Source organism: Leuciscus leuciscus, assembly GCF_965113295.1.
Source record: "Leuciscus leuciscus genome assembly, chromosome: 14".
In the NCBI taxonomy this organism is placed as follows: domain Eukaryota; kingdom Metazoa; phylum Chordata; class Actinopteri; order Cypriniformes; family Leuciscidae; genus Leuciscus; species Leuciscus leuciscus.
This window is the reverse complement of record NC_138738.1, coordinates 19,643,051-19,787,229: the sequence shown is the minus strand read 5'-3', so window position 1 is coordinate 19,787,229 and position 144,179 is coordinate 19,643,051. Positions and strand designations below refer to the sequence as shown.

The following is a 144,179-nucleotide window of genomic DNA, read 5'->3' as shown; positions in this document are numbered from 1 at the left end:
ATCATTTAACATGGTATCAGCTAATGAAGTGATATAGTTAACTGGTAAAGGAATGTTTAAATTGGCTGGTATTCAGATAAAGGTCCTTTCTTTATACAGTTTGAATTGATTCATTAATGCAATGCATGTTCGCCATCACGCACATTAGGAAAAGGTTCTCTCTAGGATTTTTCCTTTAATTGCTTTCGACTTGAAACTAAAAAAATTGAAGAAAACTAAGAAAAGGTGCCTTTCATTTGCCCTTTGTAAACTAAGAGGATGATATTTTGGCCTAAATTGCTGTTTCTCTCGGTGGACACAATCTGTCATTACCACATATTTAAATGCCTGTAGAAATAATGAACCAAGACAATGTGCACATAACAAAGACAACAACAAAAAATGAAAAGGAAGAGGCTCTAATTTTGGCCCTTGGGGGAATGTGGAGCGATTCTAATTAAGCTCATCCTGAAATGAAACACTCAGGTCATGCCGGTCTCTCATCTCGGTCCCTTAACTGGCTGCTTTTGTTTGAGACGTACAGTTAATAACAATGACCAACCTCAGAGAGCGGAAGTCATGCTCACAAAGACCCAGAGGCCATTAGGAACCTCACATGCCGTATAGATATTTGATTAGATGCCGCTTTAACTGCCAGACAGCAGTCAAAGATGGCTGAATTGCACAAGTTGTCCCTCAAGTAGTCCTGATTAAACACGTGAATCAGCGAGGAGCTGTGCTGATTCTACCAAAGGTGATTTGAAGTGCTTAATTAAACATAGACTATACCGAGATAGCTCAATCTAAGAGCTGTCAAGCCTTAAACCAGGATGAATATCTCACACCTCATGTGTCATATTTGCAGATAGATCTATCGCGACTGGTAATATCTGATCAGCTCGCTCTTATCTACACTTTGCCAGACCTCAGATTGTTGAGCTATCTTTCATTTGGTTCATTGTGTGCGGGATGGTAATTGACCGCAGATAAGCGCTCTCCCTCCCTCCTAGGCCAATCCCAAGCATTCCGAAAGCAATTTTCTTGGACATGGGTTCTATCCTCGGTCATTTGGCTGACCAGGGATGTCTAAAGCTTTTGGATGCCTGGCTTCAGATGAGTCCACTCAGCTCGGGCCTGCCACTCCCAGCCAGATGCCCCAATCTTTCAATCAACCATCCCATTTAGTGCTGCAAAGCACCACTGCCCAGCATTGCTTACTGACAGCGATGGCACGACTATTTTCTACTGCTGAAAATATCCTCTGCATTGGGCCTAATAACTCACGTTGTTCTGGGCAATTAAAAGTAGCGCATCAGGGTTAAAGGGATGGTTCTCTCAAAAATGGAAATTCTGTCATCATTTACTCACCCTTATGTTTTTCCAAACCTGTATGAGTTTCTTTCTTCTGTTGAACTTCTGTTGAAGTCGGAAACCAGAAAGTTGACGGTAGCCATTGACTTCCTATAGTATTTTTTTTGGAAGTCAATGGCTACCATCATCTGTCTGGTTACCAACATTCTTCTTTGTGTTAATCAGAATAAATAAACTCATACAGGTTAGGAAAAACATAAGGGTGAGTAAATGATGACAGAATTTCCATTTTTAGATGACCTATCCCTATAACCATGTTGATGCAAACATTCAGTTAGAAAGGATTGTGGTTATGGATGTAGGCTGAATCCAATACATTAAACAGTCAGCTGAAAATCTAATATTTTTTCTTTCTTTTTTTTCTGGTCATTATATCAATGCAGTTAACCAATCAGAGCAAGATAATCAAGGTTTCCATGGCAACACTAGTTAGGGGGGAAAAAGTGGGAAATAATTGTCAATCATTTGTCACCACCAGTCTAAAATGTTTTGATATTAGGTTGATATCTAATTTGCATTTTTAATTTCTCTGCAGATGATATGCTCCCTGGTTAATGAACAATTAATTGGTGACAAATTCAAATTAATATCAAATATGGAAAATGCAGTGGCTAGACAGTGAACAAACAAAACATTTTCTGGTTCTTTCTTTCACAGAATATAAAAGCTAAAACTCAATTTCAGAGGTTGACACAGAGTACTTGCACTAACATAAGGTTTTACATTTCCAAAACAAAGGCAGTAAGTGCAAACACCATTGTGCTGCATCATTGGACTACTTGACGTTGAGTCACTCAAAGGTGAAAAACCTGTTGAAGCATTTTTAAGACTTAAACATAGCAAATGAGTAGTTTTTTAGCGCCTTCAGAACACCTCATTTCAGTTGCATAATCACACGGCACATTGAACAGACTAAAATTGTAACAATTACGTTTCAATCATGTGCCATGAATTTGAACTTTTTAAAAGCATCTCAGTCATACAGCTCTTTCCTTTTGTCCCCTTTTAAAATGTCTCATAATTTCCATGAGTTCCTTTTCCTGAGTCCAATTGGATAATGGATGTAAATAGGCCTTATACATCTAATTTGACTAGAGACTGAAAAAACAGAGTAAGTGCCTTTTTATAAAGGCTTATATTGAGGGAGAGCTTTTGATTGCAGGAAATGGAGATCTTATCTCTTGTTTGCCTGGCAAACGCCTGCACACTGTAATCTGGATTATTTAACTAAAAAGCCTATATGTTCCCTTTTAGACAAAATGGATTAATCTTTGCATGTATGTGAAGTATTTCCATTTTATATTCATACTCTCACAGACATGTTTTGGCTTGATACTGCTTGAGACAGTTCACTGTTTGCCATAGACATTGTCTGTATATCTATCTATCTATCTATCTATCTATCTATCTATCTATCTATCTATCTATCTATCTATCTTAAAAAAAAACTATTTTTATTAGATTTTTCTGTTTGGAAACAGTGCTAAATTGTGTTTATGCATAGATCTAACTTCCAGACAAAATGTATTTTTTTTATTATCTACAGTCCTCTAGTAGCATTATAATCCATTACTATCCATACATTTTTATCGCAGCACTAAATTGCTAATGAACTCTTTCAGTCTAATAAAAACACATTGGCAAAACCTGGACCCGTAAAGTCACAAAAACGTTCCTCCAACATTCTCCCTCTTACTTGACCTCTCAGGTTAATGGCTACATGGAATACACCCATGTGACATCCTGTTTAGAATTCTTGGTGTGTTACAATTGTTGAAACAGTAACCTAAACACTTTCACTTTTTACACGCAGTTTTATTTTTGCTTCTGATTGTAGAGAGAACAAGAGCAAGTAAATAGTTGATTGTGGTGGTTATACAGTTAAAATGTCATAAAAGCTTTCTTTTTTTTTTCGCTATCTACTTCATGTTTGTAGCAATGCAAAGCTAAAAGAAATGATTTAGGCCTTTCTAATGCTATCTGCTTCAGGGCACGTTCCCCCCTCACAGAGTCATTCTCTGATCACTCCTCTTGTGTCGACTTTTGGCTGTTTAGGAGACAAAGGAGTCTTGTGCTGCATTTCATGCTGACATCCTCGCTTGCTTCATTTTGAATCGGCTTTGAATTCAGTGACCTTTTCATTTTGGGCTGTTTTTGTGCGCATCTATCTCTTGGGATTATCTCTATACAGATTGTTTGTGTGCGTGTGTTTGTACGTACGTGTCAGGAGGGAGGTGGGATAGGAGAATTATTTTAGGCTGTTATCATTCTAATGGTATTGGGGGGAAGTGCCATAGTTCAAAACCAGATCAATGTGAATTAACGTCCCCTTGGAGATCTGAGGACAACAACAGAACAAAAATCATTTTGTCCTTTTCACGTGTTTTCACTCAGAGGGAATGAAAAATGTTCTCCTTTCGTACATGGAAATGAAACACGAGACAGTAGATAATCTCATAAATATGTGTTGCATTTCATGCCCAATTCTCAGGCTTATAGAGAGCGAGTGAGAGAGGAGCAGCAGAAAAAGGAGGTAGAGAGAGAAGGTCTTTGTTTCAGGCTTGGCTGACAGGAAGTGGTGGCAGAGGGACAGTCAGGGACACTCATCCCCGGGAATAAGGAATGCTGGAAGACACGGTATCCCTTTTTGATCAGACCTCGCTGATGGATCGGTTGGAGAAAGGCAAATAGGGATAAGACAGACCCTTGATGACAGCAGACCAATTTTGATGTCCTTTTAACTCTCATTGCGGTGCGTCTTGTTTGAGCTGACGTTTTTGAAGAGCATGGGAAAATGGCCTTTAACCTGAGTGCAGAATCAGAGAAACCATGAAATAGACCCAAGAACAGGGTGGGCCGCTTTTCACGATGTCGAATATTCACACAAGTTCTACAAGACATTACAGCTTTCAGGGGCAAAGAGGCACTGATCGACTCCCAGAGGCTGGTTTCGCTGGTGGTTTAACAAGATAAAGCTTTCATTAAGACCGCAGCACAGGGCAGAGGCGACCGTGTTGTTGCCGTGGTCGAAGAGTGCGTTTCCTTGTTTGTCTGCAGTCGTGGCTGTGATTAATGCTCCTGCTGTCCACTTTAAGCAGGACCTTCAAGAAAAACACTGAGAGAAACAGAGTAGTAAAAAGAGAGAGAAAAGGAATAATTTATGTTCCTGTCGAATTTTCTTTCTACTCCTGTTTCCGAAAACACCAAAGTTCTGAAATGAGACAACGGCATTCTCTCTGTTTTGCGCTAAAGGACAGCAGGATTTCAATGGAAAATGATTAATTCTAAAATGCAGAACCATGTGCAAAGTGTTACATTAGTGAAGCATCCGGTTCCATATTGAATGTAACCCTAAACTCAAAGGCCCTGAGCCGTCCTCTATGTTTATAATGCATTAGTGGAACAAACTCTTCACTGTACTCTATTTACAAATCCCAGCAGGTCATGGATTAGTTGCAGATGTGGGTATGAAATGGCCTCGACCAAATTCATAACACAGTAATAAATGTTATGTTGGTGTAAGGTCTTTTTTTTCTTCATCTTTTTGTTTGAACAAATTTTGATGGGGTGGAGGGAATGAGAGAATACAGCTCACTGTTTGGAACACGAGGTGTGGTACAACATTTATATTCCTCAGATTAGTTCTGCACTCCTCTAAATGTAAAACAAAGGTTATTAACTTACTAGGCTAAAAGCTTTAACCAACATTTATTTATCTTGGGTGAACAGATTCAGTAATTTGTCTTTGAATTATTGCTTTTTACTTTGGCTCACACCAACACACGCTCACAGTCTCTCTTCATTTAACTGATTTGGATGAGCACTCAAGAACTCTTAGACTGAGCAACCTGAATTGATTTTCTCACCTAACACCTTGTAGTGAGGGAGACGTTGCAACAAACAAATGTACTGCTCTTGTCAGAGTCGCATCCTCGCAAACGCATCTTCATTTGCAATGATGTAAGAACAACAGCCTTGCTTACAAATGTCAGAATAACGGAAGTGGAATACCTAAACAAGAGCAAAGTATGGTGGTCTATACACGACTGGACACTGGTGTGCGTTTTATTGTCACTCTGTCCCCTCCAGCCTCTTACACATGATCAGAGAGACAAGTAACCTGCCGTTGGCAGGTTAATGGACAAAGGAGACTGTGTCTGGGGTGCAGGAAGACCTTCTGCCGGTGCTATCAGCCGGCCTATTGTTGGGCTCTCAGGTGCATTAGGATCATCGTAGCCCTCACTTTGTGTGAAAGGAGAGAACAGTAAATGCATTTAACTTCCAACAGAACACTGGACATGTCAGTCAAGCCCCCCCACTCACCACAAACACCACTTACTTCTTGCTCCCTTTTCCAGACAAATAAATAAACTATGGCTATGCCTGAAACATGAAAAATACTGCCTTCTTAGGAGTTATACGGAGGTACTAAGGCACATCCATTTACCACATTCATGTTAAATCCTCTCTGCTAATGTGCTTATATTTGTTTTGTTTTTTAAAGTGCTAGATATCCTTCACTCCCTAGAACAGGGGTTTCACACCTTTTGATACCACAGAAACCCAAATAGTAAGGCATAAAATACAAATGCAGCTATATATTTGTATGCATAAATTCCTATTTTTATATATAGTGAAATATTTTTGTAAAATATGTTTTTATTGTTTGACTATTTTTGTACCTTATCTGGCAAAATTGTAACATTACAAATACAAAAATACATCTGTTGCGTCACAAATCTTCTTTCTTTACGCAATGTTGATGTACAATAAAGTAAAACCGTGTTCACACTGTGTGATTCTGGCCACGATTTTGCTGTCTGAGACAAATTTTGTGAATCCTCGGACCCTAAGCCAAAATCTGAAATCTCTGATCGTTAGTTTGGCATTTTGTTAGTTTGACAGCCGATTAATGACCAATGCGATAAAATTTAAGCTAATTTCACTAAATTCTGACAGTGACCGAAGATTTGCAAACCCCCATTTGCTCCAAACACATTGTCTTTGTTTTTTGTTTTTATCCAGTTTTCTTTTCAAGAGAAGCCATGATCAAAATGAACGCTAGCGATTGATTTTGTTTGCTAGCCACCATTTGTATCCCGCATGTAAATCATGCATGTAAATAACCATTTGTATCCCGCTTCTTCCATGTGTCCGTTTTTAACGCGTCTTGACTGCCTTATAGTCATTGCATTAATGACTACTGAGATCCCACAGTGTGACATGGCTTACAGCAGGCATCAAATCTGTACAGTCTGACAAGCAACAGTTGTAAAGGACTATTATAAATCATACAGTGTGCACCTGTGGCAAGCTAGTGAGAGCTGTGTGTGTAAACCTCACTCCCCTTATTTCAAAAGGTGCACTAGCGACTGACACTAGAGACTGCGGTCTTAAGTGTTTTTGTTAATGCCCACTTCCCATGCCGAAGATGCCAGTTTGAGTCCCGCTCAAAGCGGGGTGAGTAAGTAGAATAAAAGCCCAGGTAAAAGAAAGAAAACGCCAAAAGTTGGCACACTTTCAAATAATTTAATTATTTTGGTCACACTTTAGTTTAGGATCCAATTCTTATCTAACTATTAACTATGACTTTTGCCTCAATAAACTCCTAATTAATAGTTATTAAGGTAGCTGTTAAGTTTAGGTTTTGGGTAGGATTAAGGGATGTAGAATATGGTCATGCAGAATAAGGCATAATATGTGCTTTATAATTACTAATAAACAGCTAATATGCATGCTAAAAAGCAACTAGTTAATAGTGAGAAATGGACCCTAAACTAAAGTGTCACTGTCATTTTTAATATATTAAGTCACAAAGCAGTTGACTACCTCCAAATGTGGTTTAAGTGACTGTATTACAAATTAGCATTACTATTTAGTCACACCTGTGATCGAATCACCCAAGTCGGATCTTAATACTTGGGGCCTGTACCATGATGGTAGTTGAACAAACTCTGGCTTACGGGATTAGTTTCAAGTTGACAAAACCAAACCAATTCAATCAGGTTTTGTTTGTACCATGATCATCAACTTTATCTGTCAACTCAGGCTTTGATCCTGAGTTCACAGAGCCCGTGCACATGAGAGTGTGACATCAGTAGAGAACAGCCAATCGCACGCCTTGAAACATAGAGAAACTGCAATTTGCTTATTGCGAGAGAATCAGCGAGATTCATTTCTCTCTTCAGTCGAAGATTAAGAGATTGAAGAATATAAATGCATTTACACACCAAGAAGAAAATAGTTGATGATTCCAAATTTTGTTTATATTACATATTATCTGTATATGTTTATATTCACTTAAACCAAATTCTTAACAATTGTTAAACTAAAATTGTTCATGTGTAAAGGGTTAGAGGAATAATAATTATATAAATAATATTTAAATCACATAAAATAACTTGTAGTGACCTTTAATTTGGAGTGAGAGAAACTGGGGGAGTGACTTCATTGTGTCAGACATGTGTCACTTTGCTCACAGCTGATTGGTCCACTTTTGGTTTGACATCTCTTACTCAGAAAATAACCTGCCCTGGAGCAAGTAAGCCATGGAGCGCAAGTTACTGCAAAGAATACCACTAAAAGGGTTGGCGCAAACTGAACTGAAACTGGCTATAGCCACCTAAACCCGCTTAATGTTAAACGGGGTCTGTGCGTTATATTTAGGACCTTTTCACCAAGTACTGGTGTATTAAATCAACAAAGCTACATTGTTATCTAAAGATTAGTTTTCTAGTATTAATGCAACAGCCTGACTGAGTATTTCAACATTGCAATAGTAGAAAGCCAAGACTCAAGTAAACCTGAGAGGGAAGTTTGGCTGGAAGTACGTTGCACCCCTAATCCCACCCTGACCCAACCTCTACCTCCTCATCCCCGTTCCTACAGGGACCCAAACTCAGACCTGCATTCCTATCTCTAATTCTCTACTTAACCAGTCAGTGTGCAAAATATGAAACGTACGGTATCCTGGATTCGACCCAACGCTGATGAGAACGTAAGTCATGTTCTGTCTGACCCACGCTTGAGGCAGAGGTTTACACTTATGTGTGATTTACAATGACTTCACTGTCCCGTTTCAGATAGTAGGCAAGTATGATCCTCAGACAGAGCTCGGGGGAAATGTCAGCCCACGCTGCTACAAACAAAGTCACATTTGAGTGTGGCCGGTTGAAGGTCCCTTGTGGTTTGTATCCACATCCTGAAGTGGAGACAGTGATTTACACAGTGCGTCTATCAGTCGTTTGGGACCGGTGGTTAGTCAGCGGTGTGCTGATGACAGGCATGCTGTGTGCAACATTATGTTATAAATAGATCTTTAAAGCGAAGTGGCCATGCTGGAGCTTGTACGTATCTGTTAGGCCACAAAATGACCTGCCACCAAAATGAAAATGTGCTCCACTTCACAAAACGGTAAGGTCAGCTTATATCCTTGTTTTCTAAAATCTGTAAGTGATTTTGAGGTCTGCTACAGATTGCCAGCTACTCTCTTCCAACCATAATGCATTATGTTTCTGAGTACCTTACATTTGTAGGTGATTTATCTCTAAGGATTTGGCCATTTGCCTCCGCATCAAATTCCTGCTGTCAAAGAGAGCAGGAGAATGCTGGGAAATAAAATGCCGTGGCATAAATAAGGCTCCAAATTTATATCCTCGGCTTCTATGGAGCAGGCGGTGATCCTAGTAAGATCAGGACACTGTAGTGCAAAAGTTTCCTTCAACTCTCATCTTCACAAACTTTTCTTTACTCCGTTTGGAAGACAAATCATCCAACTGGCTGGTCAGATTTCACAGCTCTTTTCAAAAGGCTCTGAAGTTGTTCTGAGCATGCAGTCCTCAGAAAGAAAGCAGCTTTGATTTGAGACACCTGTCTGTGCTCCGAGCTGCTCTGATTTGGTCGCTTTTCAATTTCTAGTGAATGATAGACACAGGTTTTGATGTCTCCACCCCACTCTAATTGTTCCTGCTGCTAACATCAGTTATATTATCTTACTGGTCAAGGTGGTTTCCAGTTACATAATACAGGGGTTGGTCCACAGACTGAACCTGACACCCAGAAGCATTGTCACTCAGGGTAAGTCACACCTCTTTATTGTATGGGAAAGATGGGAAAGGGCTGAAGGCCTCTCAGCTTTCTCCAGCTGGAGGATCGCTGCAGGCTCTTGAGATTTAAGCACAATGACACCAGAGATGTGACTCATTGACTCGTAATGCAGTTGTTCAGATTGAGTGTGAGTGAGTGATCACCTGAGTGTTTACATCTGTTTGAGTTCAAAGGGTCATATCGATAACACTGTTGATCACAACCAAAAGCATCAAGCCCAAGAACTGACATGTGGATTTTCAATGCAATTTCCAATTTGTGTTATTTATTTATTTTGCATCATTGAAAATTAAGCAACATTGTGAATTGGTGAATTCTGCCAGACAAAATTTTACTTAAAAATAAAAGAATTTGTCTGTCTGGCAGAATTCACATGTATAAATCTGGTCACTTGAACATTACACAGATTATTTGCACATCATTTACTCATTGCACATTTTATACACATGGCTTTGGAATGAAATTTATTGTGAAATTTATTTGAAAATGTTTCTTGTGCGTTTTATACCTAACATTACATCAGCAAGTTTTATATATATATAAATGTTTTCAGATATTATTTAATAATTTGCTTTGGCTTTAATACAGTCACAAAATAAATTGCACTTAATTAATAAAAAAACAAAAAACATATACCCCCGGATTTAACAGACAAGGCATATTCCTAGTTCCAGACTAAAATGCATATTTGAGCTGTTTTACAGTAACTGAAAGCAACTTGCACTGACATATCTTAGAAATATGCCAGTGCCATTGTTTTTTTGTTTTGTTTTTTTCTTTAAGGCACATTTATAAAAGCTTCTTAAATGTCCTAATTAAACCTAATTGAAGGCCTATACTCCTGGCTTAATCTAAGCCCTGTCTGTGAAACACAGGCCATAATATTATTCATTTAAAAATTATACTGGGTGAATTTTGTCACACATTTTTCAAAACCCTGAAATAGGGCACTGTGAGCCAGTTCTGTAAAAAAAAAAAAAAAAAAAAAAAAAAAACCTAGATGCCCCCAGTGACACCCTTAGTTTTTCAGTTCCTCTCAGTCCTATTCATATTTTGGAGTATTTTTAATGAGCACCTAGTATGGAAAAAAATGGCAAGCATCTGGATTATTCCAAGCTAAACTTTCATTGCGAGGCTCTTTCATGCTCAGCAGTCCTGTTTTACATATTTGACTTTTCTGACATAGGTCAAGACTTTGAAAAGAGAGAAACTAAAGTGGGTTAATTTAACTTGGCAACAGGTTAAATCAAGCTATTCAATAACAGCCAACTTCACGTTGGTGAGCAGGGCCAGCCAGCAGTGTCATGGAATGTTTTTAAGTGGCCAGCTTTGATGTCTGGTGTGCGGGAGAGACTGCGCCCTCTATGTGCCCTAACATTTGTGCTTCGAACTCCTTTCGCTCCGAGGCCTCTGTGACAGTCATCATATGAAAGGGAGAGCGATAAATACAAAGAGAAAGGAATAGAGAACGAGTGAGAAGGAAAGAGAAAAGACTGTAGAGCATTGTAATTAGTTGCACCTGTTTCCTTTAACGCGGCTCCGGTTTCTCTGTACAAACGCATGTAGATTAGGCATCAAAGTGCCTCTCTTCAATGCCCCCTTTGTTGGCAGTTGTCAGGGAAGCAGCCTCCAGAAATGTGTGACCCGAGCAAAGCTCTGGAACTCAAGCACAGAGAACCCGAAGCCATGTGTCCTCTCCACAGCAGGAGAGCGAACTTCTGCTGGGTCACCGTTAGACTTCGCTCAGTTCTGTAATGACATGTGGATACAGTCTTACTTTGTTGTGGATCAGAGTGAGCGAAATCTTAATAAGTTTTCCCGCAGGGCCGTTACTTACTAGTAAAAGTTACCAACTGGTTAATAAAGTAAATCAAATGTATCTCGGACCGGTATGATATTTAATGGGATGGTATATAGTAGCCTATTTTTTTTCATCACTATTTGCCTCACATGGCATATTTATACCACACAAGGCATACTGCAGCATTTGCACAATTTATGCATACAGTATGTACGTTCATCAATTTTTCTCTTTAATTGCTCTATTTACGTCTGAGTTCTAATTTATTTGGAGCTTGCAGAAAGAATATTTCATTGCCAGAAATTACTGTTGCATACTGTATTGTGCAATTGATAAACTTTGGATGCGTCCCAAATCATATACTATACATCTTCTAATATTCAAGATCATAATTAGAGGGTATCCAATTATAGTGTCGAAAATAGAAAGCTAAAGGTGTTCAAATGGTATGCTATTTTCAGTGAATCATGCTTTTTAGACTAGAAGAGCAGTTTGTGATGCTTCTGTTTCAAAAGAGGCGAGGATGCAAGGCAGAAGACACAGTATATACACAGTACATACACGGTATATATATATATATATATATATACTGTATATATATATATACTGTATATGTACTGTGTATATACTGTGTCTAGCATAGTGTGGTAGGCTATAGCTATAGGATGAAACATTTAAATGATCACCCTTTTCTTTTCTTCTTTACTCTTCAACATCCACTATTTGAGCTTTGGAGCCCTGAAAAGTTTGAAATATAATTGTCATTTGGAAGTCATTTAGGCTATAGAAGTATTTTTATTTTTTAAATCTGTTGATAATGATTAGGACTATAAACACTTCAGTGCTCTCCGGAGTCATAATTTTAGGTATTTTTGGCACGCAGGGATTGTGAGTGAGACAGAGTGAGAGTCTGGTAATACAACACTACAGTTATATACATTCTTTCATTAATAATGTATAGATTTTTATTCTACTCTTCAATCCTATAAACACTTTGAAATCATTGTGTAAGGTTAGCAGCAGGAGCGCCTCCCATCATTCCCCTTGATTGTGTGTGTGTGTGTGTGTGTGTGTGTGTGTGTGTGTGTGTGTGTGTGTGTGTGTGTGTGTGTGTGTGTGTGTGTGTGTGTGTGTGTGTGTGTGTGTGTTTTTACAGTTCGACCTCTGTACCCACAACAAACGAGTGTGACGTTTTGCTGTAGAAATATTACATATTTAACAAGGAAGCAGTGACACCTAGCGGCTGATGAACGTAAGTACTAGAGCAGCCCGTTATTAATTTTTCATACTTTAATCTTTCGAGTCTTGTCTTAATGTATACAGTCTACAGTTTATATGGTAAAAACATAATTCTTGGCTTATGCAAGTTTCATAAGCATGATTAGGTCTAATTTCTCATCATTTGTGTGGGTTTTAGTTTAGATGAATGCAGATTTTGTTCTGACATGCGCAGTGCAGACAAATCTGCCTATAGTTCTTCAGAAACTAATGTGTGCTTAATAAAAAGCACATTCATTTAGTAATTGCTTTCACATGAAACCATTTGAAAAATGTTCAAGTAGGCCTAACTATTAAAATCATGGGAGATGTTGTTTTTGTTGGGGATTTGAAATGGTATTGTCTTGTGAAGGTCATCATCACATTGTAGTAGTGAAGTTTCAGTTAAAATATTTTGAGGCAGGCAGGGAGCTGATATTTTTTCTCAGTCAGCATGAGGTTTTTGTGGAACTGAAAAGGAATAATGTGAGCGATTCAAAGCAGCTAAATAAAGTGATGCAAAAGAGGGGCTCAGGGCTACTGAAACCAATTTGCATGGAGGTTATTTACCTCTAACTGAGGCAAACGGGGGGGGGGGGGGGGGGGGGGGGGCAGAGATTGTAATGGCCGACGGCGAGTAAAATAGTGAGTGTTTGTCTGTGTTCTAAGTTCCTGTTTTCTCCCCTACTACACTGGTATGTAAATAGCTACACAGGTCACGTATTCAATTCACACTTTAGCAACCCTTGATACACACAATGAAATATGTAGGGGAAAACATTGGGTCTTTCAATAGCCTACTTTAAATGGTTTGTGCAGCTTATGTTTTTGATTACTATTCGGCCCGGATGCTTCCGCCAATTCATTAAAACTCATAATAACTATTTCCCTATTACTAGTAGGGACTATTATGTCAATAAATTACATTTGTAGCTAGTCTTGGAGCTTTTACCTTTTATTTTGATAAGATTATCCTCAATAACGCACTCAATCCAATCTGGCGTCGCCAACTCTAGCGTCACCAATGTGACAGACTAGCATTACTGATTTTGTAGTACCCCTGTGGAAAAAGAAATCTAAATAAATATAACTATAAAGTTTTAATAATATTGTTTTAGTAATGAGGATAGTGAATGAAGAGTAGGGAAGTCGATGCAAACTATTAAATATTTTTTAATGCTAAAACAGTTACAGGTATCTTTAAAGTTATTGTTCTTGATGTGAACGGACCTTAAAGAGCTTGAGAATTTAACTGCAGGGCACGCTTATAATAAACAACGTTATCGTCCGTTGCTGTGGGCACCGGTTTGTTATAGTTATCTTTATATTTATCGGTCTGGATCACACAGACGTTTTTTTTTTTTTTTTTTTTTACCCTCTTTTGTACGGGACTACTTCCTTCCGCCATGGATTCAAATCTCAATGTGACAGTTTAACAGTTGAGCCCAAGCCTCCATTACTAATTCTAAAACTTCACATTAGAACTAGCAGCGAAGGAACACTGAGTTGCTTCGTTGAAGCTTATTGTATGATGTAGAGTATTATGAGAAAGAGATCGATTACCTGCATCTAGCTGACATTCTTCAGGTCAATCTTATAGCCTATTCATACAAAATCAGTTTGAATGTCCGCTGAGGAAAGTGATATCTTTGTCTTTGTCCTTTTAACAGTTAAGAGGATTTCCCATGACAGCACTAGTCAATGCATTTGTAAGTTGCACAACCTTGTTTCATGCCCTATTGCCCTTTCAATATAAAAGTCTTTGCTACTGACTCACTCAAAGACAGCCATTAAATGGTGTAATAATGTCGAAATCACAATCACTAATGGACCCCTTCTCAATACCAAATGTGGCATGCTAAATAGAACAATGATTCAACTGACATGGAACTACCTATGCATTAAATGGTTTTATATTGCACACCTTCCAGCCAATCAGAATAGAGTATTCAGACAGACCATGGTATAATAAGATATATATATATGCTACATTAGCATCTGTTTCTATTGACCGGTATGTAAGCCATTCGCCATACTGGAACGGAACATTCTGGAACATTCGAGAGCAAGTTGACTAAGTGTCTGCAACCAGTTAGATGCATGAATATCTATATCTGCAATAAACTTCAGCAGATGCATGGACTTAACGAACATGCGAACGCGACAGCCATTGTAAGTCCACAAGACCGTCCACTGGTGAAGAGCAAGTGGAGCAGAGCGAGTGTTTTCAATTAATTCCTATGGAAGTTGAGCTTCACGCTTCACGCATGGAGACAAGCGGACAAGAGAAAGGTCTCTTTCTTGAATCCAACACGGAAGGGAGTTAAACTGCAATTCATCGACTGACCACTAGAGACGGGCTCCAAAAGAGAGTCAATCCCATAGACCCCCCCATTTGTAAACAAAGCTCGACTCTGTCCAACTGTAATCGCTTGTATCTGTGAAGATTACATTGCTCATGCGTTGAAAAAAACAAGCATTGATTAAACACACTCGCTACAGACACACCCCAAAAGCGGAGTTGGTATAGCGTTGCCAGCGCCACTGAGCGGAGATTTGCCGCTGTAGTGGACACGCACCGTTAGTGAAGTGTGCCATTTGGGACATGGCCTCGAAACCCCTCCTTTCCACAAGCCTACTCTGCTCTGATTGGTCAGACGGCCCAGTCTGGTCTACCGCAGTGCGTGTCGGAAAACAAAACCATTAGCATATCTGAATTTCAGCTCCACAGCACTTGATACGAACAGTAACAATGACATCAGATTTACTGTATCAATTCAAGCCAGAGTCCTCATCCTCACCCTTTGCTTTCGCAGCGCAGAAAACGTGTCGTCTTCTCGACACGTCCACAATACGAACCAAACTCTTTCAGGCCTCAGCTACAACTACAGTGTTTGAGGGCGGGTAAAAGTAGATGTTGTTCATGGGCAGCCAATGAAGACCATAGGTTGGCATTATGCAAATATGTTACAAACCAACAAGCAGTAAGACTGGAATTACCAACGAGTCATTTCAGGCAGTTCAGAATCTGTTCTTTCTTTTGGGAGACAATAACTCAATTTATTGTGCACTTTGGTCTTTAAAACTTTGCAGACCTTTTATATTCTCAAACAGCTATATAACACACTACAAGAAAGGTAAAACTTAAAAAAAAAAACTTTAAAAAAAATAAAATAATACATTATGGCAATTCAAATCTAAAAAGTTATATATGGAGAATAAAGACAAAGTGCTATCTTATGTATACCCTTATGATAACAATTTTTTTTTTTTAAATGAACAGCAACACATATTTATTATTACACGTGTATAAGAGGGATCCTAATGGCATCTGTTTTGAAGAATGGCCCTTAAGAACAGAAAAGGAGGTAAGAAGACAAAAGGAAAATTCCAAATACCGTTTGAAATATACTTTTTGAGAAAGATATGATGCAGGCCTTTAACATGTGACCATACAGGTTCGCTGACAGCACTGACAACAATAAGGAGTCACAAAAGAAAAGAGAGCAGAGAGGTAAATAATTTACTCCATTATCTGCACTGCAAAGCTCATCAGTAAGCCTGAACAATAGGCAAGATTGAAATGCTGATTGCATCTCTCTTTGCCTGCTAGGTTCTTTACCTCCCTGAATTCTGCATTAAAGAGAAAGAGAGGCACATTGAATGTTTTTCAATGTCAAACGGGCATAGTATACAGTATCAATCTAATTAAGAGTCAAAGATCAAATCCAGCATCAGAACTCATGCTGTTTCTACAGTAATGGAAGGAAATGGTTATGGACAGATTTGCTAAAGCACTATATGAGTCTTTTCTCGTTTTTTTCCCGTTTTTTTTCTAAAGAGCAATTGGATAAAAACAAATGGGTTAGACCAAAGCCTTAATCATAGACGTCAAACAAATTACCCATCATGATGTTTATATTGAAATGTTTCTATGTGGTTTATTCCAATTTCTTTCCTAGTGAGCAATCAGATTTTTCCAGTACCTGAGTCATTCGCCTTGTATAGTAAAGTCAAACCACGTCCTACATTTTTAGCTTTTCCTAATTATCTTTCCACATCATGGGAACAACTCCCTTAATTACTATTTTTAGCTTGCATAGTCAAGGAAGCCTAAACGCCCCCAGAATGGAAATAATGTGCTAGTTACCTTGGCTCTCCGTTGACTTTGAACTTTGTTTTTTTATCCCCCCACCTTCCGATTTAGATCACCGTGTTTCCATCAGATGAAGGCGTTTTCATAGCAAGCATAATAATTCCCTTTAGCCAAGTGCTCAGAGGTCCTACCTTCTGTCCTGAAGAGTAGGGGGTCAGTGTCTCTCCTCTACGCTCTGTTTGTTTTATGGAGCACTGATTTCAAAACACCACGGCCAGTTTTACTCCACAGCTCAGCAATCTCCTCTGATCTACCCAGAAAAAAGAAAAAAGAAAAGAAAAACAGCCATTTTGTCAAAGGTCCAGAAGGGTTATGGTTGTCAAACCCAGCCAGCCTTCATTAGTTGAATGAGGTCATTATTTTGACTCTGATTTAGAGGTTATTTCAGAACAGAGACTCACAGTAGGCCTATGGTCTAATGGTGGTGAGCTTTACTTTTCAATCTTAAGTAAGCCTGATCATATTCTTCAAACATTAAGAAAGCAGACTCATTCACCCTATTATTAAAATTACGGCCAATCATGTCACACTCATCTCCCTGTAATTTTACAAACAGGGAAGTTCAATATGCCACTTAGTCTTTTCGAACCTGTAAATCGCTCATTTTGGTAAAAGCTTCTTGAAGACATTATGACCTAAAAAAGTCTTCTCAGAAATGCTAAACTTATTCTCTGGAAAGGCACATCACCAGCCCACCATCTGCACACACAGTGACTTAAACCGTATAGTGTCATTTATGCAAGTGAACAGAGAGAGAAGGGAGCAAATTGCCGGGGCTAAAGTAAAGAGCTTTTTAGCTGCCACCAAAGCTAAAAGCCGGTGCAGCTCTAATAGAGCAATCTGTATTCTTAATGGTAATGCCCTGTTCGTTTGGTCCATTTGGCTCAGTACAGGTGCATTAATGGGGCTTGTTGAACAGTTCCAGCTGAGCTGATTTGAGGAGAAGGACGGATCAGTGAGGACAATACTCCCTCTTGTGGAGGAAGGAAGAATTACCAGAAGGACTGGAAAGAAATGTTCAAGAAAGAAAGAAAGAAAGAAAGAAAGAAAGAAAGAAAGAAAGAAAGAAAGAAAGAAAGAAAGAAAGAAAGAAAGAAAGAAATTGCATATGGTTTCAGAGCCCATAATCTATTCTGTCAAACAATTTCAATATCATCTGGATCATTATATAAAATATCCAGTTTGATATTGGCCAATATGGTGATTAATGTAATTATGGTTTTACACATTCTATCAAATAAATTAGTTGAAGTGTTAATAAAATTGCACTTTACCATTTCAAGGAAAATGTGTAGGCCTATATTTGAATGTGTTGGGGTGTAATTATGCCCTCAGAAGGGTGCTAACAGGTAAAACCTCAAAGTACTTATTAGAAAGAACATTTCATGTTGATTTATTCTTTTCAGATGTGTGCTAGCCTATATAAATTCATGATGATAGAGTTGACATATTTCAAGATTCATGTCCCCTCACGATGAACCTAAAAAAATATTAAAGAATTAAAGAAGTGACAGACAAGTGCTTCATGACTTGTCCTTGAAGAATTTGGTGATAATGATAAAGGGTGATAATGTTATGACAGCTGTTTTTTTTTTTTTAGGATGATAAATACATTATATTAATAAAAATATGTTGGTAACAGGGTTGATTATATATATATATATATGTATATATATATATTAGGGGTGGCACGGTTCGACGCATGCGCAATGTAGCCTCGTGCCCATGCTAATACAATGCTAAATCATAAATCTGTATGTAGAATATCATTCAAGACGTATGTAGAATAACATTACGATGTCCAGCAATCGATTTAAATAGTACACTGGGCTTACTTAGATATTTAATGAGATCTACTCCACTATATGTTGTTTTTTCACGTGAATAAATATATAGATCGACTGTTTCACGTTTGTACTTTAATGGTCCAGTGGCAGAACCTTTGCCAAGCGTGTCATAGGTTCAGAGATCTAATCCGCACTCGTATGTATATATTTTTTTCTTTTTCATCAAAACCGATTATGTTTATCAGTGATTGTATATCAAGCAGGGACAGATTTGTGTGAATTTTGTATAGTGATTTCATCGGAACAAGTAGAGTCTCCTCAACGGATTGAAGCGCGCGTCCGAGTGAAGAATGTGCGGCCGCTGCGGCGTGTGCGCGAGTCGAGCCACAAGAGAACACTGTATCAGCGCCAACGAGCAATTTAATCACTTGATAAAAAAAATTAAAAAACACATTTCAGCGCTAGATTGCTTCTTATTTAACAAACGAACGAAACGAATACTTTGCAAGTTAACTGGAGATGTTTTATTTATTTGTATTGGTACATCCGTGCTGCGAGATAGTATCGACCCTGGCAAAAAGTGGTGGGGACAACATGTCCCACCCGCAAATTACGCCTATGATGACGAGACACGAGGAGAAATTGACAAAGAACTGTCCAACACAGTCCACGTAGCTCTCACTACAGATGGATGGACCTCCAGGGCCACTGAAAGTTTCCTCACAGTAACCGCTCACTCACTCACTATCAGGGGCGGTTCTTGAGGCGGGGCCACAGGGGCCCTGGCCCCTGATGAAATCTGATTGGCCCCTGATTGGCCCCCGTTCCTAGGGGTGGGGGAAAAAATCGATTCTTAGATGCATTGCAATGCGGACGTGGACGATTCTAAATCGATTCACAAATGTCAAAAATCGATTTTCTAAAATATATTTTTTTTTTTCCTAATAACGTAATATTGACGGAACGCAAAAGGCGGTAGGCTACTCTAACGTGCAGTGCGCGGACAGTCTGTGGCGTGCACAACAGAGACGCATGATGGCTGAGCGCCAAATTCGAACGGCACCCTCTTCATTAAAAGCTAAGAAAATTGGCAATTTCATTGTTACCTATTTAGTATTTTTTGAATGAGAGCTACTTTCTGTATTGTTTAGTTTTCACATCAATATGCTGTAAACCGATCTGTTATACGTACGTTACTACAGCCCTGCAATATGTGCAATGCCAGTCACAAAAAGTTACATTTTGACTGTGCTCTCTGCAGATGTTCATTCACTTTTTTTGTATAAGCTGTTTTTGATTGTGGTATACAGCAAACATTTCAAGTCATAACTCTTTATTATTTAGTTGTGAATAAGAGCGGCTTTGTATGTTACTAATTATTCCGAATTTGCGTAAGTCCACAAGCATGATGTTTGTATGAGAGCTGCTGGTACATAATTCTATATTTTTGAACGAAAACTATTTGTGAATTTGCTACAGCAAAATTTTTGTCTGAAGGATTATATTGCTCATTGGAAATAACAAGAGGATGTTGGTTAGAAGTCTATTATTAAATGCTAGAGATTCAGAATATGCTGAAGTTTGTATTAATTTACTACAAGTACGCTGCTAGGCACACGTTTATTTTCCTGTTGGTTCTTTGCAATGTTGGGACAAATGCTGGCAAATGTAACCTTACAGTTGACTTGCCAAATCACTTTCACAAATCATTTGTTTTATTAATAAAATGAATATAGGAAGTATTGGAAGTAAGTTCGTTATGGGTAATCATAAATACTTTGCTTGAAAAGTACCAAGTAGTAAAAAAAAAAAAAAAAAAAATCATTAATAATCGATAATCGTTACCCTCTAAATCGTAATCGAATCAAATCGTGAGGTGCCTAGAGATTCCCACCCATCAATCGTCAACGAGAAGAGCAACCAGAGAATTCTTCTCAACGATCACATATGCAATTCCACCCCCAAACAATTAACAATAATTTACTGTCTATAAGCGACGACATGATTATGAAACTTAACAGGTGGAATTCAGAAAGAAGTGCATTGTGTCCTTTATGCACAGTATAAATAAATGAAAAAAATCATTAAGAACTTTACTGGCTCATAATTTTTTATTAGAGCGTTTGAAAAAGGAATGACTGCCGAAATGTATTTGCACCATACTGAAAAAATTATTTTGTGTGCTTGAATGTACCCTGTATTTGGCCCCTGAATGTAACATGTGGCCCCTTAATGGCCCCTGTTACAGAAAATTCCTAGAACCGCCACTGCTCACTATATTACTTCGGGATATGAGAAGCTGCGTTTTGCAAACGTTTTGCACGGCCCGTTTATGAAATAAATAAATAAATAATTAGATAATTAAGCTATATATCATATGCTGAAGTAAATCTTTGGAGTGTTAAAGATTAAAAGAAAAAATAACAACAAAAAACGTACAGAAACCGTGACCCTAAAACCGTGATACGAACCGAACTGTGGGTTTTGTGAACCGTGCCACCCCTAATATATATATATATATTATATTTGTCAAACTCTAAAAATGAATATAAAATTAAGACAAAATGCTAGCATTTATTATTTATTATACAGCAGGAGTCTAGGAACAGACCATCAAAAATCCTCATGAAGTAAGAACAATGTTGAAAAGATTTAAATATACCATGGTATCACTAACAATAAAGCTATTAAAGTTAAAATATAAATACAAATAAAGTTGTAATGCAAATGGAAAAATGCCATCTAAATTACTTAGAATGACCCAGCTAGTATATACTTTTAGGTTGCCAGAATGTTATAAGTGTTTCATAATTTACCCATCAGCAATCCTTCAAGAGATTTGGCCATTTTACTTGTATATTATTATATAAACTTAAATATATTCTAAGCAAATAATAACTCAGATAAAAAATCATGTTTCATGTTAGGAAACTCAATGACATGGAAACAAACAAATGATTGCAACACTACATCAACAGAACACTAATTAACCTTCTCCCTTGCAAATCAATACATGGTACAGGCTGTTTTTAATTGAGGAGTAATTATCAGCCGGTTTTCATCTGCCTAATGAAACGATGCTTTGTTTCGCCTGCAGCAAAAGAAAAAAAAAAAGTTAATCGAGTTCTCTTTTGTGAAGCAGACGCTCTCTCCTTGTCGTTGTCTGTCTGTCTGTGTGGAGATGAAGGCTGTTGTTCGTTGTGCACTGGTCACATTGGACACGCTCACTCTCCTCACACTTTTAGTCTCTACCATTTTAGAATCAGAGGTCATTTCCCTTGTTTAATGGTAAAACTGTAAAAATTAGATTGAGCAACCAATAAGAAATGTCCATTACTTGTTATTTACTTTAGTGCTGCTACTATTACATTTCTGTGATATTTTTACATCAAGTTACCCAACTGTCATATATTTAAAGGTCCCATGACATGCTACTTTTTGTAGGCTTTAATATAGGCCTTAGTGGTCCCTAGTACTGTATCTGAAATCTCTTTCCAAAAATTCAGCCTCGGTGCAGAATTATAGCCACTACAAGCCAGTCCCAGAATGAGCTTCCTTCAGACAGGCCGTTTCGGTGTCTGTAGCTTTAAATACTAATGAGGAGGAGAAAGGCGGCGCAAGGTGGAGGGTGGGTGTGGCCTTGACCATCTTGCGCAACGGTAACGTGGCGTGCATGTTTACGTTGGATATAGCAATGGCACGAAGACACGCAGTCTTTCAAGCATTTCAGTTTGACCCAGAATCTGATCCAGATGGAGAAGCAACGGATGAAGAAGTTGCAACTCAGCGGCTCCAGCAGGACGTTTCCAAATGGTTAGTTTAAAATATTATGTCTGGATACTGTACTTTATTCGGATGGTTTACAGTTATTATCATGTAGCTAACGCGAACCTACTGTTGCCTTTTCATGAGAGATCTGTAACGTCTGTATTTATCTTATTACAATTACATCAAGCTCTGCGATCTTGAAATGCGGATATCGCGCGCGCCATATAACCAACAGGAAAACGGTTATCCAAATAACAAAGACGTGTACAACACTCGCGTTACAGTGTGTGTATTCACACACATAAACTGCATAGCTAATGTTACAGCCACATTCTACGTGTAAAATCTAGGTAACCATAAACAGTAAAGCAACACACTTATATATCATTAGTTGACTTACTTGTCCGAGGTGTGTAGCTGAGCCAAAGAGAGTGATCCAGACTTTAGTTTCAGACGTTCAGCAAGCCCAGCTCTGTATTGACCCTTCGGTGTTCATTTGTACATCCAATTATTGAGCAATTGTTATGCTTCGCTCGCTTAAAAGCCATGATATCTCTCGTGGACAAACTAAAATCTCGCGCGCGCGTTCCTATTTCCTAGCGCATTTTCTCATGGGCGGAAAATATTCTCTGGGCGGGCAAAGCAGAGACAGGGGAGGTAACATTTCCTCCTTATGACGTCAAAAGGAGGAGATTCAAGATCAGCGCGTATGAGCCTCCATTTTCTCAAAGGCAGAGAAAGATAGCAAAAGCTAGATTTACACCGATTGAAATTTTTAGAAACTTGGGGACCATATACAGGCTAGGGGAACTCATATTAATGTTAAAAAACCGCAGAAAGTGAACATTTCATGTCATGGGACCTTTAAAGTCAATGTGAAATTCTGCTCATAACCAATTTTATGTCTCTTTACCGGGATCTGAAAATAGACGGTGCATGGGCATTCATGCACATTATTAATGATATTATAAAGAAAATACCGGTATCACTACTACTACTAATAATAATATATGACCAAATCTGTATGGTTTTGTAATATATAAAATATAAGTAAATAAATAAACATATAATAAACATACTGCCATTCAAAATTTGGGCTCAGCAAAAAAAAAAAAAAAAAAAAAAAAATTATATATAGGCCTACATATTTTTTTGGAAGGAAATTAATACTTTTGTTCAGCTGGGATACATTAATTTGATCACAAGTGACAGGCAGGAAGTTTAAATTCTTACAAAACATTTATATTTTAAATAAATGTTCTTTTTAATTTTCAATTTAATCAAAGAAGAATCGGTTCCAGTTTTCCTAAAATCATATTAAGCAACCCTTAACACACGATGAATTAATAGGATAATAGGATATTTGATAAATCAGTAAATAAGTACAACTTTAACATGTTTAATATTTAACTGATGTCTTATTGTAACACATTAACTTTGACAGTCCTAGAAAACACATATTATATACATGTATATCACTGTTTGAAAACCTGAATGAATTGTTGTTTGTAAGAGAAACTAAGCATCCTCAAAACAACATGGTCTCACAGACAGTTACGTTTATTTGAAATGCTTTGAGACAGTTTATAAAATAAAAAAAAGATAACGAAAGATAAAGGACCCAAAATATAAGGGAAGAACCCAAAAATAAAAAAGGAAAGCTGGCATCTTTAAAAGTTTAAAACACAGACATTGTTTAAATGATCCGAACAACTGCTGAAACCAGGGTGGGATAAATGATTCATGAAGGCACTATTGAGTGTACAACTAATGTTGGTTTAAACCTTTTCTTTTTTTCCATATCTTCTGGTAGAACACACTATAATAATTCAGACTTCTGAGAGGGTGGCCGTCTGTTGAGAACATGGTCCTGACCGCTACAAGTTGATACCAGTAGTTAAGACTCAAGGAACCAGATCTGGACTGAGAAACAGGATCATGGAGGTCATGATCTTCCATTCAAAACAGTCTCTGTACTTGAAAGTATACGGACAGTGCAACTTCTATTTCATTATTTTAGAGTCTACAGGAGTTGTGATGGAAAAAATGAGCAATAGAAAAGAAAGCAAGCACCAGTGGGTTTCTCAAAAAGAAGTCTATTATCTAATTTTAAACTCTACTCAACCATTTGGTCCAATTACATAAAATATACACGTAAATACAATTTGTACAGATATGAAATCTGTTTCACCACTTTCTAACCTCCGGCTAGGCTACAATACCTTTACTAAAGTCTGTAAACACTGTTCATGGCATTCTATTAAAAATCAATATACACAATGCAAGAAAGTGATAAGAATTCACAAAACCACAGTTAGTAGTAAAATAAGGAGGTGCTCCTAATGTACCAAATGCCTGGTACAAAAAGTACCCCTTTTGACCCTGTTCAAAATTCATATTTCACAACAATGACTGATGGCCAAAAAAGCTTCTGTCATTTTCTTTTGGAAGGCATGATGAATAATGTGAAAATGTGATGTTTATGTCACAAGTGTTTTCACTGCTGTGAAAGTCCATAAAAAGATACTGGGCTCAAAGAGACTTGATACAGAGAGTCGTGGTCAGCACTGCGTAAAGTCTCTCTCTCTCTCAAAAAAAAAAAAAAACGAACTAAAAAAAACAGGCTCTAAAACCCTCACCACCTCTAGTCTAGGACCTCCAGGATTTTGTGTCCACATTTCTTGACGTCCTCTTCTTCTCTTCCCAGTGAAAGTGACAGAACAGTACATGAACAGGCCGAACGACACATGGACCGTGATAATGCATACTCTAGTTTACTTTTGGATAGATTTTCTCGTAGAAGAAGTTCTGAGCCAGCAGGTAAAGCTCTCCATCTTTTTCCCTGACGCTGTGAGCGCGCACAAACTGAAACTGTTCCAGCGCAAACTCATAGAACTCGTTCTCCATCTTCCATATGTTGGACTGCTGCAGCTTTGAGATGGACTCTTTAGTAGGAGGTTTCTTCTCGCTCGTTTTCCTCAAGTGAGACTTCTTACCTGCAATTGAAGTCAAAGACAGCAGGTCACTCAAGAGGTTTTACTGGTTAGTATCATACTTTTTTTATTTTTATGCTGAATAAGACAAACACATGAGGGGCCTTTTAATAGCAAATATATTGAATTTTAACATCACATGTTAAATATGAGCTAAAAAATACGATGATATAATTATTATAGTGATGCATGTTAAAGTGATTTTGGTTAAAAAATATATATATATTATGTTAAGCAATTTCAAATTTCTTTATTTTCATTTCCTAACAGAAACGGGAAGATTTTTAGTGCTGGTAGAAAAACATAATAAATAGCATTTGGTGTGTAATCTGCTTTATGCACACTGCAATCGGTAAGATTTTTTTGTTTAAAGAAATGTATTATTTTATTCAGCATGGATGCATTAAAGTGACAGCAAATGTTTATAATAACGTTACAAAAAAAAAAAAAGTGAAAGGAAGCTCGTGCTCCAGACTGCCATGAACGCGCTCGGGACGGTTTGCCGAGGCTGTGGATTACAGGTAATAATGTTGTAAATAATGATCAGTTTCTTGCATAGACTGATCGTTTCGCTTCTTAATACCTCAATGTATCATCAGGAGCCACGGGTATTCATTTTATTTGTCTGCATATGTTTGTTTTTTTTATCTCAAAGTGACGACACCCATTGACTTCCAGAATTTGAATCACAGAGGAACACGGTTTCAGCTAAAAATCGTATTTACTGTTCTACTGAAGAAGAAAAAAAGTCACCTACATCTTGGATGGTCTGGGGGTGAGTAAATTCAAAGCAAATTTAAATGTTTGGGTGAAATATCCCTTTTAAGGAACTTCTCTCATGGACTTTCATAGATGTGCCATGAATTTGAATTTGAACAGGCTGTTCTTCTCACAAAGCTATTATATTCACCTTTTGTGTTACATAGAAGAAAGTAAGTCAGCTTTGGAATGAAAACATTGAGTGGATGGTTGACCTATTCGGATCAAGTACCTGTGCGGTAGAGCTCAGTTGCTCCTCTGAAGAAACGTGGTAGCGCTGCCTCGAGCATCATGATAAAATCCTCCAGCTCCTCAGTCACTCCCACTAGCAGATACTCATTCACCAAATTATACTTGGCCTGCTCGAGAGCCCATTTACTACCAACATTCCTGCACACACAGACACACAAGATCAATTCCAGCTCCTACACAGTTGAGAACAAATCAGTAATGGGTGATTCAATCAATTAATGTAATGGGAAAGAGCATTAAATGAAAAGCAGAGTAACAGGCTGCAGACTGCTCATATTACCCACCAACACTCTGAGTAATGGCCACAGAAGAACGGGATCTGTAACCAAAGCTTCTCAGGAGTGCAATCAGAACCTCCTGACGACACACACTCATCAAACGTCTGAAACACAGTCACACACGTTGCATGTCAGCATTCGTATGGTGAGAACATGAAATGTTACTTTTCATAATGGAGGCATTATCAAATATTAAGAGATAAAAACCTTCAAATACAATACCTTTTTGTCGCCCTGCTTTCTCCGTCTGAGACCTGGCCGATAATCATCTCCAAATCGGAGAAAATAGTAGTAAGACACCAACCTCTCGATGGGGTCCCGTACGATGTTGATGTAAACCGGCTTCCCCTTGATCCCAAACCTATTTGGGAAAAATATATATTATACACAAATAGATGTCTGGTTTATTATCTTTGTGGGGACTCTCCATAGACGTAATGGTTTTATACTGTACAAACTATATATTCTATTCCCTTACACTAACCCTACCTTTAAACCTTCCCATCACACAAAACTTTCAGCATTTTTACATTTAAAAAAAAGAAGAAAAAAAAAAGTTTTCTGTATGATTTATAAGCTTGTTTCTGTGACACGAGACCCGATTTAAGTAGCTATACAAAAAAATGAACAAAAACATTACTCAAATTAATCTTGAGACAAAACAATGGCACTGACATGTTTTAAGATTTGTCAGTACAAGTTGCTTTCAGTCAAGACAGCTCAAACATGCATTTTAGTCTGAGACTAGGCTTAAGCCTTGTCTACTACTACTACTACTACTACAAATGTAAGAATTTCTTAATTTTTGATACGTTTCTTTTCCTTTCATGACAGCAGCACAAACTCCATACATACAAAATAAAATATTCAGTGTTTCAGACTTCCATTCCATTGATAAGCATGTTCCAAAATAAAGGCTTGTTCCATTTTTAACCACTAGAGTGCAGAAGCACCTAAATGTATCTCTTCTTCTCACATCAGTCAATTATGTAGCTGGTCTGATGGACCTCTCTTTTTCAGGCACAGACAACAATTAATTTACTAAGGCAATTGCTTACAGTAATTGTTGTGATGGTTTTATATGAATACAGCAAAAACTCACTTTGTAAAGTCCAAGTAGGCGACATGGCCGTGGTAGAAACCTGGTTTCATTTCTCGCCAGGATGTCACGTTCCTTACAAACCTCATCTGTAAGCACAAGATAACACATTCGATTTGTCCCTGTGCACAGTTTATAAACCACTAAATTTATTTTAATGCATGTGTGATATGCCTCCATCATTCAAGCATCAACGATATCCAAATCTCAAATAACAATCTCGCACTGACGTCCTGCATCTGTCACAGTCTGCTGAACAAATCAGCCAGGTGAATACTTAATACAAACCAGACAAACACATTTCAGCAATGTTTTCTCCAAACATCCTCCCCATAGTCCCACAGCTAAACTCCCCTGGGAGGGGAAAGGTTGTACCTCCTGCACCGTCGACAGGCTTTGTTGAAAGCTAGACTAGATATTACCATGGCAGAATTGCCCACAAGTAACACCTTCCCTCCCAATGCTCCAAGGCATTTTATTTTGCAGATGACAAGATGACATGAATACAAATCCAAACGTATGCTCATGATCGCAGTCCGACACAGCCACACGCTGAGTTGAATAACGTTGACACTTGTGAGGTCAAAATGATGCAGGAATGCTTTTTGTTGAAGGCAACACTTTCAACCCTGCAAATAAAACAGGTGCATTCGTCAAAACCCGAGATTGATTTCCGTTAGCTGACAACACGTTCCTCTATGTAACAATACATATGATGAATAGAGAATTGTATTTCTTTGCTTTTGTCAACAAAATCTGTGCTTCATTCTTTTCCCCCCTTGTTCTTCTTTTTCTCTCTGGGTTCAGCTTGTTCAACACTGTTTGTCACACAAAGGCACAGCAGCAGTGTGGATATTGACAGTAGGATATGAATAATGAAGGTGGAGCCAGAGATGAGAAGGCTTGTTAGAGAAAGTGTGCGACAGAAACACAGGGCCGCTGCGCTGACATCACCTGGCCTGTCAGAGTGTAAATTGAGCAAAAGATCATCACAATCTCATAAGTACAAATGCCCTAGACCTCTGCACTCGGTCCAAAATGCACAGGTGTTTCTGTAAAATGTGCATATTCACAGCTATTGGCTGGCTATATAATTATCTTGTAAGCATTTTTAAAAATGAATGCCATTTTTTACAACTCTGATCACCTGTGAGTATACTTAAAGCGATGGTTCGGAGTAAAATCAACCTAGGGTCCTTTGCACCATGACCTCGAGCCAAACACCCCCCCCAGAAGTCTTTTTTCCCTCGGTCGAACATTATTCAAGTTAGAGCTTATTTAGAGATATCAATCGAATGGATCCAAGGTTGTATCTCATAAATTACCCCACTAATAATGCCCAGAATGGTACCAAACTTCTACAGTAGAACAAATAGGTTCTGTACTCATAAAACGAGGCATTGGAAAGTTTGTAAGTACATCAGGAGTTTATTTAAATAACACTTGCCTGATGGCTTATGCTACCGCTAACCCGGACGTCGAGGTCACTTCCGTGATTTGGGAAAAGCACGTAAAAGTCCTGGCAGAAAGCGATGCATAAGGATGTAGTGTAACGACAAATTATAATTTTTTCCGAAGTGTTGACAACTTGGTGTCAACTAGTAATTGTTGCAAACTGGTACTACCAACAAAATATTAGTGCATTCCTGGAACTGGGCGTCGTTACACTACATCCTTATGCATCGCTTTCTGTCAACGTGTTTTGTGAAGTGACGAATCACGCTTCTCTGTTTGTCAGTCTGATGGACGAGTCTGAGTTCGGCAGATGCCAGGAGAACATTACCTGCCTGACTGCATTGTGCCAACTGCAAAATTTGGTGGAGGAGATATAATGGTATGGGGCTGTTTTTCAGGGGTTGGGCAAGGCCCCTTACTTCTAGTGAAGGTGAAATCTTAATGCTTCAGCATACCAAGCCATTTCCGATAAGTTCCAACTTTGTGGGAACAGTTTGGGGAAGGCCCTTAACCATTCCATCATGACTGTGCCACAGTGCACAAATCAAGGTTCATAAAGGCATGGTTGGATGAGTTTGGTGTGGAAGAACCAAGCTGGTGTAATGGACATGTTACCTGGTCCTGCAGGGACATGACCGGATTGTTCTTTGTGGTGTTGATGTGGAGAACATGGAAGCGGTTCTTTCCACACAGGTCGTATGCGATGTTGGTGAAGGAGGTGCTGGCAGTCTTGGGCACACGGTTATAGATGATGACCAGATCCTCAATCTCAGGCAATGCTGGAGAGTCCCGCAGACTGTCCCGCGTCAGTCTATGCTCCACCTCTCGCACCTCGTGTCTGGCCATGGTGCGCTCTGCAGGAGAAAGAAGAATTTTCATATTTATTTTTTATTTATATCAAACAACACCTAAAAATATAAATAAGTTATTGTAGAATTTCTACAGTCATACTTCATTAGGGTAAAAAAAAACAAAGCATTGTTCAGGTCATCCTTGTACACATTTTAAAAAAAGCATCTCAAACACTTCATTATGCCATGTTATGCCTGACATTTAGAAATAAATTGAGTTAATTTGACCGTAGATTGTAATAAACATGGCATTAAAGATACAGTGTGTATTTTTTCTATATTTAAAATACTCTTATAAGCAAGATGATCGAAGTTTCATTTTATGGAGAACTGACTACAGTTCCAAAGTACTAGTAATTCCAAAGGACAGCAAGCACATACTGTAACAAGAATATGCAATATTACAATGCAGGTAGTTGGAAAACAAGAGAGAGAGACTACAGCCTACAAATCAGGGGCAGCTAAAGATCTGTAAAGGTTCCCAATAGGCCCTTCAGCCACCTGTTGATTTAGGTGACAGAAAACAGCAGCAGGATGAAAAGCCTGAATAATGGAGCGAGAAGGGAAAACAAAGCAAGCAGTTTCAGCAGCAGAGCGTGTTTTTCTTTATGTACACACACACACACACTCAAACACAATAACTTCACTGCCGGTATTAAGACAGGAGAATTCTGCACCATAAAATCACTCAGCTTTCTGTTTAAAAAAATCAGTGTAAAGTAACACACAACACAAAATATATAGAATAAAGTAATAATTGTATAAATATTGTAATTACCCTATGTAGGCCTATAATGATTTAAATCAGAACTAAATCACCATTTGAGAACCACTTGTTTATACATGTTCAGAGAGGATAGCTTTGAAAATCTACTTTTTTCCCTATATGTTTTCTGCTGATAATGTACTTTTTCGTATTTTATAGGTTTTCAGTTAAATTCTGTGAGCTACAGCAATTGACGCTAAAGACGCTGACGACAGAGTCTACACATTTACACAACTCACCAATGTATGATGAAGAGTTTACAAATTCTAAAATCTAAAGCCTGAATATAGAATCTATTTCAAAATCAGCTCCACACATAAATAAAAACATAAAAATGAATAATTAAACAAATAATTATCAGTCAACTGCATCGACCAAAATTTCCACATCAGTGTATCGCTAAATATTTTTTAAGACATATATGCTTTCCTTAAAATGGAACTGCAATGTTTTTCATAAATAAATAAACAAACAAACAAACAAATACATTTTCAACTATAACACATCTGAGTTTGGCAGATGTTTCCAATCTTCAAAACCTGCCACAGAAGGAAGGCACATTGTTCATGAAGCTCAGTGGTTGTCCCGCGTGAAGGACAGTGGGTCACCAATAAGATTCAATGTTCTACAGTATATTTTAGCCTATCAATCTGTCGTTTCTGACCAAACAGTTAAAGGCTGTGTGGTCTGAGCTGGACACCCTCTTCCATATAAAGCGAGCACAGCTCACAATTCTTCTGTGCCCTGGAGGTGCTTTCAAAAGACACAAGTGCACTCTTAAAAATAAAGATTCCAAAACGGGGGTTTTCACAATGCCATTGAAGAACCACTCTTTGGTTCCAAAAAGAACCTTTCAGTGATCAGTTCTAAAATAACCATTTTATTTTCCATTTATATAGTGGAGGATTTTCTTTTTCCGGGTGGATCATCAAGACTATTGGTCCTCCTAATTGTCAATCATTCTGGTGATATGTTTACATAAGGCCGTCGTACGTGCTCGTCCTTTCTGCGCATGCGCACTTTCAGGTGTATGTGTGTGGTGAGCTACTGTATGGTTTCAGCCATTCATTGAAGCTCGCCGTTCTCACCGGGTTTTTTTCAAAATGTCTGAGGGTCGCAAGAGAAAAAGTGTCTACGAATTGTATGACAAGAAGAGAAAGGCCTCAGAAGAAAGAAACAAGACCAGTGTTTTTGGGAGAATATTTCACACGCTGGTGTGCGCTAAAAGCACAGGTTGGAGTTCCCACTGATGCCTCAGTCGCGAAGTTTCTACTTGACAGGTAACGTTTGGCATGCTATTTGGAGAAGTCCATTTAAAATCACTGCTAGTAAAAGTTAATGTAAGCTATGATTAGCGATGCTAGCGTTTAGTAGGCGTTCCCTCTTGGGAGCAGGTAGAGTGTTGCGCATGTGCACTCCAAAAAGTGGAGAGGGCGGTTCTTTTCTAAAATTCGGGAAAATCCTCCGCTATACCTTTAAGTGTGAAGGACATTTAAAAAATCTAAAGAAGCTTTTTCTACTATTAAGAACTTTTTGTGGAATGGAAAGGTGCCATTGATCTTAAAGGATTTTTATGGAACCATCAATGCCAACAAAGGACCTTTATTTTTACTAACTGTGTGTCTCATGAGGGACCAACACTCAACAACAAAACAAGAATTCTCCTGTGGTTCACATGAAGCCAAGAGAGTATGGAAACACCAAATATTAAAGTGCCATTTACAATACCATTTCCTAAATTAATTAATAAATACAAACTTAATCTGTATACTATCTGATGCATCACTCTACCAGAACACAAAAAGAAAATGTGGGCATGCCAGTGATTTTGTGCATTGTAATACATTTTTAATTCAAATAATTAAATAAGTAGTTAAAATAATGGTTAGTTCACCCAAAATGAAAATTCTGTCAACATTTACTCACCCTCTTTTTTTCCAAACCCGCATTTTTCCTCTTCTGTGGAACAAAAAAATATTTAGAAGAATGTTGGAAAACCAAACAGTTTCAATTAATTACATTGCATTTTGTTGTCCATACCAATCAGAACCAAAACTGTTTGGTTCCCAACATTCTTCAAAATATCTTTTTACATTCCACAGCATTCCATTTTTGGGTGGACTATCTTTTAAAAATATTTATATTTTAACAGATAAAGTTTAAAATAGCATATCTTCTGGAGTGTAAATCAACTAAATAACAGAGTGGAATTTTACGCTCAATGTGCTTGTAATAGAAATGCACAGCAATCCTGCCAAACAAAAGCCAAGCAAAAAATAATGAAATCTTTCCCCAGTCATCGCACTATATCAAACACTCATTTTCCACACAGCAATTATGCAAAACTCAGTTTGCTAATAGACTCATCAGTCTTCAACAGTGCACGCCTACTAGTGCATTAAATAAGCCACTTAAAATATTGATCAAGTCTTAACAAGCCTCTGTGCATCAGCTGTACTGCTCTAAAACATCCTCCACCGCTGAGGACCCTAACCACACTCGGCCTGACATCACATCTACACGACAAAACTAGGACACTCTCTTCAAATCAACAGCGCCGTCTACACTGTGATTGACACAAAACACCCAAACTAGAACACTCCCCAAACACATCCTCACCACTACAATCCTGAATGGCAGACAGCAGTGCCATAACACTAAAAGCAGCTAATAATAAAAATGTTGAACAATACAATACAAATAATATAAAAAAAATTTATATATATTTATGTACATGCACACTACTGTTCAAAAGTTTGATGTCATTAAGATTTATATATATTTATAATCATTAACAGCATATATAATAAGATTATAATGGCATCATTTAGTTTGGCCATGCTATTTGTCTCAGCATAAAGCTCGGCTCAAGTGAAAAAGGCATCATAGACAGAAGGTTGCGGGTGTAATAGGCAAGAAGTGATAAAGCCTGAAACTGGAGCTGTGTGTATGTCCTCTGCAACACTAACAGAAGGCTGAATCTGCTCATAATGGAGAGGGATGGAGACGGCACAGTCGTGTCATTGAGCATAGCGTCCATTATAGATCCAACTCCCTCCAGCATCTTTACATAATCACAGCAGGAATGCATTTCTCTCACTCATGCATCTTACACTTTTCATCAATCTGATGGAGGGGAAAAGCTCAGCTCTTCTCCCAGCAGAAGTACAGAGGGAAAGGTTATAGCAGGCACGCTTGCATTGTTCGTCTTAATTAGTAAAACAACCCGCTCTTTCCTGACACACAATCACCTTTCCAGGTGATTAAGCCTTTGATGGTGTTTTAGAGGAGGATGCATAATTACAAGTGAAGCTGTTTGAGGTGTTTTTGCTTTTGGAATGAAACCAAGGTCTGATGGGAGCTCATTAAAATCTACGCGCATCTCTCGCTCTTTCTGGTTTCCGTTCTGCACAGCAGAGGGCAGCATCCTGCTACCAGGACAGGTGGCTGTGTAATTGGCAGGGGTTTTGGGAATGCTTTCCCTCATGAAGGCTCAGCAGGTTTCCTGGAGGCGTTTCATCCACTAATGATCAACTGTTGTCCACATCTCTATATCAGTAACATTATCTGATGGGGATACAAACTGGACTTTTTAAATAAAATGATGACGACTCATCTTGTTATTAGTGTAAATTATGAGTGCTGCAGTGATCACTTTTTTTTGGCAAATCCAGAAGTCAGTCAGTCCTGGTACACAAATACACAATTAATTTTTTTATCCATTGGCTTTTGGATTATTGTAGAAAATAAGCTGTGAGGAAAATAAAAAGGAATATATATATATATATATATATATATATATATATATATATATATATATATATAAATAATACACGATTCATTCATGTTTTGTTCATCAAGATAATCTTCACAAATGAACAACTTTTAAGAATTGAGAAGCTGAAAATAAAATCGGCATTGGTAAAAAGCTAAATGTACGGCACTTTCTTTGTCCTGCAATCTACAAAATGCTTTTATGATGTTGAAAAGAGCGCCTTAAACATCTTCAAAATGTCTTCTTTTGTGCTCACAGAACAAAAATCGAATGGATTTGATAAGGGGGTAGTAATAACAGAATTTTCTTTTTTTTAGGGTTTGAATGAATAGACAAGCATTTATGGGACTAAATCTAAACTCTTTCAGGGGCTTCGTGGAGGGCCACTTGAGCATTATTTTCCGATTAAAATACAAAGAAAATAACGTCTATGTCCACCAACCCTGCCTGAACACTTATCCATAAAAATCATATTGTGTCAAGTTCATGATCTCCAGCAGGTGGCGCTTATCTGGAATTAACTGGCAGTCAGATCATAAATGTTGTGTGGGTATTCTGTAGGTAAACCTAAAAATGTTCAAACAGAGCAGATATATCACTACAGCAACTAATCCTTAACTAATCTTTTCATCTAATCTTCAAGGAATGAACATGTTACGAGTTAAGAAAGGGGTCAAAACAGTCATGCTTGGCGGAGGACAGGAAGAAAGATCTGTTAACTTAATATTTTGATATACACCTTCTCCAATAAGTACACACCCTTTCACTTCAGTAGTGGCTGAATTTCTTTTCAATCTCCCCACCAGCTATGCCCTAGTCTGTACCTTTATTAGTATCCTAATCCAGTGCCTCTCCTCAGAAGAAAAGCTCCAGAGGAGTCATTGGTTTATTTGTAGCGAAGGTTGAAAAGCTGCCGCTATCAGACGTTTATCTGCTGGAATTCTAGCTTTTGTTGTTATTCTCACGAGGCAGAACTGAACTACATCACTGAAGTGCATCTCAATTGCAGGAGCAGCAGGAAGAACACTCAGCTGTGCTTGGAATAAGAGGAATGTGATCAGTAGAGCAGATCTCTCAATGCGATGACAGCAGTCTTTAAATGTGTAAAAGCATGTCTGCACTTGTGAGGATGGGTTTCTCCGTCGGGTTTCAAACATGGGAAAAGATTACCTGCTTGAAACTGGAAAACAAACCTACTCTAACTTGTTTTACTAACGCTATTTTCTTATAGTCTCAATATACAGTGTTAGGAAATATGGAGGATTACAAATCGAGTGTGACTTGATCAAATGATGGAATCAATGAATTTATTAATAAAAACCTCTAAATAATCGCGGATGTTTTTAAAACAGTATACATTGCCAATGCAACAGGCGAATTGATTTAAAAACAGGAATGGGTAATTGGATAAAAACAATTGTAAATTATTAAATACAAATTATGTAAATATTATAATTCAGAAATTTAAGGTTACATTTAACAAAAATTGTACACGCACGCACGCGCACACACACACACACACACACACACACACACACACACACACACACACACACACACACACACACACACACACACACACAAAAACCTTTTAAAACAATTAGAAAAGTTAATTATTTATTTTATTTCATTTTATTTTCAGGTGGCACTCCTTGACCTCCATAATTTTCACATTTGGCTCCAAAACTCTGGAATAGTCTTCCTGATACTGTTCGTTGCTCAGACTCGCTCTCCCAGTTTAAAACTAGATTAAAGTCGCATCTCTTCAGCCAGGCATTCATATAATCCCACAGTTCAAACTACAATCCGGCCTCTAGCTCATAAATGCCAGAGGAGAACTGGCCCCCGACTGAGCCTGGGTTCTCCCAAGTTTTTTTTTCTCCATTAGGTCACCTGATGGAGTTTTAGGACACCATTAGGTCACTTGATGGAGTTTTTCGGTTCCTTGCCACTGTTGCCTTTGGCTTGCTCAGTTGGGGATATTTTGGGGATATTTAATTTAATTTTATCAATCAATAAATTCCTCTTGAAACAAACTTTGTTGTATTATTTAAATTGAATACTGTGAAGCTGCTTTGATACAATCTGTATTGTGAAAAGCGCTATACAAATAAACTTGACTTGACTTGACTCCATAAGGAGAAAATATGTGAAAAGGTATGTTTATACAGTATGTTTAATAAACTTAAGTTTAATGAACTCCTATGGTGGCCGTATTATTCCAAGACTAACATGGCTTCCAGTTCGACTTCGTCCATGAGTGTTCCTTAAAGTGATGAGGTTACTTTAGAAAACTATTACAAATTGAATTTAGTTATTTAGTCAGTTAACATGTAGGTTATGACCTCTATGTAAAATGAATAATAGTTTTACGTTTTCGTTATTTTGGTACCATTTCATTGCTAACATCAGCTATCAGGTTCTCAAACGAATGCGAGCTAATCTTAGTAAAGTATCAGTGCTATCGTTATTCTGTATATTGTACGAGATTAATAGTTTAAGGCAATGTTTAAAGCGTAGGCTACATAATTTTCTCCGTGAGCGGAGTCAAGAGATCTGCCGGCAGTCGCGAGTAATCTCCCCCTCGCATTCGTCACGGTGCCACTGTGTGTAAAAGTGCGAAAGGCGAAGCTTGAATTTCCAGGTATGTCCCTCTTTGGCTAATGTATTTTCAAGATGGAGGCGCAATATGGCTGCCGCCATTCGAGCGACTCGCTCGTATGTATTCTGAATGGTAGATTCTACGCTTACGAGAATAATTTAGTTGGTGAAAGTAATTACACATGAATGAGCACATCTAAATTTGTGTTAACATAAGTTTTTTGCTAAGAATCTTAAATTAAATTAAGAACTTAAAGGACAAGTTCGGTATTTTACACTTAAAGCCCTGTTTACAGATCGTATCTGATGAAATAGAACGGTTAAGATTAAAATTTGGACACATGCTGCTGTCCCGAGAATTTTAGGTTTATTTCGCTTCCCCTCACCACCCCCACAATGGTTGTCTATATGCACTGGAAGATTCCGTCCTAAAAACACATTAAACTTTCGTTTACAAAGACGTGAAACTCACCGAGTGGTCAGGGGGTGTTCACTGATATGTTCCATCAAAAATCGCTGAAAAAGATGCATTCCAACAGGTTTTATCGTAGTTTTTGTCCAACTCCATTGACTTAATAGGACGTGCTGTGAGACCGCAGCACCTTTACGATATTACTCCGCCGCTTCTTCTTCTGCTTCTTCTGTGTATTCAATGAAATGCCCGTGGTTTGCTTGCAATTGGCAAAGGTGCATTATCGCCACCAACTGGGCTGGAGTGTCTATTATTCAAGCTCTCAACGGAAGAATCACGGGTGTGACGCGTTTGGCAAAATAGGTCCACAAAAGCGAAATAAACCTAAAATTCTCGGGACAGGAGCATGTGTCCAAATTTTTATCTTAACCGTTCTATTTCATCAGATACGATCTGTAAACAGGGCTTTAAGTGTAAAATACCGAACTTGTCCTTTAAATTACACAGTGTAGCTTTAAAGATCAGAATACATTTGACCAAATTATGCAGAAATGTCATGCATATTTTCCCTGCAAATATTTTGTTAAAAAATAAGCCCCTTAAGCAGAAACCATACTCAACTGTTTAAAGAAATTGTATTTTTGTGGCAGGAAGTCATCGTTAAATAGAGGAAACACATGTCGCAGGTCAAAGAATCATTTTTTAACATTTTAAACAAACAAAAAAACAGGATGCCAGGTGGTGGCATCTCAGTGGTAATCAACTTGATGCAATTCAAGGCAGGCTGGAGTGTCGACATTATCGGAACATAAAACAAAGCTGAGATTAATGGCTGATAGGACAATAGGAGGGGGCAGGTGAGATGGATTGATCCCAATAACCTCTGCTGATTTAATTAGATACAAGCATATTTATCACCCATCTGTCATAGAGGAAGAGCATGGAGGACAGGAGCCGGGAGGCAGTACATTATCTCAGCGCACCTGGCTCTGTAAACACTCGCCTGTCTCACGGGCCAATATCGTTGACAGGCGGCTCACCCTCTCCTGATTAAACCTCTAAATTTATTGTACGACACTTCACCGTCTCAGCACTAACAGTCCTCATTACTCTCTCTCTTGCTTTCTTTGTGTTCCTGCTCTACCTCTAACAGCTTTTTTAGCACATTTTTTAAAATATGGACAAATATGCCAATTAGTGGGGTTTTATTAAAGCAGTCAGCATTCTACAGAAAGACTGATAAAAGAAACGAATTGACGAAAAACGAAAGCGAACATGTGCGACTGATCAACAATTTAAAAACATCTGTCTGCTGTGATAGTCTTGTAATAATGAGAAAGAAATCTTTTTTTTTTGTTCTCTTAAAAGGAATTGTTTTATGAAGTTACAGTTAATAACAGTTAAAGAACAAAGAGAATATATATTGTGTGTGCATCATTCCAGTTATTGTGTGAATGAGTTTTATTCAGTTCTCTACTCCAGTGCTCTCATCATACAGAGAGTACCAAATCATTCAGAAAATCTACAGCAAAGTAGTCATTTCAAACAAAAGCCCAGACCTTTATGTTCAGATTATGCAATAATGGGAACATCGGTACATCTCGGAGAAAGTTGTACCATGCTAACTGTCGTAACTGAACACGACACGCCGTTTGAAGACGCTAAATTGAGACATTTGACAGCTGTTGCGGAGGGAAGGTTTCTGTGAACTACACTGTGTGATCCTCAAATAATGCAATTGAATGGCTTTAGATGACTTGGAATATAATGCATTAAACCCCCTGTGCTGCTTTTTTGGTCCTTTTCTTTTTGGGCTTAACAGTAACAACCATGGGGTAACGTACAGCATCTCGTCTTACTAATACCCAATCCTACAAAAAAAAGTCCATATTGGACCGGCATATCCCAATGCAATACCATACAGTGAATTTAAAGTTATTATTGGCTCTGCAAGTCAGTTCAATTTCCATCACATTCAATCAGTCTAATGACCTGAAACAATAGTTTGGCTCAAACAAATGTCCTTGTCCTCCAAGTTTTGGCCTATCACTCCCTTTCTCTTGTCCAAGGTGAGCTTTAACTTCTGTCTTACATGGTCCAATCTGCAACTATAACTGTAGCAGAGTTTGATGGCATCATTTAATCCTGGGTATCACTACCAATCAAGATGTGATTGAAAACCATGACAAAATTCTTTAAAATGCCCATTAAACAAGAAACTGCTGTTCAAGAGCATTCACCAATCCCACACTTTCATTACAGCCCAATGCCTTTAAAACAATTCCCTAAGATGATAAACATTGCAGATGGCACCCATAATGACAGCCACTGGCCTGCACAAGACACTTTACGTCCACTGCAGATGACATAAAGAGAGAAACAAGGTAGTTATCAGAGGGATGAGAGAGTCTGTGAAGGTCAGAGTCAGTTGAATGGTGTTAAACTGACTGGAGACCAGTTCTGACATGACAGTTCAGCTTAGCTAAAAAAAAAAAAATTATAATAAAAAATTGAAACAAGGTGCCTGTGGCCCCTTAACCATACAACCTTTGATTCCTTGTGGGGCACAAGGGCAAAATGTAGCATATTTTTGGCACTGACTCAGAGCAATTAAGAATATAACTTTGACCTTAAGCTTCATACAAGTACATGGAGCTGCAGCGATCTCAAGATATGTGTTTGCTAAGGCAATTGGGGCTCCAACAACTATGATCATTTAAATAATAATAATAATAATAATACAATTTTGTTGAATAATCGCATCTGCATCCTGTACATAGAACATATCTGTCAGTCATGTCACTTTACAGTGGTGAATAAGACATACAAAATGCATCTAGTAATTAATAAAACCAATGTAATTTAAATTTGACAAAGCTTAGGTAGGTGAATTCAGTTTGACTGGGACACTTTTTCCCAGTCATCTCAATGGAAAATGTGTATTAATCAACCTTAATTCATCTGTTATATTTGGATTTTTCAAAAACGGAAAACACTGAAATCAATACAAAATTTAGTTTAGTAAGTGATTCAGTCTGATTCAGCAAGCTCATTCAGTGAAGGAGTTGTCAGACTGAGTTTGCCAGTCTTTTTAAATTATTCATTAAAATAACTAGCTCATTGAAGACATTTGTTCATGAATCAGACTTCACTGATAAGCTGTTTGTGCACTCCGAAAAGAAAACTCGATAGAAATGTGTGTTTAACTTGCCATTGGCATGCTCACAATTTAGGGAAAATATAACTCCTATTCCCATGCCGCTGTTTTCAGCAGCACTGAGTTGCAGGAAACAGTCACTTATTAATGACCCAGAACAAAACACTTACTGTAGCAATATGCTAGCATAACAACCCAGAACACCCTAGCAATTGGCAGTGAGTTTTGCATGGACAAGCACAGAATCATATTTTCTAAAATCTAGTTTCAGATTAGACTTAGTGTAAGCTTCCCTTTAAAACCCTGTGAATAAGTAAAAATGGGCAAAGCTTTGTTTGAGGAGTGGGAGGTATAATGAGGTTGCATCCTCATTTCATCATTCAGTCAACAGAAGAGGATTTAACAAAGAGAAAAAATGACCTATTGAGAAGACACATGCCTCAAAACACCAGAAAAAGGAAAAAACGACCTGAAGTGAACTGCTGTTGAACCCATTTATTGTTAATGCAATACTGTTTCTCTGTCTTTATGCCTGTTTATTTATTCAAGATGGAAAGCTGTAAAGTTTGATCCACAACTGAACTGAAAAGCTTTTTTTGATTTCTGAGTGTTTCCCTGGCGTTTAGCGAACAAACAAATGGCAAACATCACAAAAGCAGAGCTCAATCTCTGTGAAATTCTGCTACCTTATGATGGGAATTTTAAGCTTCTGTCTTTCATTTTGCCTCTGGAAACAGAGTTAAGCAAACAGACAAGTGACAGAGCAGTGACTTTATTTACATGATCCATGTGAAAGAAAAAATATATTTTGGCTTGACAAAACCAACATACTTTTATTGCACAAAAACTCAGATTGCAGGTTTTTCTAAACCACTAACCCCTAGCTATTAAGAATGCATTCAAATCAAAAGATATTTGATGTTAGTTATTAGGAGTAAAGTTTTGGACCAATAATATTGTATTATGGACAGGTTACCTGGTGTGATGGCACAGCAACCAAGGGATCTGTGAAATGTCCCACCAGAGTGGTCAGGAAATAGTTTCTAAGGAGTAGAGCTGCACGATTCTGGATAAATTGAGAAACACTTTTTTTTTTTTTACGATTCTGAACAGACAAGTAAACAAAATAACATGTAGTTTACAGATGTTCTGACAAATGTTAATTGCTGCAGTCTGTTTAAAATGTTTATTGAATCTGAATTAATTATTTAAAAAAATATATGGTTTGAATCAATAATTCAATGACTCACTCATAAATACTTCACTTTTTTCATTACTGGATGAATCAGCGTTTTTTGAGCGAATCTCTTGAATGAATGATTCAATGCCAAATACATTATTTAACAATCACTTTTCGTAACGAAGTAAATCAATACAATCGTTATTTGAAGCACCATGTTACTTTCAAAAGGTGATTTACTCAGAGCTCAGAACTTATCAGAGTTCTTCTGTATATTTGTAACACAGCAATAACGATACATTGTTGTCGTGTAAACGTATCCTAAACACAGTTTCATAGAATAGTTTTTCAACATTTAGTTTTCCATTTAGAGCAGAATTTTACCATAAAGTGCCAAGAATAACTGACAAAAATCTGTGATTGGCCCACAAGCATGCCTTAAAGCTGTTGTTAGCAATCTCTTCCATTATCCGACTCATCTTGCTAGAAGCTGGCATCAGTAAATCCTCTTGTCCCAATTAAAACGCACTCAGTGCTTTGATGCCACTTGATCTCACTGCCTCCTTAACCCCAGGGATTTTCAGCACTAGGGGGCGATCACTGTCTCTTCCCTTTCAAATCGGCAGACAAGACAAGCTTTGGCTAATGCTTGTTCCCAATTAGCAAGTGTTACACTTCCCAATGTATGGTGAGGGCTCACAGCTTAATGAAATTACAGCAGTCAGACGACACTCTGCGGGGAGCAGGGAGAGACAGTGAGGCAGAGTGGCCAAATCCTCAGCCCATTGTGCAGTGGCCTAGATTTAGATACCTCCCTTTTCAAAACCCCAACCATGAAACCATTCCGATTCCTGCAAATGAATTGCACCATGCATTAATGTTATCTGCCACTAACCATACTGCTTATGCAGCAAGCAAATCTCTGCAGTAAAACAGCCGAGAATGATTCTGGCCAAAAACCACCCAATTCGACAGTAAGAGACTGTTTGATCGACATGTAAGGTGGCCAACTGTTTTTATGTGCAGTTTAAGGGCAGGTCTAAATGAAATATCCTACATTATGTAAGGGATAATGTACAGTCAGTCCTGACACATTATTACACGGCAACATAATAAATAAACACATTGACATTAAATAATGAATTAAATTGATTTTATCTGCTTACTTTACAGACCAAACACATGCAAAGCTAGGAAAACAACACAGCAATCTATACTAATGGTAGAAAGATTTATTGTATTTCTGTCTAATACATTTTTAGACAAAATTGTTAAACAAAGAAAGTAAATTATATATGAAAAGTATTAAAGTATTAGAGAATTTATTATTATTATTCTATTATTAGTAATAGAATGGCAAACTTGATAATCCATTTTTAATACTGTACATTATCATTTTGTTGCCAAAATCACCTTAAATAAATAGCATTTAAAACGATTGGTTTTATTTTTTAGAGTTTTATTTTATTTAGATAAATATTCATATAAAAAGCACTTGTATCTGCCAATTATATTTAAGCTTGCCAAATCAAGTAAATACTGTCCATTTTTTTGTGCAATATGCATCAGATGGTCAGTGAATGGACTGTAGGTGTCCGCCTGAGTCTGAGACTACCAACATATCAACTTGACCTTAACTAAGCAACAGTGTTCAAGCTCTATAGCTCCATTTCTGAGCACACATCAGGAGTGCTGCAGGGCTTCGTGCTCGGCCCGGTTTGCTTCACTCTGTGTCACCTTCTGCTGTCAGAGCTAGCTGTGGGCGTGTGGCTAACTTAGGAGAGGACAAAAAGTGCAGTGCCTCCATCAGCTGCCCGTTCAGTGACACTAAGTTGCTGACAGCTACTTCAGCCATGCGGATGGGCGAGCAGGAAGGGCGCATTGCTCAATCTCATTGAGTAGAGAGAGAGATAGCTTGAGCTTCAGAGGAAAAAAAGAAGACGATACAAAAGGAGAGAAAGGGATGGTGGTAGAAATGGAAGATAACAGTGTGTCTTTTATAATAATATGTAGTCGTTATGCCAATAACATTTGATGCTATTTGGTGACATTAACATTGATGCCGTTTTAAAAGCCTAATCAAAAGTCAAAATGTGATTGCTACTACCAAGTAAAAATATACATTTACATTTTTTTTTTAACAACATCTTCATATGGTCCACGACTTCACTGAAGACACACTTTTACCTGAAGTTTCTTTAAACGATACATACAAAAAAAACAAAACAAAAAAAAAATCTAAATTAAGATTGACCTACATGAATTAGTTACATTGGTCATATATATTTTCTATGTCTTTTGGTGATAAGGCTGTAAAAAATGGTAAAAAGTTGAATTTTAATCTTAAAATACCATACACTATTTTTATACATAATGCAGTACACTATTTTCTCATTAAATACTATTAAGCCCCACCATTCAGCTTAATTAGCACCAAGCTAATTAACTGACAAGGCAAATCAGCTCTAATGGCTGAAATGGTCAAAGAACAAAGCCATTATACAACAGACAAGATCTAAATTATTTTGACATTTAAAAAATCATGGATGGCTTTGATCCACAGAAATGAAACAGTGACTGTTCTCTGCAATCAGAGTAGATATAACACGATACTGACAGCTGGGGCTTTAACTGTTCTCAGTATTCAAATATTTACAGTCAATATCTCCCAACAAACCGCATCACTGAGAAGTAAGTCGTTTGGGTTTAAATGCATGGATGTTTTATGAAATAAAAAAAAAAGTGATAATTAAAAAAATACATTTTACACAATATAAATTACCTTGTGATCATAAAAAATATATTTAAATTATATTTTTTAAATGAGATACAAGTCGTCAATAGTTATAAACATGCTGCTACAAATGCTTTTGATAGAGATTAACTTGCATTGAACTAGAAACATTTCCTGGACTCTGGAGTGTAAAGACACCTAAGATGACAACACAAAAGAAATGTCTATAAAATGCTTTCTGCATAGCAGTCGGCTCTAAGTTTTCAGGCTAAGATAGAGTGGCTGCATCCCTGACCTGGCTTACACTGCTGACTTAGGGAACCAGAGTGTCTCTATAGGCCTTCAAACTGCTGACAGCACACTGGCCTAATTCTCTGTCTCACAGTATCAGTGTGTGTGAGGGCATGAAGTATTACCCTCTTCAGAGATTATTCATTCCTTTCATGAGCGTGAGGTGGGTGAAGATAATACCGCAGCTTTTGTAGCAACACATACAACAACACTTAAATAATTGAAGCAGAGGTTTTCATTATATACACTTCTCTTTCCTAATACATTCCAAATGTGATAGATGCATTTTTGTTAAAGCTGTGTTTTGTTGATTAACATTAACAACATAGACAGCAGCAGGTATTTATAGACTGCTGTCACTTTAAGACCTAATGCACAGATCCAATATAATGATACACATCCGATTTCTTTCTCAACTGTTTACGTTTACTTCAGACATAACCGAGTGTGTTTTACGAGAATATTTACCGAGACAGGTATTTTGACGTAATTGTGTATGTATGTGTCCGTTCAAGTGCAAGGAAATGCGAAAAAGGAATCAATTCGGTGTTCGTGCACTATCTGAAACGCGCCTCTCTGTGTGTGTGCGCTTCAGGTGTGTGCGGCTGTACGCACAGGTAACAGCACGCCAATACCGAATTGAGTTTATTTTTCCTCTTCTTCCACTGGACTGGTTTAAAAATCGCTTGAAAGTGTAGACTGGCAATGATGGTTAAACTTTGCAATTAATCCGCAGATCACATGCATGCTGAACAGTGGGGTCTGGGGCCATTTGTACAAAGCCACTCAGAGTATTTGAGTCGCTCTTTTAAAATTCGCGCTCAGCAGCTTCTGTGAACATAAAGCCTTGATACTTTTATTTGATTGGTCATCTCAAATATTCTGACATTGACGAGCAGTGACAGACCAATGAAGCTCAGATGAACACACACACACACACACACACTGTCCTCTGTTTCTGACGTGCGCTCTGCTCGGCGCAGCTGCGGATTGAAGATGAAGAAAGCGCTGAATCTGATTATAACAAATTATAACTTAATCACAAATGTTTAGGGGAGCTAGGCTGAAGCCCCCCTAAAAAGGGCCTAGTGACGCCTATGTGACGAGCTGCTCATAACATTTACCACAAAGCACAACGCATGATGAGATACATGGCAGTCAAAACCATAGGCAGAGATTAAAGTTGATTCAGCCACTTAACGTTACTCTTAATTTTTCGCTGACACACCAGCGCCTGCGTCCGTACCCGGTATGTACGTTTTGACAGCTAGTGAAGTGATATCAAAGAACCATAGCAAAGAACACAGTCTGAACGTATCAGAGAAATGGTACAGCCCAATGGGGAGTGAGGGTTTGAAAATTGTATTTAAAATAAATACATACAATTTTGGATAGGCTAACATTATATTTTATTAAAAGTTTTTCAGTACCCCCCAAACTATTATTTTCATCCCTTTTGGGAGGGTCCAAGTCTCATCTAGGAGGGTCGGACCCCCCCAATACACCCCATAATTCGAACTATGGATTTAATGGATATAAATTGTATGCTAAATCCAAATATTTCTTTCTAAAGCTATACTTTTTGTAATGTCTATTCAATGCTTTCCTCATCAAATACCAGATAGAAGCCCAATCAATGAGAATGAATCACTTGATCCATTAAAATGGGGTAAGGGGGATATCCATTGATTTCTTCTATCTCAACTAGTACCATTTATCTAATAATAGTAATTATTATTATTATTATCATCATTATCATCAGGTTAACGGTTTTAGCACAGAGCTAACTGAAATATAAAATAAATAAATAAATCACAAAGTTAAAATAAAACTTAATATCCATCCAATACATTTCATAATATCCTTCCAATATATTTAAATGAAAATAATATACAACACTGTGGCTAACAAAGCTGTCAGCTGAAGTTCAATGTGGTTCTAATATGCCCTTGAAACTAACATGCTTAACTTGAATAACCTCGAGAGTTTCGATGAGATGAACACTCAAGTGTCACTTATTGTCAGCTCATTATAGGAAACGCAGAAATGCTCCAAACACTCCATTAGTCTGCTGAGTGAGGGTGAGCACTGGGTCATGAAATAAAACGGGTCAGTGTGAGGGTGCTGTGTGCTATATAACAGGGCTAAAGAGGGCCATCTCATGAATCTCTCAGATGCTTCTCATCCCAGACTGGCCCTGACACGCATGATTGGGAGATCAATGAAGGGTGAAGGTGAAGTGATGCTGTCGATGATAGAGATGGAGACATTCACCTCTTCAGGCCAGCAGGCTGCGGGGACCCCTGGGACTAATTAGGAAGGTGGCATTTAGCTCCTGTGGCGGGAGCAAACCTGACTTCCTCCCAATTTATCGAGCCAAAGCCATCCCTTGTTCTTTTTCTCTCAGGCCCTCATTCACATCTTTCAACAGCAGTTAAATAAACAATATGAAAAGGGCAGTATCACAGTGTATATTGGTCACACTGTAACTATGTTATGCTCTCACATCGAATGCTCTTCCGAGTGGGTGACAATTTCTAAGAACATCTGCGCCTCAAAGGCCTGATTGCTAATGAAACCACCTCATTGAATGAGAATTCCGTTACCAGTCTTGCATGGCCACCTCCTTTATGAGAATGCCTGAAGCTCTTCGATTACAGATCTCCGCTGAGATAAACTCTTGCCCTGATTGATAAACAGGCACATGATATCATACATCTTCAGTTCTGCCTATTTTCTGAAGAAAATGCTGGTGGTGCTTGCTTATACAAAATTGCTACCATAATGCTAGATGGTTCTGTGTGCTTACCAGAGCTATGCAATGGAGTTGCTCAGGTGTTTTGGTCAGGCCAGTTAGTCAGCACTTAGAAGCAGCATAAAGCTAGGGTCACACCAAGCCGAAGGTCGGCCGTTGGGCAAAGTCGGGCCGTTTTTGAGCGTCGACAGACTTTTTTGGGCTGATTCAACATTAGGGATGGGTACCGAAACCCGGTTCCAATAGGGAACTGGTTCCGACGTAAACGGTAGTACCGAGACCGAATAAGAACAAAACTTTCGGTGCCTGATTTCGGTGCCTGACTTTTTTTACCGCCCCCTATAAAACATCTCGCAGCACGAATGTTCCAATAATAAAACATCTCCAGTTCCCTTTCAAGGGAACTCCCGTTGCGTCGAAACTGACGCTATGGGGAACGCTTTGAGTGATGACGTCTTGAAGCACATGTCAAATCAGTCCAATGGTGTGGCGGAACGTCAGAGGCGGGTGACGTCACGTACCAGGAAGCTATAAAAGCCGGCCCGAAACAGAAAACGAAAGCTTTCTGAGTCTTCAGTTGCGCTCTGTGTTGAATCTGTCCTTGTTATTTGGTGTTGTCTGTCTATATCACATATATATATTCAGTATGGCGAGCAAGCAGCAGTTTAGAGTGTGTGTCCATCCCTGCCCGCGTTATTTAACGCGAGGTGATACTCACACTCTTTGTGTTGTTTGTTTGGGTGAGGAGCATGCCCAGTCAGCACTCGAGGGTGGTGACTGTGTGCATTGCGAGGCGCTTCCATTGCGTACGCTCCGATCCCGCTTGGCTCGGTTCAATCCCGACCACGTTCCCCAGGGCTTGGGTCCCGCCGCTGCCGAGGCACGGTGTCGATCTCAGACCTGGGGTTCACAAATGGATTTATCAGTGGATGTTGAGACGGGCTCTGCCTTATCTCAACATCCTTCTGATAGATCCAGTGCCTCTCATCAGGGTGTGGAAGCACGCGCTGCGGTTTCTTCCCCCCCGATGGAGGCACCAATACTGCAATTGTCCAGCTCTGAGGAGTTGGACGTTGTTAGTGTTGAAGCTGAGTCTGAGGATTCGCCACCTCAGTCTCACGCTTTTGAGGAATTGCTCGATGTTGTCACGAGAGCAGTTCACAGATTATCTATTGAGTGGCCAGAGGATAGGCAGGACGTTCGTTCGAAAAGTAAGCTCGACGAACGCTTCCTGCCATCTCGTACACAGCCTCAGCGAAGAAGCCTTCCGTTTTTCCCCGATCTCCACACCGAGGTGTCGAGATCGTGGGGAAAACCGGTTTCATACAGAGTGTATGCACCACAAACATCCCACTATTCTTCTATTCAGAAATATAAAGAATATGGTTATGGGGAGATGCCGAAGGTGGAGGAGACGCTTGCGAGCTATCTCTCTCCAGCAACGGCATCTTCCCTGAAAGCTCCTTCACTTCCCTCTAAGCCAGTAAAATACACTTCATCTCTGGTTCATAAATCGTATGCAGCCGCTGGTCAAGCTGCAGCGTGTCTGCATACGATGTCTATTATGCAAGCCTATCAGGCAGAATTATTGGGGGATTTAGAGGAGGGCGGGGGAATTGGTCCTGATACAGTGGCTGAACTACGCAGAGCCACAGATTTGTCTCTCAGGGCCACCAAGGAGACCGCTAAATCAATCGGGCGGTCTATGGCAGCCCTGGTGGCCACTGAGAGGCATCTGTGGCTCAATTTGAGCGATATAAAAGAGAAAGAAAAGCACGTTCTCTTAGATGCTCCGGTTTCCACTGTTGGTTTATTTGGCGATGCAGTAAACAGTGCGGTAGCTAAATCTCAGGAAGCTGCTAAACAGGCAGCTGCATTGCAAAAACTTCTCCCCCGCCGTTCTTTCATTGAGGCTACTGAGCGGGAGCAGCCTCACTCCTCTAAAAAGAGCGCTGAACACCGTGCCACTCAAAAACAGAGTGTGTCCTCTCGTGCTCCCCCACAAAAATCTCGGGGACACGGAGGGCGCTCTCAAACCCAGCAGTCTTCGAGGGGTAAAACGGATCTGCGGACCGTTATTACCGCCAAGAAGGCTGCTGGGAAAAGGTCCTGACGTCCGAGGGCTCAGGACAAATGAGGGTAGTTCCCCCCGAAGCAGAGCGGTTAACACCTCTTTTTACGGTGCCCGTCTCTCTTCGGTGCCCTCAGGGGACCGTTCTGCCAACCCTGCCACCTCTGGTGTTACAGGGCGCAGCGGTCTCCGGCGAGCACATATCTCAAGGTCCACCCGGAAACGTAGTGGCCTCGGGATGCCCGCCCCCTCCAAGGAGGGTGCTAGAGCAGTCTGTTCAGTCGTTCCCTGCCGGTACGCCGTTACAGGGCGTCGAACCGACTACTCAACAGCAACAAAATCCATAAACCAGTCTCGAGAGGCTGGTACCTCTAGTAGAATCTTTGACAGCGTGGAAGCTACTGTCAAATGTTTCTCGTTGGGTCCTGCAGACCGTGGAAAAAGGGTATCAGATACAATTCAAAAAACGACCACCTCGGTTTATGGGGGTCCTGCCCACAGTGGTGGGCCCCGAGCAGGTTCTGGTTATGGAACAGGAAGTAAACACTCTGTTAGAGAAAGGGGCCATAGAATATGTACCTCCCTCCAACAGGGAAACCGGGTTTTACAGCCGGTACTTCATAGTTCCAAAAAAGGACGGGGGATTGCGTCCCATTTTAGATCTTCGAGTTCTGAACGAGTCAGTCATGCAGCTCAAGTTCAAAATGTTAACTTTGAGACAAATCGTGCCACAGATCAGGTCCGAGGACTGGTTTGTCACGATAGATCTCAAGGACGCATATTTCCATATTTCCATCCGTCCGTGTCATTGGAAGTTCCTGAGGTTTGCTTTCGGGGGCAAAGCATACCAATATCGAGTTCTTCCATTCGGCCTGGCTTTATCACCCCGCACTTTCACCAAATGCGTGGATGCAGCTCTGGCGCCTCTGCGCCTCCAGGGTATTCGCATCATGAACTACATCGACGATTGGTTGATTTTAGCTCAGTCGCATCAGTTGGCGGTTCAACATCGAGATGTTGTTCTCGCCCACATGAAAGAGCTGGGGTTACGGCTGAACGCCAAGAAGAGTGTGCTTTCTCCACTACAGAGGACCACTTTTTTAGGCGTGGTTTGGGATTCTGTGTCGATGCAGGCGCGCCTGTCACCGCCACGGATAGATTCCATCCTTGCAGCTGTGAAAAGTGTAAAGCTAGGCCAGCTACTCACTGTCAAACAGTTCCAGAGACTGTTGGGTCTCATGGCAGCAGCTTCCAACGTGATGCCTTTTGGACTACTGCACATGAGGCCCCTGCAGTGGTGGCTCAGGACCAGAGGGTTTTCCCCGAGGGGCAACCCATTTCGCACGATCAAGGTCACGCGGCGATGCCTACGTGCCTTGGTTATGTGGAAGAAACCCTGGTTCCTGTCCCAGGGCCCAGTGTTGGGAGCTCCTTGTCGTCGCAAACTGCTAACGACGGATGCTTCCCTCACGGGCTGGGGAGCGATCCTAGAGGGTCGCTCATCTCAAGGTCTGTGGGAAGACCATCATCGTTCCTGGCATATCAATCGCCTAGATATGTTAGCTGTCTTCCGGGCTCTGAGGAGCTTTATCACAGATCTCAGGGGACACCATGTGTTAGTACATACGGACAACACGTCGGTAGTCGCCTATATCAACCACCAAGGGGGTTTGCGCTCGCGCCCATTGTCCAATTTGGCACGCCATATCCTCTTGTGGTCCCAGGGGAAGTTGCTGTCTCTCAGGGCAGCCTACATCCCCGGGGTACAGAATATAGGAGCAGACACTCTGTCGAGACAGGGGCCGAGGCCCGGGGAATGGAGGCTCCACCCCGAGGTGGTGGAGCTGATATGGAGGGAGTTTGGCCAAGCACAAGTGGATCTGTTTGCGTCTCGAGAGACGTCTCACTGTCCACTTTGGTTCTCCCTCACGCATCCAGCTCCTCTGGGACTGGATGCTATGGTACAGACGTGGCCGAGGCTACGTCTGTACGCCTTTCCCCCAGTGGCTCTGCTCCCGGGAGTTCTGGAAAGAGTTCGCAGGGACCGGGTCCATCTACTTCTTATAGCCCCGCGCTGGCCGGGCAGAGTATGGTTTCCCGATCTTGTGTCCCTCCTCGACGGGCATCCTCTGGAGTTACCCGTCAGGAGGGACCTTCTGTCCCAAGCAGGGGGCTCAATATTTCACCCCCGACCGGAACTGTGGAACCTGTGGGCTTGGCCTCTGAGGGGGCCCAGCTCATAGAGTCAGGTCTCTCAACTGAGGTTGTTGAGACCATTCTACAGTCCAGAGCTCCCTCCACGAGGAAACTTTATGCCCTGAAGTGGAGAGTATTCACTTCTTGGTGTAGTGACCGTCGGTTGGATCCAGTCAACTGCCCAATTGGTACAGTTCCGGAGTTCCTGCAGGACCGGTTCACTGCAGGTCTGACCCCGTCCACTCTAAAGGTTTATGTGGCGGCCATAGGTGCTTACCACATTCCTTTGGGTGGAATGTCTGTGGGGAAAGACCCTCTGGTATCTCGTTTCCTTCGTGGCACTTGGAGGCTGAGCCCTGCAGTTCGCTCTAGGGTGCCACCATGGGATTTGTCCGTTGCGCTGCAAGGCCTTTCCCTGGCCCCCTTTGAGCCCATTGAGGAGGTTCCTGAGAAGTTTCTAACTCTGAAAGCTCTGTTTCTTCTCGCCATCTCTTCTCTTAAAAGAAGAGGGGATCTCCAGGCATTGTCGGTTGCTCCGTCATGCTTGGAGTTTGCTCCGGGTATGGTCAAAGCTTTTCTTCACCCTAGACCGGGCTATGTCCCCAAGGTCCCCACTAATGTGGCTAGACCTATTGTTCTGCAGGCCGTCTGTCCTCCTCCCTTTCAGAATGCGGACCAGGAGGCTAATAATTTGCTTTGCCCAGTTCGGGCGTTAGACGCTTATGTCCACAGAGCTGCCCTGTGGCGTAAAAGTGATCAATTATTTGTGTGCTTTGGGTCTCCTAACAAGGGAGGTCCGGTGTCTAAGCAAAGGATGAGCAAGTGGGTGGTTGAGGCTATCTCACTTGCTTATGAGGCGGCTGGACAGCCTTCTCCTTTGGCTGTCCGGTCGCACTCTACTAGGAGTATGGCGGCCTCTAAGGCCCTTATATCAGGAGTTTCGTTACAGGACGTCTGTGATGCGGCAGGCTGGTCCTCACCGCACACCTTCGTCAGGTTCTACTCTCTGGATTTAGACTCTGCTCCAGGGTCTCATGTTTTGTCTTCTTAGTGCTGCTCACTTGATACACACAGGACAGACATTTGTAGCTATGGAGGCGTTGGTATAGACGTTCCCCATAGCGTCAGTTTCGACGCAACGGGAGTTCCCTTGAAAGGGAACGCCTCGGTTACGACTGTAACCTCGGTTCCCTGAAGAGGGAACGAGCGTTGCGTCGCCTTGCCATATCTCCTTCATGCCTGTCAGCGCGACTTCAGACTTTACGAAGCTTTCGTTTTCTGTTTCGGGCCGGCTTTTATAGCTTCCTGGTACGTGACGTCACCCGCCTCTGACGTTCCGCCACACCATTGGACTGATTTGACATGTGCTTCAAGACGTCATCACGCAAAGCGTTCCCCATAGCGTCAGTTTCGACGCAACGCTTGTTCCCTCTTCAGGGAACCGAGGTTACAGTCGTAACCGAGGCGTTAACCAGCAGAGCATTCATTTCGTTCGTTTGTTAAATAAGAGACAATCTAGCGCTGAAATGTGTTTTTTAAATCAAGTGATCAAAGTGCTCGTTGCCGCTGCGATCAGTGGCGCTGATACAGTATTTTCTTTTTTGGCTCGCGCACACCGCACTGTCTTCACTCAGACGCGCGCTTCAATACGTTGCGGAAACTCTCTATTCGCTCTCTATTCGTACCACTGATGAGCATAATCGGTAAAAAAAATAAAAAAAATAAAATAAAAACCCTGTACGAATGCGGATTAGAATCCAAAACCTACTTTGACACGCTTGACTTAAGACACGCTTGACTTAAGTTCAAGTTCAGCTGCCAGTGTCGTGGTGGACATGGAAGTCTAGAATTTGAATGCCAACTGCAAATCTTGCATATCAAGTATTAAGTATATCAAGTATATTTATATGAGGCTATACTGTGTGTGTTAAATATTTCTGCTCAGTGTCAGATATTTCTCTGTTTTAAAGTAAAAGTCATAATATGAGAAGACAACATTTTTATCTTAACTTAAGTGTTTTAGGCTACATCAGTCGCCTATTAAACGGCGCAATTTTTCATTTAATCAGAAAATCATTAAAGATTTAAGTTAATATTGTGTCCAGTTTGGAGACACACACACACACACACACACACACTATTTTTTTTTATAAAGTGTGTGTGCTTTCGTTTTCTTAAGTACCGGTTCAAGAACCGTTTAAGCACCGGAACCGTTTAAAAAATACCGAGTAGGTACTGGTATCGGATAAAACCCAACCAATACCCAACCCTATTCAACATGTAGAATTGGTGTCGGCTGTCGAACTCTGATTGGGTGTTCAAGTTTAGCGAACGAGTCAGTGCATGAGAATAAGAGCTAAAGTGATGAAAGCAAGCAAGAAGTCATGATGACAAAGACAGAAGGCTGTTCAAATATCACATCATCTTACCTGAGCATTCCACTGCATGAATATTTTCATAATAACATATATATGCTGAGGTGTCTCATCCGTCAGTTGATCTGATTGCTACTATAATGAAGATGAGCGTAACTTTTAATAAGCCAGGGAAGTTCCCAGACTCATTAGGTAATATTTAAAATCAGATGATTTCCTATTAATTCAATAGAATGTGAGGGAATACCAATATATGGCAGCGCGGTGGATTTACTTTTTTATGAAGTCATGAGCAATCCAGTCATTTATATAGATTAGTGGTACACTCACACATATTCAAGGTGTAACAAATACATGCTATACTATTTTTATGGTTACCCCACATGGCATTTTTAGAGCCATTTAAAAAAATATATATACACTGCTCAAAAAAATTAAAGGAACACTTTGAAAACACATCAGATCTCAATGGGGAAAAATATCATGCTGGATATCTATACTAATATGGACTGGGTAATGTGTTATGAACGAAAGGATGCCACATCGTTTGATGGAAATGAAAATGATCAACCTACAGAGGACTGAATTCAAAGACACCCCGGAAATCTAAGTGAAAAAATTATGCAGCAGGCTTGTCAATTTTGCTGAAATTTCATTGCAGCAACTCAAAATGGTACTCAGTAGTTTGTATGGCCCCTACGTGCTTGTATGCATGCCTTACAACGTTGGGGCATGCTCCTAATGAGACGACGGATGGTGTCCTGGGGTATTTCCTCCCAGATCTGGACCAGCGCATCATTGAGCACCTGGACAGTCTGAGGTGCAACCAGGTGATGTCAGATGGACCGAAACACAATGTCCCAGAGGTGTTCTATTGGATGTAGGTCAGGTGAGCGTGGTGGCCCTTCAATGGTATCATTCCTTCATCCTCCAGGAACTGCCTGCATGCTCTCGCCACATGAGGCCGGGCATTGTTGTGCACCAGGAGGAACCCAGGACCCACTGCACCAGCATAGGGTCTGACAATGGATCCAAGGATTTCATCCCGATATCTAATGGCAGTCAGGGTGCCATTGTCTAGCCTGCAGAGGTCTGTGCGTCCCTCCATGGATATGCCTCCCCAGACCATCACTGACCCACCACCAAACCGGTCATGATGAACGATGTTACAGGCAGCATAACATTCTCCACGGCTTCTCCAGACCCTTTCCTGTCTGTCACGTGCTCAGGGTGAACCTGCTCTCATTTGTGAAAACCACAGGGCACCAGTGGCAGACCTGCCAATTCTGGTGTTCAATGGGAAATGCCAATCGAGCTCCCTGGTGCTGGGCAGTGAGCACAGGGCCCACTAGAGGACGTTGGGCCCTCAGGGCACCCTCATGAAGTCTGTTTCTGATTGTTTGGTCAGAGACATTCACACCAGTGGCCTGCTGGAGGTCATTTTGTAGGGCTCTGGCAGTGCTCATCATGTTCCTCCTTGCACAAAGGAGCAGATACCGGTCCTGCTGATGGGTTAAGGACCTTCTACGGCCCTATCCAGCTCTCCTAGAGTAGCTGTCTGTCTTCCTAGAATCTCCTCCATGCTCTTGAGACTGTGCTGGGAGACACAGCAAACCTTCTGGCAATGGCACGTATTGATGAGCCATCCTGAAGGAGCTGGACTGCCTGCTCAACCTCTGTAGGGTCCAGGTATCGCCTCATGCTACCAGTAGTGACACTGACCCTAGCCAAATGCAAAACTGGTGAAAAACAGTCCGAAAAGATGAGTAGGGAAAAAATGTCAGTGGCCTCCACCTGTAAAACCATTCCTGTTTTGGGGGTTGTCTCACTGTTGCCCATCTAGTGCACCTGCTGTTAATTTCATTAACACTAAAGCAGCTGAAACTGATTACCAACCCCCTCTGTTACTTAACTGACCAGATCAATATCCCAGAAGTTTAACTGACTTGATGCTATTCTCTGATTAACAAGTGTTCCCTTTATTTTTTTGAGCAGTGTATATTGTGTAGTGATGGGAAAGGTACTAATGTAAGTCCTACTTCTACTTAAACATAAGACTGGATGGATAATATGGTTATGTTGTACAAGAAATACCCTTTCAGAACATGCTCAGGTCTTTTAATATGCATTAAGCAACTGGAGATGTTTTGCAGCATTTTAAAAGGCCAGTGTGATTTCGAAGCCACCAGCAACGGCAATTCCAGACCTCTCAACGAACTAATTAAAAAGGCCAGTCTGTTATCAGACTCACACGGGACCCACTGGAGGCAGTGTCAGAAAGAGGATTGGAGCTCATCATTAATAAATTCTGCACATCCTTTCCATAATACTCTACCAACGTACTAAATGCGGTTGGGGATCTATTCTGCCTGTAACCACTAAACATTCACGTCCTCCTCCAACCATGCATGTTTCAGGTCAACACTGCATTTAGTCAGTACTTTGTTAACATGACGTCTGTTGCTGCTCTCCTTTTGCTTTTACATTTGTGAATAGCTGAAATGTCCATTCATCATAATGCAGCATTTGAGCCCTTAGACAACAAATGATCCATACCTACAACTACAACTTAACATTTAATTTATGGTTGTAGGCTGTAGACTTGTAGGAACCAACTCTGGCAGTGAGCTGGCCCGAGATAGAGAGTAGTAGAAAGACGAGGCAAAGTGACTACAGGCATTTGATGGTGCATCAGCCTTGACAACTCCTTCTCCCTAAGTGTTCTCATCTCTTAATAAATGCAGAAAACTCCATTTGAACTCACTGGAGACTCTCAGAGTACATGGCCTGACAAGAACGAATTATGGTCCTATAAGGCCACGGGGCACCAGATTATATATGTAGGGAAGATGTAATATGTTTCTCCCAGCCTTAGGGGGGAGCTGTGTTCCATGAGTGTTTCACTGTGTGAGTGAGTCCTTCACATGGGTTGAGCTGTTGTTAAATTCCAAGGGGGTAATCTTTCAGAAGAAATTGAAGCTTCCCCGGGGGCCGCCATTGATTAGCAGACCCTCACCTGCTGTTAGCATTCCATTGACTCCCATTAATTTTGGCATCACTTTGACAGCGAATAACTTTACATCTGAGGCGTTTAAAGACTCCATTTGTCCATTATTTCTTTCTAAAGAAACACGAAAATGTATAAAAGGCTCCATTACCTTGTATCTTACGTTATGGCCCCGTAGAAGCAGTTTTTGTAAAAATAGGCTAACGATTGTGTCATAACCACGCGACTCTCTGTCGCACAGTAGAGAAATTACCATATGGACAGGAGGAGAAGCTTGCGCGCAATCGGGGGGACGTGGAGGCAAAATGACAAAATAATTAATCACAATACTTAGCAAAAGTTTCTCCTGCTCCTAGCTCATGGACACCTCCTACTCACACTCTCCGTCTCTGCCAGTTTCGGAAGGGAATGATTCAGATTTCTCTTGGCACAGCTACTAGAAGACAGACGGGTTGCTCACGTCACATCTTCGTCGTCAAGCTCAGTTTGAGTCTGCGCAGTACGGTCAGCCATCAGGAAGTGAGTGCTTCTAATTGACTTCACTTTTCTCCGTTGAATCCAGTGGGGTCGCTGTGTCCAATTCTTTTACTGTCTATGTTAAATTCAGTTATATTTCCTTGTGGAAAGGTAAGAAGGTTTTCGCTGTTATCTGATTAATCTATTTAATTTCTTAAATTATTTTGGCCATCGATGTTATTTGAAGAAATATATTGCTGTTAAAGAGGTTTACTAACATATGTGACCCTGGATCACAAAACCAGTCTTAAGTAGCACGGGTATATTTGTGGCAATAGCCAACAAAACATTGTATGGGTAAAAATTATCGATTTTTCTTTTATGCCAAAAATCATCAGGATATTAAGTAAAGATCATGATCCATGAAGATATTTAGTAAATTTCCCACCTTAAATATATAAAAAAATTATTTTTGTGAGTGGATGCAGCACAATCGCCTATAGAAATGGACAACTTTAAAGGCGATTTTCTCAATATTTCGATTTTTCTGCACCCTCAGTTTCCAGATTTTCAAATAGTTGTATCTTGGCCAAATATTGTCATATCCTAACAAACCTAATATCAATGGAAAGATTATGTATTCAGCTTTCAGATGATGTATAAATCTCAATTTAAAAAAAAAATACACATAAGACTGATTTTGTGGTCCAGGGTCACATATGTGTAGTTATTTTCAATGGATGGTTTTGTATTTCTGATATTATTTCATGTGTTGTAAATTCCATGAAGTGGTGTATATTTTTCTGTATATTGTATTGTGTTTAACGTTTATCTGAATATTTTGGGGTTTTATTCTTTGTATTTTGGATGCATCTCACATTTAACTTTAATTGTCATGCCGAAAGTAATTTTTCCAGTGTTTAAGAACCCAGTGATTTAAGGTTAATATAACTACAGCTAAAACTATATTATTTTGTTTTATAATTTTGTATGCATTGTTATTTTGATATTGGTAACTAACAGTTCTATTTCCTTGTGGAAAGATGTTGCTGTGCTGCATAGTGGCTGATACAGATAAAGAGCCCAATAAACTAAAGCTACATTGCTGTGACAACCACGATCTTTGTGTCCTCCTCATTCAACCATCACTTCAACAAAATGCAGAGACATTTGGGGGAGCACACTGATGAAAAGGGTTACATATATAAAAAACAAAAATAAAATATATTTTAATTTGTAATACTGATTATTTATACAGTAGTGAACATTTGGAATGTGGATCAAAAAAAGCTGTCCTCCTAAGACAAGAACAGGTATTGTTCAAATTGCATGTATAACTTTGATGAAAGGTTTTGATCCACTTCAAAAGTTGACTACTGTATATAAAACAGTTTTGCCTTTACCATTACTGTGACGATAAAATGTGAATGATGTATGTCTGCATTGAGCATGCAATCTCTCACTTTCATCACAGTGGTGGATCCTGGTGCAGGCAATTGGAAAACAAGCTTTTCATAAGCATAATCAACCTTATGCATATTAACAGGAACAATTCACAATTAACAGTTCACAGTGTTAGATTTTAAGTTTGAGAGTAATTCTCATGAAATTGTTGATGTCAGTGAATGTGCTGCCAAAATCCTTTTTGAGAAGTGTCTTAGAATTCATTCCCTTTAAGCCACTGATGTTTAAAATATTTTAACATATTAAAAAACAAAAAAACTAATTCACTAATTGTCCACCGACAATCATCCCATCCATCTCTACTCCTGATTTATGACCCTGTATGTAATAGCTTCCCTCCTCGCCAGCTCGTCTCGCTTCTGTTTCTGTCTGCCAGTGAAAAGCATGCTAGTAGTGCCAAACGTGTTGGAGGGATGGATTTTATGTTAATAGCATTGCACAGTATAGGTCAAGTTAATCAAGTCAGAGAAATCACAAAATAAAAAGCAACCAACTGCATCCTCGCTACCATTTATCATTATTATTATTATTATTATTATTATTATTATTCAGGCAGGATCTGAACCCAGGATGTAATTTATAATGTTACAAAAGATTTCTAATTAAAATGACAGGATTCTCTGTTTTATATTCAAAGAATCCTTAAAAAATATATTAAGTAGTACAACTGTTAGACACTGAAGATGGAAGTAATAGATTTTTATTTGTATTATTTATTTATTCCATTAAATGGCAGAGAAAGGAAAGACAATGGATGTTCAATCCAAACTGCAACCCTCTCTTTTTCCAACATTACTGAGCCATACGCCTCCTTTTTAAGGCCACCTCAATCAATCTTAAGTCACGTACCAGTGTCAGACCACATTGCTCAAATCTAAATTTCCCAGGACATCCGCTGACTGGAAAGAATACCACTGTGCTTCTGTCTAGACAGCAACTCACCAAATCAATCCGACAGTCAACAGCCCAAATCCAACACCATCACCTCAGCATTAACCCCCAGCAAAACAAACTGTGTTTCAAACCCAGCCAAACAGGCAAAGACCCAGTCTGGATCTGTGGAGCACAGTCCCTCTGTCTGACTGGGGCAGCACTGGCTAATTGGGCTATTGATTTCTTGACAGGCGACGACTTTCCTGCCAACGCTGCCAGCTCCTGCATCATCCGAAGTGAACAGAAAAAAAGGCATTAAGGGACAGCAGGAATCTTCAGCCCAATTTTAGACAAAACATTTTCCTGGCCAGTTTTGTTTCTTCCATGAAACACAAAAGAAATATAAAATATAAAAAAAATATGCTAGGCTTTTTTTCTTTCCTTTTCTTTTTTAATTACAATGAATGGGGACTGGATATTTTAAGTTTCAAAAATAAGACAATAACCATGAAAGTTATCCAATCGACTTTTGCTCTATGTTCCAAGTCTTCTAAAGCCACACGGCAACTCAAGAACCGTTAAGTCTGGATCAAGTGTGTTGAGGCAAGGCAAGTTTCAGCGTCTCGGCGTTGGAACGCACACTTACACAAACATACACCAGTCATGTGCACAGTGTTTTCTGCGTCGATCTAAAACTTTGACTTTGTCACTTTTTGAATCATTAAAATCGCAGTTATCGAAAGCAGATATATTTGATAAATGTTTCGATATAACTCTATAAAGCCTAATTTATCATATTTGATCAAAACATTAAATCATAACATTGTTGAAAAACCTGTTGTACACAATCTACTACTTAGGCTTACTTGATTATCCATACATCCTTTTTAAAAGCTCTGTTTAGCCAAATAAATATCAGCAAGCTGCAGCACCAAATTGCATATTTTGGCTCATTTTGGACCTCTGAAAAGGAAAAAAGGAAAAATCTAGGAGTCTCTCTCAAAAAATGTTGCGCTGTTTGTGGAAGTGTAGTCTGACATCAGTCTAAACCAGGTGTGTGTTGCGTCAAAAGCAAATAGAACCCATTATACTAATTGAAGCTGCCAATGCTGGATACAGCCAACAGATGCCCATTTGATTTCTGATGTCCTACTCCACACGCTTGAGGGACTCCTGACAACTGGACAAAGTAACAGAACGTGCGTTTTGACGTGTCCCATTTAATCAGCTTGTTTGCGTCTCCGTACAGAATTCAGTAGGGCCCCAGCGTAAGGAACAAATGGATGGTTTATTTTTAATGGTGTCCCGGATTGCATCTGAGGATTATATGTTCGTAAGGAGCATTTCAATGCAGAGTGTTCTGTAAACGAGGCACAGTGTGATGAAGAGTTCACAAAAAAAAAAGAAAAAAAAAAGAAAGATGAAGCAACCAACTGTATTGGATCTGACAGCAGCTACATCGCAAACCATAAATAAACAATTTCATAATGATCTGTCTGTAAATGACAGACTTACATGGATAATGTTTTCAGAACACTTACTCGTGTGCAATGGCAAGGGGGAGTTTGTATGTTTTCCTATGCAATGACATTATAGACAATAATAACAGTGGCTCTTTACAGACAATTCTTAAAGGAACCACCCCTCAAAACGGATGAGGGTAAAAAAAAAGAAAAAAAATTCACTAGGGCTGGGCGATATGGCAACAACAACAACAACAACAAATATATCACAATAACATTTGTCATAGTTGATATTGATAATTATCACAATAAATGTCAAATCTGTATTTCTTTCAAGTTCAAAGACAGGGTTTTGCTCCAAGTGAAAGTTGTAGAAACCAGACCGTTAATTGTGATTTTAAACTACTCTTTATTGTCAGAACATGACAAACACTTCATGTTTTTGAATTATTTACACTTTTCCAGTCACTTTCTTTTAACAAAAGAAATATATTAATAGAAAAAAATATTTCTTAGTTTATGCATGTTCTAACGGGTTATTATTTCAAGTTATAAAACAGGTTTGTGTTGCCTGACTTTGACGTGTTTCTTTAGCACAGTTTGCAGTGCAGGCTGCAATATTAATAGTATTACATGTTTTGCCTTTTAAAAACACATTTGACAGTAGCTTGAGTTGACAGTAGTAGTAGCTTGAGTTAAGATGCAGAAGTAAATTTATGTTCATTAACAAAAAAAGTAACATCTGTGAAAAAATTTTTTTTGTAATAAAACATATTTAATGGTAAATTTTTTATATTCTGACTGTTAGAGTTTTATTCAAATTAAGCATTGAATTCCATAGTAGCATACATTTAGATCATGGTAACCACAGTTAAAACCACACATATAGCACCTCACTACCATGTTACATTTCCTATGGTATAAAAACAGTACCCTAAAGACATTTAGTATAAATGCACAAACGCTATAGCTTAATCACAAAAAAAAATACTGCAGTTATATTCCATTACTCTTTTAATACGTACCAGTCTGCATTAATAATATAATAAAAAATGTATATGAATATCCCACTTCTACCATGGTACAGTTAGTGTTACTACAGTAAATCCATGGTAAATGATATGTAGATTGAAAAGCTTTCTGACTGTATCGTTACGCACAGTGTTTCTCCTGTTTGTCAGCGCTGTTTCATCTGGCTTTAAACTAGTTTAAATCACAGAGCCATTTGTGTGTTCTTCACTGGATATCACAGCACTGTTTAGTGGTCAAGACCGATCAAGTAAACGCATCAGTTATAGAAAGCTTGCGCTGTGCTGCCGTTTGAACTTAAATGGTCTGTGTGGCGCCGTTCAAATAAGTAGTGCTGTTTCGTTCCTCATTAACATTATACTGAACATTTATCGAACACTTGTTATCGTTTTATAAAAAAAAAAAAAAAAAAAAAAAACGATAATTATCAATATCGGTTTATCGCCCAGCCCTATTTTACACATTTATGGAAGAGACAAAAAGGTGATGAAAAAGCTGACAAGAGAAGCCTACTCTGTACTGAAATAACCACCGTGGCGTGATGTCATCCAAAATGGAGCGCAATGTGAATGTTTAAAGAACTTTCACACATGGGTGAAATGGATCTTTCAATCTGGCGGAATTACTTAAAGCTGCGGTCAGTCGTAGTGTTGATAGGCCCTGTGAAACACTCTCGCCCCCAGAGTTACTGCGCACTCCTGCAAATGAAACACATGAAAGGTTCGTCCAAAGCACTAAATTTACATAAAGAAAACTGCGACTACTTCATGAATTTTTTAATCCGCTGCACATAACACAAACCCCTCTCAACAAAGATTATTACATCAACCTCGCATAATTATGTTCAGCTCCAATAAAACACATTTCAGTGTCTGCAGTCGATTTTACTTTTCCTCATAAATCATGCATGAGGGTCGATTTTAATGTGCTGCACATCATCCAACTCTATTTCTGTGGAAATTGCAGTTCCAAGCATCAAAAGTTTCGGCACTTCATTGTGGGCTCTTGCGTGCAATAAATGATAAATATTGAGGCAAATCCAACTGACACCTAAGATTAATTTCACCATGACGGGAGAGAAAATGTATGTGCCTCTGCCGTTTCTTTCTGACTGTCCATTATGCACCATTCCCAACACACCCAGCTGCTCACTCACTCTCTTTCCCATCTCTTTCCCTTCCCTTAATTATTATTTCCTTAATCTTTTTCATTCTCACTCTCTTATTGTGACCAATATGCAGCTTCGAGAAAAAAAAACCCTGAATGCTACTTCCTGTTTTTCTGCTTTGTCATGTTTCAGTATCAGTGGTTAGCCTAACATCTTCCCTGTGATTGTAGAAGGAAAACTGACACATTTGTCTATAACATTCGTCATTATGACCTACAAATCTAAAGCTTGAGTGTATCAAATCGGTTCTGGCATGTGAAGAATCACAGCATTAGACGGATGCTCTACAGAGACATCACTGCATAACAGGCTATTTTCAGCTCTCTGTCAATCTTACTTCCTCTATTCACCTTGTCTCTTCCTACCTTGAGATGCCATGTTAGAGATGCCGCAGGCAGTGCAAACCCGGTCATCTATGATCACATTTGGAAATATAAATCAAAGCAGATCTGCCCAACTATTGGTCAAATGTCTATCCCTCATGCACATGTATTGTATGGCTTCAATAGACTTCAGACGAATAGTGCATGAGTCAGAAGAACTTTTAACATTTTTTGGAGTCCCTGGTCCCATTCACTTTCACTGTATTGAAGAGAATAGCATGAACCTTTTTCTAAGCTTCTTTTCAAAATCATTTTTAATGGCAAAAAATAGGGCTGGGCGATCATAGCTATATTTATAAATATCTCTTAATGTAACATTTTACAGTGCTGTTGTACAGCACCTTATTTAACAAGAATATTGCAAGAATATTTTTGCAAGAACAACATGACTGTAAGAACATAGCGAAAATTAAAATTTTTAGATGAACCATCCCTTAGGTGTTTGTGTACAACCTGAAAACAGAATAATGTACTAAATTAGGACAAGTACCCCTAGGGTTCACATTAGATGAATCAGGTACCACACACCATTAGTGTAAAAAGGGTCTTTAGGACAGCTCCCATTACACAGAAACACAAACACACTGAAAGCAGACAAGCTCAGAGCATCATTCAAAGCAAAACAGAGACAACTGTGTCTGTTTGCATACCATTTAGACATAACTACACAGAAGACAACATCTGTATAGTGACTGAGACAAAGAATTGAACTGTTGTTTTCACATATACTCAATACCCCGTGACAATTTGACAAAATTACTCAGCTTCAGTGTTACAGAGAGTCATTCATGACTAATTCATTAACATCCCAAAAATACATTCCAAGAGCCACTAATGACATTTGAAAGGTCTTTTATTTCTAACCCTTGTGAGAAAAACAATGTGCACTGATGCAGATAAGATAGGATACATATTCTTCTGCAAGAGAGAATGCTACAAATGAAAGTTTTGTTTGTATTCATGTATTTATTAATTTGTGTTATTCAAAGGTACTGTAGGTGACTTTAAAAGGAATGGCATTAAAAAAAAAAAAAAAACTATTACCTGACAGATCTCATTGAATTAGGTGTCCTTAAATATCACACCTGTCTGAGGCAGAAAGTGCATCGCATTACATTTTCATCAACTTAAAGGTTAATAATTTTACTATAGCTATGTGGACGCTCAGTTTTTTCTGTCATTTGGACAAAATCTCATAAAAGACGACAACTACTTACAACTATTTCAGACAGTACTGGCTATGACTCGACAACAGATGCTAGATTTAGACACTCTTCTAAACGAAGGAAGCTCTTTAAATACATAAACCATTAGCCTCTGCAGGCTATATAGCTTTTCTTGAGTAAAGAAAACGCTTTACTTATTTCAAACAACCAGCTCTTTTTACCCTTGCATTGCAAACAAGCAGAGACGGTCCAAACTGTGTGTGGCACTTCATTCACGATAGAGGAGGGGTGGAGTTATGAGGTTTGACTGACAGTTTGAGGATCCAATGGAGTTATGAGGTTTAGTCACAAGCTCTTTTTAATACTTTTCATTGGATAATTATATGTAAAAAAAATAATAATAAAAAAAACACAAGACAGACAGACGTAAAGGGTGACCAATTAGTAATGATTTATGAAAAAAACAAAAATGACAAAATATGGAGATACGGAGGATTTGGTCCGACAGCAATGATATGTTAAAGGTATTGTCTATCCAAAAATGAGAACAACAGAACAAAAAACGATATTTTGAAAAATGTTGGAAACCAAACAATATTGAAGCCCACTGACTTCTATTGTATGGACCAAAAAAAAAAAAAAAAATACACAGGAAATAAAGTCATAATATGGGTTTGGAGCAACATGAGGGTTAGTAAATGACAATTTTCATTTTTGGATGAACTATCCCTTTAACACGGCCTTTACAGTTGAACATAGGAAAAAGGGATAAATAAAGGAAAATAGGAGAAAGGAAAGGAGGAAGAGAGAGAATGTCAGTACGCAATGAAGTGAAGACAAGCATTACAGTGTAATGAAGCACTTTAAAGAATGATGGGGGCCAAACAATATGGGACCCCATGACTGACTTGTATGGACACGGACACATTTTCCAAAATAACTTTGTGTTCCACAGAAGAAAAAAAAAGAGCTTTATACAGGTTTGGAACAACATGAGGGAGAGTAATGATGAAATCATTTTTGGATGAACTATCCCTTTAATGTGCTGTTGTGTGGAGACATCACAAGAAAAGGGGCAGAAACAGACAAGAAAATGTTTGAATCAGAGACACGTGATCTTGTGGGCATAGATGCCAAATAAAGAGGTTCACATACAGATCAACTCCTGTATTGCTAACAATAGACTATTCAGTTACAATCATGAGCTCACTTCAATTAGGCTGTTCAACAATTCATCATCAAGCAACAATCCACTCCTGGACCACAACAGTCAAATGAACTCAGAATCCAGACAGAGTTTAAGAAAGTGTCAAAACCATACAAATGGGGAGAAATTATTACTTGATTTATTTCTTTTACTTCTATAACAATTTAACAAAAAGGACATTTTAGAGCATATCAAATAACTTCAACATAACCATCAATGAACAAATTCCAAATATAACCAACGCCCAATCAGATGACCTAGATGTTCAGACCATGTACTTCAACTACAACCTCACGTCCACAACAGCAACCCTCAACGGACAAACTGAAGCTTGAGTTGCCATGTTGTCTAGCAATTTATTTATTTTACTCGGCAGACTTTCTACATAGAATTCAAGAACAATGCAAATGAAAAAAATAATCTACATAACTATAAAATTATAGATTTTATATAAACTATAAAAACAACATTAAAGTCAAGTAAACAGTCTGTAATAAAATAGGAACAAATAAATCAAACTACAAGCAATAGCACAAATAAACAACAAAACAAATATGCAATTGAAATAAACAGTGCTTTTCAGGTAATCAAACCGTTAGATACATATCAGGTAGATTATGTACAGAAAATGTAATTAAGTAATCAAATGTAAAATAACACTGCATGCATAGTCTCCACTGTATAATTTAAGTATAGATGAATCTTTAACAAAAGTTATTCAGCATCGAGTGATTTATTTGCAGTAAGTCTGTTGTTTGAACATTAAATATAGACAGCAGCAGGAATATTAGACTGCTGTCACTTTAAGACATAATGCACAGATCCAATACACTGATGCTGTGCACATGCATTTTATTTCTCGACTGTTTGCGTTCACTTAACACATAACCGGCTAGATTTACCAAGATACTCGCCAAGATGGGCATTTTGACATAATTTTGTGTGAAATTGTCCATTCAAGCGCAGGACGACATCAAAGAGAGCTCAATTCAGTATGCTTCGGATGTGCAGTTTGCACACACAAACTTTCACACAGCACGCGCAAGTTTTCTTTTGCGTCTTCTTCCGCTTGAATGTTTCAATTGGCAAGGCTTAAAAACGTGTGCAAATGCTAAACTTTCACGACGACAGCACATGTCCGACAGTTCTGTCAACGAGCCCTGCATGTGCTCTCTCTTTCTCTCACGATGAGTGTGTGTGAGAGAACGTGACAGACGCTCACAGCCTAGCGATGGTGCATAAAGCTCAGCAGGCAATGACATTAAATCTGCGCTAAACATTTTTTTTCCCTCTAACTCAATTGCAGGCGACTGTAATCGTACAATTTACTAGCCACTGGCTAATGAAATTCATTTAAAGGTGAACTAAGTAACTTTTTTTACCTTAACTGAACAGCTTCGGAGTCATTGGAATGGTTATTTTACTTATTTCGGGTTGAATGGTGGTCGTTTCGCACCCCCCTGGTGCCCGTGAGCGGAAAATACGCACTTGCAACTTTGAGCCGGCGGGCCACCGGCCGCCGCGTCAGGAAGTATCGCGTGATATCAGGTCTCACGATGTAAACAATTGCTTTACGGCCAAAAGAAATCTGCTAAAATGCTGTCATTATTGCGCTCCCTCACGCTGTCCGAACCCGAATGAAGAAGACGTTTTAAAGAACGTCCCATCTGCTTTGATGTCGTTGATCTACTAGCCATGGTGTCTGAGAATCAACAACGAGTTTTTACAACAGTGTTGTCAAATATCTATTCCGAAGCTGTGGGGGGAGCTCTAGAGAGAAACCTGCGAGCAAAAAGCGAGAATACAGCGAAGAAGTCCCGAAGCTACTGAGTGCTGCTTTAATAGTCGCCTCTTGTGATATTTGGTCGCATGTGCGAATGATTTACTCGCATTGTAGAGCGTTGAACAGTTAGTTTTAGTCCATTATTTTGACTGACCTAGAGATTATAAATGCTGTTCTTTTGAACTTTCCATTCATCGAAGAAGAATGGCTGATGAATTATCCAACTGTGCCATCAAAGGAATACATTATGTAAAAAAAAAATATATATATATATATATATATATATAAAACAGGGTTTTTATTTATTTATCCTGTGTTGCTGTTGCAGAGTAAAAACAGTTTAAGAGGCAAATGTTCCCCTACACTAATCACATTATCTGTAGACATTTGTTACCCTGCGTCACTCATTGCTAAAGGAGCTGCGCTGGAGAATGTGTCCTGGTGGATGTTGTTAACAACACAAAACTAAAGCTACTGGCAGTTCCCATGCGGCAGGATGGACCACTGGCCACATGGGAGACTGCAGCAGACTTCAAAGAGTACAGTATGTACACTAGGTCCCACTGTTTCTGCAAAGCTCAGCTACCTGGATCAAAGACAGATACGTCATGAAAGAGCACAATCTACTCCACAGGACAAAATATTCCTTTGAATAATTCACATTTGCTTAAAACCCATTTACTAAATTCTCTCCTATGAAAGGTAATCATCCAGCAACTGCGGCAAGGGTGTCAGTTTCTCTTCCTACATGCAAAGAGGAAAACAAATGAAGAAAATAGGTTCCAGGTAATTATTTATGGCTAAAGCCTGAAGGAAAAGGTACTCTTGAGACAGGCACAGTGACACTAGAGGCTTAATAAATCCTGCCAGCCATGCAGATTTTCCAGCTCATGTCCGTTCTTGCTCTGTGAACAACTTTACAACCTCTAGCTCATAAACAACTGCACCGTCGCAGCTGAGAATTAAGGGCTACCACAGTACACTACATTTCGATTACTTACATTTCTAGTACTCTCATTTAAAAGAGTTAAACGACTATAGACTGCATGACAGGCATTTCCCATTAATATCAAGACACTAGTATTTGATCGTAATTCGTAAAGAAACTTGTAAAGAAACAATGCAGCCAAAAAAAAAAAAAGGTAATATTTGGAAATACCCAATTGATAAAAATGTTGCTGTTAATAGTCAATTTATGTAGCATAACAAATGCCAATCGATTTCAAATAAAAGGTGTTCGTGAATGGTTCAGAATCAAAAAGTGTGAGAAGAGTTTAATTATGAGCTTCTCAGAAACCTTAGTAAATTGTTCATGAATTATTCTCAAATGAACAAATTTCCAAAAATCAATAAACAAATTATCTGACTATTTATTGAACTGTGTGTGGCGAGCAGGACGAGGCCGAGGGCCGTGAGAGATCGGCGCGAGGCCGGTGGTGTGATTAATGATGTTTTGTTATATGAGACAGCAGTCGTCCGTGAGGGGTTGCTGTCTTTACTTTCATTTTGTATTTGTTTATTTTATTATTAAAATCTGTTGAATGTTCGCCGGTTCCCGCCTCCTCCTTCCCACAATAACGAATATTTGCTACACTGTGATATGACCAAAATATGACTGAAATTGCAAATAACAATTAAATTAAAATTATATATAACTATTTGAATAAACACACACACACGTATGTATGTATGTATGTATGTATGTATGTATGCATGCATGTATGCATGTGTGTGTGTGTATGTATGTGTGTATGCATGCATGCATGTATGTATGTGTATATATATATATGTGTGTGTGTGTGTGTGTGCGTGTGCGTGCGTGTGTATAAAAGGCTAAATACAATATTAATATACATAGAAATATTGTAGATACTATACGTATTGCAATGTATGATTTGGAAACAACACAATTCCCTAAGCTATTTTGTGCCATCAATATGAAGCGTTATTTTTTCTTTTGTGTTGAAAAAATAAATATATAATATGTTTCTGTTTCTGAGAAACTCACTGTTCTGGAGACAAATCTAGGCACTGGAGACAAACCCATTACCCTGTATCACATTCATGCCAAAATCAATACTACAACAAATGATTTGTCCTAATTACACATGATGCCAGTTGAAAAAAAGAGGTACTATAACACATTTCAGCACCTCGAAGTAAACATGCCTTTGAAGAAATTGTGTAGAGATGAACGTAACGCTGCTTTGACATTCATTTCCTCACATCTCCATGCAACCCACCTGCTAGTTAGTTTGCACTCTCTTACCTTGATGCTGAATCCAAGTGAATATAGTGGAATGTTCACACAGATAAGCAGGGCAGGAGGGAAGACACAGAGGTCACAAAAGCTTTTCAGAACCCATACATCAACAAACAGCCATCACAATATAGAGCCTCCTTCCTTTACAGCTCTAAAGATCTGGGTCTCCAAATCTACCTATACAGCACCTACACAAAGCTCAGGGCAAGAATTGGTGGCTAAACCTCCATTTCAGAACACTTAAACTAAAGAATGTCGCCATGGAAACCACTTGAAGTTCACCTTTATTGGCACAATAACTCAGCTCTTGAGTCAAGGTCTAAAAACAAATGTCAGTTCTTAACAATTTTAGCTGTTTCCAAGCTTAAAAAATAAAAGGAAAAAATAAAACGTTTGCAAGGCAGGGCACTTTTGATAGTCCTCACTCTGGTTAGGTTTTTTTCTTTTTTTTTTTTTTTTACCTCTTAAAAGGATAGTCCACCCGAAAATGAAAATTCTGTCCATTACTCACCCTCACGCCATTCCAAACCCACGACTTTTGTCTGTCTTTGAAACAAATGTCCCTCCATTCCACCAAACTTGACACTTCAAAGTTCATAAAGAAAAAAGTGAAATAAATCCATATAAATGGAGTAGTTTAATCCAAGTCTTTTGAAGAGATAATAGTTTTATGAACAGATGTAATTTAGGCTCTTATTCGCATAGGTTCACATGTGCTTGCTTGATGTGCGAGAACCAATGAGGTTTGTTCTCATCCATCATACACATGGGGTTGAGTCTTATGGGTTTGCAATGAATAGTGAGCAAACGATGACAGAATTTTCATTTTTGAGTGAACTATAATTATTAGATGTCTGGGGTTGGTTGCAACTGCTGGGCATAAAAATGTTGGGGTGGAAGCTCTATACTGGGCTTAGCTACGCCCAGCCTTCCGATTAATATTTACACATGTTGCACAAACCAAAACTATGACCAGGCACAACTATGCCTAGCGTAGTCAATGTATGTCCATGCTGACATATTCTACCGCAGTTATATTTAAGGCGCCATTCACGATGGTTACGAACTTTGCTAATAAAGAACTGAAATGCTCATAACTTAAACTTAAAGTGAAGCAACCATCTGATGTGTAAATGTTTCCTAACGAGTCAGCGTTTTTATATCTGATCTCGCTGTACATTTTTCCAATGCAAATGTCAAATGTAAATTATTATTTATTAAAATTCGGGAATTGTCCCTGCTTATTAAAAGTGTGAGCGAGCTACATAAGCCCACTGCAAATGCCAAAGTGCTCATTCTGAAATCGGTATAGATTAATGCTTTTTAAAGGTATGTGCACAGGTCCTAAAACTTAAAGGATTAGTTCACTTCAAAATGAAAATTGTGTCCTCATTTACTCACCCTCAAGTTGTTTCAAACCGGTATGAATTTATTTCTTCTGCTGAACACAAAGAAAGATATTTTGAAGAATGTCGGTAACAGCTGCCATTGACTGTCTGGTTACCAACATTCTTCAAAATATCTTCCTTTGTGTTCAGCAGAAGAAAGAAATTCATACAGGTTTGAATTGAAACAACTTGAGAGGGTGAGTAAATGATGACAGAATTTTCATTTTTAAGTGAACTATTCACTTAACTCAACTTGTAGCAGTTATCCACATTGGTTGTGCAATTATGTTGTATTTGCTAATACTGTTTTTTTTTTTTTTACTTTAAGTACAGCAATTTAATTTAAATGATTCGCTGGAAAAATGCTTGCTTGCTGTGAACTTAACAAGGAAATATTTTTTTCCAAGCATACCGTCCCTCTGAGCAAGATAATGCATAGTAAACCATTTCTGCTAATAATCCCAGATATGTAATATTTCCAACATAATTACATACAGAAATTTTGTGTTAGGTCAGTTACCTGCATCTGCAGGGCCGTAGCTGGGGTATCTGCTATTTTGAGCGGATTCTGACACATTTGATTGGCCATTGAGTTCACATGCTCTACAGATATGTCTGATTGGCTGCAAATCTCAACGCTGCAAAAACACGTTGTGATACTCTTTACAGAGCGCTTTTTCAGCACCTTTACAGAGCGCAGAGTACAGAACACTCACGGGAGCTTTTTGAAGTTTTTTAAAGCAGCCAGCTATCAGTGGGTATACTGCAGAACTGGTCAATACAGGAAAAACCCTTAGTGGTGCAATATACTGCAAATAACTGCATGTCCTCATCATCATCATCATCATCATCATTCAAATGAATCAAAGCTTTTAAAATTTCACTCTCTTAAAATGAAATTACAGCAATTTCATTTATATGAAAGTGACACGTGACGGCCAAGTATGGTAACCCATACTTGGAATTTGACCTCTGCATTTAACCCATCCAAGGTAATGCACACACATTAGGAGCAGAGTAGTGAGTAGTTAACACACACACACTGCAAACGTGGATGCACACACCCAGAGCAGCGGGCAGCCTTTGTGTGGCGCCCGGGGAGCGATTAGGGGTTAGGTGCCTTGCTCAAGGGCACCTCAGTCATTTCCCACCGGTTCTGGAATCGAACCAGCAACCTTCCTTCGGGTTACCAGTTCAACTCCCTAACCACTAGGCCATGACTGCCCCTATATTCATTCATTTATATTACAGCAAAACAGCTGAAGTGACATTTGTCTATATTATTTAAAGAGTGAGAAATAGGGTGAGAAATGATGAGGAGGAGAGTGGGGGAAGAGGATCAAGAAATGTCACAAGCCGGACTCTCGTATTACCAGCATGAGCATCTGTTGAAGCTCTGGCACATCACACGTTTGGTTATTTCAAATTATTAAAATAATAAGACTACGATGCATCAACAAGACACGAGAGCAATGGAATCGAACCAGCAACCTTCGGGTTACCAGTTCAACTCCCTAACCACTAGGCCATGACTACCCCTATATTCATTCATTTATATTACAGCAAAACAGCTGAAGTGACATTTGTCTATATTATTTAAGAGTGAGAAATAGGGTGAGAAATGATGAGGAGGAGAGTGGGGGAAGAGGATCAAGAAATGTCACAAGCCGGACTCATACTCGTATTACCAGCATGAGCATCTGTTGAAGCTCTGGCACATCACACGTTTGGTTATTTCAAATTATTAAAATAATAAGACTACGATGCATCAACAAGACACTAGAGCAAAAGTATAAGGGTCCTTATCCACTAACTGGCTGAAGGACTCTCATACGCTCTACTCTCTTGTAGATAGAAAAGAGATGAACAAAACAAACAAATGAGGCAGTGGATTACTTGAGGAACAGCATGACCTGAACTGGTGGTTATTATTTCTGACTGTTACCAGACTGAGACACAGACGTGTGAGTGAGAATAACATGTTAATGGATGCTGTGCGGTGTGACACTTTGACAGTGTTGCAGACCTCATAGGGACAGTGTGAAGAACTAATAGCACAGGTCTCTAATGCAGGAAGATTGCAGGCTTCAGATTCTGCAGGAACATATATAAAAATATATAACTATCAGTTTTGTCCCAAATTACAAACTACATACTATGCACTATATCCTCTACGGTTTAGAAGGATAGTACTATTGCCTACAATGGCATACAAACAGGAAGTATATGCCGTTTCCGTTTCGAAGCCGCTAGCTTTAGATAAATAGCTAAACCGTGAACAAAAAATAAAATTCTGCATCGTATAGTTTGACAACGTATCCCTTTATGCCCAACAAGACCTCAGTCCCTGTTACATGGAGGCGTAGTCATCCCTGTAGACATATTTTTATTGCACAACCTGAAGATTCAATGCATTAAGTTGATTCAATGCATACTGTTTGACTGTATTGTGAAACTGAACATTTGAAATAGCAAATATTAATTCTAAAACCTCCAAATTATGTTATATTTTTACTCTGAATTGTAAGCACAGAGGTTGCACCAACCATGATTGCAAACATGGTCAATTTGGGTTTATTACAGTTCTTCACAGCAGGGGAGAGGCCAGAGATGTTCAAAGGGTGGGCCTTCATAAAACAGCGTAGAGTATGAAACTGAACGGCAAATTTCGAGTATTGCAGCAGTTTCGAGCAGTTTAAGTTGTTAACTTAAACATTTATGTTGCTGCTTTAAGTATAAACTGGCAGTACACGTCAATTTTTTAAGAAATCAAGTTGAATCTTGTATATTTATAAAAGAAAGTTAAAATTGCTTAAATTATTTTAAAGTAATGTTAAAGAAAAACATATACATGTTGCTATGATTATTGATCTTTTTTTAGTCGTGAAGTCGTGTAACGTGACAAACACGATAAAATGTCTCTTCATATTTTCTCTCAATTATGTCAGTGTAAACATTATATGATTTATTGTCTCACTACACACAAACAAAATACATCACCAATGATCCACTATGACTACCCCATTATAATAACCGTTTCTCATTTCTCACCTTTTATTGGTGAGAGTAGCAGGTTCCCTCTAAAACTGTCACAAAACCAATTATCTGTGTGGCGTGCGGCAGAAACGGCAGTTGTGACTTGATGGATAAAAATATATTCTTGAAACTACATACTTTATACAACTGTATACAACAGAAATATGATGCAATTCATGCATTTGAGCTATTTTTGTGTTTGTTTTTCCTCATTATTTCCAATCAATGGTTATATTTTGGCATTGGGTGTCCCAGCAGTCAATCCTGGTTGGCAAGAGTCACCTTGACCCAATTTGGTCTCAGTATTAAGCAGAAAGGTGAAAATATGGATTAAATATGGATTAAAAAGTGTTATTCATAAGGCAGAGTTTAAGATCAAGAGCATGTCTGTAACTTTGATCTCAGCGGGTAGATGAAGCCGTCCACATAAGCTAGGGACGAAAGTCAAATCAAAGTCACAAGCTAGTCGTCATCAGATTTCTCATGAGCCTTTCACTGCGACTAAGATCAAAAAAGAGCTGTCAAAAAGCCATCAATAGTTTTACTTGGATTACACAAACACTTGAGACGAGTGAAGATAGTAGCCAGCATTCCCTTTCTGTGCCAAGGCGGCAGTAAGGTGTGAGAGTCTGATGAATAATTTATGACGATCCTTCTGCCGTAGTGATTCAGCACAACAACTTTCACCTTCTTGCTGGGTGTGGAAGCTACAGCGAGCTACGCCAGCCAAAGTGAGAAAATCTTCACAAACTGGCTCTGGGAAAGAGTTTATCTATAGGATCTCTGTTCAGTCTTTATCTTTGAGATCATCTCTCTCGACACCAGATCAATTCCTTCACAGCATGCACACCACCTCTCACAACAGGCTGCTGTTACACAGTGGCTGTCATATTGGCTTTTCTGTGGGATAGTGAATATGATATGTTTGTTAAAATGGGTGAGCTTTATATTCAAGTCCTGTCAGTTTAAAATGGTGAGAAGTCTGAATAGAGTGACACTGTATCATCACGAATGTGGCTTCTTTCTGCAATGACCTTAATGGGTAAATTAAGCTCTGGATTTGAAGAAATCTCAGCCAAGCTGGTTGAGATCCATGCAAATAATAAAGGCAACTAACATTTAATTGAACATAGTTTGGTAAGCAAGCCGGTTTTGTATTCTTCCTTCTCACTGTCGCTTAGCAAAATAGTCTGTTTGTTAGTGGCACCTAATTGTATAACAGCAGCTCTGGGTATGTGACTAAAACTGCACATTTTATTGGATGGCCAGTTTTTAATCGCAGTACAATGAAAAAGAGAACACTTATCCTTAAAATAAAATAAAAATCTGTCGCATTGATGGCAGGCGCCATTAAAATTAATGTCAAATCACACCATATTTTCCCATCAAACTAGACAAAAAGTGTGCACATCCAGCAGGCAAAAAGCTCAATGAGGTTGCTCAAACACAAACAAAAAAACAAATTCACAGAAAGGAAAAAATTGGCGCATGCCACAGCTCCATAAATAGAAAAAAAAATGTGATGCATTGCATGCTCATTTCGAGCCATATGGCTCTTCATCGACAATGAAATCAGTGACAAGTAGGCCCTTATATACAGAGTATACATCACATGACTACATCACATGAAGAAAAAAAATGCAATGTAATACTCTGATGTATATAAGGGCCTTCTTGTAAATGGTTTCATTGTCTGATAAAGAGCCATATGGCTCGAAACATCGCTTTTGGATTGAATCATTGAATATGCAATAAATATTTTTCTATTTATGACTGGTGTGAACAGCCCTTAAAAATTCAAATTCATCTGTCACTTCACAAGCCAAGTCCATTCAAGTTTAATTTACCAGAAAAATCTGATTTTCTCAAAAACAATTTGCAAATAAAGCCCAATTTGTTCAAGTGAACAAAATCACGACTACTTGGAAAACTTTCTCAAAATGAAAATGGGAGGTGTAGCCACTGGCAAAGCAACTGGCTCTTTTATTAATGTAATAAATTACTTTTGGTTTAGAGCGCACAAACAAAATGCTCTAATGAACTTCATTTTTGCAAGCGATTTGCGGCAGATGCCTTCTGTCTGGAAGCAACAGCATCTGAAAGATCTAGAGGATAATAACAGACAATCATCTGAGCTAATTGTTCAGTCACATGATCTAATTTATGTGATTCATAGTTTATGCATGTCCAAAAAAAATAAACAATTCTAAAAATAATTATATTGTACAAATGCTAGATGGAAAGACCCAGATATAAGTTTTTACATCTTGGTCTTTCCATCCAGCATTTATATAAAAAGGCATTAACATATGTGGGTTGAAATTCAGTTATATATGCTTGTGAATGATTCAAGCTTCTAGAAAGACACTTTTTGGTCAAGATCTTCTCGGAAACAATCAATCTACAAATTTTCCAAGACATTTAAAAAATGTAATTGCCAATTTTCCTACTCATTTAATATTTTTATAATGCTGGGCTTGATGTCCAATGCAAAACATGTCCAATGCAAATTCCAGCTCCTGAAGCAAAACCGGTTTCATTGTTGCTACTAAAAACCTCCAATTGTCCATTATTACCAGTGTGTATGGTACACTTGCCGTCCCCTGACAACATTACAGTGATCATTGGAGCGTGTGTGAGGCTGCCGACGTGAGAGGCCGGCTGGAGTGGAGGCTGGGGTGATGTGTGGGTAGTGATGGAGAAGTGAATGTTTGCAAGAACATACTTGCACATTAGAAAAGCCTCTGGCATGGGGCTCCAGGATGGCTGAGCGAGATGAGAATGGAAACAAATGATCTCAGACGAGTGCTATTCTTAGGTCAGCACTGGTGCTATTAATATTCAGCTATTCTCATTTAGCGATATTAAGGATAATTAATTTCAGCCCTGAAAGAGACTCGGCAGTCAGAATTTCCTTGTGGGAGCAACTGATAAGTGGACTGCAGCTGTGAAAAGGTTTTAAAGATTGTATTAATGAAATCGTGTGCAGTGGGAAAACATACGCCATGCAAGAATGAGAAAATCTTTAGGTTGCAGGTGAAACCCCTAGTGTTGTGGAGCATTGGTCTGATGAGCGATTCAACATCCAGGCTGGCTGGATCATTTGTCACTTGATTAATCTAAAAGCTAGACTTCGAGGGAATGATTAATAGAGTAGCACAGGAGGAGGGGCAATTAAATATAGCCTTGCAAAGACACAAAGTGAGTGAATACATTCAGTCCAATTTATTAGGAAAACAATACTTACATAATGTCATGAATAATTCAAAATATGGCCTGATTTATTTATTTTTTTATATATATATACACATTTATAATTTTATGCCCTATTTTGTATATCCACCCAACCGTTTATTCTCTGTAGGGCATTATCAATCTTCAGAAAATATTGATTGTCGACCTCAAAACTTCACCAGTAACAGGGTTGCAAATTTGATCTTTAAAATGCCTATTAATCCGAGAATGCACGAACCAAAAAAAACTACACAAATGCATAAAGGGGGTCAAAATTACTAGTATTAGAATCAATGGTTATATATATATATATATATATATATATATATATATATATATATATATATATATATATATATATATATATATAAAGGTGTTCAATTAAAAAGGAGACACCTTTTTAATTCTGGATTCAGACCGCATCATAGCACTGAAACTGCGCTCGTTAAAATCACAAATGATTTACTTTTAGCTTCTGACCAAGGCTGTATCTCAATACTAGTTTTACTTGATCTTAGTGCTGCGTTCGATACTATAGATCATACATTACTCTTAGATCGACTACAAAATTATACTGGTGTTCAAGGACAAGCACTAAGCTGGTTCAAATCATACCTATCTGACCGCTACCATTTTGTCTATTTAAATGGAGAAAAATCGATCATAACTCCAGTAAACTATGGAGTGCCGCAGGGATCTGTATTAGGCCCTCTGTTATTTTCAATATATATGATGCCACTTGGAAATATTATAAGGAAACATGGAATTAGTTTCCATTGTTATGCTGATGACACTCAAATATATATTTCATCACGGCCGGATGAAAACGCAAAATTTTCCAAATTGACAGAGTGTGTTAAAGATATAAAAGATTGGATGACCCGTAATTTTCTTTTCTTAAATCCAGACAAGACAGAGGTAATACTTATCGGTTCAAAAAACCGCCCACAAAACCTCGCACAATACAACTTTAACATCATAGGATGTCCTGTTACTTTATCCTCTACAGTAAAAGACCTGGGTATCATACTCGATTGCAACCTGTCTTTTGAAAATCATATTTCATATGTTACAAAAACAGCATTTTTCCACCTTAGAAACATTGCTAAGCTACGTAATATGCTATCAGTTTCTGATGCAGAAAAGTTAGTTCATGCATTCATGACCTCGAGACTGGATTACTGTAATGCTTTACTAGCTGGTTGTCCTGCATCCTCAATAAACAAGCTACAGTTAGTCCAAAATGCCGCCGCTAGAGTTCTTACTAGATCAAGAAAATATGATCATATAACACCGATTTTATCATCACTGCATTGGTTACCTATAAAGTTCCGTATTAATTACAAGGTATTGCTACTGACCTATAAAGCCCTAAACGGCTTAGCTCCAGTCTATTTAACGGATCTTTTATCACCCTATAATCCATCGCGCTCTTTAAGATCACTAAATTCAAGGCTTTTGGTCATACCTAGGATATCCAGAACCACCAAAGGAGGGAGAGCATTCTCACATTTGGCTCCAAAACTCTGGAATAGTCTTCCTGATACTGTTCGTTGCTCAGACTCGCTCTCCCAGTTTAAAACTAGATTAAAGTCGCATCTCTTCAGCCAGGCATTCATATAATCCTACAGTTCAAACTACAATCCGGCCTCTAGCTCATAAATGCCAGAGGAGAACTGGCCCCCGACTGAGCCTGGGTTCTCCCAAGGTTTTTTTTTCTCCATTAGGTCACCTGATGGAGTTTTAGGACACCATTAGGTCACTTGATGAAGTTTTTCGGTTCCTTGCCACTGTTGCCTTTGGCTTGCTCAGTTGGGGATATTTTGGGGATATTTAATTTAATTTTATCAATCAATAAATTCCTCTTGAAAAAAACTTTGTATTATTTTAATTTAATACTGTGAAGCTGCTTTGATACAATCTGTATTGTGAAAAGCGCTATACAAATAAACTTGACTTGACTTGACACCTACGTTTCCTGTATAGAAAGACGGGGAGAAAATAAATAAATATAAATATAAATATAAATATATTCCCCATCAAAATTAATGTGTCAGTACTCTTAGTTGTACCAGGAGGTTATGACATGGCAATTACAATATTACCGTGACAAAACAGTTATTCACTTTCACTTGCTTTTGTTTTTCTGCTTTGTTTGGGGGGGTGGAAGGGGTTTGGGAATGGGCTCAAATATTAAAAACAGAGAAAATGGGCAAAACAACACCCATTATATATATTTATATATATATATATATATATATATATATATATATATATATATATATATATATATATATATATATATATATATTCCCCTACAATGGCCCACAAGTTTTTTCCTGAGAGTGCTTTCTTTGTGACAAAACTAAGGGTAAGTCTCAGTGGAACATCAGACTAGAGTTCACAGTGAAATGAGAGGCAGCTGTCAATCATCCATTCCTTTTTCCCTCACTAGCCTCAGTAAACACAACTTTGCCAAGGAGACCCGCAGGGTGAGCAGGGAATCCACTACAGAACAAGAGCCATTCCAATTTTCGGATAAAGGGGAGGAGCACGGAGGGAAACGAGTTGGAAAATCTATTCAGCTATTCCCTCACTGGGCTTCTATGGGTTGTCGGCTTTCAGATTGGACTCCAAGTGGCTATAACCCACTTCTTTCAAAAGGGATTTCTATTCAAAAAAGGGAGGGAGGGAGGATGGGATGGAGGGGGGAGGGGGGAGGGGGGTCAGTCTCATCTTAGGAGACCGCAACGTACAAAAACTAGAAAAGTGACCTTTTATTCTACAAGTTCCAAACATGTCAAAATATGCCACATGTATGTTCATTCTATATGCGATCTTACTCATAAAAGGGCCCCAGAAGATACTAAAGACCTTGTGTATCTGTGACCACTGTTTTAAAAACTGACACTTAAAAAGTGTCAAAAAAGTTTCAAAACATGAAACCCTACAGCGTGTTTTTGAGATGTTAACATTTGGTTTCACATCAATGAAAACACCAGATGCACTCATTGTGTTTATTATTAAGGGATAAGTGGTTCTTCTTTAAAGTCGTTAATGTTTTTTCTGGCCCATTTCATTCTTCCGGTTTAAAAAGAAAAGTTGAACTTATGTCACGAAAAGTGATGTACATGCATTCATTTTGGAGTGGTGGTTGGCTGTCATGGCTGCACATCTATGTGGCTGGAAACATCCATGTCACCAGTTTCTCCCTATTATTCATTAGAATAAACTCTTTTAATCCAATCACTGCGCTGTGATACGCATGAGAACACATTACAGCGAAGAATTCAAATGTAACAAGACTGGTTCAGCGCATCTAACTGTTCGGACACACGTGTCATAAATGTATCAGCACGGTAGCACAAAACTGTTGTTTGCATTATTTCCAGGATGCAGTTAGAGCTGGAGCTTGAATACCAACGCATAGAAAATATGTCTGCAACAATATTTAATACGTGACAAAAACAACACACATGAGAGCAGTTTTCTCTCGTTACGTTTATGCACGTAACGAGTTTAACAACACTCGCAACGCAGATCACAGTTCATATACTGATCAGAGCAAGCATGTTTGAAGTTCTTATGGACATGTTTCACATTCTCTCCTGCTCTAAATATTAACCAGCACGTATGCACACATATTTCATTGTGTCTTCAAATGAAATATATATGTGTGCAAATAAGGACACTGATACAGCTGTAAATTGTCACGAGTGGCTGGATATAAGCAGCGCACAAAGACGAAGAGTACAGAATTCAATAATCCACAGGAGATGGGGTGTAAACTTGGGGAAAACATCCACAGGACCAAGAACTGAACAAAACGGAGTACTTATACCAGAATTAAACAAGGGAACTAATGAGATAATTGATGAACACCAGGTGAATTAAATGACTAATCAAACACATGGAAAAACTAGGTCACCAGGGAAACACAATAAAACATGTCTGATCTTGAACACAATGACAAGATTGATTACACAGAAGACAATGATGTAGACCGAAAATTCAAAGAATGGACAAACAAGTAACTATGCCTTCATTATTTCAGTTTTAAACTGATGTGTGTCATTTGTTCAGAGATGGTGGTGCTTGTAAACGTAATGAAAATATTATAAGACATTTTGAATGATTAAACCAATCAAATATATAATATTTATAATATATTATGTTTTCATAATATATAATATATTATGTTTTCATTTTTTATATATATATATATATATAAAGAAAACACAGACTTTTATGTTAGATGCGATTAATCAGAATTAATCGATTTTACAGCCCTATTCCCAACCTAATACTTACCACCACCACACCCGAGATCCAAACTCCATTGGTTGAACTTTCAAATGATTTTGGAAAACACTGTGTCATGGTCGCAGCACGATCGAATCCCTGAAGTCCTTTAGCTTTAGCCAAGCAGCATGTCATATCCCTCTGTGATGCACATATTGTGGTTTAGCGCCCTCCGCTCCGGATTTAAGAGGTCAAGGTTAACGATTAATCGAATAATTGATAGTTAATTTAAACCGCAATCGATTGTGGGAATTTATGTAAATTGTTCCTACCTTACACAACACAGTTACAAACATTGTTCATGTAATGTTTTGATGCCTAATTTTACTTGTAGCCAGTCCCTCCAGAAAAACGCGATTATGCGATCGCATGATTCGATGCATAATCAACCAAAGTCCGCATATTTATGCGGGGGACGCATTTTTTCAAATACGCCGCACTTTCGCCGCATAAATTGCAGATTTCCGCGCTCAAAATATGCTGGCTTGCATGATTTCATAATCCCTGCATTTTCGTTGCAAAAAGTCATACATCTTAGCAGAAAGTTGAAAAATGTTGCATTTACTTCACACAAGCGCAGCCATTTCCCCTGTTGCCATGGGAACGTTATGTAGTGACGTAATTACGCGGCATCATTGAAAAGCTGCTAAACCCGCGATAGGCCTATTTCATAAAAATCCGGTCGTATATATCTTACACCACAGGCCGTGCTTTGCAGGTTTTCATGGAACAACTGGGGAGAAGTTAAATCACGCCAGACACAGACGGCAAAAAGACGTGTCTGTGGTGTGAAGGAGTAAGCAGATTGCCGGCTCGGGAGTGATGCCCTGACAAAACATGATTATATTGCACTTGATTGTTATCTGATTTGCACGTCATGCACTTTTATTTATTATTATTAACTGTTGGATAATTAAAATTGTTTGTAGAAGTTGTTTTCTGTAACTTTCTTAAATGAGTGAACACGGAGCAGTTTTTCCGTGAGCGGGACTGGGAAACCCGGAGTGGATCAGGAGTGGAGTGATAACAGAACGCTTAGAGTGGAGAGAGGAACATGCTTTGCTCCATTCCAGGCTTTGATCGCATCCCCCTAAGCAGGGGTGAATAGCCTACACCTCTTCTTTCCCATTCAAACTAAAATTAAGACATTTATTACACTATTAATGTAATTGGTGTTGGGGGAATCACTTTTTTCTCTTTTTCATCAAACCGCAGTTTTTGCAAGTTCCCGCAGTTTTTGCAAGTTCCCGCAATTTCATCGCATAAAATTGCATAAATACCCCGCATATTCCATCGCATTTTTTAAGAAAACGTGCCGCATAATCAAGGATTTTTGCCCGCAACAATCACAAAAAAACTCCGCGTTTTTCTGGAGGGACTGTGTAGCATGTAAAATATTAGATGGGGACGGTAACTAACTAACTAACTAACTAACTAATTAATAATTATAATATAATATAATATAATAAACATCAGAACATTTCCATACTTTACTGGCCAATATCTAAAGCCCAAAAAGAAAGAATGAAGAAAATCTAAGCCCATTTTATGTAAACTTTAACTCAGCACAGCTTCTTTTACAGAGACATGTTCAGAGGAATCTTTCTTCAACATAAAGTAGGTCATAACGGAAGGCAGAATCAATAACAAACTAAATATGTTCCGTCCATGTCTCTAAAACACAAAACGTTATTTAATCACAAATACATTACACAAAAGTCTATTAACTTGCAATTTTGCCAATATTACAGTCACATTAGCACACATACTGTCCAGTTTCTACATAATACCCTCTGATATTGGACTGGACAAAATTGCAGTCGTAAGCTTCACATCTATAAAGATTCCTAAAATGATAACTTTGAATTTGAATATTGGCTTCCACACCACTGGACAATAACATTGTTTATTATACACTGTAGCTCCTTGTCCAAGCGCTAGTTCTATCCAGACTGGACTATTGTAATGCTCTCCTGGCTGGTCTTCCAGCTTGCACGGTCAAACCTCTGCAACTGATCCAGAATGCTGCAGCCAGAGTAGTCTTTAACGAGCTGAAGAGAGCACATGTCACTCCTCTCCTCACAAAATTGCACTGGTTGCCAGTTGCTGCTCGCATCAAATTTAAGTCACTGACGTTTGCCAACAGAACAACCACTGGCTCTGCTCCCTTTTACTTAAACTCATTATTTCAGACTTATGTGCCATCCAGAAACTTGCGCTCTGCAAGCGAACGACGTCTTGTGGTGCCATCTCAAAGAGGCACAAAATCTCTTTCTCGGACCTTTACCATGACTGTTCCCTGCTGGTGGAATGATCGGCCTAACTCAACCAGAGCTGCTGAGTCCATAGCCACTTTCAAGAAACGGCTGAAGACGCTTCTTTTTCGACAGCACTTGATCCAGTAATACTAACACTTTCTCTTCTCTTCTATTCTATTTCATTTATTTTTTTAAATAGCATGTACTACGTTAGATTAAACTGAGAAGGGTCATAGCACTTCGCATAATTCCCTATCACAATTTGGCCAAAAAATGACTTAGGCAATTATGCTATGAGGCTAATGACTTGCATATTGTTGTCTTACTGTTAGTTTAACTGCTTCTATTGTTCTCATTTGTAAGTCGCATTGGACAAAAGTCTCTGCTAAATGAATAAATGTAAATGTAACTGCATGCTGTAGTTTTCTGTACTTTAAATTCTCAATCTCTTCAGAATTGGGGAGATTCTGATTGGCTCTAAACTTTTTTTGATCAGTTATTAGTTGGTGTGGACTGCATGTAGTTGCAAAGTAAATGGCAACATTAGTTTTGAGATGATAAACAATTATAATTAGCCTGGAAATCCAGACCCAAATCTAAAAGATTAATGGTCTGGCATCGACTAATGAAAATCGCCCAGCTCGAGGGGCGGCACCAAGCATGCATTTGAAAATCTCACTGCACGCAATTGGATAACACTACGACCAATCACAACAATAAGCCCCATAAGCTTAGCTACCAGCGAAGCTAACTGGTAGATTAGACTCTTGCACTATCCGGTCAGCAAAACAGAAAAAAACGTTCATCTTGCAAAGGAAAGATTTGAGCGCCGTCTTCTGTTCCTCTTTTAGATAAAAAGCCAAGTCTAACACGTTCATTGTAGCGGCCAAAGCCGTTTCAAACAACTGGTGTTCGTCCATAGCCATCTTGCAATGTTTACTAATGACTTCGACGTCACAGCGCTGTCGTCATCTGTTTAGCTCGCCTCTGGCCCGCCTATATCAGATAACCTGATGTGATTGGTGCAGCTCGGATACAAGGGCATATTTAATGAGCATCATTACTCGATGCCAGAGTAACTCGCTGAGCAAATTCAACTTGTGCTCTCGCGAGAACTCTGGATTTCCAGGGTAAATTATAATAGGATTTCATTAAAATATTTTACTATATTATTACTATAATAATAGTTTTTTTTAAAGCAGCACTACGCTTTTTCATTGGGTAATTTACCATTACGGTGACTGTAAAGACAAACTGTATCATTACTTAGAAATATATTGAGAAACTAATGTGACAAACAGATACACTCTCACTGGCAGGATCTCAGTTTCATTATAAGTGATATCAGGTTCAGGTAGGCATTTACAGAAACATAATTGCTTGTGAACAGGTGAACAAAGTGCAGGTAACTTCCCAACCAATTTACCAGTTCCCATGCCAATGGAGTGCCAGCGGGTTGCAAGATAATCTCTAGGAAATTGAGCTGACCCCTGTATGTATTATATTTCCTGGATGCCTGTAAGCAATATGCAGAAAGCTGCATATAACAGATTTCCTGTGCTTTAGAACACACACAAACCTCACGTCAAGATTGTTGTAGAGATCCTGCCATCATGGGTAATTGGAAATCATGAAAGGTGAAAGGGAAATTTCAAGTACCTAAAGGCCCTTTCACACAAAACATGAAAAAAAAAAAATGGAACAAAAGATCTCTACTCACACCAAGAACAAAATAAACATGCAATGGACTATGGTAAAAGCAAATTCATTCTTTTTCTGCCAGCATTTTAAAAAATAAAGTTGTCATCCAGCGCCAGCATTTTTTATCATGTTCACAAATTAAAAAAACCTAGCACTGTCCTATAGCTCGTCCTGGGTCGACATTTCATTCAAGTAACAAAAGGCAGTTTTAGTTTATATGCTGTTTAATGTTGGTGATCACGTTATTTTACATATGCATATGATTACATATGATATCGATTGTTTCTGCATCTTCTCATGTGTTTTGATCAGGAGATCCAGTACTCTATCAGAGGATGTGTAATAGCGCCCCCCTACCATATAACAGTGAAAACAGAAAAGCGGAAAATTCTGTCAATGGCGGGGAAGCGTTTTCTCACAAATGACAGAAATTTTTCAAACAAATGAAGGAAAGAGTTAAATAGAGAGCACAACATGCAATGCACCTTTCATCTGCTCTGCCATTACAGATATCAGTAAAACAGAATGTAGGAGAATTTCAACAATTATACAAGCTGTTTATAAAGATAAAGAGAGATTAAATCCATAAAGTGTAATTTAACATTTAAACCCAGATAGCACAGGTACGTCTGTAAGATGTCTGCTAAAGATCTGTTAATCTGGAAAGAATCTGCTGTGTAAAAACATCTGATAAACGTCTGGACACATTTAATGACTAGCTGAAACATTCTAAGACTGAACTACACACTTAAAGACTGTTTCTAATGACTGGAGCAGATTTTAAACTTCGACTGAACGCAACTGTCTCTGACATCTTCTAAATGTCTATATGACATCTAACGGGAAACATCCTAGAAATGTATTGCAGATGAGCAAACACGTGGCTTGTGTGCAGTATGTGTGTGTAAAAAGGTGGCAAATTCGTACGAATTCGTACGACCTCACTCGTACGAATTTGTACGATTTGTCTAAACCCACGTGATGAGGTTTAGGGGCGGGGTCAGGGGTAGGTCATCCGTATGAATTCATACGAATTGGACAATTCGTAAAATATGTACGATTTAGCAAAAATCGTACCAATTCGTACGAGTGAGGTCGTATGAATTCATACAAATTAGCCACCTCGTAGAATTCGTACGAATTGCCGTGAGATCAGGCTGGCACACTTGGTTGCTTCTTCAGTTGCTGAAGTGCCTCCGCTATCGTTCACCAGCATTTATCTTTTTTCACTCTGTTGTAGTCCCTCGAGGAAACATCATAAAGGCAGGAGAATTGTTGCCATAGCTCCACGAACCTTTGCTCCATTGCATAATTCCACCTAGCAGCGCCAATACCATTGTCTCTTTCATTTGCCATGTTTGAAAGTACATAAGAGCTGTGTAAACAATTTAAACATGCTATTCTTTCCGTCAGGACGTGAAGCATCACAGACGTTGATTGTCGTCCACTATGACACACTATATGAGAGAAAATTATCAATACTTAGTCCTGACGGACAGTGTCATTTACGAATCACCAAGACACCCTACGCCAAAATCTGGCTGATATCTTGTAGTCTGAACCTGGCATAAGAAAACTGTTTGAGCACATATCTTTTCTACATGTTTTCTTACCTAAAAGGGTTAGTTCAACCAAAAATTAAAAGATAATCTCAGGTACTGTTTATGTGCTTTATTTAACCTCCTACGACCCCGTGTCCACATACGTGGACATCACATTTTTGGATGTGTGCGGCATAATACTTAATTCTGTGTAACTGGAACATGTTTTTCACAAACGAGGACACTTATACTGCCATCTGGTGGTGTCAGGAGAGAAAAAAATGTAACATAAATAATGTCAAGATGGCGGAGAACACAGGCGAAATGTCACGCAGGCACATCAGACCAAAACGTCCACAAGGTAAAAAATGTAATAACATTTCATTGTTGATTCTTCTTAAGTTATGCATAATAGTGTTGTATGATTAAAATGGCATGCACATTTGACAAACTTTTGTAACAGGAAAGATTTACTAGGCTGCTAAACTTGATGTCCACATATGTGGACAATGGGACTTAACTTCGATGAAACTGTATAAGAATGCTAGCAAAAAAATTAAAATTTGTAGTTGCACTGAGCTTCGTGACGCACATTGACTCACACTCTCGAGCACACACACACACACACACACACACACACACACTCTCTCTCTTGCTCACTCCCGATCGCGCGCGCACACACACACACACACACTCTTGCTCACTCGCGATCGCGCGCGCGCACACACACACACACTCTCTCTCTCTTGCTCACTCCCGATCGCGCGCGCACACACACACACACACACACACACACACACACACTCTTGCTCACTCGCGATCGCGCGCGCACACACACACACACACACACACACACTCTTGCTCACTTTTTTTTGGGATATATATTTTTTTTTTATATAAATTTTGTTTTTCCATATCAATGTTCAGAAGTGGTGATCAGTTGACAGCTCCGCCCCTCTCTTTACCAGAGTGTCCAAGACATACGGCCGCAGGTCAGATGAAACGACCACAAAGTCGATCATCGGCCTCTGGCCTAGGGTGTCCTGGTGCCACCCCAGACAGCAACATAGTATCAGCCCAGATCTGGCCCAAATCTGGTTAATTTGGATTCCATACGGTCCAGATGTGGGCCGGATCTGGGCCGACACTATGTTGCTGTCTGGGACGTGCACTGATGGACACCCTTATGCTTGAACATGGTGTTCGTTATGGACAAGCTGTAACTAGCACAGAAGTCCAATGACAGAACACAGCTCGGGTTCAGATCAGGGGGGCCGTTCCTCCCAATCACGCCCCTCCAGGTGTCACTGTCGCTGCCCACAAGGGCGTTGAAGTCCCCAAGTAGAACGACGGAGTCCCCAGTCGGAGCACTTTCCAGCACCCCTCCAGGGTCCAGGGATCGGGTCGTCGAGGACCCCGCCTTCGACTGCCGCCCGATCCTCTAAGCACCGGCCCCTTACAGTCCCTCCTATGGGTGGTGAGCCCACGGGAGGGCGGCCCCACATCGCTTCTTCAGGTTGAGCCCGGTTGGACCCCATGGGGGGAGGCCCGGCCCACCAGGCGCTCTCATACGATCCCCAACCCCAGGCCTGGCTCCAGGGTGGGGCCCCAGCTAAATTTTCGGATCCAACTCACCTGGGCTGAGTTGTGGGTCATGAGCTGTGGGTCATGACCGAAAGGATAAGATCCCGGATACAGGCAGCCAAAATGAGCTTTCTCCACAGGGTGGCTAGGCGATCCCTTAGAGATAGGGTGAGAAGCTCGGTCACTCAGGAGGAGCTCAGAGTAGAGCCGCTGCTCCTCCACATCATGAGGGGTCAGCTGAGGTTCCCGATGCCTCCTGGACACCTTTCCGGGAAGGTGTTCCGGGCACGTCCCACTGGGAGGAGACCCCGGGGAAGACCTAGGACACGCTGGAGGGTCATCCAGCTGGCCAGGGAACGCCTCGGTGTCCCCCCGGAAGAGCTGGAGGAAGTGTCTAGAGAGAGGGAAGTCTGGGCATCTCTGCTTAGACTGCTGCCCCTGCGACCCGGCCCCGGATAAGCGGAAGATGTATGTATGTATGTTCAGAAGTTATACAAGAGTAACAACGAAAAATGTTCAGGCACTGGCTGTAAATAAAAGAGATTTGCACTTTGTTACACAATGGTGTATTGATTTTTTTCTGTGAATACAGACCCGGTGTCCACATATGTGGACATCATTTTTTTCAAAAAGTGCTTCATGTTCAAAGATAATATCTGGTTATTATATTTATTGGTCCCTCCTAACCCTAAAAAGCTAGAAGAAATCTAAAATGCACGCCAAACCAAAGCTCGGGTCTTAGGAGGTTAATGTTAAAAGCATGCAATGTGACTTTGAATATCATTTAGTGCTCCCAGCTTTGTAGCAGTAAAAGCAACAATAGATAATTCACCTCAGATCTTGAAATTAAACAAATGGAAACAAGAACGTTCAAACTCTGATCAAACAAGTGTATTCTTTGACAAAGATTGTTTTAGTAACTCAGTAGCCAATGTATTTTTAATAATGTTTAAATGGTGTAATATTTGTGAATTTGATTATGTAGCCTACTTATCCATTTTCTTGCGAGTGCCGTCAAGATTACTCTCTGGTGCTGTGCACTTGCCGTGAGAGCCCGCCTACACGCTGTTCTGATTGGCTGTGGGTTTTGACTGATTTTGACGCATCTCGCAGTCACGTCACGTCTAGTGTGGACAGATAAATTATTTGTCGCTGGAATCTTTTTGCATCGCGTCTGGTTAGGACACGGTGTTACGCAGCACGTTTGAGCTTCCGCAAGAACCAATGAAGTTTGTTCTCGCGCGTCAAGCAGGTTGGGTTGAGCTTCTGTTTATATTTGCTGATCAATATTTAAATGTGAATAAAAACCTAAATTGAATCTGTTCATCATACTGTATAAAGCGATCGTGTCTCTTCAGAAAATTTGGACTAAACCACTCAATTCATATGGATTAGTTTTACAATCTCTTTATTAACTTTTTGAAGCGTCAAAGTGGTAGTTGAGTAGCTGTCAGTGGAGTGCAGAACTGGCTCAGATTTTATTAAAAACATGAACAAAAGTCTTACGGGTTTAGAACAACATGATGATGAGTAAATTATGACAGAATTTTTATTTTTGGGTGAACTATCCCTTTAAAACAACTGAACTGAAAAAATAACTGTGCCCAATCAACATCTTTTTTTGCAAAGAGAACAAGACGTAAATATATATTTTTTGTATTCTATAATATTTTAAAGGTATTAGCATCATAGCAGTCTGCATAAATTAGCTTTTAATTAGAAAGTCAAATCAACAGTTGCGCCATTTCCCATAAAATCACAAGGAATCAAACCTCTTGTCTTGAAGCAAAAGACAGAGGCGTTGTTTTGCCCGCAAGAGTCTGTACACAACAGAAAAGCAAGCCAGACAAAAAATATATATATTGCACTGTCATCAGATCAGAGCTGTTCTGCATCTAGCTAGACAACACAGGGCCCATTCAATTCTCAGAACATGAGATGGATTCTAGTAAAACAGCTGAGAGGTGCTGCCTTGATGACAAACAGAATAAATCACTCCATTTAAAAGTCATCAAAGAAAGGTCTCCAATTTAGAGAGCTCTGCTATCAGCCACTCACCCACATGGACAGCAAGTTTGTCCCTCAATCCTGAGAGATTTCAGTGGCTGACATGGGAATGAATCACCTGTTAACAAGGACATCCAATCTTGTCTGTATGTCTGTTAACAGTTAACTACCTTCACTGCAGAAAGAGACCTTTCAAAATGATAAAATGTTTGTTGTGCGATAAGTGAAAAGGACTTTCAGTTAGCAGTACGACTGTATAAAGTGGTTTGATAAAAGGAATGAAAGCAAGCAAGTATTCTTAAAATGTCAAGTGAGCATATTCTGCACCACAAAACAGATGCAAAAATAATGTTAACTGATTTCAAAATTACTATTTGAATATGCTGATTTGGTTTTAAGAAACATTTGTTATTATCAATGTTAAAAACGTTTGTGCTGCTTAATATTTTTTATGGAAACTGTGATCCATTTTTTACAGAAAGTTCAAAAGAACCGCATTTATAAATGTATTTACTGTCTTTAATGCATTAATACAACACGTCTGCCATTTCATGCCTCCAAATGCATTTCTATCAATCCGGTGAACTATTTGCACAGCATATCCGAGAGATTATGCTGCATATCATTGGAATCAAATGGATTTCAGAAATCCAGTCTTTCGGCGCTTTCATCTCTTTGCCTATAGTACACAGGAGAATTTTACGACGTGCAACGTGGGCTTTTTAAAGCGGAGCTATTCCTGTCACTCTGCATACAGGCTTCTGCTTATTTCTCTTTGTGAGCTGCACAGCTGGTAGTGGAATGAGAATAAAATGATGTTGTATAATCTATGGTGTAAGAAAACCCCCAATAATAGACCTGTTGGCAGTGGCTGAACACCAGATTTATAGCTTGACAGTGATGCTTGTAACTTAGTGGAGTGGGAGGCAAAGCTAAGGGTTTTCCATCTTCTAATGAACCATGTCATGTGAGACAACCTAATAAGCATAGTGCAGAGTCTATAAATTCAAAGCCTGCACAGGGCAAATCAGATTTCACTCCTCTGTCAGTCCTGGCATCCTAAGCCTCAACAAACGTCCATCACAAGGTTAGAACGACAGCATTGCTTTCAATTTAATTAACTCTCCACTTCATGGACTTATGATTAATATTTCCTCATCCATAATGCAAAAACTGGGCTCAATGCTAAATATGACAGCATCATTTGCACTGGTAACGGAGTAGCATGTTTATTCATTAATTTTAAAGGTGCCACTATATGTAAACGATGCCTGTCGTGCTATTTGCTTTGGTTGTAAGGCATATGTATTTGTACATTATGCATTTTACGTGCAAATGTTTTGATTATTCCATAATAAAAGCAAGCATGTAGATGTTCGCAGACCTCTAGGATTATTTATTATAAAATGTTACTTTTATTTATATTATTAATATATTTTTTTTCTCTTCTGGAAAAACATTCAACATTGGTGTTTTTCCCACTTCAGAAAAATTATATTCTGTCTGTCATGCTATTTGTTTTGATGAGAGTCCATTAGGCCTAATTATGTTTTTATAATGTTTTATATTCCATAACAAAAGCTTTCATACAGATGTTCGCAGCCGTCTATGATTATTTATTGTAACTTTTATTAATACTATTAATTTTTAAAACTCAAACACAAATACTTTTTTAATTTTTTTTTTATAAATACAAATATCTTATGTATATTTCTGGAAAAACATTCAACATAAGCCATGTGGTGCTTTTCTCACTTCGGAGTCCTAATTCAGTTTTCCACTATATTCAAGGATTTCCACACACCTGACTAGACTTCTACCCATTCTCTAGCAATCTTTTCAGTGCCAGACCAAATAAATGGACTCGTTTCAGCAGTTCTGCTGCACTAATGTGTGGATGCACCTGTGCTGCTTTGTCATGGGTCACTGGAGGATGTGTGTGATTAAACACACCAGCTTCATGCCTTTAATAGGAACATCAGCCGTGGGTATATAGCTCACAGATGCATTATTATCACACCATTTAAGATACAAACAGAAAGCTCTGGATATTAAAATGCTCAGACAAAAACAATGTATTCTATTAAAGAAATCGAGTTGTGATTAACACATAATACATTACTATAAACATTAAGGCTATAATCAAAGCATGATTTCTAACAGACATCCCAGGTGACAACCAAAGATGCATTTGCTTTGCAAACAATGCATATGGTTGAGGAAACTGACTGCATGATCATGATTCAAAGCATGTTGACTTAAGAGTTTGACGAAATGTACTACAAAATACCCTTTTGCTGAGTTTTTAATGGTAACATTTAATAATGTATCTGTGCCAGTGAAAGAATATTGCTATGGTTTACGTTTAAAGGGATGGTTTACCCAAAAATAAAAAAATCTGTCAGAATTTAAAAGGTGCCCACAAGACTCTTTACTGCTCTTTATTCCAAGCCCTGGAAACATATGACAACGATTATATGAGGAACAGAACAAAATTTCAATTGTCATTCACTAGAGATGTACCAATCGACCGGCCAGGGACCGGATTTGGACGATTTTCCACATGATCGGCCTGGATTAGTCTCTTGTCTTTCCGAGTTTTGTTGCCAGCGGGACACAGGCAATAACGTCAGCTTCGCATTCTGGCCCTCTTCTCTCCGACGATGAAGTGACACACACCCGCCTCATCTCATTCGCTCCGGTTATAGTGCTTGTATTGCGCACAATTGTAGTCATTCCCGTAGGTTTCGTGCTCACCACTGATCTATATAAGTTCTGTATTGTGAGTCGTAAGTACCAAAATGATTGGCTTACTGCGCTTAAACGGTCAAATACATACAAAATTATGTCAAAATGCCTGTCTTGGCAAGTATTCAGCTAAACACAGTTAGTTTTGGAACGTTAAAGAGTTGAGAGAAACTGCATGTTGAGTAACAGTATATTGGATCCGTGCATAAACTGTTAAAGTGTCAGCTAGGGCTGTCACGGTGAAGGAATTGCCAAAAATCTTTTAATAAAATATTGAATAAATTAGAAAACAATCATTTTAAATTGTAATAATATTTCACATTACTGTTTTCCAGTATTTTTTGTTTAAACGAATGCAGCCCTGGTGAGCATAAGATTATTTATTTTTTTAATTTAGCGTTTTGAAAATGTTGGCACAGGTACTGTACCTAATCAATTTTTAAATCAGGATTTTTTTTATTAATCCATCTTTATTTCACCATCATTCACAATGCTTCATTGGATTGTTGTTCTTTACCCTCAATAAAGCAGTTTATTACAGTCTTGTACCTTTGTCGTAGTCCAGTTTTCAATTTCTTCAAATTAAAGTTTGTAATGTTGTGATTCACCCCAGCTGGTTGGATTCGGTCATGGCTTATGACTGTATGAAGACTTCTCTTCTTTTTTTTTGCCTATAGAGAAAAAACTACTACCAGAATAAAAAATTCTGAAAAAGTGGGCACGGTTGCACACTGGAGGAAGATTCTAAAAATATCAGTCTGTCCCTTACACAAATCTATCATACAGCTTCAAAAGACATGAAGAATAGCACAAGAGAAGTCTGAGCTACTTCATTGGTGATACTACATCCTTTTCAGGTTTGACATCTTTACTTGACATGGCAATGGCATTCTTCAAAATCTCTCCTTCTTTGTGTTTCACAGAAGAAACAAATAAGAAGTCACAAGTATGGAACAAGATTAGGGGTATAGAATATAATTTTCATTTGTGGGTGAACTATGCAATGCAAACTCGGTTGTCTTTCTTGCAGTTGTGTGTTTGTTGTAAAGGAGACAACAGCAGCAGCAGAATGTGCAACCCATGAACCGCATTTCTGGGCATCATGTGCGCCTATACCAATCGAGAATCGAACGTGCATATCATATCCCTATCATACTGGCAGTGGCTAGGTAGGCAGTACAAGGTTTGAGACAAAACCGCAGTCTTACCCAGCTTTGACCGAGACTCTTCCAGCTTCTGAATCTGGTTCTCAATAAAAAGCATCGCCACTCCAAACGCCATAACAGCCAGCAGCTGGAACTTGGGTGGCATGATGATCCTCAGGAGCCCCATCTAAGTATCGGATGATTATCTACATGTCATGCCGTAAATTTGAATGAGAAGCGTGGATCAATCCGTTACTGGAGCAGTAATATCGGCTCCGGACAGATGATCTCGATTATGCGCAGAGAACACAGTAAAGTTATGAATGTGGTAACCGAATACATCAAGTGCAAACAATGGCATTTCAGACGCTCATCTGTTAGCCGAATGTGGTATTCTGATAAAACCCTGGACTCTTGACTCTCGGTCTTAGTTGTTGCACATCAGCGCAGCTCCAATCGTCCAGTGCTCTGCTCTCTCCTGCGTCAGTCAACACAGGGATTTTATTCCTCCGCGGACTGAAGTGAGGCGAGTGGAACGAGATGACGCTTATAGCGCCATCTATCGAATTGGAGATTGACAGAACCGATCGCTGGGACTCACTTGGCTTATGAATTTGGATAAGAATCCGTTTCTGGACCTCGAGTCTAGTCCATGTCATGTTATGAGCAAACGTAGCCTACTTAGCCTACGCATAACAGTATTAGCCTACTATTCATGAGCTAAATACTGGCTGTGTTTGTCCCAATATGTCTCATTGAAAGTTTATTTTATTTTAGTAATTTAGTCACGTGGTATTTTACGTTATTATGTGGCCAAGTAAAATGTGTTAAGTTTTGTGTATCTCGTCGTTCTCTAAGCGATATTTCAAGGTTTTGAGGCCAGTTTTTGAGGTTTTGAAGTGATTTACAATTTTTGCCCACATGGACTTACATTAGGCTAAATGATATTTGGGGGTGGACTATAATTCTCAATAATTTATGAATAATATTAATAATTAGGCTAATTAATCATTATTAGCCTACTATAAAAAATAATCACTTACATGCATGCATGCACACGCTCTAAAATGCTGGGTTCAGACTGTTTTATTGCCTTATTTGTTATATTTTTACCCAGGTTCTGGGTTTACTGTTGTATTTCACTCAGGTTTTGAGAGAGAATATTTTTTTATATATTTTTTTAACATTAGTTGGAAATATGAAGAACACAATATGCACCGGCTGAATAAAAACTTAGGAACATAACCAACTGAAACTGTGATGATAAAACTGCATATGTTGAGAAGGCCGATTCTGGGGACCTCTCCAAATATTTTAAGCATCTGACTCATATTTCTGAATGTAATTGCAGTGTCCACCATGAGAATTATGTGTAGATGTATATAAGAATAACTGTATTAAGTCTCTGCTGTACCAAGTGTTGTCAACACAGCAAAACCTGTAGAGGCAGGCATGCATGCTGCGCATGAAATTGCCACCGATCAAATCATCTAGATTTGGCTTCTTAACTCCTCTTACCGCTTGTCACACAGCAGGCACAGCGCTGTATCATCAGGCCTATGTATGAATCATCTTCCTGTGGCCATATAAATATATAAAGCCAAATGTTTCCTCACAATCAGACTGTATATGATCGATGCATGTTGGAGCAACCAATAGCTTACTACACATTCGTGGCTATATTGTGATGTGTTTTAGAAAAATAAAAAAAAGTGCTGAATAGAAACGTATATGTAATATAATTTTTTAAACAGAGTTGAGTGAATCTGTCAAGTTCGTTGGATTTTGCCTTTTATAAACTGCAGGCATATTGATTGCATTATTCAAGTGCTTGGCATCCTTTGTGTCTCTATAAGCACTGAAGATAACAAAGAGAGACACTGTATGTCTCAAACAGACTGACCAAAAGACACAAAGAAGATGTTTGTAACAGCTTATCTATTGCCAGACTTTCCAGTGACGCACATTGATGAATATAGATTTCTTTTTCCATGTGGCTTCTTTTAGGGGTGAATGATCAGTCTCTGTTTAAAGCAGAACATTTTTGAGCATTTACTGTGTGAAACTATGAAAAGCGAGAAGCTATTTGGACCGCTCTTAAACCCCCACCACACCATGCTGTTTCCAAAAAATCAATGCTGCTTTCCTTAGTACTCGGCGCTTGTAATTTTCTGAAAGTTGTTTAATCCATTTTGGCATTTTACATTTATTTTCATTTCTACACAATGAAAGACAAAAGTAAAATGTATTCTCATAAAAAATAATAATAAAAAAAAACCATTCAACTCAGTTAGGTATGGCTTTATTTTGGTCGTATATCTGGCTTTTATCACATTTTTCTTTTTCATTAAAATGTACTTAGTACACTGTAAAAAATGAATCATGAGTCTTGTAATTTTCATTAAAAAAATTGAGGTGATCATTAAAAATATTATGTATATTTCATTAAGAAAATTGTGGTTCCGTGTTTATTAGAAAATATTGAGAACATTTCACTAATAAAACCAAGAGATGCATTTTCCTATTTTTTTTAAGGAAACATACACAATTTTAAGGCTTGAATTGAGGAACTGACAAACCTCATGAAATTAAGGAAAAGGGGCTACCTATTTATTTTAAGAGAATTAGCTCATTTATGCGGTTTTATTTAGAAACGCCATTGTTTGTTCCCAGCATGCTTTGCACATGGCTGGAAATGGAGAGTAAATCTTGAAATAAAGTGTTATTTCATGTGTTTTTGAGTAAAGGGAAACATCTGTTAATGTTTAATGTTCAGGTATGTTTGACATTTGAAAGAGTTGCTATTATGTTAAAGTTTTGATCGTTACCATTGTGCAGAAGAGTAGGGCTTATGGTTAGGTTGTGAATAACTGCATTTTTTAAATATTCTGAAGCATATTGTTACATACATGTAGCAATAACTCAGCTAGTGATAGTGCAGTAGCAAGTTTGATTCTGTGCTGTCCTAGCAGCATACAGTCTTTTTATAAAACAATATATCTCAAAGTTAAATATAAACAGGTCATATCCATTCACTTGAGAATAAAAAATACTTCAAATAAAAAAGCACATTTCACTAAAAAGTTGTAATTCATTATGTCATAGACTAAATAAATTAGGGCATTTTACATGATTTATTCAGGTAGATTTCATGAATGAAATCAAGCTTTAACTACTCAAAAATATTATGTGTAATATTGTTACCATAATTTTTTTAAGTAAATAGCAGTAACATTTTTTACAGTGTAGTAGTCGTAAGAATGTTGGGAAAAGTCGCAAGAATTTTGTCTTCCACACTCAGTGTGCAAGTCTTCATTATCAAAAGGCAATTAATCCACAAATTCATACAAGCATAGTTTATTAGACTGTAATTTAGGTTTCACCCTCCACTGGTTAGTTTTTGTACTGATGTGTTGTGAAGTTAATTAAACCTTTAAATTGTTTTGTTTTTTACTGCTGTAGGCCTCTAATAAATTTTTAACTGAACATTAAAAAAGGAGGCCTACTCAAATTATATATTTTTTAAAAATCTGACAAAAATCTACATTGGTTAATATAAAAAGTTAAGTGAACCTTGTTTTATATCCATTATATATATATATATATATATATATATATATATATATATATATATATATATATATTATATATATATATATATATATATATATATTATTAACCAATGACCAAGTTAAATAATAGCACAAAGTGTCTGGCCCAAAAACGTTTGGTTACACTTTATTTTGACGGTCTACTTTAGACTACCTCTACTAAGTAACCTTGCAACTACATGTCAACTAACTCTACGCAGTGGATGTATCAGTACAATACAAGGTCAATACATTTTCATGAGATTATTTGAGATCCACACGCAGTCATGTTTTTTATGTTGTATTGTTGAGACGCTATAGTGTAACTTGACCAAAAGTAAGAGCTTTTTTTTTCTGGATTATGTCTTCTCTTATGAGTTAAAATATATTGTCCCTCATGCACTATGAAATTACATTACTGCAGCAAAATTAGCAGTTGAGAGGCATTATGGAGAAAGGAGTAAAACAAAGACATAAGGGAGGCAACCTTAAAAGGATTACAACACTAATCAGCAGTAAGGCATCTGTTAAGGCAGTGAAAATACATATTAGAAGCTAATTAACAATGCATTAATCATGCCCAGACATCCATTATTAACCTCAAAACTAGTAATTAATAATAAATGCTTTGGCCTAAATGCTAATTTATTAATAGCAGTGAAAAAAGAGAGATCTGAGGTTCAGTGTGGCGTTTTCCTATTAAAAGTGTTTTACAGACACTTGGGAGACATCCAAATTAGGGCTTTTAACACTTGAAATAGTTAACCCTGGGTCATTCTAAACCCCGGGTAAATGAAATCCTGGGTTATATTTATTCACGTTTCACACTGCTCATACTATATCCGGAGTTAACAGTTAAACCTGGGTATTTGTGCACATACAAACCCCAGGTTAAAGTCAATCGTTACGGACTGGACAAACGCAACAAGTAACCTGTTTACATAAAGGTTCATGTGCGTCCTCACATTGCTGACTGTAATATCAAGTTTTTTTCTGAGTGTACTTTTCGAAATATAAAGGTAAGAATGACGGTCTCTTCTTCACTCTAATTGTCGCGTTTTCCATCGCCGTTTGACATTTTTCCTATGCAGAAACGATGTATATGAATGTTGTTTCCATGACTGCCCAAAGCGCATGAATATAAGGCACGCAATTGGTTGTCGGTTGCTAAACATCTAGTTGTAACATTCTAACACCGCATTGTTTTCCACTGTACAAGTTTGCAAAATAAGTCATATAAGGACTTTAACCCGGGGTTTAGGAATGGGCAGTGTGAAGCGAAATACCCAGGTTTAACTGTTAACCCTGGGTATGGTATGAGCAGTCTTAAACGTGAATAAAGATAATCCAGGATTCCGTTTACACAGGGTTTAGAATGACCCAGGATATTTCAAGTGTGAAAAGCCCTATTGTGCACTGTTGGTGTGCCGCCAGGTACAGGGTTAGGAAACTGTTCTAATATAAGCGGGGATGTACTCCTAATCGGGATGTACCGGGATGTAAACACACACACACACAAAAGTCAGTTTGAAGAAGAATCCATGGGGGAGTCGAAGGAGGGAGAGACCAGGGAGGAGACAACAGAGGGTGTCCAGGGTGAAGCCAGGAGTCTGTCCGACTGAGGTGGAGCCAGTAGAGGAGGGACCCAGGTGGAGCCGAGGAGACACAGAGACCGGAAGTCTATGGCGTAGGCATAGTGACGACTGACCAAGGCGGAGCAGGAGGGACGAGTGAGTCCAGTGGATTTGTAAGGACGATGGTCCCAGGTGGTCACTCACAGAGGCCAGGTACAGCTCACCCTTAGTGCTGTCACCTCTCAGCTTTCCTCCATGCCCTTCCACGAGCACACCCACTGGGACGGACATTGCCGGATATTGCCACTGTTGCCAGCAGGGCTCGAGACTAACGGCATCCTATCGTCCTGGGGACGATAGAAAATGTGTTTAGGACGAACAGAAATATTCTCCAGGACGCCTACAGGACGAAAGACATTTTTGTATGTGTGTTCATTTATTACTAGCCTATTAGGGTAACTTACTTAGAAAATGCCAAAATTAACCGACCAAGCGCTGACTACAACTGAGCGCGTCTTCTCATGCTGTTACTATAGTTACTATCACTGGCCGGCTACTCACCCGGAGACTTGTTTCGCGGTACATTTATCACATGGCTTATTTTCACAGACGAAAACGAGACGATAACTAAATAAAACTAGTTTTGAATGACACAAACCATGACGAAAATCTATTGACATTTTCGTCAACGAATAAAAACTAGACAAAAATGTTAGATAGTGACGATTTGGGAAGCGATCCAGTCAGAACTGATGTCCTGCGTTTGTGGTAGATGCGCACATTTGTACTGTAACGTGCTGATCTACCCAGCGGCACACGGGTTTACATGCGCTGCATGTCTCATAAAACGTTAAAAAACTTAAACGTCTGGGAGAATGAGTAGAGCAGACATATAGATCTGAATAAGAGTGACGACGCAAAAAAAGAGCTCTATTCAGTACGGTTTTCTGTGCGCACACACCCGAAACGCTTCGTGCAGCCATGCACATAGACACCTATACAGCGCGCGAGTACTGAATTGAGCTCTCTTTCGTGTCTGAATGGACAAATGCACACAAATATGTCTAAATGTCCGTTTTGGAGAGTATTCACGTAAACTATGTTGGTTATGTCTTAAACAGTTTTGAGTGTATCGGATGTGCATCAGTGCATTGGATCCGCGCATGTCATTGGACATGATCCGATGTCTTAAAGTGACAGTGGGTTATAAACCTAATGCGGTCTGTGTCCTTAATATTTATCAAGCAACAAAAGAAAAAGAGAAAAGCATTCACTGCTCGTTAATAGCTTTAATAATGATTCATTATATTTAATTCATACAAATAAATATGTCTGCTGCTTGAAAGAATGATGATATTTTTGAGATATGTAGTCACCAGTATTTATTTGTTATTTTTTAATCCAACCAACTCAAAAACGTTTTGAGCTGTATGTATTTGTTATTTTTCGTATGTAAAAAAGAAGAAAAAAAAATTGTTCTGCATGAATACATATAGCATTTAACTCCTGTTATTTTTTATTAAATCTGTTTTTTACCTGTTTACAGATAACTACTTTGAATGGAGCTAAATAAATATAATAATATATATCATAAACATTTTAATGGTGTTTTTATTATGTAACTAACAACTATAGATGATAATAACAAAGTACAGAAACAACATGTTTATTTTGGGACGGTTGACATTCACTTTAGGGCGGTTCAAATCGTTTTTCAGGACGGTTCCAGGACGGAGGTGAAAAAAGTTAGTCTGGAGCCCTGGTTGCCAGCCTTCGCATCAGGTGTTGGCTCTGGTTAGGGCATCGCGGTAGGCTCAGGCTCTTGCCTGCGGTGGGCTCAGGCGTAGATGCAGGATCTAGTTGCAGCAGTTATATTTAATTACAAAATTACAACAACAAAAAAAAAAAAAAAAAAAAAAAAACCAAGAGAAATGGGAGAACAACAAGGATAAAGCAAACCACTGTGATAGCAATGAAGGCTACAAATACACAGGTTAACTAGAAACAAGAAACTACTAGAACCAGACTAGAAACACCACTTTTTTTCTGTAAAAACAACAGACCAGCGAGACTGTTAATACTGTGTGAGAACAGAGCTGTGCAAGTCAAGCACCTCATTAAACAGACAGTGAAGGATGAACTTGCTCAGAAGGGGCCAAAGCAGTCAGGCAGAGAGCAAGAATGGGATCTAAACATACCTTAAAGAGAATCTGTTCAAATACACATAATGAATTGGTTATCCAGCTAAACTGATTTAGAAGACCATTATATTTTTTGTTATAACAAAATATAATAAAAAAGTTTCATTTGTCCATTTATTTACATGAATTGTTTTACATTTTTACCCTCATGAATTATTTAGTATTTATTGTTTAAAAACCATTAAATTACTTTGCAGTTTATTTTGGGAAAGCATGGTAAGATTTGAAATTGTGAACTGTGGTGAATTGTTTTTCTATCTACAGGTGTTTATTGTAATTTTAAAGTGTTGTTGTATATATGTGTGTATATGCTATATACATATATAGTTGTATTAGTATTTAAAAATGTATTTATTTGTTTGTTTTTGGTTGGCCCAGTTTATACAATTACTGTGGGGACACATTTTGATAATCCTCTGCTTTCCCCACCACTATGATTAAAATAGTAATTAAATACCTTAGAATATTGTATGTTCTACTTATAGCCTATGTGACCCTGCATCACAAAACCAGTCACAAGTCGCACGGGTATATTTGTGGCAATAGCCAACAATACATTGTATGGGTCAAAATTATCGATTTTTCTTTTATGCCAAAAATCATTAGGATATTAGTAAAGATCATGTTCCATGAAGATATTTAGTAAATTTCCTACCGTAAATATATAAAACATTTATTTTTGTGAGTGAATGCAGCACAATCGAGAACATAAATGGACAAATTTAAAGATTTTCTCAATGTTTAGATTTTTTTGCACCCTCAGATTTCAGATTTTAAAATGGTTGTTTCTCGGCCAAATATTGTCCTATCCTTACAAACCATACATCAATGGAAAGCTTATTTATTCAGCTTTAAGATGATATATAAATCTCCATTTCAAGAAATTGACCCATGTGACTGGTTTTGTGGTCCAGGGTCACATATGTTAAAATGTAGAAACAAAATTAGGGTTTATGTGTTTAACTCACTTTTAGCAGGAAACCTTACCACCATCTCAGACGTGTAACGTTAGCCTACTAATTTGTGGCGCCATCTTGTGTTTATTTGCATTGTTGTATGTCAGTTTCTGCATTATCGTTTCTAAAAGTTAAATAAAGTAACTGCATTTAAGATTATCTTAAAGTATCGACAGATTAGCATGATTGTTATTTGACAAAAGCATATCAAATAACCGCTAGTATGCAGTGGACTGGAAGCACATTTCCCTTACTGGTGATCAATCTAAGCTTGAAACATTTCTCTCTATCCTCTCCTCTGCCACTTTATGTTCAAATTGTGAGGAAAAAAATATTACCCAACATTTATCCAATTGATTTTATATTAAACTCTGTTTAGATTGTTTTGGCACCTGAGGTCATGAGTCAGTAGTCTCCATGGCAACAGGAAGCGCTTCTCTCTTAGCCCCGCCCATCAGCAACAGTTGCCAGCTGTTAACTTCTCTTTTCAATGTTTAGCTAGAAACTTCCATCATGAATTGCTCCGGTTTTCTTCTTTTAATTTATAAACAACTTATAAACTATTGTTGTGACCTTTCATGTTAGAGACAAAGGTAAGTGTCTGAAAACTCTGGGAATTAACTATTACGGTTATTAGTTACTTTTGTGTACAGTGCTATTGCCGTTGTCAACCGTTGATCGCAGAAACTGTTTACACAGGTTATGTCGTTACACATTTATGTCGTTATACTGCTATCGATTTATACCGCTGTACTGTAATTAATAAGGCTACAGATCGGTCAATGACAAATAAGGACATCCGAGATGATCTTTTAAAAAAATCTTGTTTAAATGTCATGTCTCAGTTCTTAGAAATGTGTGTCCATCACTGATCTAACGTTATAAAGATCACCAATGATGTCCATGTTATAGGCTAGTTACAACGTTTAAACCATGTTTTTATTTTATTTATTTTTTTAATGACTGTAAATATGTCAAGTGGAGTAATTAAGTAAAAGTTATTATACTTCGTTTGGATAGGCTACATTTTCCAAAACGTTTTTAAACATATTATTCATGGAAAACACACCCTCACCGGCCACTTTATTAGGTACACCTTGCTAGTACCAGGTTGGACCCCTTTTTGCCTTCAGAACTGCCTTAATTCTTTGTGGCAAAGATTTAACAAGGTGCTGGAAATTTTGGTCCATATTGACATGATAGCATCAAGCATTTGCTGGAGATTTGTCGTCTCACATCCATGATGCAAATCTCCCGTTCCATCATATCCCAAAGTGGATCTATTGGATTGAGATCTGGTGACTCTGGAAGTCATTTGAGTAAAGTGAACTCATTGTCATGTTTAAGAAACCAGTTTAAGATGATCTGAGCTTTGTGACATGGTGCATTATCCTGCTGGAAGCAGCCATCAGAAGATGGTACACTGTGGTCATAAAGAGAGGGATATGGTCAGCAACAATACTCAGGTGGGCTGTGGCATTTAAACAATGCTCAGTTGGTACTAATGTGACCCAAAGTGTGCCAAGACAAATATCCCCAATACTATTACACCACCAGCAGCGACGTTGATACAAGGCAGGAGGGAACCATGCTTTCATGTAGTTTATAATGCCAAATTCTGACCCTACCATCTGAATGTTTCAGCAGAAATCGAGACTCATCAGACCAGGCAACATTTTTCCAATCTTCTATTGTCCAATTTTGGTGAGCTTGTGTGAATTATAGCATCGGTTTCCTGTTGTTAGCTGGCAGGAGTAGCACCTGGTGTGATCTTCTGCTGCTGTAGCTCATCTGCTTCAAGGTTCGACGTGTTTTGCTTTCAGAGATGCTCTTCTGCAGATCTCGGTGGTTGTTTGAGTTACTGTTGCCTTTCTATCAGCTCAAAACACTCTGGCCATTCTCCTCTGACCTCTGGCATCAACAACTGCTGCTCACTGGATATTTTCTCTCTCTTTTTTTTTTTTTTTTTTTTTTTTACCATTCTCTGCAAACCCTAGAGATGGTTGTGTGTGAAAATCCCAGTTAATCAACAGTTTCTGAAATACTGGCACCAGTCTGTCTGGCACCAACAACCATGCCATGTTCAAAGTCACTTAAATCACCTTTCGTACCCATTTTGATGCTCAATTTGAACTTTAGCAGAAAATCTTGTCCATGTCTAAATGCATTGAGTTGCTGCCATGTGATTGGCTAATTAAATATTTGCATCAACAGGCAGTTGAACAGGTGTACCTAATACAAGTGGCCTCTGATATATATCATGATTTTATAAACATGTAGCCTAGGCCTATGGTATTTATCGTGATTTTAAATGCCTTTATGTTTACTTGGGGTTATATTTGACCTGTACAAAATGTTTCTTTTCAATAAAAAGTTTGAAGTAGCCTATGTGACACAGTCATGACTCATGAGTAAGGGTTCCTCACTGTTGTTTGTTTTGGTCACATGACAATAAACTGCATCCTGCATCTTGGTTATGCCACACTGACATTGATCTGATTTTATATTTCCAAACCAAAATACTTTATTGCTTTGCCTATTTTTTCTTAAAAAAATAAAAATAGTATGCCAAACTACCAGCATTTTCTTTAAAAAAAAAAAAATTAAAAAAAATAATTCTGACTTTATTTTATGAATTGAAATAATGTTGATCATAGAAAAAAATGTGTATTCAAGTTTTTTTTTTTTAATTAATTTCATTTGAATGTGTCTTTAACAATGTAGCCTGATAAAGAGAAGGCTTTGTGTTTTAATAAAATATATTTGAAATTCTCTGAAAGTTTTTGATTATATCACATTATCATTATTTGATCCTTTAATTGCTATTAACAGAAGAGGATGCTGATTTTGAATCAATCAATAAGACCCAGAGAAAAGTACTATATATTTACTATTGATTGCCTGATGCAGGTAAATTGCCTGGTAAGCTGCTGAGATTGTGCAGTTAGTTAAGAGTAAGACCAGTGATTTACAGGCGTGGCTGGTTGTCTAGAAACGGGGAAGTGAAATACTATAAGCTGCTTATCAGAGGGGTTGTCTTTTGAGTTGCAGAGAAACGGTTTATTGTTGATATGTAAACTAAGAGGCATCAAACTCAGTTCAGACACTATGACACTGTTTCATAGGAGAGAGATGAACCCTTACCAAGAGCATTTTCAGGTAAACATCCGAACAGATTTGTATAAAGAAACAATATAGACTACAATATAGACTGTTATAAAGAAAATTGCTCTTTAAGAAATAGGAGTTATCGCTCATATACAATACTCACTTAATAGATCTATGTTTGGTTCTGTTGTTATGGCTGATGTAATTAATGTAGGCCTGATATGTCATTGCCAAGACTAATGTATATCATATCTACTGCACAGAGCATAATAAAGGCAATGCATGTATTTCTCTCTTCCGCACACATTATATATGTTTATATTTACCATTTTAATTGAAATTGCCAATGGCTTTAACAGTTGTCATAGAGATGGACTTGGAACAATATGTTGTCTGCCATCTGCAGAAAAGAAAAGTATTTCCTTCACTTGTTATAGCTAAAAGAGGGCATGTGCCTGTGTGTTTGTATATTATGGGAATAATATATCTTTGAGACAGTGGTTCTAAATTGTGTTTTAGAATAGGACAAGAAAAAAAAACATGATCTATTATTCATTTTACTCAGTATTATTTATTATATATATTTTTTAAAAGGAAGGGGCAAAGGTTTTTCTTATAAATTATCTGTTTTAAGCTTTACTGAAAATGTAAACTGCATGTTCTCTCAGCGTTTCAATGTTTTGCCTTCATTTTTCTGTAAAAAATTCTACATTGCTGAATACGTAAAACATTTTAATAGTCAACAATATTATTGTAAATGCCTCAAAGAAAATTAATAAAAAAACAACAAACAGGTGATACTTTGAAACAATGCAATAGCATTGTGTGATGAACAGTCTGAAATGTAAGATGTTTTTCAGTGAAAATCTCACCCTCTGCCTTATGCTAGTCAAATGTTGTTGTTTTTTTATGTTGTGATTTTTTTATGTTTTTGAAAGAAGTCTCGTTCTCTCTCTTTTTAACTTTGATTTTTATTTGAATAGTGGAACACAGAAATATGTATGCAGTTATCTTCATGTTAGTGGTTACCTTCTCAATAGTCCCGAAAGAAAGAGAGACATATAAGAAAAGAAACTAAAAAGAAACAAGGCGGGTTAGAGAAAGAAGTAGCCTATCTTATGCTGACCAAGACTGCATTGTTTGCTAAAATAGTAAAAACAGTAATAGTTTTCCAATTTAAAATAGTTGTTTTTCTAGTTTATTGTATTTTAAAATGTAATTTATTCCTTTGATTCCGATACGCTGATTTGGTTGTCATAGCTAATCTAGAAATACTCTTTGTTTTCTCTCTTTCTCTCCCCATCCAGCCTCTGGTTAGGAATCACCACATTGATTCATCTTTGTATCTCAAACCTTTCACCATGTTGGGCCAGTTCTCCCCCGCTGTGTCCCCCACACCACCCTGGAGCCCAGCACACCAACTTCAGCCCTTCCGCTTCCGCTCACGCACTGAGCCCATAGACTGGAGGCGTCTCTCCGCCCTTGACGTGGACCGTGTTGTGCAAGAGATAGATGTCAGTGTGCTTCAGGACTTTATTATGACCGTAACGTTCTGTGCCGTGGACGGCGAGCGGTGTCCAAACTGCCGTGGGCCTGCTGACCCTTCTTTGATCAAGCTGCTTCGTATGTCTCAGCTGAGCACTGAGTACCTGCTGCACTGCCAGGACTTCCTGAGCGCTCAGCTGTCAGGACTGGAGGAGCGTCTGCAGGGGGCGCTCTCTCTGGTCCAGCGAGGAGAAGAACAACGAGCAGAACTCGAAAAAAATCTGCAGGAAGCCAAGCTGGAGAATCGACGGAGAAAGAAGTTGATCAGCACTCAACAGCTCCTCCTGCAGGCCAGTGCTAATAATTATCACAAGGTGGTACACATAAAGAGCTTTTGAAAATGGTACACTCACATTCAGTACAGATCAAAAGTTTGGGGTCCATAACATTTTTTTGTTACTTTGAAAGAAGTCTCTATGCTCACCAAGGATACGTATATTTGATCAGCAATACAGCAAAAATAATAATATTTTACTATTTTTTGAAATAACTGTTTTCTATTTTCATGTATTTTAAAATGTAATCTATTCCTGTGATTATTATCAATGTTGAAAACAGTTGTGCTACTTAATATTTTTTATGAAAACTGTGATAATTTAATAGAATAATTAATATTAGACAGTTCAAAAGAACAGCATTTATTTGAAATAGAAATCTTTTGTAACATTGTACATGTCTTTATTGTCGTAGTACTGAGCCCAAACTTTAGAATGGTAGTATATCTGTAGGCTAATAAACTCTCTTTTGTTTTGTTTTTTACATTATATTAAGGCGAACTGCCTGTTTCGTGCCTGGTAAGCTGCTGTGATCGTGCTGGATCCTAGTAATCATAAAACCAGTTCTAATTTTTTGATCCCTTTTCCTTGTGAAAGTGCCAGTTCTGTGAAAAATCATTTGTCAACTACTCCTACTTACAAGCACATGTTCAGCGAAGACATCCTGAGGTCACAGATGCAGGTTGGTGAGAAAATGTGTGTCCACTCACTTTTCAAACGAAGTTTCATAAAATTTCAGATATAGGAAGCCAGCACTTTAATTTCACTTGATAAATGTGTTTCTATGATGTGGAAAAATAAATAAAGAATATTTTGTCAACTCAGTATCACTTGTGCATGTGTGTTTCTCAGAGAGGCAGAAAAAGAGGAAAGTCGAACAGATGGAAGATGGGATAGAAGAACTGAAGGAGAGACTGAGAGTGACACAGTTGCAGCTACAGGCAGAGAGAGAAACGGACAGTTTGAGGCGGCAGCATGTGAGTTTGTGTTTGAATCAAGAAGATCCAGCATCACATATAGCTCTAAATCTCTTAAATAACCCCATTTCCTTCTACTGTATGTCTATTTCCAATGGTACTTGCTGAACATTTTAATGTTTTTTTTTTTGTTTTTGTTTTTTTTGACAGTTTAGCAGGCCTTATAGTACAGGAATAGTTCACCTAAAAATTTCCAAGCTGCTCTTTTCAATTACAACGAAAGTGGATGGGGACTTGCAAATTAGCATTTTTGGGCTTTGAATGGCAATATCTGATTGGAATTTGCATTGTATTGTATATCAAAATGTTTATTGGGGGAATTCAAAAGTTTTGTGAGTAAACCCTAAAGCACTGAAATATAATTTTTCCTCCCGGTAATATTGAGCGCCTAAAAGGATGGGAAGAAACACACAAACATTTTGTGAGCAAATGCTACGTTTCTCGCAAAAGTTGCGCAAGTAAACGACAGTTCAAATCAGAGGCTAAAATCAGGCTTGGACATTTTTATTTCCAAATTATGACCATTTTTGATGTAAAAATCATACTAACATTATAAAGGCACCCCAGGAACCAGTATAAAATAATAAAATAATCAAGTTCATGACCCCTTTAAGGACTCCATATAAAATACTAGTTTAAGTAACTTTTTTGTTATAAAAAATAAATTAATTAAATGTATTCTGCCAGGAACATGAAGAGCAGCAAAGGAGAGAACAGTCAGAGAAACAAGTGCTGGAGAGATGGAAAGAAGAGGAGAAAAGAAAATTTCAGCAGGAAATTGGAGAGCTGAGACAATTGTTTCTCCAGGAGTCAAAAGACATGGCAAGCAAGAGCTCATCCATAGAGGCTGTGAGTGTACACAAGTTTAATAAAATGAACATTTGAAAGTGTCACCAGTAGATGGAGACAGATCCTCTGCTATGTATTTCTACCAGCCATTCAATAGAGGAGCTATTGGAAGTAAGATGTTTTTGTATGATGGAAAAGTAGTTTAGTGTTGTTGTAATACTTTTCTATGTTATTTGTCATTGTTTCATCTATAGAAACTGCTGGTGTTGCAGAACAAAGAAGTAGGTCTATTTAACAATGTCAGTTTACAAGAAGAGATTGACCCTGAGAAAGGAATGAGAGAAAACAGAGAGAGAGAGCTGAACGAGATAATGGCAAGGAAGGTAAGATTTATCTCCTTGTTCATTGAGTTATACAATGCATTTTTAAAATGAATGGACATTATTATGCAATGTCCTTTAAACTGGTAAGGAAGGGATTATTCATCTACAAATACTTTAACAACTCTTAGGCAAGTATATATACAGTAAAATATATACATGTATGTATGTATATAATACCCTCACCAGCCACTTTATGAGGTACAACTTGCTAGTACCCTTTTGCCTTCAGAACTGCCTTAATTATTTGTGGCATAGATTCAACAAAGTGCTGAACTTGCACTTAAATCACAGTTCCTCCCCGTGCTGATGCTCAGTTTGAACTTCAGCAGATCGCTCCGGTTACTAACTTAACCTGTGTTCTCTGATTTGTTAACCCTCTGAGGTCTGAGCTGTTTTCTGGGCCTGGAGGTGTTCTGACATGCTCTGACATTTGTGTTTTTTTCTGTTACTAGTGATATTTTCATGGCTAAAGTCTAATTACACTGTATTCAGCACAAACTCTGCTACAATAATATATCAGCAGCATGTATGTAAAAGTTTGTAGTTTTGAGATAATGACATTTATGCGTGGTTTGTGAAAATACAAAAAAAAATTGTCACTGAAATAAGGCCATGAAACCCATACTGATTATTTCTTCACAAGACTTTTGAAAATTGTATGACGTAGCCTAGAATATTTGCTCCAAAACTATGTGAAAATCACCCTGACTGCTCATTCAGATAAGACAATATATTGATTTAAAATTTCTAAGACGTGTTTTGTGTGACAAAGCCATATTCGAAGAGGCGTGATCATCTCATGAATATGTAAGCTTTTAACACCTGAGAAAGACAAAGACACTCCCCTAACTGCCCTATTAGGAGCGATCAGGCCCTGTCATTCAGAGCAACCTTGCACAAAGAATGAGGAGATTTAAAAAAGAATGGCTTTTAGATTGTTTGGATTTATTTACAACACAACATAATCCAAAAATACACAACAAATGACAAAAGAGCACATTGAAAACAATGATCCAAAGACAGAGACCTTTGTGCCATTCCTAAAAACATTGTACATACCATTTCCAAGGTGTTTGATTTTCACTTTACCATGTTCATGTACAGAGACTCATGTGAATGTTGAAGTCAGCAGGACTCAGTTGCATCTGGTCCCTGAAAGAAAAGAAAAAAGTGAACATACTGGTATCAAGAGAAACTAGGCCTGCACGATTTTGGGAATACATTTTAGATTTTTCTGGTTAAAATTGCTTTTTAAAATTCACAGAATACACACACACACACACACACACACACACACACACACACACACACACACACACAAATGTTTCCAACAATATATAATATAAAGAACACCATATTTGTTGTGCCTTGTAGGCATAAGCTATGTGCAGTACTGCATAAAATAATTTTATTTTACAAAGCAGCCTATAAATCTTCCAAAAGATTTCAGTAACAATGCTAGAGAAAAATATATTGATTATCTTATGTTACTTCAAATGTTTCCATTCGTTATGATGATATGAAATGAGATAATAGTAAAAACATAAAGCCTAATGTTTGGTGCATTTTTCCTTTCAAACGCAATCGCGCTCCAAAATATGATACATTCAAACCCACAGCGCGCTCCAAAATATGATACATTCAAACGCCATCGCGCTCCAAAATATTAAACATTATGGGTATACACATCTATGTTTGAGCAGATATCCACAAACAGTATTTAACAGTAAACACGGGTCTAAATAGTATAATATTCACCATATATCTAGCAACAGTTCAACTGCAATGTGAAGTTTATGCAACAATACCATAAACTAATAAGTAAGAATTTCTTACCTTACATCTTTCTTGTCTTCAAATCGCGTTCTTCTTCTTCTGATGTAAATCCAATGTAAGCTCACAGCGCGTCTTCCAAACTCGACGAAAAGCAGAGACTTGTGAAGTGTTTTGGTGTTTTGTGTTTGAGGTAACGAGGGCGTTCGCGTTCCATGTGGAGATTTGCATGTGAATCTCTTTTGCGCGAGTGGGCGTGGCCGAATTAAAAGTAATTAGCAAGCGTTTGAGATACTGGACATCCTGTTGGTTTTATACAAATTACTTAAACACAGAATATTTGTTTTCAGTTTGAATCCGATCATTTAAAAGTACACACTTAAATGTGTATAAAGGTATATGGCTCATAAATGTGTGAGAAGGATTCTCTGAGTTTTGTTTCAGTTTATAGACGTGCTCAAGAAAAAAAAGTTCACCGCGACGGAGAGGCAGAACGCACACCCTGTTTATTTTCTTTATTTTACAAAAGCACAATGTTTTGATTTGATTGTAAGTGGACACATACAAAAGTAGAAATATCACAGATTCTTTTTTTATATTTCTTTTTTCTGTATAACCATAAATGACGGAGTAATTTAAGTTTATTGTACTACAATGTGAAGAAAATCCAGCAAAACGCGGGGGCGCGTTTTCCGACCTCAGAGGGTTAACAGGCACAAACCTATGGCATTTCAGCTCGCCAAAATGTGCGGGGCCGACTGCCTATGATAAGCGTCAGCGTCGACTCGTGTGCAGCTGTATAGCATGATAGAGTACGCAATGCTCATTCCCGTTATCTCAGAGAACCGAGGTTACGTTAGTAACCGGAGCGTTCCCTTTCGAAACGGTCTCTCACATTGCGTGAATCACACTTTGGGGAACAATATACCATGGCGCCATGCTATAAGCACAGAACAGAAGCTGTCCTATGAGCCCAGAAGCATAGGCTAACTTGCGAGGCTCAGGCCACAAGGCTGGAGCCTCAGCAAAGACAGTCCATACCACTATTATGGGTGCAAGACAGTCAAGGCGGACAAGATCCTTGCCTGAAGGGCAGGGACATCCAGGTTATAAAACCTAGCGAAGGTAGACAGCAAAGACCAGTCGGCTGCCGCAAAAATATCCCCAATGGAGACTCTGCTGGACCAAGCCCAGGAGGAGGCCATTCCCCTAGTGGAGTGGGCCCTCATTCCAATGGGGCATTCAGAGCCCACTGAATCATAAGCCAGGGCTTTAGCATCAACTATCCAGGGGACAATCTCAGGGGAGTAGAGAGCACTTTAGGTACGTATCCATGCCTGGGTTTGAAGACAACTTTAAGGTTGTTAGGCCCAATCTCCAAACAGGAAGCGCTCACTGAGAGCACCTGCATGTCGCCCACACACTTGACTGACGCTAAAGCTAGCAATAGGGCTCAAACGGAGGGCATTGAAGGGCCCTAAGGACTGTGACAGGACCTAGATCAGAACAATATGAGGGCAAGGCGGGTTAAATCTCCTGGCTCCCCGCAAGAACTTGACGACTTAGGCTCCTATCACACCAAACGCGTTTTTCAGGTTCGAAAACGCAAGGCGCAGCAGGCGGTAAAACGCGAGACGCCTGAGGGCGCATAAACAGTGCGCAGAACGCTCACTGCCATAGGAAAACAATTGAAAAAAGGCGCCTCTCACTGCAAAAAAACGCGTTAGGTGTGATTGGGGCCAAAGTCATTTCTTCCTACGGACTGTCCGGCCACGAGAGCGTGATTCGCTGCGATGGCCGCCACGTATACTTTGAGCATGGAAGGGGGTAGAAAAAACAACTATCGCGTGTCAATATGTGTAGTGAGTTGGCTCACTTGATTTTTGTTTTGCGCTTCAGAACTTCCTTTAAGGGAACATAGTGAGCATTGGTGCTCCCTGGTTTTCATGGTGCATTGTGGGACATTTTAGGGAGCGAACGTTTTAGTGCACTGTAACAATTTTGCGATTGAGACAGCCCTTAAAATGGCTGACTCTCTGATCAGTGCCCTGACTACTGAACTAGGGAGCTGATTAAGTTGCACCCCATGTCTACATACCTAAATGCATTGAGTTGCTGCCATGTGATTGGCTGATTAGATATTTGCGTTAACGAGCAGTTGAACAGGTGTACCTAATAAACGAACTGTATATGTGATTGTATCGTTATAGAAGGTAAAATATATAAATATATGAGACTTTTCAGTCCACATAGTGCTTGCATTTTTTTTATATTTTTTAAAATATATATTTTTTATATTTAATTATTCATGTTCCGTTTTTGTTTTGTTTGTTTTTTTCATTCAGAAGAGTGAATGGAAGAATAAATACCAGGAAGCACAGAACAGACACCAGCAGAAGCAAGAGGAGGCAAGTCTTTCTGGTAATGCACTGTCTTGGCAGCATTTTGAAATCATCTCATCACGTCTGTGATTTGTATGTGTATGTCACAGCTGAAGAGAGAGAATTCCAGGCTTCTGGAGGCCTTGTCTGTAGAGAAAAACTCTGGCTCCAGTTTGAAGAAACTTCAGCAGCAGGTTGTCGCTCTCTCTTCTCAGTTGAGCCAGAAGGACAGACTCATCAAATCGCTGGAGGATAAGGTTGGTTATTTACTTTACAATCACAAGCAGTGGAAGAAAGTGAGCAATAATTTCATGCAATTGTCAGAAATAGTTTCCTTAAAGGTAACGTTCCACTAGGGGCACCAAACATAATTGCAAAAATAATGTTTCCAGATTCCAAAGGTTTCCCCAAACTGACCTACTAGCCCTCCTGCTTCACATCCCAAGTTTATTGCAGTTTTTTACAAAAAGTTTATTGCAGGCCATCCTGTAAAAAGAAGCACCACAGTGCTTACACTTAGGACAACCTTCAAATTTATCTCATATTAACCTGTGATATTATTTTAAAGGTATTTTAATGATTTTCACATAAAAAAATTGCACACTTTACCTTTAACTATATTAATTAATAATTAGATTATTAAAGTGATTGTAGTTATTGTAAAATTATCTGCTGATGTCTTGATTCTTAAACACTAATTATCTTTCTAATTGATGCTTTATCGCACAGATTAAAAAACGGTCGGTCATTCCAGTCTCAGGTAATGAATTATATCTATGTGGACTTACTCATTGCTTGATTCAATAAAATATTGTTGCTTTGAATTAAGTTTAATCTGGTTTGGCCCATTTTTCTCTCTCATTTGGTAGTTCCACTGGTTTCTCAGAATGTCCAAGATTCTCCTGAGGAGCTAGAGGAGGAAGGGGAGAGTATGTGATTCAGATGTTTCTAACTACAGTATACTGTATGCATACACCAATCATGCCATTATGTATTTAAAGCAAACTTGTGCATGCACCTCCAGGCCTGGATGATTCAGATGAACCCCAGTGGAAGGTTCTAAAGTTACACAAAGGAAAGCCAGAGCTGATGAGAGAGTCTAGACCCATTCTAGAAGAATCACTGGAGGAAAAACTGGAGAATATGGGACTGCGGAAGGTAGAAACATTGCTGACACAAATATTTACATTTGACATGTGGCAAAATGGAGTAAAAATTGTAAATGGAACAGTTTTTTTTAGGAAATACATGATTTAATTCAAACTGTAAGATTCATAGTCTTATCCCGACACACAAACCGAATAATAAAGTAAAGAACTCGTCTGTTGCGAGTTTCCTGTTTCCTGACAGAAAAAAAAAAAGGTTAATTTTGGACCATGGACACATGAATATTATGTAATTCAAAAACATTGCTTAGTGGTTAAAGTGATTATGTTTTGGCAGGGTACCAAGGGCATCTCTAAGCAAACATTTAAGAGTCTGAGTGTTCTGTTGACTGGTCAGCGGCAGCAGAGATATAGACAGCAGCCAGACCTTCAAAACCATAGAGACAACTTGGTACATGAGGTCACCAGGCGAGTGAAAAGCCTACAGAAGAGCCAGGGGCAATTAACACCCAGCACTTCGAAACAGAGTGAGCAGAAGTGTTATTTATCATGCCACCACACTACCCATATTCATACATCCTGCTTATCTTCTTTCATATCATGTTCTCTTTGATTGCTACTCATCTGAACCAAGATTAGTCAATCTTGTATATTTGTTTTTAGGGGGAAAGAGAAATTCAACCCCAGTGAAGGAAAAAAGGCTCCGATCTAGTGAGGGCTCAAAGCCGTCCATTCAGAAAGCCAAGAGACTACAGCCAAAAGCACTTATTCCAACACCCTCCCCACGCTCCAATGCACCATCTCAGATTCAGACTCCAAAAACACAGCAAAAAAAGAACAGGTAATCTATTTTTTACAATTGGAAAACGTTCAGACTACTCGGGGACAAATGAAAATTAAAACATGAAATAGAATTGTGAAAGGCCAAGCAGCTTTTAGCTTAATATCAGTCTTTAATGAGTATATTTCTCTCTTCAGCACACCACCTTTCAGTTCAGATGAGAATGAGACAGTTGAGAACAGTGCCTTTGTTACCAGCTCACGGGCCAAGCCTTCCACCTCTGTCCGCCTTGTTCAATCAGGATCACTGATTAACCCAACAGCTGAGCCTGATTGGACAGATAGTGAGCCTTCAGAGGCTGCAGACACACCCAAACTCCACAAAACTCCCAATCCACATGGTGAGCAAATACCAAATTCCTATACATATTTGATTTATTTTAATCACAACAAGACCATTTGGAACTAGTCTGAATATTGAATATATTTAATATATACAAATGATGTATATGATCACCGCTCCCTGACATGTATATAAATGTGCAAATCATTTGGCTAAAATAGAGTTCTGCAGTGATGTATTTTTGTAGGCCAACCTGGAAGTTAGCATCACCCTGGTTCCCCTAAAAAATAAAAAATAAAGGAAATTTCTAATGGCTTTTGGATTATTGCAGAAAAAAGACCTATGTCTAACAACTTTTGTTTTAATTTTGAAGCCTAAATACAATCGCCAGAAGTAAAAAGCTAAACGTAGGCTGTAAACAAAGTATATCACGGTCGCATGACTTTGGCATCACCACTATAGACTGTAAAAAAGATGGACGACGCCCCTTCGCTCTCTTCCATTGTTGAGAACTGAAGCCGCCAGTGTCCCAATATGGCGCTGACATCTTGGGACTTGAGTCTGCGCTGTAGCGATCTCGGGACCAGACCTGCACAGTAGTGAGCAGTAGGGCTGAACGATATTCTGTTTTAACATCGACATCGCGATGTGCGCATGAGCGATAGTCACATCGCCGGAACATGCAATGTGAAGGGTAGTAGCACCCATGGTGTATTAAAAGAACGGTAGCACACAGTAAACACGAGTTTGTTGTATGGCTTGTTGCTGCGGTGACATTCCGCGTTCCTGCACAGTGATTGGTTCGCTGTGCCGCTGCTCACCGCTCACAGCCAACATTCACTGGCAATCCTATAGCTAAAAATGGGCGACGAAGAGGATCTGCCGCAAAAAAATGATGATTTCGTACCAAAAAAAAGTCAAAATCTATTTTGGCTACAAAAAGGTGGATGTTGACTAAAAAGAGGTAGGCCTACTTTGCCTGGAGTGTTGTAAAATGGTGGATGGTTGTCTTTTTAAAAAAGTCTTTTGTCTTTTATTTTTCGTGTTCGCATTTATGAGGAAAAAACATTAAACATAAAAACATCCATTACGGATGCAACGCTCTGAAAGCGGCACTAAAAGACTGCTTTAAAACTTTCACAGAGACCTCAAACAGAAAGCACAAAGCCTTTCTTTAAAACGAATTTCGTTTTGTATTAATTGTATCTTAATTTTAATCAGTGTTTCATTATCCAATTTCCTGGATTTAATAAATAAAAAGTAAATATAGCAGACAATAAATAATCACGACACGGAGGCGCCAGCGACTGAACAGGTGGAGCAAGGTAGCTTATATATCTATCTAAATATATCTATTATCTACAGAAATCTCTACTTTTAAACATAACCATTCAAAACAAAATAAAACTGTATGAAATGTGCATTTCTCTCCGGCGTGTTCACTAACGTTACTGCGAAGATCGCGAGTCAGTATCATCAGTATCGAGAGAGAATACGATTTTGTTTAACTTATTTTGAGGAATTATAGCCTAATGAACAAACAAACATCTGTTAAGAGCGCCGCCACGTTGGATTGCGTAGAACGTTCACCGAATTCTTACAGAAATATGTTCTAATTTTGGAATAAAATAGCCTATTAAGTTACCTTTTTGTCACTTGTAATGAAGCTTGTTTATTAGTTAAATTATTAATATCATGGAATGGTAATTATTGACTTTAGCCTGGATTGATGGCTCGGAATATCGCAATCTATATCGTTGGGGAAAAAATATCGCAATGTATTTTTTTTTCCAATATTGTGCAGCCATAGTGAGCAGGAATTAAAGTCGCGAAATCAATGCCCCGCCCTCACTCTCGCAGAATGCACTCTCCCTGCACTTTTTAAAGTGGCCTATGTCAGCTCCGTTCTGCTCCAATTTTGATGTCTGTTGATTGCAGTACGACAAGAGGCTTGTTAAAATAAAGTAAATACAATCTCCTCCGTTACACCACCGTTTTTATAGCATGATGTAACTAACTAAAAACAAACTTATTTTAAAAACAGACACTTTAACTTACATCAGCGTGATTAAAAACGACAGCAAATGACAGAAACCACCTTTGGAAAAAATATATTTGAATTGTAATTTAATTGTTTAGTTGGTCTCATGTCCCGTTGTATAACACGGGGAGGCAGGATTTATGACCTATACTAGGACCAGTCACCGTGGGTGATCGAGACGTTTCGGCTTCACTTTTCAGGGCTTGTGCGGCACGCTTGATCACCACCATTAAGCTCTTTTAAAAGAAAACAAAAATTCCCTGAAAGTTTGAGTTAGATTGGTTTGCAAGAGCACAATTATAAAAAGCAGACTAGTGAGTAGATGAGTTTACCTGTTCTGCATGATGACGTTTAATGTCCCTGAAAACGTATGTAATCCCATTTAACCACTTGTTAACAACCCACCTTTTTCAAAACAAGTAAAAGCTTTAAAAAAATCATAAGATGGTATTACTGATGTATTTCATGTTGTGAAATAAAAATGTTAAAATGTATTGAGTTTGTATTAACCACGGACCTTATTTCAGGCATTTAACCAAAAACCCGTTCAAAAAACCTATTGACTTCAGGATGATGGAACCAAAAGTGCTAAAATGCTAGCTCGCTTTTTGGGTTTTGGCTTACAAAAATGTATCATCATTGCAACACTCTTTAACAAAAGAATATACTTTTTTTTTTTTAAATGCCAACTATAGAAATGTGTATTTAAATTCTATATTTTATCATATTTAATCACCTTTTGTGGACCAGGGTGAAATTTCTTTGAATTTCTTTGCAGTAAATTCCTTCCTGTCATTTCAGTTTAATGTCTTGTGGGATGTGGAGAATTCAGTTTAATTATAGTTTAGTCTTACATTACATTATTAGTCAGTTAACATGAATGGTTTATGATTGCAGGTTCTGTTGTCCAAACACTGACAAGAAGTTTGGAAAGACAGCTAAGCACACCAGTCAAAAAGCCTGTAGGCGGGACTAGAGTTCTGCCACCATCCAGCCCCTCCCCTCGCCCTGCCATTGTAAAACAGAGAGCGGTAAAAAAAAATACCTATTGAAGTCTTGCAGCAGAAATATAATTTGTTTTTGAAAATTGGGTCTCATTCACTAAACATGCATACGCACAAATTTGTGCGTGAATTCTGCTTACGAATGTTTTCATGAACAAATCATAATCCATCAATAAATTCCATTCTAAAGTTTATTCTAAATTTGCAAAAAAATTAAGAAAAACTGAAACCACTCATATGCAAAAATCACATATTATTGGTGGCCTAATAAACATGTTAAGATGAAATTTTAAACATAGATATAGATATTAAATATGTCATCACATATACTGCATGCTGACTGGTCCACCAACTCAGAGCCGAATTCGAACCGGGGTCTCCGGTGTGGGAGGCGGGCGCGCCAACAATGACGCTAAAGACTGCGCCTCTTGAGGCCAGGGGAGTGAGGTTTACACGAATCGCACAGGGTTTTTATGGCCGATTTTAACATGTAGAATCAGCGTCGGGCCGTCGGTGACAGAGAGAACTCTGATTGGCTGTTCAGTTTAGCGAACAAGTCAGTGCATGAGAATAAGAGCAAAAGTGATAAAATCAAGCAAAGAAATCATGACGGCAAAGACAGAAGGCTGTTCTAATTTTACGCCATCTTACCTGAGCATTCCACTGCGCAAATATTTTCATAATAACATGAGCTGAGTGGAATAAAGAACATGATCAGCATGATTGATATTCAAAACGGTAAGCAAGCGCTGCTTTGTTTATGGTTTGTATACCTGCAGTCTTAGTTTTGCTTTGCCTTTTTCAAATGAAGAATGTAGATTAATATATCTGCTTAAATAGACAGTTGTTAAGTGAGGTGTACACGCACATCTCTTACTTGACTACGTCCGTTACATAAGCATGTGTTTTGAATTAGGCGTAAAGTTTTCGTGAGAAGTTCAAATGTGTATATAAATACAAAGTGTATGCAATTACTAGTGAATGAGACCCATTGTCTTTAGTATTGGATTGAATGGCTTTGTATTATACCTTTCTTTCTAGCTGTCTGATGAAGATAGTGATTTCGAGCTGTCCTCCATAGAAGAGCTCACAGCAAACCGTGCAAGAGTACGCAAAAGTTCAGAGGTCGGCGGAACCTCGGGCACCAGTGCATGGAGTTCTGCGGCCAGTAAACCAGGAGCGTGGTGATGATGTGTGAAGTGACCTGTCAAATAAATGCAGACTCGTATATAATTTACAATTTTTTTTTTTTTTTTGCATTATCATAAGTGTACATTCAAATTGTAGCCTAAAATATCAGCCATTATTTGTTTGCGTGCTGTAGTATAACCTTCAGACACTTTGTTTTTATAAACTGTGCACTTGATAGTGACAAACGTAGTCCAAGACACATTTATTTTTAGCATTTAATTTTTAGCAGCCAAGCAGGAAGTAGTACACATTTTCAATTAGCTTTTTATATACAGTAAACTACCTTTTTTTTCAAATACCTTCAATAAATATATGGTTGCTGTATTGGTGAAAATGAAAACATTACTCATGACCATATGAAACATAATTTAAACAAAATCAGGTTAATAAATGTCTGAAGGCCCATTCACTCCAAGAATGGTAACTATAACTTTGTTTATTAGAAGTGTGCTACAGTTATGTTGTCTGCCGCTTTAAATGCTTGTTCTCTTTAAAGTCAGGTGGATTCTGATTGGCTGTCAATTTGTTTTTTGCTCATCACCTAAAAAAAAGAAAAAAAAGAAAAGCATTTTGCAACTATATAGTTCTTCATTTTTCATATTTTAAAGCAAGGCATGATCATAATTATAAGTATGCTTATAGCCGTAGAAGTAACAATGCAAAGTAAAACAGTAGCTAATGAGAAAATATTTCAAAGTAATGTTTGCCATGTGTGATGGTGAAACATGATAGTTTGCAACAAGTGAGGTGGCTTTAAGTTCTGACCAAATAAGCAACCATGCAGGCTACAGTTGCCGCAATAGCCTGGCTGCATGTTCTTATCTCTCGGGCAACAGAGTTGGGTTCCTTGCCATTCTTATCAGCACACATTCATCTCAGAATGAGATTAAATGTTGAATCGCACCCCTCTCCGTTTCTCACCCGGCAACGCACAACCTGCCTTCCTACCCGCTCTTTCAGCAGCGGCCTGGCGATTGTTTGTCCTATTTTACACCGTGACCTAGAATGGCTTGCATCCTCATAAAGAGACATAAAGGTTTCTGGCCTTTAAATTCTGTCTGTGCCTCTGAGCTCTGATAGCCTGAGCTGCTGCAATTATTGTGGGCCCTCCATTAGTGAAGTCTCGGAGAAAAGAACCCAAGCCGTGCAGTGTTGGCGAAGATGAAAGACTCTCCAGGGAAAATGGTGACAAATAGGGTGCCATTTACAGCCTTTTACCCATGGTTACCTGTCTTACTTCCTCTGTAACTCTTCTTCACTATCCACTAGATTGATGCCTAGTTGCTATTACAGCTCAGCTGTCACTAGAGGGCGCAGAGTGTACAGAATAAGCAGCTTGTATCGCAGCAGGAAACAAATTTGCAGAGCACTTGATAAGAGTGTTTCTTTTCATTCTCTTTTCATTCTCCGAAGCCCCAAGCGGAAACAGTTTGTTTGTACTTCTCAACAGGCCTTGAGGATTTCGCACTGAATGTGGGCCAGTCAAGAAGAGGACAATTAGGATTTTTACCCACATTTCACACTTGAAATAAGTGTTGAAACAGCCAATCCATAGTTCCTCACAATCTTCTGTGTCCTTGTTCTTTATCTTCTGTCCATCCCGAAGCTCCATAATGCCAGTGCTGCCGCTTTCAGCTGACAGACAGAGGATTTCAAATCCTCCAAGATGAATGCCCGGGGGCCCGGCTTCAATGAGCAGCATCCACTAATACGCAACACCAAGCAGACGAAACAACATCCAGCACGGCTCTCGCGGAAAGACCGGGAAATGGCAAATTCAAGTGACATTGAAATAGTTTTTTGTTCTAACACAGAGGAAACACAGATGCTAGAAACTGACATGGTCCCATCGGTGCTGGAAACGGCGGGCTTAGGTTCTCCACACTGGTGGAAAATAAAGACCTTTTCTCTATTACCGATAGCCGCATTTAATGTGTTGACCCCCGGGTCAGAGTCCCGTGGATAGTGAGGTCACAGGGTGAATTTATTTAAGCTGTGTGGATTTTCATCTTTACTATAGGAAACGTAAACTCACCCAAGAGATTGGCAATTGGATTTTATTGTCCAAATAACTTGCAAACACACTCATAAGTGTGGTCTGGAGCTGCTCTCCGTCACGCACGAATGAAGAATCACTTGACAACACACTGAGTTGAGGGTGGAGATTCCTCCAGGAAAGCAGAGGTCCCCTGCAATTGAAGGATGGGCACAAACTTTTGCTGATTCCAGAGCAATTAACCAATCAGGTCTGGCAATATGGTGTGACAGAGTGAGCACATCACGGGCCGCTGCGACTCACATCCGTTATGCATTGAGACTGGCCAGATCTAAATTAGAGAGCCAATTAACTCTGCTAATAGCCCTCTCCAATTTAATCTGGGAGACAATGGGGGATTGAAGACGATGCTTTATTAAAGACGGGAGCTCACACAATATCCTTTTTCTGCTACGATTCGGAGGGCCTCCACTCACTGCCTTGTTTTTGCTTCAATTAGCCCACCGCCTCCCATGATTAAGTGCCTATAATTATTTTTCAATTAAGGCTTTGATCTGCAGTGTACTGTATACAGCTTCTTGGCACGACAGGAAGAATGAGGATGAGACAGTGAATTTGTTCCCTTTCTGTTTGCCGTTGATGGGGGTGCGGGAGAGATTATGTTTGCAGCGAGGAGGACCCTCTGGGATGGACACTTCCTCTACGCAAAAGCTGATGAAAGCGCAGCTCGGATTTATGATGGGCTTTAAAGTTGGCGTTTCCTGAAATTTCCAGGTTTGAGTTTGTTCAGGAATATGAATTATGCTAATAAGAGGATGTAGCTTGGTGGTATAGCGCACATGGCGCGCAAATTGCAGGTCCTGGTTCAATCCCTGGCATCTCCATCACAATACTCACAACTTCCAGTAAATTGGACTATCCCGATTAGCAACTAATCCTGAATACACAGCACTTGCAAACTGCAGCAGTGAAGGTGATGTAACTCACTGGAAAGGTTGATGCTTTGAACTTTAAATCGCTTTGGGTAAATTTTGCGTTAAATGACAAGTGACCAATAAGTGTGTGAAGATTTTGGACCAATGAAAAATAGCTTCTGGTCTCTGAAAAATTAAAGATGCAAAAATCTTAAGGAAAATCTTGTGAACATGCAATGTGATTTATATGTTATTTGCACAAATGTATTACTTGGATACATAGTGCATTTAATCATGTTATCATTTCCTATACATTTATATAGGCTATCTTTCTTTTGCCATATAATTGATGTGGTATGATTTTTGCCATGTAAAATGTACAAAAATATCATGTCTCCCAAATAATATTAAGCATCATGTGTTAAAATAATTGTATATTTAATATTTTACTTAAGTACATGTTGACTACTAAATTTAAAGAACAAAGCTATACTATTCTACTAATATAGTACTAGTTGGTTTCAAATGCCTGATGAGACAATGCAATAAAGTGTTCAGTTCTAAACACAAGAAACCAAGACAATTTGCGGTCTTGATTGTTGGGTTTATGCATCTATATAAAAACACTGGACAGTGTTAGTTTTATGCAACAGTGCTCTTTACCAGTTTCACACACAAAAATACATTATAAAATATTAGAACCCCCACACTTCATTGAAATGCAAACACATTGAAATCAATACACATCTGTAATAAAAAATAAAAATAAAACATATTTCCCAACACTTTAGTGACTTAATCACATATTTATAAAAAAAATATTTAGTTGCTACCTGCCTCAACAGTCCTCCACTGAATTCTCTTTAAACTGGGTCAAAGCGTTTTAAGCTTGTCCACTTCCAGAGGTAGTCGAAAACACCTCAGACTGGATTGCTTTCGTAGTGTAGATGCTCATGTGGTCCAATGCCTCTGAACAGCCACAAAAGACCGCCTACTGCCTTAATGCATAAACATTATGGGAAGCGTGCTAGCCAGACGCGATTTCAGATTTGTCGGCTAAAGACGAAAAACTTACCAAGCACAATGTTCTCTCACCATTCCTGATTTCTAACCCGCACTCACTGCGTTTGGCTTGATCTTGCGGCTGTCAGATCAGAAACAAAAGCTGCCACTGTCCGTTTGTTTTTCTGTCGTCTTCGGTTGCGTTCAGATATTAATTGCGTGAGCTTATTTTTCCACTAAATCAAAAGATCTGAATAAGCTCATATATTTACCCTCCCCTCGTAGAAATCAGGAAAAAAGTGGTTGAAAGTGGACAAAAGAGACGGATTAAAACACGGCCCCTGGGCCAAATTTACTAACAGCTTGCGCCAGTGCAACCTACTGACAGGATTTACTAAAAACACTCAGTGAAAAATTTGCGCTGAAAAGGCGTAAACACGTGAATCCACGATGGTTTCCCTTTCAGATGCAAAATTTATGGGAGGGATGTATTTAAATGAATCACGCAAGGTGATTTAAGGTTTGCACTCGTCAATGTACTGGTGTTTGCGCCATTATTTACCGCCCAAAAAAAGCACGTCTTAAATACCAGACACTACCTGGTAGATTGCGTTGGTCATAATGGAAATGAGCTGATGGAGTCTGTGTTCTTTAATTTGCTCGTTGTCTGTAGATCACACGCAGAACTTTCCAATCCCATCAGCGCTGTTTTGAAATTGCGCTCACTTTAATTTGCCCTTTTTAGTAAATCTGCCCCCAGTTGTAAACGGGCGTTTTCCTCGTTTACCTGTGATCCGATTGACCAAAACGCATCTTAATACCAGGTTTAAACAAGGCCTGAGTTAAAAGTGTATGTCCTCCACACCTCCACACTAAGGCAGTCCACACATTCATGGGTATTTTTATAAACTGAGTTTTTCCTCCTTCATTTACATTTTTATTTTATTTTTTTTAATGCAATGAATCGCTGTCAAGAGCATTCCAAACCAACAGGTGGCGATATAACCCTAACTGTAAAGCCATGTTGGCCAATCAGAAGCCTGAAAAAAATTCCGGTTCTGACATCACAAGCCAAAATCTCCGGTTTCACCGTCTACACGACAACACTGCAACCAGAGTTTCTAAAAATCTTCACCCTGGCAGGAGTTTTCGAAAAAAATCGGTTTCAGTGACCGGATTCTGCGTTCGCGTGTGGACAAACGCCCAAACCGCATAGAAAAAGCTGCGATTTTGAAAATACCTGTGTACGTGTGGACAGGGCCTAAATCAGCCTTCCTCTGCTGCATTACCTGTGCTGGAGGTGATCAAAGAGAGGAGGCAGTGCCTGGCTGGATGACAGGACGGGCTAATTATCAGTATAGCTGCAGGGATTAGAAGCGATCAGAGAGGAGGGACGGCATTCAAGGGGCGGTGTGGATGTGACAGCTTCCTTTGTGTGAGAAGCTTTAACTACTAGGCCTCACCACACCCTCCAGGCCCATTCTGACATCATGGTAAAGAGTCATGGAGAAGAGCAGAGGGGAAATATTGGCAATGACAGGGGGTTGTTTCACCATCGCCAACAGATCTGTGAGCGAGTGAACAGCCATATATTAAAGTTAGAGAGACAGACAAGTATTGACACAATGGGTGGGGTTAAGCTAGAGTAGTTATGTGGTTACAGATATGGGAGTAAAGACCTCGGGTAACAGTGAAGGAAAGAAAAGGAGAGATTTAAAAAAGAAACGTTTAAAGCCTCTGGTTTTAACACAAAGGCAGAAACAGGGTGCGTCAGCATTCCAATACCTACCTTCATTCAAAAAATAATTACTGCTGCCTGCAAAGGAGAACAGGTTTCTGGTTCTCACTGAAGTTGATGGTGGTTGATATTTGTAAGGCCCAACACCCCAAATCCTCTTGTCAGTGTGCTATTGAGAACTATCTTTAAAGAACTGAATCTTTCCTCAAGGCATGGCAATGAAACCATGAGCGGGCGTTTCAGCTTGAGATTTAGTCAAATCCGAATTATAGACAAAGGTCACCTATGTACTTCATTTTAAAATTATAAAAACAATACTGATTTTGAATACAAGTTCATTCAGGAGGAGCTATTTGCTATATAATAATAATAATAATAATAAGTTTCTGCCAAATACTATTAGACATTTAATATATTAAATATATACAATATAGGCCTATATGAATGTTATTTCATACATATTACTGTATATTACACTACCTTTCAAAAAGTAATAATAGTAAATACAGTAAATTACATTTATAATGTTACAAAAGATTCCTTTCAAATAAATGCTATTCTTTTTATTTACCAAAGAATCCTGAAAATGATTCACATTTTCCACAAAAATATTAAGCAAAAAAAATGATAAAAATATTATATAAAACAGTTATTTGAAAATGTAATAATATTTCACAATATTTCTTTTTTTATTGATCAAATTATTGATCAAATAGAGCAAATACATCCTTGGTGAACATAAGATACTTTTATTACTTTTAAAACATTTTAAAGATCTTACTCACCCCCAAATTTTAAACAGTAGTGTATACTGTATGCATACTCTATTTATACACTATTTTATGTTTATGAAGACATACTGGCCAGATTACTAAGGAATATCAGCCATCTTTCCATGTAACAACTGAATTTATACGGGCTAGACAAATATAAATATGCCTTTCCTTTCTTAGTCATTGAGTGAAATAGCTTTGGTGTTATTCACATCAAGTGCACTCCTTAACAAGGATGTAAACATTTAGCTATGCATCTAATGTGCTACATTATACACATCTAAAGGATAATCGAAACATACAAGGAATGTTTAGATATGGCAGCCTTTTGTCCACCCTTTAGAAATTACAGAATAAAACCTTATTTTTAACCCTTGATGTAACATCTGGTAAATTAATGAAGAGAGAATTTCTTACTAAGCATCCTTTTCTCTGGAACTGAAGAAGCCACTTAACGCCATCAATTAAACGCAGCGGACGCAGGGGACGTTTCAGATGCTTTAAACATGCTTTAAATGGCATGGCATTATCAAACATGACTGTAGCCTGTATACGCACTGCGGTTTATATCGAACACATCTGTTCATATTGTTGACATCAAGGCCTTGAAGTGCTATTTTAAACAAAAAGAAGTATGTGAGCTAAAAGCTGGAAGAGGAAAGCAAGCATAAGAAAGTAGAGGTGGATCTAAGTAAAGTAAAGTGTGAGGAAGAGAGGGAGAATGAGAGAGAGCGAGAGATTGGAGAGCAATAATGTAATATCAGGCAAAGAAGAGCGGCTCTTTAAGGGAGAAGTAGGGATATTGGCGACGCTTGTGTGGAGGTGAGGGGAGGGGAACGGGGTTTGGATTGTGTCTGAAACATTTTGTATGACCTCCTCTCTCGGCCATCCATCAGAACGGCTGGCTCATTATTCTAACTAGCCGGCTCTTTTCTTCTGTTGCAGGACGCCATCAGTAGCAATCTGCATGCCAATTATCGGCCAGACCCCCTGATACCCCGTATGAAAATGATCTGTCAAAGAAAAAAAAGAAGGGGAAAAAGGAATGCGAAAAGGCTTTTGCACCATAGCCCCAATCTCTCCCCTCCCCTCATTTTCTACTCTCTCTTTCTCCTTCTCTCTCTCTCTCTCCCTCACCCTCCCTGTATGGGCAGTGACAGGGCTTCCTGGAAAATTAATCTATGGAGAGTGAAGAGAGAGAGAGAGAGAGAGAGAGTAAAAAAAATTATAAATGTAGCTATTCTTCGTCTTCAGCCGGCTCAGCTCTTGGGCTCCGCGGGGCAGGGGGAAGTGGAGAGGGTGATAATTGCAAGCGAGAGAAGGATGATAACAAAGGGATACTCTTCTCCCCTTGAATGTTAGACTAAGGGCAAGGGCAAGTGGGCCAGCTACAGCCATCTTTAAACGCTTTGTGCCCTTCCAGGTATACTCCTTTCATTCAGCTATCAAATTACAGATGGGAATCCAACATTATGTCACTGTTCTTACTGGGCTTCAGTAAAGCTTCCTCTCGGACCTGCATGCACTGAAATGTGGAGGGCCAAAATGCATAGTAAAGATGTCAAAAAATAAAAGATCTCTCTACTGAATAAACAATAAAGATCACAAGGGCAAAGTTATGGACAATAGAAAGACCAGTGATGTCAGGCAAAATGATAAGCTTTGAACATCCACAGCAATGAAATATAGCATGGGTATTTAAAGGAGAACTCCGGTGAATTTTTAAGTTAATCTTGATCGTTTTACCTTTGTGAGTACTGTCTACAGAAAAAAAAACGAACCGGATCGGTGCTTGCAACACGGAGCTGAATGGGAGCTCTAATGCCCAGAGCTCCCATTCAGTTAAAACGGCAGTTATGGGGGCATTAACCTAAATAGTGTCTTTGTGCCTCTTAACAGACACAAAATGCAATTAAAATGTCTGTCCAACATGAACAGGGCCCTTACATGACAACAAGATGCGTTTAGCAACTTAGCCATTGTTTAAACTCACCTAAATAGTGTTTTAGACGGCTAGCTGTAGTCTCGCGCTGAAGTCCCGTGGGAACTCAGTTGTAGCCGGAACACGACGCTCCTCCCACCTGCACTATGTGCGCGATTTTTTCCCCCAAACCACTTCAGCGGAAATCCCGCCCTGCAGCTGATTTAATTGGTTTAGGTTACAGTGACGATTGACATGACCAATGAAAACCTTAGAATCAGCTGCAGGGCGGGATTTCCGCTGAAGTGGTTTGGGGGAAAAAAAATAACGCGCACTTTTTCCGGCTACAACTGAGTTCCCACGGGACTTCAGCGCGAGACTACAGCTAGCTGTCTAAAACACTATTTAGGTGAGTTTAAACAATGGCTAAGTTGCTAAACGCATCTTGTTGTCATGTAAGGGCCCTGTTCATGTTGGACAGACATTTTAATTGCATTTTGTGTCTGTTAAGAGGCACAAAGACACTATTTAGGTTAATGCCCCCATAACTGCCGTTTTAGCTGAATGGGAGCTCTGGGCATTAACTGTAACAGCTCCGCGTTGCAAGCACCGATCCGGTTCGTTTTTTTTTCTATAGACAGTACTCACAAAGGTAAAACGATCAAGATTAACTTAAAAATTCACCGGAGTTCTCCTTTAACTGAAGTTCCAAAAGTTCAACAACAACAAAACATTTTTATTTATTTTTAAACAATCATTACTCACAATGTTTGAGCAGTCAGTATGTTGTTTAGAGATTTCTAAAATGACGGTCCAGAACGGGCTATAATTAATTGTACATTTTCGGTTGGCAGCCACAATACCACAATAGAAGAGTAATAATCAATAAATCAAAACTGTGTGGAATCTGCATTCTGGCTTTCTCTTTATTGCATCAAAAAGTATAAACGCTCCATCGTTGTCATGGTTATATGTTACTTCACATGTAGTTTCTGTTTCAACTTTGCAATGTTAAGTTTGTTTAACCATTTTGTGTAGCCAAAAAGTGCTAGTTTTGTATTAATAATAGTTTAATAGCAGTTGCTCATGGTCCAGTGGGCACATCTAATCTCACCTGATCTCAAAAGCTAAGCAAGGTTGGGCTTGGTTAGAATTTGGATGGGAGACCGCCTGCAATACCAGATGCTGTAAAGGCCCCGACATACTTCAAGCGAAAGCAAAGAACGAACTGGTGTGACAGAACTTCAAACAAAATCAGGCCAAAATAATGTTGGACTTTTGGAGTTAATTTCAGGAGTTCAAAAACTTGTAAAACCAAACTCACTCATGGCTGGTAAAGCCATTGAACCTTTGGTCCGTGGCGATTACATAAAAGTTATGTGTGCTCTGGGGCTCCGCCTTCTTTGACGTGGAAGTCTCCAGTTAATTTCTTCTGTTCAGTCCAATGAGGTCAAACATGAACACACTGGAGAGCTGCTTTATAGTAGAAATTGAAGTTGCAATTCTAATTGAAAGCAAAACTGAAACTGTTTGTTCATGTTTATTAAAGCTGTATACTTTTAAGCAGTATAAATAAAATCTATTGCTATAAATAAATGTGACATGACTTGACTGGACTGCCGAATTGTAGAGCCTGTAAACATATCCACATCGCTATGAGTTGTGATAGACTCAAGCATCCCTGCAGCTACATAGGACAAGCAGTTTGGAGAATGGATTCCGAGTTTTGCTTATTGGTGATCTCTGCATTATAGCAACATGGTGTTTGTGTAGCTCAAACAGTAGTGTAGCATGGTGCTAGCATGCTAAAGTCATGGGTTCAATTACGAAGGAATGCATGAAATGATTTTGAATGCAAGGTAATTTGCTTTGGACAAAAGTGGCTTAGTATTACATACTTTTGACTGTGTCACACCTTACCAAATATTTAGTATTTTACGATCACTTGCACCTATTTATCAAGTTTGTAGTAGCTTTCCTAATCCATCAACACTCCAGTCATACAGCTGCTAAGATCAGACATCTTACTGTATACCAGACTCCATTTGGAATGAACATAGTGAGAGCCTTTCTATAGTTTAAAAGTGAAAGAGGCATTGAAATCCTGTGTGTCGCCTCATTTTCAGCATAGGGGACAGCTGGTAAAGCTAAGCCAGAGAACAGAGGCTACGGAGTTTCAGCGGAGAATCACATTTTCTCTGTTTCCCTTTGTGCCCCATGTGTGTGTGCTTTGATTAAAGAAAGAAGAGGCTCTAATCGTGTTAAGGCCATTTTGTCCAATTGTTTTTACACCCCCGTCCATATCCTCCCGCAAAGAAAGCTTGATATAGATGCCACAGTGGAGCAAAAGCAATGTCTCTCTAACCAGGCTGATCTACCCAATCTCACAGAACAGAGCTAACACAACCAGTCAACACCAGACAAAGCTGGAAAGTGTTTGTAAAAAATCTATTTTATCACAGTGTTGCTGTGTTTTGTAGGAGATGATTATTATTATTATTTTTTTTTGCTTTTGTGCAGTAGGTAGCGCACAGTGGTTGGCTTAAGGGACCGAATCCGAGTTTGAATCCGACTTGGCTCATGACCCATTCCCATTTTCCCACTTTCTTCTCTGCCACTACTGTGAATAAAGACCAAAAAGAGGTTGTCCAGACAAACTAACGGAGTAGGTCAGAGGTTCTTATGCCAGAGGTTCTGACTGACCCAGCATGCTGTTCTACTGCCATCAGTCTGCACTCATCCAGCCACAAACAATGCTATATATCACAGTATTTGACACACTGTGGAATTCTACATTCTCATGACATAGGGTGCATATTTAAATTATTACCATTTTGCGGCAAAATTCTGCCGACGAAATGGATTTTCACATGAGGGACGTGTAAGGGAATTCAAGGATTCAAGTTGAACTTGCAAATTCATTGCATAAAGAAGTTTATTCAAGTGTGCTATTAGTATACTTCTTTTAAGATAATATACTTTAAAAATTTCAAGTAAGTAGGCCAATATGGGTATTGACTTTTATTGACAAATTGGCCGATACTCCTTTAAAGGGATACTTCAGCATTAAGCTTTGTACTGTATCAGTAGAAAACCTGTAGTATTTTCGAATTACTGTGCTTCCCTCCCCCATATCCCCCTGAGACGAGAGATTTATGTATTTTTTGTCTGGAAAAAATCCTTCGATGAGGCAAAAAAATTCATTTTGCGTCATCGGAGGACTTTTTGGCCAGAGGCTAGAAACTACAGCCAGTGCTAGGAGCTAGTTCCACATGTTTTCAACCCGCCCATAGGGGGTGGGATCTCACTCACAGAATGTACAAATAGTGTCAGCCATCTTTTTTTGGAAGCTAAGCTATCAGGCTCTTGTTCTGTGGAGAAAGCTGAGTAGTAGGGGTTACCATCCTCTTTTTTCCGGCCGTCGAGATCGTCCAAAATGTCCGGGATTTGGCTTTTGCTTTCTACAGTCGCCATTCATTGCTTACATGCACACCTTTTGTTTCAATCTAACTGAATTCATTCCAATTAGTGAATCTGAATGTAGTGTTTACATGAACGCTAAACAAGTGATCGGTTGATGTGCGTTTTAGCATTGCTAAGAAAATTCCCGCTCCTCCGTGAGAGATAGCCTACGAGACCGGTGTCGCTCATCAGTAATCACGCCACCGGCCTCACGCCGTTCTCCCGCGCCCCTCAGCCTCGTCCTGCTCGCCACAGTAAACATAATGAATGGCGACTGTAGAACGCAAAAGCCGAATCCTGGACATTTTGAGCGATCTTGAAATCCCGGGCAGACTCGTCACTGAGACTCACGATAAAACGGCGTCTTTTAAGTTTTGAGTCAACTAGTAGCCTAGCCTAGTTGTTTAACTGCGCTCTCTTACCGGTAGGCGTGGCTTGGGAGTGGTGTAGGGCAGCGAAGCAAGTGCATTCTGGGAGTTGTTGTCCACATGAGCCAAAAATACATTTTCTGGCTTTTCTCAGTACAGAAGGCTCCAAATTCAAAAATAATTTTACATTTCTACTACATAAATGACCCATTTTAAATACACATTAATCGTTCCAGAGGTGAAGTATCCCTTTAAACTTTCTTAAAATATACAGGCCTGTTGCCATAAGAAAACTGTGATGTGTTTCAAAGAAAAAAAAAAGAAAAAAAAACAGAATAGCTAAAACATCTAATATAAAAAAGGCTGAATTCAGAATGGCAGAAATAGTACTAGCATACTATTCTGAATTCAGCTCAATGTGGTTTTATGTATGTTCAAAAGGGAAGAATTTACTTTTAAGAAACAATAGAATCACCTAGTTGCATAAACTCCCACTCGTGCAAGTCTGGAGAATCATGACTGTTAATGAAGAGGGAGGGATTATCATTAATTAGCCAAAGTCTGTAGAGTACAAAAAGTCCAAAGAGCAGCACCTCAACAGTGTGACTAGCTGTTGAACAATGGCAGGAAGTTGGTGTGCTGTTCAGTCTCTGGCACTTTGTGTTTGGTTCTGTGCATTCAGTCATGCTGTTCCGAAGTGGAGTGATCTGCCCCAGAATCCTCAAGCTCTGATGTTCCAGCAAACTGACCAGCGGTTTCAAAAGCCAGTTCAACAGCAATCTAGGCAATGGTTTCCTCAGCAGGTTCAAAAGCCAGTTCAACAGCAAGCTGGTAGTCAACAGTTTCCTCAGCAGGTTCAACAGCAAGCTAGTCAATGGTTTCCTCAGCGGGTTCAACAGCAAGCTAGTCAATGGTTTCCTCAGCAGGTTCAAAAGCCAGTTCAACAGCAAGCTGCTAGTCAACAGTTTCCTCAGCAGGTTCAACAGCAAGCTAGTCAATGGTTTCCTCAGCAGGTTCAAACGCCATTTCAACAGCAAGCTAGTCAACAGTTTCCTCAGCAGGTTCAACAGCAGGCTAGTCAATGGTTTCCTCAGCAGGTTCAAAAGCCAGTTCAACAGCAAGCTGCTAGTCAATGGTTTCCTCAGCAGGTTCAACAGCAAGCTAGTCAACAGTTTCCTCAGCAGTTTCAGCCTAAGCAGCCAGTGGCACAGGCAGAGCCCCTTGACAAATGTACTGTAGCTGATTATAGCTGATTATGAGCAGATTCAATGTGGCCCACCTGGTATCAGTGGTGCTGAGTGTGCTGCTATCAACTGCTGCTTTAATGGACAGCAGTGTTACTATGGGAAGGCAGGTAAGAGTGTAGAGGCATTCATGTTAAACTGAGCCTCAGCAATAACTTGCTCTTGTAACTCGTTCCAGTGACTGTCCAGTGTATAAGAGATGGTCAGTTTGTGGTAGTGGTGGCTAGAGATGTTACGCTGCCTCGATTGAGCCTGGATTCAGTCCGTCTCCTGGGTGGAAGTGATCCAGCTTGCAGTCCTGTGGGATCCACACCTTTCTTTGCTATATACCAGTTCCCTGTCACTGCATGTGGCACAAGCATGATGGTAAGTAGCTGCTTGTAGTTTTGTTCTGCATGGCTTAGAATGGATTGGATACTAACAATGTTACTATTTGCAGGAGGGCAGTGGATATGTGGTGTATGAAAACAGAATGACCTCCTCATAAGTGGGTATCGGACCACTTGGTTCCATTACAAGGGACAGCCATTTTGAGTAAGTGATGTATGCTTTATTAAAAATGTGGATCATTGACAAATGCTACAAGCTCACTGTTTGTTGTCAAGGCTTCTCTTCCAGTGTAGGTACTCTGGTACTTCTGTGGAAGCTCTGGTTGTGGAGGTCAACACTGTTCCTCCACCTCCACCAGTAGCTGCTCCTGGACCCCTCAGGGTGGAGCTTAGACTGGCAAATGGTCAATGTGTCACCAAAGGCTGTGCAGAAGGTAAGTTTTGGTCCCAAGTATGCCTAAAGCCTTTCTAAAACTCCAGTTTCTAGTTAAAGACTGCATTCTTCCTCAGGGGATGAGGCGTACACATCCTACTACAGTGATGCTGATTATCCAGTTACAAAAGTCCTGCGGGAGCCTGTGTATGTTGAGGTGCACATTTTGGAGAGGACCGACCCCAACATTGTCCTGATGCTGGGACATTGCTGGGTGACATCAACCCCCAGTCCACTCAGTCTACCCCAATGGGATCTTCTGGTTGATGGGTGAGTGAGGCCAGTCTTTATCCATCTAGTGTGCTGTAAGGCATTTCTGACTGCCTCTTTGCCTTTCAGATGCCCTTACCAGGATGATCGTTACCTGACCACATTGGTTCCAGTGGCTGGATCACCTGGTCTTCAGTTCCCGACCCACTACAAGCGCTTTGTTGTGAAGATGTTCACATTTGTAGATCCAGCATCACTGGCTCCTCTGCAGGAAACCGTATGCTCTGCAGCAGCCTTACCTCAACCCTTAATATTAGTGCTTTTTACAGTGAATTATATGGTTTAACCCTTTCCCCCTCTGTTAGATCTTCATCCACTGTAGTACAGTGGTGTGCCATACCACCTCTGGCTCCTGTGAGCAAAGTTGCACTAGGAAAAGTGAGTGCTTGCTGTAAGTTGACTTCAGGAACTGAGAATTTATTTAAATACCCCTCATGCTTCTACCACTTTTTACAGGAAGAGACACGCACGTCAAGACCATCTCTAGTGGACAAACTGTGGTGTCTAGTGGACAAACTGTGGTGTCTAGTGGACAAGTTAACCTGGTCAAGTGAATTTAAGTGTTTTAATAAACTTCATGAAGCTCAACATGTTTCTCTTTGGTATTCATTTCTGTCTGGAGTTGGATGTTTCATGACTTCTGTTTGACTTCTGCACTACTAAACCCTTTTTTTGTGCATTGAGATTCTTGACTTGAACTAAACAAGCCAAGTTTCTGCCTAAGCCATTCAACTTTACTATTTGCCAAGTTCTAGTCGTTAACTTCACTGTTAGACTTTTCAAGGGTTTTTTACAGTAACTTACTGGCAACACTGTTGCCAGTAAGTTACTGTAATTAAGAGTTACAGTACCAAACCGTATTTCAGTTTTGTGTAATACCGTGCATTACTGTAAAAACGAAGCTAATCAGTACAGTGCATTACTGTAAAAACTAAGCTAATAAGTACACTACTGTAATTATTTTTATTTGTACTAAATATAAATTAGATTTATAATTTTGATATATGATTAATTTTATTTTTATCCTACATAAGTACTACTTTCATACAAACCAATTAGACAAAGTTATCACAAAATACAATTTTTTTATTTAAAACATTTCATATATATCACAAAATAAACATGCCAATGCTGGAAATGATGTGAAATTTTTACACATTAATGGGTAAGTTTAGAGACAACATTTTTTGTGTTAATTTTAACTCATTCATTGTGTTAATGATTTTAACAAAGTAAATATGTCAGAGAGGTTAGCACAAAGATGTGTAAACGTGTTAAATTAACACATTATGTGCTGTCCTTCACTGCAAACATTTTTGAAAACATACATAAAATCATAAACAAAACATTAGCATTTGACTAAATGAATGTAGAGTCATTGGTTGTTTAGCTTATACAAGTATTATAATGAAATATCAACCATTACATTCATAAAACTGCAGAATATAAATACATTAAGCATTCAAAAAGGAAATGTCCAAAACAGGACAAAACACAGTTCTTTTCACAATACAAGATACATAACCCCACCTTAAAAATAATTTCACTTATTTCCAAAAATGTGTTGGATTCATGTACACTGGTGGCCAAAAGAAGTATTTAAGTGGCGTAATGTTTTTGAAAGAAGTCTCTTTGATGCTCAAGAAACATTTATTATTATTATCAATGTCTGACTGTCTACTCCATCTTTTCTACAGCATAGGAGTAAAAGTCATCAAAATAATCTTTAAAAAGCCGACACAATGTTTTTGTCCACCTTTGTGAATAAATGAACTTCTCCAAAGATTGGTTCCTGTTCAGAACTTGATTGACAACATCAGAGTGTTCCCTGGTCTGCATGCGTGCCCACAAACACAAATGTACTCAGTCCTTCAGAGGAGATCCCGGTTCCAAAACTATATGAGAGAGAGAGAGAGAGAGAGAGAGAGAGAGAGAGAGAGAGAGAGAATATTAGTGTCACATTATTTTTAACCTCCTTTTTTGTTAATTTTTATTATTATTTTCACAAAAACTTAAGAATATATATTTGTAAACAGCTTTTGTCAATAAATAGCATACAAAAGAACTAAATTAAATTATGCCAGATTAAATTTTAATACTTACAAATCCTAAATTCTGTCCAAAAATGCTGAGATGCATAGAAAGAAGTTGAACGACTGAAATAGATGATTTTAGCCCATTTCAGCTTGTCTGCAGTGAAGGGGTACCTGTTTGAGACAAATACACAGTAAGATACATGCAAGAAATCACTGTGTGATGATCGTTCTCCTTCCTACAGTTAACCCACCTGTGCGCTGATATTAGGACCTTCCTAGTCAGGTGGAACTGCAATGGTAGAGTCGCTGGCTAATAAAATATAAAAATAATGCAAAAATATAAACTTAAGTTGTTTAGAATGCTAGATTTGGTCTAAGTGAGAGTTTTACTGCAGTGCTTACCTGGATACATTTAATCTGGTGAGACTGAACAAAGACAATGGTCCATCTTCTGATTGGTTCATTTGCTGTGTAATAAAGTTAGACATAATGCAAAGGTCACTTATTTGATATAAAGTTAGCCAATTTTATAGAGATTTTATAAGATATTGTTAGCTACCTAGTCTGCACCAGTGGCTCAAAAGCAATTTTCACATAGTGTATGCTAATCATTTCAGCAAACTTCTCAAAATATATCACAAATGGGCTGGCCTACCTCTGGAATCTTGCTAAGTCACTGGCGCGAATTGGCGCTTTGTTGCAGTTGCCTTTAAACACAAAAATGGAAGTAAATATTAAATTCCATTAAAAAAAAAACTATAATATGGTATAGTTTGCAAACTAATGCTAAAACTATAAAGGTTCTCATCAGTAGGCCAACATTAAGATATAAACAGAATTTCACATTAGTTTATTCACATTTATTGTTAATGTAAACGCGTTGCTCGTTGGCATATTTTAACTCGACAATTCAATAATCTAACAAAGTGTGTAAAATGAAACGTTAGCTCAGTTTACCATGGTAAAGTTCGTTACCGCCATGTTGACGACGAGTAACGTTAGGCTAACGTTAACGTTATAACATACGTTAAGCTGGGCACAATCCTGTCAACATACACAGAATGTTTTTTTTTTGTTTTTTTTTTACCTTGCTTGCTGATCTCTCTCTCGGTGAAGTGAATTCCATCTCTTCCCCGGGCCAGACACGAACGTCGCGATCCAACAAAAGACAGACCCCATTACCTACACTGGATGCTCTGACGCGACACGACAAATCCCAGACAGTGTAGTGATGCGCCGCGGCCGTTATATTTCAGACGTAGTCCGATACGAGTCCAAGCGCTCGCACTAGTTCTTACAAGGGATAAACAGGTTTGCATTTAAAGGTCCGGTCGCTTCAATGTGTCCAATATAGATAGCCTCTGGCTATTATAGCGTTGTAGACACGTGGTGTAAGGCAAAAATTAGGAAATAAAAAGCACGGTGGAATGGTGCCAGCCAGAGAGGCAGTTACGTCAAATACAGTAGTATACAGCAAATTTAAAAAATACAGTAAGTCTCTGTATGTGGTGTTAGACGTCACAGAAAATTCCCATGATGCAATTGGAATCACAGTTATTTACTGTAAAGAGAAATAGCAGTATAATACTGGGGGATTTAAAGTAAATAACTGTAGAAATTACAGAAAAGTCTAACAGTGTTGGGTCCCTGTTCATGTTTCACATATCAAATTAAGGTTTTAGCTTCTGTCTGTTTGAGGCTTTACATATGACTTTATGGCTTGACTAGCATAACTGCATATTGATGCCCAAACCCCTCTGAGGTCACTTGTTGACTTTTTGTAATGCTTTTTTAGTCACGCAAGTATAGAATCATATCTTGGGATAAAGGATGAGTGCAGGTTGATACTGATTTCTTTTCTTTTTTTTTCAGGCTACTCCCAGTAATGTAGACTACTTTAAAGCATTAACTGTTGTATCCCAACTAGATAGCTGTCCAAGGCCTTGTTTACACCATGGTACTAGGAAGCATTTTTGTAAATTGGATCACAGGTGGACTGTGGTAAATTAAGGTGTAAAGGTGCTTTTTTTTTTTTTTTTTTTTGCTTGTCTATTTTTGGCCACTTCCAGAGGTAGTCAACACATTCGACCAGATTGCTTTCATAGAGTAATGCTCATGTGGTTGAATGTGTTCAAACAGCCACAAAATGGTGTACTCTACGGCTGACTTAGTACGTAAACATTTAAGAAGTGTGCTAGCAGGTGTGATTTAAATACTTTTTTTTTCACAGTTTTACATACTGTCATATGAACTTGCACTGTCTGAAAATATTGATTTATAAAGAAAACATATGCTCCTAATTCTGAGTATGTAAATTTGTGTGTAGTCCACTGGTAGTGTACATAGGAATTTACTTCAAATAGGGGTAGGGGGTGCTATTACGCATCTTCTGCAAGAGTAGTGCAGAATCTCCAGATCAAAAAACAGGCAAAGAATAAGCAGAAACAAGTGATAGAAGATTGTTTCTTATTGTTCAGATATTTAACTAAATATTCTGGGGGTTGTGAAAGTTTTGTAAAAATTATTTAAATGCTGGCTGGCAACTTGTAAAAAACGCTGATGGGGAAAGAGTTAAAGTACAGTTAAAGGTATATTTCCAGTATGCAAATTAATACCTAAATAGGAACATATAAGTATACTTAGTGCACAAATAATATATAAATAGAAGTTCATTTTTAAAGAAAACTTAGAAGTATAACGTTAATACTAAAAAGGAACTTGCTAAGATTGCTAAGTATTTAAAGGTACAATATGTACGAATTTTGTGTCAAAATATCCAAAAAACACTTGCACAGTGTTATATATTTCTTTCAATTGTGTACTTCCATTATCCTAAATGTTTCCTAGAATTAGTCAATTAAGAGAAATTCACAATTTTAAAAAGTGCCAGTCCCTGCATGTTCACTTGTCGCCTGTCAATGACATAATATCCGCGTTATCCCTGTTTTCCGCTTGTACTATTGTAGTAACCATGGAGACAGGTGTGGACAACTGCATAGTGCGTGCGTAACGTTTAGCTGTTGTTGTTTCGTTCAAGCATTATGGACCATGGCAAGCAGACTTGACAGAGCTTCACGAGTCACACCTTGACAGGGACGCCTCTCTTGCATGTACTTTATTAGACAGGTGAGCAAATGTACATAAAACAAATCAATGTTATATAGCTCAACATGACATGTTAGAATATGATCAGTATGTTATTCTAATGTTGATCTAGCTTACTGCTAGTCTCATATAGCAAACAAACTAACACATAGAATAACATTAGGCCTATAACTTTCAACACATTCAAATGCTGTTTAGTATGATAGTGTAACGTTAGACCAAATGAAACAGCGCTGCGTTACCTCACAAGTTTAATTCGTCAAATAAACTGACCAGTGTAAGTAGTAATTCAGCACTTGCAGGTAGTTCGGTAGAATTAAATGTCCTTATTCTTTTATATCCGTGGGACTCGCGTGTGGCGCTGATATTTGTCTCTCATTAGCAATCGCGACCTGCTTCATACCACAGTCATGTTAAAAAACATGAATGTTTTCACTCATCCATAAACATTATTAGATCCATCAGCATGACAGAAAGTCCCATAAATCCGCTTATCATTGCGTCATCAACCTATGCCTTTGTTATTGTAAGAGGTTAGCGACCCCTAGCAGCGAAAAAAAATTACATATTGTAGCTTTAAAGGAATGGTTCGGAGTAATTTCAACCTAGGGTCCTTTGCACCATGACCTCGAGCCAAACACTACGTTACACTACATCGTTAGGCATCGCTTTCTGCCAGGACTTTTACAGACTCGAGGTCATGGTGCAAAGGACCCTAGGTTGAAATTACTCCGAACCATCCCTTTAACTAGTAATCCACCAGTATACCTAAGTTCACTTATAGTATAGTTGCAGTGCAAATGAATAACTTCGTAAACTAGTTGTGCACTCAAAGTTTACTACTGTTACACTTTTATGCACTAAAAAGCGGGTTTTGTCAAGTAGTACTGAATTAGTACACTTACAAGAATACTACTAGTACATTGATATTAGTATAGTTACTACATAAAGTATACTTAAAGATATACTTGAACTTAACTTAAGTATACTTAATAAAATTAATTTGAAGTATACTTCTTTTTTTGTAAGGAAAAGCTGTTTAGTTTGGAAGTGACCTCTGAGTAAGTGGTGCTTCATGAATCGCTACACTATTGATAGTCCCTGCCACCAGGAATTTATTCTAAGCTTTGTCAATGTGACCAAACATACACAACAATACTCACTCAAAAATATGCATGATCACTTCAGTTTGGGATACTGTGTAGATCCATCTATCCTTTCTCCAAACCACTTGTCTGCTGTCAGGTCACTGGGATTGTTATTTTTGCAATTCTGTTTGGTGAGGCTAGTGATACAGATATCACACACTTTAACCGTTTAACACATTTTAGGATATACATTACATTTAATGAGAATTTCAAGAGTAGTTGTAAAGCTGATAGTTTAGGGAGTTGTCAGTCAAAGATTGTGATATTAAATGAACAGTTAATCATATTATATAATTATTATTACATTAGCATGGTTCATTATTCTATCAGCTAGCCTTTGCTCTGAGTGGATAGTACTTTGTCATTAGCAGCTAATGTTATAAATACTTGGTGATTCCATACTAAAAGACTAAGTAGTCATTCTTCATCTGGACAATGTTGCATTGTACTTTCACTCCACATTTCTGAAGCTCCTCTTTCTCTGTCACAGTGAGAGGTTTGACACCAGACAGCACAGAGCAGGATGCATTTGAATATGGTAAGTGCAGTAGTCACGGCTGTTTAAGTGCTCTGAGTGGAAGAGCTGAACTCTCCCCCGGTCGCTGTTCCCTGAGGTAATAATTAACAATCCTGTCGCCAAGTCGTCAGCAGTCAATTACACCTCCTGCTCCCGCGATACATACGCAATGACTGCGAGCAAACACCACAGAGTGAGAGAGAGGGAGACAAATGCTGGAAATTGAGATTATTGCAAACGGGGGGTTTTTGTATGGAGCTGAAGAGCCCAGTGTCAGGAGGTGAACGGTGAACACGGGCAACCCGCCGTCGCCCAAAACATGGAGCTATTATAGTGGATTACACAGAACAGGGGACTTTTGGCGGGAGCGTTAATTGGAGCTCTGGATGGCGTCAGTTTCCAATTACTTTTAAGCTAGCCTACGGTTAATACAGTGACAATGGGCAATGGGTATGACATTCGGAAGAATTGAGCGATGGGGAGAGGGAGGGAAGGAAGTGTGGCTGTTCTCATTGATTTGGGCTTGAGCGGGAGATGACAATGGTGGCTAGCGCTGTGGTAACATGCCGCATCTCATACTTATAGAAGAATGTCATAGCAAAGAGTAAACAAGAGGAATAATAGGTGAAATAAGATGTGACTGGCTGCAGGCAAGCTCATGTTATTTTCTGTACAGTGTTCCATTGAATTACAATGACAACAGACAGAACTGCTGTAAAAAGCAGAACTGAGGTGTAATTAGATGACACAATGTGATTTTCCTGACAAACAACTCAGAGAATCAGTTCGAAATGGGAGCACTGATGGCTCTTTTAAAGCATTTGTGATCTCATCACATGTATATTGCACATTACTGATAGTATTTGTATTCAAATCCATTACAATACATCATTGACTTAATTTATTATTTAAATATCATTATAAATGTTATTTATGAAATGAACATTTTTCTTCTCATATATTGTAATTAAAAAGAAAGCAACCTAAACATAACATAGCAAACATAATATATAGGTGAAAATCAAGTCTCTTAAAACAAACTTTTCACACTCTCGCTAGTTTAATTTGTCCACTAAAATGTCCACGAACAGTGTATATGTGACATGAGAATTCCTCACCATCAAATCATGTTAGCCTATTGAGGTTAATAGCAATCTGTGGTAGAAAACATTTAAAACATTTGAGGAATAAAGCTGTTTGTCTCCTTTCCATGTGCAACTAGGATTTCATGAATCTTATACACACACACAATTAAATACTATTTTCACACTTTGCCTAAATAATGTACAATAAAACATTCTCTGCATGTTATTATTACACTGCTAATTGATATTTACTTTATATTTTCTTTCTTTTTTCCTTCACATCACATTACTTATGTTTTATTTCAAGCGTGCATTTCACTGAATTTGTGTATATATATGTATATCAGTATAAAGATTTTCTTCTCAAGGGACAATACTATTGAAATGAAA

General features: G+C 38.8%; 3 protein-coding genes and 2 long non-coding RNA genes across 10 annotated transcripts; 3 read left to right on the top strand and 2 right to left on the bottom strand.

Annotated features, from left to right (window-relative positions):
- Positions 1-23,764: 23,764 nt before the first annotated feature.
- Positions 23,765-95,930, bottom strand: hs2st1b (heparan sulfate 2-O-sulfotransferase 1b). Its single transcript, XM_082136976.1, has 7 exons — positions 95,495-95,930; positions 29,677-29,915; positions 27,610-27,695; positions 26,730-26,868; positions 26,514-26,611; positions 26,210-26,367; positions 23,765-25,221 (listed from the first exon to the last, which is right to left on the bottom strand). Exons 1-7 carry the CDS (start codon positions 95,616-95,618, stop codon positions 24,995-24,997), a joined length of 1,071 nt encoding a protein of 356 aa, XP_081993102.1. The 5' UTR covers positions 95,619-95,930; the 3' UTR covers positions 23,765-24,994.
- LOC309474515 lies at positions 34,606-38,892 on the bottom strand. The gene is made up of 3 exons (XR_014197352.1): positions 37,949-38,892; positions 36,575-37,278; positions 34,606-36,101 (listed from the first exon to the last, which is right to left on the bottom strand). It is a non-coding gene; the product is annotated as an uncharacterized lncRNA (long non-coding RNA).
- On the top strand, positions 92,965-95,084 carry LOC309474521. Its single transcript, XR_014197358.1, has 2 exons — positions 92,965-94,902; positions 94,964-95,084. It is a non-coding gene; the product is annotated as an uncharacterized lncRNA (long non-coding RNA).
- An 8,277-nt stretch (positions 95,931-104,207) lies between the features above and the next one.
- On the top strand, positions 104,208-124,910 carry dzip1l (DAZ interacting zinc finger protein 1-like). 2 transcript variants are annotated; one of them, XM_082136795.1, is made up of 16 exons: positions 104,208-104,345; positions 108,168-108,719; positions 109,278-109,362; positions 109,533-109,657; positions 110,345-110,506; positions 110,701-110,829; positions 114,948-115,010; positions 115,094-115,240; positions 115,713-115,743; positions 115,853-115,912; positions 116,008-116,141; positions 116,427-116,616; positions 116,753-116,930; positions 117,068-117,270; positions 120,151-120,284; positions 121,299-124,910. In XM_082136795.1, exons 1-16 carry the CDS (start codon positions 104,331-104,333, stop codon positions 121,443-121,445), a joined length of 2,355 nt encoding a protein of 784 aa, XP_081992921.1. In that variant the 5' UTR covers positions 104,208-104,330; the 3' UTR covers positions 121,446-124,910. The 2 variants fall into 2 exon arrangements, with proteins under 2 accessions (XP_081992921.1, XP_081992920.1); XM_082136794.1 differs by lacking the exon at positions 104,208-104,345 and adding an exon at positions 106,877-106,911.
- A 9,332-nt stretch (positions 124,911-134,242) lies between these two features.
- LOC309513583 (zona pellucida sperm-binding protein 4-like) lies at positions 134,243-136,482 on the top strand. 5 transcript variants are annotated; one of them, XM_082189488.1, is made up of 9 exons: positions 134,243-134,425; positions 134,549-134,976; positions 135,045-135,232; positions 135,306-135,400; positions 135,472-135,629; positions 135,734-135,898; positions 135,968-136,115; positions 136,204-136,276; positions 136,355-136,482. In XM_082189488.1, exons 5-9 carry the CDS (start codon positions 135,604-135,606, stop codon positions 136,450-136,452), a joined length of 510 nt encoding a protein of 169 aa, XP_082045614.1. In that variant the 5' UTR covers positions 134,243-134,425; positions 134,549-134,976; positions 135,045-135,232; positions 135,306-135,400; positions 135,472-135,603; the 3' UTR covers positions 136,453-136,482. The 5 variants fall into 5 exon arrangements, with proteins under 5 accessions (XP_082045614.1, XP_082045616.1, XP_082045615.1 ...); XM_082189490.1 differs by having other exon boundaries at positions 134,243-134,437; positions 134,684-134,976; XM_082189489.1 differs by having other exon boundaries at positions 134,243-134,683; positions 134,807-134,976.
- The last annotated feature ends 7,697 nt before the right edge of the window (positions 136,483-144,179 follow it).

What these genes read in the sequence shown, in the direction of transcription:
- dzip1l (XM_082136794.1), top strand. Translation starts at nt 106,885, where the DNA reads ATGAACCCTTACCAAGAGCATTTTCAG. An exon ending in CTTACCAAGAGCATTTTCAG is followed by an intron (nt 106,912 to 108,167) that starts GTAAACATCCGA and finishes CTCCCCATCCAG; the next exon opens with CCTCTGGTTAGGAATCACCA. An exon ending in CCATTGTAAAACAGAGAGCG is followed by an intron (nt 120,285 to 121,298) that starts GTAAAAAAAAAT and finishes CTTTCTTTCTAG; the next exon opens with CTGTCTGATGAAGATAGTGA.
- hs2st1b (XM_082136976.1), bottom strand. Translation starts at nt 95,618, where the DNA reads ATGGGGCTCCTGAGGATCATCATGCCACCCAAGTTCCAGCTGCTGGCT. An exon ending in AGAGTCTCGGTCAAAGCTGG is followed by an intron (nt 29,916 to 95,494) that starts GTAAGACTGCGG and finishes TTTCTCCTGCAG; the next exon opens with AGCGCACCATGGCCAGACAC. An exon ending in GCCTACTTGGACTTTACAAA is followed by an intron (nt 26,869 to 27,609) that starts GTGAGTTTTTGC and finishes TTTCCCAAATAG; the next exon opens with GTTTGGGATCAAGGGGAAGC.
- LOC309513583 (XM_082189488.1), top strand. Translation starts at nt 135,604, where the DNA reads ATGTGTCACCAAAGGCTGTGCAGAAG. An exon ending in TGGCTCCTCTGCAGGAAACC is followed by an intron (nt 136,116 to 136,203) that starts GTATGCTCTGCA and finishes CCCCTCTGTTAG; the next exon opens with ATCTTCATCCACTGTAGTAC. An exon ending in GCAAAGTTGCACTAGGAAAA is followed by an intron (nt 136,277 to 136,354) that starts GTGAGTGCTTGC and finishes CACTTTTTACAG; the next exon opens with GAAGAGACACGCACGTCAAG.